General features: G+C 43.7%; 6 protein-coding genes across 12 annotated transcripts; 3 read left to right on the plus strand and 3 right to left on the minus strand.

Annotated features, from left to right (window-relative positions):
- Positions 1–12,257: 12,257 nt before the first annotated feature.
- Positions 12,258–30,351, plus strand: LOC110500049 (phenylalanine-4-hydroxylase). The gene is made up of 13 exons (XM_021577165.2): positions 12,258–12,475; positions 13,681–13,797; positions 19,108–19,291; positions 20,484–20,572; positions 21,158–21,225; positions 21,681–21,877; positions 21,976–22,111; positions 22,383–22,452; positions 24,184–24,240; positions 24,350–24,445; positions 28,648–28,781; positions 28,926–29,041; positions 29,476–30,351. Exons 1-13 carry the CDS (start codon positions 12,416–12,418, stop codon positions 29,517–29,519), a joined length of 1,368 nt encoding a protein of 455 aa, XP_021432840.2. The 5' UTR covers positions 12,258–12,415; the 3' UTR covers positions 29,520–30,351.
- Positions 30,352–30,809: 458 nt separating this feature from the next.
- th2 (tyrosine hydroxylase 2) lies at positions 30,810–43,489 on the plus strand. The gene is made up of 12 exons (XM_021577167.2): positions 30,810–31,140; positions 31,282–31,459; positions 31,587–31,675; positions 31,835–31,902; positions 32,057–32,107; positions 32,260–32,405; positions 32,747–32,882; positions 33,073–33,142; positions 33,265–33,321; positions 33,550–33,645; positions 33,803–33,936; positions 41,313–43,489. Exons 1-12 carry the CDS (start codon positions 30,913–30,915, stop codon positions 41,470–41,472), a joined length of 1,413 nt encoding a protein of 470 aa, XP_021432842.2. The 5' UTR covers positions 30,810–30,912; the 3' UTR covers positions 41,473–43,489.
- Positions 43,490–46,060: 2,571 nt separating this feature from the next.
- nup37 (nucleoporin 37) lies at positions 46,061–57,047 on the minus strand. 5 transcript variants are annotated; one of them, XM_021577169.2, is made up of 10 exons: positions 56,883–57,047; positions 54,479–54,691; positions 54,145–54,269; positions 51,604–51,676; positions 51,249–51,343; positions 47,300–47,390; positions 47,018–47,199; positions 46,832–46,882; positions 46,455–46,548; positions 46,061–46,296 (listed from the first exon to the last, which is right to left on the minus strand). In XM_021577169.2, exons 1-10 carry the CDS (start codon positions 56,883–56,885, stop codon positions 46,183–46,185), a joined length of 1,041 nt encoding a protein of 346 aa, XP_021432844.1. In that variant the 5' UTR covers positions 56,886–57,047; the 3' UTR covers positions 46,061–46,182. The 5 variants fall into 5 exon arrangements, with proteins under 5 accessions (XP_021432844.1, XP_021432845.1, XP_021432846.1 ...); XM_021577170.2 differs by having other exon boundaries at positions 56,794–57,046; XM_021577171.2 differs by lacking the exon at positions 56,883–57,047 and adding an exon at positions 56,064–56,214.
- Positions 57,048–57,662: 615 nt separating this feature from the next.
- Positions 57,663–70,244, plus strand: LOC110500052 (PCNA-interacting partner). The gene is given in 12 exon segments (XM_036958469.1): positions 57,663–57,752; positions 58,062–58,298; positions 58,410–58,513; positions 59,057–59,220; positions 59,223–59,239; positions 59,375–59,529; positions 60,790–60,943; positions 61,074–61,123; positions 61,125–61,253; positions 61,385–61,466; positions 68,325–68,470; positions 69,026–70,244. Coding segments are annotated over 12 exon segments (1,350 nt in total). The 3' UTR covers positions 69,048–70,244.
- On the minus strand, positions 69,070–71,576 carry LOC110500053 (pro-MCH 2-like). The gene is made up of 3 exons (XM_021577174.2): positions 71,250–71,576; positions 70,434–70,575; positions 69,070–70,077 (listed from the first exon to the last, which is right to left on the minus strand). The coding sequence occupies exons 1-3, from the start codon at positions 71,490–71,492 to the stop codon at positions 70,028–70,030; spliced, it is 435 nt and encodes a 144-aa protein (XP_021432849.2). The 5' UTR covers positions 71,493–71,576; the 3' UTR covers positions 69,070–70,027.
- Positions 71,577–82,573: 10,997 nt separating this feature from the next.
- igf1 (insulin-like growth factor 1) lies at positions 82,574–103,269 on the minus strand. Of its 3 annotated transcripts, XM_021577176.2 has the most exons (5): positions 102,867–103,269; positions 101,206–101,365; positions 89,987–90,249; positions 88,130–88,165; positions 82,574–85,974 (listed from the first exon to the last, which is right to left on the minus strand). In XM_021577176.2, the coding sequence occupies exons 1-5, from the start codon at positions 102,912–102,914 to the stop codon at positions 85,915–85,917; spliced, it is 567 nt and encodes a 188-aa protein (XP_021432851.1). In that variant the 5' UTR covers positions 102,915–103,269; the 3' UTR covers positions 82,574–85,914. The 3 variants fall into 3 exon arrangements, with proteins under 3 accessions (XP_021432851.1, XP_021432853.1, XP_021432852.1); XM_021577178.2 differs by lacking the exon at positions 88,130–88,165 and having other exon boundaries at positions 90,068–90,249; positions 102,867–103,261; XM_021577177.2 differs by lacking the exon at positions 88,130–88,165 and having other exon boundaries at positions 102,867–103,246.
- Between the last annotated feature and the right edge of the window lie 6,444 nt (positions 103,270–109,713).

Here is a 109,713-nt window from a genome sequence, read left to right on the forward strand (position 1 = left end):
GCAGCGTTGGGTCTGCCCATCAACAAGACTTGGAGTTACAGGGCAGCGTCGGGTTTGCCCATCAACAAGACTTGGAGTTACAGGGCAGCGTCGGGTCTGCCCATCAACAAGACCTGGAGTTACAGGGCAGCGTCGGGTCTGCCCATCAACAAGACCTGGAGTTACAGGGCAGCGTCGGGTCTGCCCATCAACAAGACCTGGAGTTACAGGGCAGCGTCGGGTCTGCCCATCAACAAGACCTGGAGTTACAGGGCAGCGTCGGGTCTGCCCATCAACAAGACCTGGAGTTACAGGGCAGCGTCGGGTTTGCCCATCAACAAGACCTGGAGTTACAGGGCAGCGTCGGGTCTGCCCATCAACAAGACCTGGAGTTACAGGGCAGCGTCGGGTCTGCCCATCAACAAGACCTGGAGTGACAAGTTACCTTTGTATATATGAGCCTCTCCTCTGTGCAACAATGAACATCACCTCTACAGATGATTACAGACATTATGTCGGACAATATTTTTTAAATAAGTCCACTTATTAGAAAAACACACCACAATATGCTCAGCCATTAATGGCGGACCATCTGAATAACTTGTCCAGGAGATGGACAAGGACCAATTTCCTCATAAATTGTGAGTGTCTTAGTTAGGACACAATGACCTTGTTGTCACTAATTACACATTGAATGTGGATGTTCAGTGTTTTACCCAGACTCCTTTTGCACAGCTACCAAATATGTCCTATTTCACCAAACTGCCAGACCAGTGCTGTGATGAATAAGGACCAGAACTCATTCCCAGTCATGAACGGTGCTGCTGGTAGAGGCCCTGAGCCCTGAGCCTGTTACTAAACATGAGAGTTGAGCCAGAGGGCAAGAGGGCACACAGACAGTAATTACATGTCATATTAATGGTGTAAAACTACACCCCAGTGAACATGGCAGGGAAGTGGGGTCATTCCAATCTGATCAATCTATCTTCTTCATAATTTACGTTTATATTATTATAATTTTTTAGTCCCAGCACTAACCAAGCATGTTCAGGGTAGCATGGCCACAAGCATATTTGTTTACCCTGTTTCCTCCCTGAATTAGGTCCATTGGCTCATCTCTGCAACTCCTCAATGGGCTCAGGAGAGGCGATTGCAAAGGTGGAGTCATGCGTCCTCTGAAACATGATCGCCTGGTTGACTACTTCTTATCACAATGCTCGCTTAACCCAGATGTCAGCCGCACCAATGTGTCGGAGGAAACACCGTTCAACTGACGACCGGAGTCAGCTTGCAGGCACCCGGCTCTGTCACAAGGAGTTGCCAGAGCACGATGAGCCAAGGAAAGCACCACCGAACAAACCCTCCCCTACCCTGGACAGCACTGGACCTATGGGACTCCCAGTCACGGCCGGTTGTGGCACAGCCTGGGATCAAACCCTAAGTTGTAGTGGCGCCTCCGCACTGCGGTGCAGTGCTTTTGACCGCTGCGTCACCCAGCACCCTCTCCTAATTTACTTGTTGATACCATTTCATCATAATTGACCCGTCATCACAAAACACATAATCCCGGTGAGGGTTGTCTAAAGTGATTGGCGTTCCATTTTCCTTGTCCAATTCAGATGATGAGATTAGGTAGATTACCGGCAGATGGAGTTTCCACAAGTTTGTGTCTCAAGGACGGCCCACCACCCCTCCTCTCCACCGACATCAGGCCCTTCCTGCCAGGGGGGCGCTGTTTACCGTTGCACGGCCGCAGCGTGGGCTGCCAGGCTCCTGGCCTCAGAGGGCAGGAAATGCAGACTTGCTGGTCCAGGGGCAGTGACAGGGGAAATATGTTGGGAGCTTATCAATAACGAGTAGGTGGAAAAGGGGAGATCAAATTACCAATTAAGGGCTAATCGCCAAAGTGGTGGCTGGTCTCGCTCCCTCTACCCTCTCTGTCTCCTCTCTACCCTCTTTCTCCCATCCCACTTTCCCTTGTCCTCTCATATTTTCGTGGCCATCTGCCTGTGTTTCTCAGGGGATCCCTTTCTCTCCTGAGTACTAGACGGGATGTTTTATTAATTCACTTTCACCTTCACCCTCTCTGTGAGCCAGCGTACATTAATAGGCATTTCATCAACGTTTAATCAAGGCTGCAGCACAGCGAACCGGGAACCAGGGATCAGAGCATCCTGGTCAGAGCATCCTGTTCAGGTCAGCAATAAAGGGCCAATACAGGGACATATGATTGCATTAGGGAACACGCACACACATAACAAGCCTCATGAGAACTGATACTACAGACAGAGACACAAAATAATATTGTAAATACACGCCACAGCAATTGAGCAAAGTCACCCACTCAATTCAGCAATGTCACACACTCCAACAAAGGACTACCATAGAAACACAGAGAACAAGAACAACACGCTAAGCGCACACCGGAGGAACCACAGGTGTCGGAATACAATGGGAGCATTATACGACGCAAGATGGAACCGCGGACGAGGAGATCAGGTTCAGAAGACAATCATGCACACGGCAAACCTATTACGGCCACACAAAAGAGCAGGGTTAGCTCCCCAGCACGGACCGGACCAGGTTCAAATTAGAGACAAAACCAGAGAGCAGCCGGATCCAAAAGAGAAAGCCCAGGGTCAGCTATAATGAGAGCTGAATGTGAGCATCCAACCGGTCCTGTTTAATGGGGTTCATCCCCGCAAGGTCTGTGTCCTGCCTCTGGTGTGTGTACACATTTGGTTGTGGGTCAGGGGGCTGCAAGGGATCCATGACCCCGAAATGACCTCTGGGAGTCAGAGGGGACCCCCACTGGCAGGACAGAGCTCTCTTTATACTTTAATCTGGTAGCACAGAGGATCAATATGGCTACCATCGGCGCTGGTGATTGTGTGAGCAGGAGTTAGCGTTCCAGCCATTTTCGGCTGCTCACCAGGTGGCTGGCGCACGGACACAAAGCCAGCATCCCTCTGCCACCCCGGTCACAATGACCTCTGGGATGGTGGCACACCACCGGCTAACCTACTTAACATTCATTAGTGTCAAAGAGGTGAACAGATGCTCAGGTCTTACAGCTCTTCTCTCTCATGTTCTCACCGTGGGACTCATTGAACAAAGTTCGATGTGTTTTTCATTTGGGATATGGGATAGGTCCGGCTTCAGTCCATTCTGCTGTTGATTAAGAGGAGGGCTGGGTGGCCAGACTCACCCTGTCCTGGTGGAGTGCTGAGCAGGAGCCATGATGCCAGGTGGTGATGTTGACTGGACGTCTGGGCCGGGCCAGGAGCCTGGTAGGATGGTTATTCTGGTGCTGCTGTTCTCTGTCCAGCCTGTTCCCCCAGTAAGGCTCTGGCCCTCGCCCATTCTCAATGACCCACATGTCCCCTGAACTAATCTCTCCGACCTCTCTATTACACTGTACATTACATTCCCTCTCTGTTGCCCCACTGAGTGAGAGGACAATGTGACATCTACAGGTCAATTCATATGTCTCATACTACAAAATATGCTCTTTCTCCATGATGTTGATATAGCTACCTCACTCTTGCAGTGACTGAATAGACATGGAGAGGAAGAGAATGAAATACCTTCCCGTGGGGGACTGAAGCTGTGTTTTCATACGTGGATTATTGCTGTTAATAATGACTACCTTGTTAAACCAGTCTAAGTCACTGGTGCATGCTATTCCCTAAGTAAAAAACAGATGAATGTAATACAATACTAACGAACGCAGAGTTCCTTTTCGTTATAACTTTGAGGCACATTTACACACAAAAACACCTTTCATGTTCTCTTATATGTCCTTCACATTTGGGTCAGGCGGGCCCCGTGATCCTCGAAAGCCATGAATGAAGATCGCCCCAAACCAAACCACACACACACACACAGAGGCCAGACCAGAAAATACAAACAGCTGGACAGAGGGTTTTCAGCCCAAATACAGAGAATAGACATGGATCACGTTCTGGGCTGCTATAACGCTAGAGCATAAGTCTCCTAGCCATAATTACATTACAGGGGATATATCAATTATATCCCCTGAATACATCAATTCCCCAAATCAGACCTCATTAGTGTGAATGTGTACATGTGTGTGTGCCTGTGTTCGTTCTAAACAGAGACCTATCAATCAAAGGTTATTCTCTAGAGTGTGTCCATCTTCAGTTGGATGTTTTTTAACTTAGAATTTGTTTTGAGGGGACATTTTGTAAAAAATTTAAAAAGACAGTAGTGACATATTAACAAACCCCAAACCAGAGAGTAACGGTAACCGTTGTCCCCAGTGACAAGAGGCAACACCGTAACACACACTGACACACACAAGCTTTCTTCAAGGTTGTTTGATATCTTTGACAGCCTGTCTGAATGTTATGTCTGGTAGAAGCTCTTTCCAAGCTGATGAAAAGCTGAAAAATGTAACAAGTTCTTGTAAAGCTGTTTTCCTTTACAGTCCATTAACTTTGTAAAAGTTTACATATTAGACAAAAGTCTTTTCCCATATGAACTCAATAAGGAAATGAGTTGTTTCGGACAGACTAAAGCTTCATGGGTGTATCTCAGCTCCTGACCCTGCCTATACAGGTCCCTTCCTAAAGCACACTCTCCCCTTGGCTCCCTCCGTTCTGCCCAACAGGGGTCTCTGCAATGCACCTTGGGTAATCCAGATGTCACAATGCCAGTTGCTAAGACACTGCTTGGAAATGCATTGTAAAGGGAAGCACAGCCTGGGTTAAGTCACTGGCAGTCTGTTTCGTGCTGTGATGTCTCAACACTTTTTTTACGATAATGGGTCATTTTCTTTGATATAGTTTATATCATTATTATAGTTATATCACCCTTATATTATGCTTGTCTGAATGCCCCAAATTGAACTGCAGTATTTTCTTCTAAATGACACACCACAACTGATCTGACGTCAGATCCATACCAAGATTGATACTCCATTGCAATCCACAGGTTAAGTGTTGAACTAATGGGGTAACACTTCATTTTGAGGGTCTGCCTGTATACTGGATGAACCATTACAACTCTATACCTGCTGTTACAGCATTATTACCACTTTGTCATGTACTGTTCTGTTCCTAAACCCCTTATTATAAGAACCTGAAAGCATATAGAAATGCTAAACAACACGCCTTATGAATTGACTTAATGCAATGGTTTAAAACAAATGAGGTAATTAAGCAATAAGGCCCGAGGGTTGTGGTATATGGTCAATATACCACGGCTAAGGATACAGACCTTAGCCGTGGTATATTGGCCATATATCACAAACCCAAGAGGTGCCTTATTGCTATTATAAACTGGTTACCAACGTAATAAGAGCAGCAGAAATAACTGTTTTGTCATAGCCGTGGTATACGGTCTGATATACCACGGCTGTCAGCCAATCAGCCTTCAGGGCTCGAACCACCCAGTTTATAATAATGTTTATAACCTGTTTAGAATCAGATGTCAAATAAAGAGTTGCTAAGGCAATAGCATCCCCAGCACATTCACTCACAAAACATTACACTCGCAAACACACAAAGCTGACAAAGCCCAATAAAAATACCAAATACTGTTCTAAGGGAGAGAGACCTGCCCACTCTGCGCTGCCCATTGTTGGCAGCAGGGCTGTGAATCAAAGGGGGGCTATGACCTGGGCTGGGTCTGCCCAGCAGGACTGAGGGGAACCCTGCTACCCGGGCTCACTCCAACCCCTGGTCCCCGCTCAGCCTGGGGCACCACACCGGGCCCCCCCTCCGGTACCAACCTTTTTTCCCTCATCTCATCAATCTGTCAGCTTAGCCCTGTGACGCACTGCACACTATGGTCCCCATATTCCTCCATTAGTGCCCTCTCTCTCAATATGGCCCCAGCATTTCTATATTAATGACCTCTCTCCCACTGGGCAAGGCCCCTGTTCTGCCTAGTAACAACCAACAATACGATCCACAGCCATGCACATCCTCCTCATAGACTGGGTCACTATTCACTAGAGTCTGTATTCATCAATACACAAAGCTGCATGCAATAACACCCATAATGTTCTGGGTCAAAATGACATCTTCAAAAACTATTCTGTGAGTGTCCCTATCAAGGAAACAGCTGGTGCATGCACGTGCAAAACTGGCACACTGGCACAAAGTAGGCCTATAAGAAAGAGTGGTATTCAAGAAACCCAAAATGCTGGTCAACAGGCCCTCACCTATTCAGTACAAGTTGGACACATGTGTATGGGGGTAACAATCAGGGAGAGAGGGAGATAAAAAGAGAGAAAAGAGAAGAGAGAGAGAGAGCGTGTCTCTCTTTGGAGAACCATGCCACTCGATTGGACTCACTTTAGAAACAGACTATTCAATTCATTTCCAAGTAAGAAAAGGAGACTCCAAATTATACATGGAATCTCTTCAATGGTGATTCTCTTAAATAGCTAAAAGGGGGTAGGCTGAGGACTGTATAAATTTGACATATACAAGGTAGCAGGGCATAGTGATTGTTGCTTCCCCCAAAAACTTTGTTTTCTTTCAGAAAACCCTTTCCTTGCTGAATAGGCACCTATTAGTGACTCCATTTTAGGCACAGGGCTCTTCAATGGCTCCTCACTGTGCGTCTTTATCATAGTCAGGCCCTGAATGCAGGCAGCCCCCCCCCCCCCCTCCTCCACCCCGAGCCCAGCTCCTCAGACTGTATAGATAGGTGCTGGAGGTGTGGTGGTGGCTGAGGTGGAGCGAGGTGGGGGTGAAGTGGGGTGTGCTGGGGTGGGATGAGGTGGAGAGGTGGGGGTGAAGTGGGGTGTGTTGGGGTACTCTCGCACCCTGAGTTCCAGGTGTGGTGGGTTAAGCACAGCGCTCTGAAGCCACTAAAGAGGACTCCATTGTACAGGCGCACACTTTCTTCGCCAGCGTTCTACATGCAGTAGCTGATCTCCATAATACCCCCCCCCCCCCCCCCCCCCCTCCGCCTCAAAACAAGTCAGGCCTCCGGCGAATCGCTGCACACCACCTTCAAGCCCCTGTATTGTTGCTGGATTATTCTGGAGTTGGAAAAAAGAAAGAGAGGAAGGGAGAGGGATGTCTGTACTTTATCTCCAGGGGAGACGGAGAGTAACGAATGAGCTTCGTTAGAGAAGTGAGTTACTGCGCCGAGGGCCCCACAAACACCTGCAAGGGGACAGGCACGCGCAGAGGCCAGGGCAAGGAGGTTCCATTGTTTATCTAACTGTGCTACCGGCCCTCTTCCAAAACTTCAGTATACCCCAACCTCATGTCAATCCCTCAATGTATTGTAGCCCCTACAACAATATTATACTGTCCATCACAATCCCTATCCACCCTTCAGTCCTCTAAAAATACTGTCCAGGACTAGTCCATCAGAATGTCCCCTGGGCCAAGATACCAACATTCTTTGAAAGGTTTAATAATTGTTACTGTTTGTGTATGTGTGTGTGCCTGTACATGCATCTGTGTAAAAATCAGATTTTCAAGAGGGGAGTTATGGAGTTTATGCTGATGTGTGTGTGTGTGTGTGTGTGTGTGGTTGAGAATACAGAGAGTGAAGTTGAGAGAGAGAGGCTGTATGATGAATATGGGGGCATTGTTCAGCCATGCTTACCTCCACGGGCAACCATCTGCTCCCTGTCAATGCGTCACCTGCTCGTCTGGGCCGTCTCCACGGAAACCGGGGGAGGGGGATTAGGAGAGGTTATGCCTTTGAAGGGAGGGGCCACAGCGACAGGCGAAGAGGAGGAGGTTGCCTGGGGAGACCAGAGGAAGGGTTACTCAGAGAATGGTGTCCTCTGGTGGAGGAAACTGTATGTCAGCACATCACAATGTTGAATACAGGTCGAAAAGTGTTCCTGGGCAGATCATGTGGTCAGGAAAAACTCTTGGCCCTATAAATAACCTCTGAGCTATTCTTGTGGAATGCTAATGCCAAAATGTAAACTCGCCGAGGTTTGTGTGGAGCTCATTTTAAGGCTTTCATTGACGTCATGCAACAGCCAGGAAAGCTGACCAATGTAGTGAACATGACTGTAGTGGCTGATTAGCTGCTGTGAAGTGATGTCCTGTCTGTGTGGGCAGCACAGTGAGACTGGTATATTGTGTGACAGAGAGCAGGAGGATGTCGGTCCATCACAGGGATCTAATTAAGGCACACAGGTACAAACGCTGTGCAGTCTGCCTATGATCACCACCATGTAAACACAGGCCTCAGCGTCGCTTGAAAGGCGTGTGTGGGAGTTCACAATGGACCTGATGAATGCATCAGCCAGCGGCTGGAGGCAGGAAGTATTGAAACCGTCAATGAACACAGGAGCAAACACCCCATCACCCCAACACCCCACCCCATCAGCTTCACTGGTAAGTTACCACGCATTATGTTACATTAATAGGTTCTCTCATTAACTTGGAATGAAATAACATGCTATTTAGCAGATGATGAACAATGAACGAACCAAAGAAACACAGTCTCCTGGCTGGGTCGTTCACCCACTCAGACAGACAAACTTTGAGACAAACAAACATGGGTGACCATTATACTTTCATGTCTCTGGTGATTTCATGGAGCTCAGATTGGAGGGATATTTCTGTAAATAATACTATGTACATAAAGGTAGAGATAGGATGGGTGGTGATACTGAGAGTTGTGTAGAACAAAGGGTCTGGGGGGAGTGAGAGAGGGGGGTCTGGCTTCACAGTGCACACACTCACTGCTGAGGAGGAGCAGCCTGCCACACATGGACGCTCACCTGGAGCCGTTCTCCTCAGACCCACAGAGAGAGAGAGGAACACAGCCCTGGGGGACAGGAGAAAGTCTGAGTGACAGGTGAAAGTGACCAAGTCATGGGGAGGAAACACTTATTGTGTTTGGTCAAGAGGGCAGAGAGCCGGAGCAGAGAGATAGGGCCTGCTCAGCCGCCCGCGTCCCTCCTAAAGACGAGATCGTCAGCCAGCCTCCACACCCAGGGGCCTTTAATGGACTGAGGGGTCGGTTTAACTCACTCTCTTTACCCCATCGTTTAACCCCCCCCCCCCACACACACACCCTTGGGTCACCAACTGCCAGGTTAGAGACATAACCAAACCCCTCTCCACCAGTACCCTTTTATGTTGTGGAAACAAACCCTAAGGCTAAAACGTATCTCATCAGTTAGGCCAGTTCTATTTGAGGTCAGTTCTACTTGGACTGGTGACAGACAGACTTCCTCTTTCAGTCTAAATAAAAATCTACACTTTTGAGATTATATCTGCCTCTCTTCCTGTGACTCCAACAACTTTCGATGGTATCATGGTAGTTTCCTAAATACAAACACTGCACTACTCCTAAAACTGACATTTCAGAATCAGATATTATATGAAGTCAGAGAGACAACTGAATGGTGTCCAGAAAACCCTGCACAAGTCCACCAGACACTTCAACCCAGATTCTACAGTAAAGTAGACCACGGTCTCCCATCACATGGAGTAGTTATTACTCTCTATCCACCGTTCTCCCAATGGGCCTACCGACATTGGGCCTGCGTCCTCTCTGTGCTGGCCTGGGTGAGATGTGCTGTGATCCTGGGAGAGTTGCTGTCAGGGCCACGTGTAGCAGGGAGGTGGCCGGGGGTGACTTTCCTGGGTGTAAAATTCAATTATGCAGCGGGTGAGCGTGTCTGAGCGTGTCTGTTGAGACGCGGTGGGCGCACGGCTGCCTGTTCCCAGCGTGCGGCGAGGGGGTTAAGTGCCACAGAAAGAGCTCCATTATCCGAGTGAGAACAGCCCATGTGGCTGGCCACACGGCCCCCATTCCCCTTTCACTCTCTTTACAACAGCCCTGCTGAAAGCCTCAAAGTTTAATTCTTTATCCCCCCCCTCCCCCCTTCAATCTCTCTCCCTCTCTCTCACTCAGTTCAAAAAGAGTTTTGCACAATGCCAGTGGAAACCCAGAGTAGATTCTTCAGCACCCCTGTGGACACTGGGCTGCGGCTGGGAGACAGTGCACATGTGGGCCCGATTCACAGGACTGCCGTCAATCAGGCCATAAATCAACGACATCTCTCGTGAAGACACAATTAAGCCTCACAACTCTATAATGCCCCCCCCTGTCATCTGTCTTGTCCCAACCCAGCTTCCTAGTCTAGTCTCTACAATCACACGGACTCTGCAGTTATTCAGACGGACACCACAACAACATAATTGAATCCGAGGTCTGTGTTGCATAATGATAGGGCAGATAATGCCTCACAAAAGGTCTAAGAAACTCACAACAGCTGGAATACATGTGGGAAACATTCAGGGAATGGGTCCTGAGACAGGCTAAATGTTCATTCCTCACTATTTTTCACATGAAGCACCCAAATGACAAAATGCCCCAGAACACATTTGGCCCAAGGAGTACTTAGTGAGAACAGATGCTCTGTGTGAGACAGAGAGAAGAGGACTGAGGCTCTTTGGAACAGGCCGTTGTCCGCACACACTCGGCCACTTCACATGAAGAACGAGCAATTGTCTCCATCACCGTTAATGACGCAGTGAGTCCCCGATCTGATGTACAGTGTGAAGAACACATTGAGGAAGCGGACAGGCACATTAATGAGGTTTAATGACACCGTTATTACAGCATTGACTATCTGTGCAGCTATGCAATGGAATCCAACAGCAGTCATTGGTATAGGAGACAAGTGTGTAGTCACTGATATACAGTGAGATGACATATGTGCAGTCTGAAGAAATGAATGCTCTTATACAGGAGGTCAAGTAGAGGTCAGACCCTCTCCTTGCATACATTTATCATCGTGTCACTATCCATAATGACCATGAGTGGGTTGGGTGTGTTCTCATTGTTAATACCACATTGTTGAATTGTGAGGAGTAGGCCTATTCTATCAAATGCTTGTTTGTGGTCTCTTTTAACAAGGAGAGGTAGATAGGCCTACCTTCTTTGTTGTAGAGGAGAATTCTGGGTATATTATTGATAGGCCTACCTTCATTGTTGTAGAGGAGAATTCTGGGTATATTATTGATAGGCCTACCTTCATTGTCGTAGAGGAGAATTCTGGGTATATTATTGATAGGCCTACCTTCATTGTCGTAGAGGCGAATTCTGGGTATATTATTGATAGGCCTACCTTCATTGTCGTAGAGGAGAATTCTGGGTATATTATTGATAGGCCTACCTTCATTGTTGTAGAGGAGAATTCTGGGTATATTATTGATAGGCCTATCTTCAATGTTGTAGAGGAGAATTCTGGGTATATTATTGATAGGCCTACCTTCATTGTTGTAGAGGAGAATTCTGGGTATATTATTGATAGGCCTATCTTCATTGTTGTAGAGGAGAATTATGGGTATATTATTGATAGGCCCACCTTCATTGTTGTAGAGGAGAATTCTGGGTATATTATTGATAGGCCCACCTTCATTGTTGTTGTAGAGGAGAATTCTGGGTACATTATTGATAGGCCTACATGTCTAGGCCTATTGCCTTACTGTGTTCGTTGAACACCAGCAGAAAGGATGGAGCTGTATGACAATTTATTTAAATAGCTGTTTTAACATTTTAAATTAGAGTCATGTGAAATGTAAAATACTTACGGCTTATTCACCAGTTGACAGGTATGTTGCCCTGGCACGTGACACAAAAAAATACAGTATTCCTATATGGCTTAGTCCTTCCTATAAGACACTCAGAATCAAACAGTTTTTATTTTGAAAAGTAATTTACAACTCTCCGTTTGTTTTTATAGAGGGACGTCATGTAGGCAGGCCGCTGAAGTGGCGCTGTATTGAACATCAGCTACAACCTGTTTTAACCGGTTGTTCGGCGCCACCTTGTGGCTTTTAGGAGCACCATCACACCACTGGATGCTGGTAAGAGGGGCCAAGCAAGCAAAACCGACCCCAAAACATTCATAACACAAAATACCTAAAAAAAAACTGCAACAAACTTTTGACCGATACAAGTTGCGTCGTTTACTGTCATAACGTAGCCTATATGAGTAGCAGCTACACAACTTTATTGATTTTAGGGTCATTATGGTGGTCTAATGTCCAATTATGAGCATGCGCCACAGTATAGGAATGCATTGACCATCCTCTTCATCAATATACCTAAGTCATATTCATCTGTTACATCGCAGGGAAGTCCTGTGGGTGGAGGCTTGGTTATGGTTACGAAACGTTGATTCTGAACATTTACTCAGCCACCTCTACCCCAGCGCTAGACAATAAGAACCAGGTGTGCCAATATAGCAAAGAACAAAATGTGCCAATATAGCAGTTTCATAACGTCATGGCTCCATAGGGCTATACTCATTCGCGTGACAGGGATACAAACCATAAGGGGGTGTGGTGTCAGGTGGGACAAGATGAATGGCTGAAGTTGAACTTGAGCTGCTCAAACAAATTCGACCAAAGCACACACATTCAGCATCGGTAGTTACATACCTGCGCAACGAGAAGACTGGAGGATGGACGCGGCATACAAAAATATTAACGGGGACTATCCCACACCGGACAATGGCAAAGAGGTAAGCAATATTAAACATAAAATATAGTGTAAACAATCATATTAAATGTTTAAGAACATACATTTATGAACTTGTTTTTCACTAATAATATAATGGTGATGACAATATGTTATAATGTTGAATGAGTAATATAAATTTATAAACGTATTGACTTATAATACTAGAATGATGATAACTGAGGGTTTTATGATTCTATTCATTTAATATAGCCATATCATTATTATTGTGCAGTAAATTCCATGTCACGAGATAGGGAAGGGAACAGGTATATTTGGCATTGGACAAACCCCCTTTAAAACGTGCTATTGTATAAAGTCACAGTGTCATTTGGTGAAACGGCTATTAGAATGGCAGCTATGTTGTTCATTGTCCAGCTACTGTATGTTGTTCACTGTGGATGGAATTTTCTAGTCGGCGGAATGGCAACACAGACTAGACTATTGTAAACATCTCATAGTCATTGTGAATCATGTTAAAAGGTCAGTGACTATGAATCCATGCAGGAATGTGTGTGATAAATATATGTATAGATGTTTTTAATCTGATCTCGAAAAGGGGTGCACAGTTTAACATCAGCTTTTGCTTGAGAGGTAATGATAAAATGTTTATTGTTTGTTAATTCATCACAATAATGGACTGTGGAGATTCTAAATGGATAGAATCCCAATAAACAGCGAAGTTCAAGGAATTGTGGACGTCGAGGTATTTGTGCTGAGTAGAGATAAATAGTCGATTTGGATGAGATGGTGTCAGGGGTCATTACTACAAAAGGTCAGAGGGGAAAGGTGTGAAAGCTTTGCGCTTTAAGAGGTAAGTCTTTTAGAATACGCAAAATAACCTGGGTTCTATAACCACAGCCCACACACAAACACCAAACATGATTTTTCATTGTGAGTGATACTTTCATTCATGGATTAAATTAACACAATCCTAATGATATAATGCATATTTGTTCAACTGTTTGATCTACCTGGATTCCAATCAGGTTTGTGGGTCAGATTGTGGAGGCTCAGTCATTAGGGAGTGGGCGACGTGTTTGCGGTTCGGCTAATCAGAGAGCGAAAGAGTGAGAGGGCATAAAGGAAGAGAAATAGCCGTGTAGTTGAGGTAATGCCAAGGGTCACCACGCCACGGAATGTGTGCAGTGGTAAGGTCCAGCCCCGGGGGTCATAAGTCAAATTGCTGTGAGTCTTGTCTGGTTGCAGAGGAAAGGCTCCATGTACCTGGAGGAAGAGACCAGTGCCAAGGCGGGGGTGCTGTCCTGCTTCTTCTCCCTGAAGGAGGAGGTTGGGGCGCTGGCCAAAGCCCTCAGGCTGTTTGAGGTAAATCACTCAACATAACCGTGAACATGAATGTACACAGTAAAAACAAACAATCTTACATGTGCAGTAATGTACTGTAGTCACACACATGCAAAGTAGTGTTCAATCTTTATTCTGAAATGCTCTGATGTGTTTGTCCAATGAGTCATGGGTCCAATGAGTCATGGGTCAAGGACAAATAAGAAGTAAAAAACCTGGAAAGCTAAAAAAAAAAGAAATTAAAAGCTGAAAGCAGTAATAGCTGAAAAAGCTGTGAAAGCAGTAATAGCTGTAAAAGCTGCAAAAGCTGTAAAAAGCTGAAATAGCTGAAATAGCTGTAAAAGCTGTAAAAAGCTGAAATAGCTGAAATAGCTGTAAAAGCTGTAAAAGCTGTAAAAAGCTGAAATAGCTGAAATAGCTGTAAAAGCTGTAAAAGCTGTAAAAGCTGAAAAAGCTGTAAAAGCTGAAAAAGCTGAAATAGCTGTAAAAGCTGTAAAAGCTGAAATAGCTGAAATAGCTGTAAAAGCTGGAATAGCTGTAAAAGCTGCAAAAGCTGTAAAAGCTGCAAAAGCTGTAAAAGCTTAAATAGCTGTAAAAGCTGAAATAGCTGTAAAAGCTGAAAAAGCTGAAATAGCTGTAAAAGCTGTAAAAGCTGAAATAGCTGAAATAGCTGTAAATGCTTAAATAGCTGTAAAAGCTGAAATAGCTGTAAAAGCTGTAAAAGCTGAAAAAGCTGTAAAAGCTGAAAAAGCTGTAAAAGCTAAAATAGCTGTAAAACCTGAAATAGCTTTATTATTATTGATTTAATCTGTATTTAACTTTAAAAGCTAGATGTTGAAATAGTTTCTGTAGGAGAGAAAGAGAGGTGAGTATGAGGCTGTTGTTCAGTACAAGCACAACAACAGGCTATAAGCAAACGATCAGGTGTTTTTATCCATGTCATACCATGCGTACCAAATATGAATAAAACAGATGGAAAAAGACTAATCCACAGTATCTTCAGAGAGTCAACTTCACAGCTGTGTCCTGGACCAGGAAAACGGCTTCGTCACTCCTTCAGGAGGACAGTTATTTTTTTACATTGGAGTCATTCAGCAGACACTCTAATCCAGAGCCTTTTACAGTAGCGAGGGAATAGATTTTCATACATGCTTTCATATTGGTTTCCTGTGGGAATCCAACCCACAACCCTGATGTTGCAAGCGCCATGCTCTACCAATGAGCTCCACGGGACCATTTATCACTAGCAACTTTAGGGAGGTAACGATCATGCCCATAAAAATCAGAGAGACTAAAAGATCAGACAGGTTTACTAGCTGCCATTTGTCAGTCCAGGGGACCAATTTAAAGAGACAGCCAGGGCTTCACACTGAGTTAGCCAGACCTTCCCTCGTTTCCCTTTTCTCCAGCCATGTAAGAATTTACAAGGTACGCAACCAAACACGCTTCATAAGACAGCATGTTTCCAGTTAGCTCCAGATGTTCGAGGTTACTGACCATCCTCCTGCATCCGGGTACCTGCCTCGGTAAAGAACCCGTGTCTGACTGAATACAGTACATAGCTCCCCCCAGTAGGAGTATATCCTACCCTAGAGCCTGCTGTATTTTAATGTGTACAGCTCTGTGTCCGATTGAAACAGGCTCTCTCATACATATAGACAAGTTGGTTAAATCTCTATGCAGGCTCCTGCAACAGAGGCCAAGGTCATGGAAAATAATGCTCCACCATTAGATGCTACCAGTAAATGCACTGTACGGTAACTACTGCACCCCTATGAAGTATGAATACTGGACATTTCCCTGGGGCAGAATTTACATGAACATTTAACTAGCCAAATGTTAGTGGAGAGTTTCCAGCAGGGTGTGAAGGAGTTGGAGGTACATAATGTATCATTCAAGTCCCAGGCTTTAGGTTGGTGCAGTAGGTTCCCTCTACCTCTGGGCAAAAAGTGTTTGTCAACATTGTTTCCTTGTTATTTCGGAATCAAAATGATACCATTGCACCATCATGGATGATGCTGTAGCTGTCTTAACACATACATATTGAACATTGCTGTGTCACTTTAACCCAAGACCTTTCAACCAGGGTTCAAGGTTTGGTCTATTTGAAATATTTTGAGTTTGTTGACTCAATCAAATATTAACCAAAATGTGGTTGTTGATCTGACGTCTTTGTCCAATGTGCTGGTTGCCCAATGTATTAGTAGCCAATGTTGTTAATGTAGGTTACTGAATTTAGAGTTGAGGGGATGTAAGCCTGACAGTGTAGATTTACGGCTCTATGGTAACTGTTAGTGTGATGACATATTTATCTTAGATATCAACGGGAGCAGCTGTGGACACAATCGTTCCAGGCCACTCTTTGATCCACAATGCAGGCTGAGGTTTCTGTTTTTGAAATAGTCAAACAGACTGGAAGACACCCATCCGACCCCAAAATGGTCACCAGTTATGGCTACTCCATTCATTTAACCATGTTGTGTTGTTGCCACCAGCAACAGTTGACCCTGTACCAAGGTGCATTGTTTTTTTTATTTTGTGTTGACTTAAACGACTGTGTACTTCGTAGCACCCAGTCAGGACTGTTCAGCAGCACATCCATTGTTTCACCTTCGACGATGAAGTGCTATCAAAGTTTAATGTCCTAGTGGTCAAAACAGAATTGGATTGTCTTGTGCCTCACTTGTAGGGGAGAGCGGGGTAAGTTGTGTCAAAGGGTTAGTTGAGCCACCCCTTGTTTCTAAGAAACCACACAATTAATCATCTGACCAAATATTTAGGAAGAGGTCATCATTTCATGGAGTCTTGTGAAGGAAGAAACCACATGGAAAAAGTGGCAAGTTAGGTCCAAAAAACTGAAAATAAATTAATTTAGTGTGCTATACGTTTCATGATGCTTGAATCGAAACCAAAGTAGATGGTTTTATACATCAGTTGGGGTCTCTATAAACTTCACACGAGGTTCTAAACCTAGCTTGAAAGTTCATCCTTGTAGCTATGTTGGCTAATTTAGACAAAATGTTTGCCTTGGAGTAAGTTGAGAAAATGGACATAGGATAAGTAGAGCCAATGGTTACCATTCTCCATACAAATGATTCAAGTTGGTCAGTTGTATGCATAATATGCCCGCAATAGGTCATGCATATGAACTCAAGATATTGCATTTGTATTGTTACAGAGCAGACATGCTCATGTCCCGTGTATACAAATGCAAAACAATCAGGGGTCTAGCTAGCCCCCTTGAGGTTCTTGAGAGAGCAGCCAACGGAGTGAGAGAGGGGAAGTCCATTCGATCAACAGCAATGGATGAAGAAAATAGACTGAATGACAATAGACTGAATGACAATAGACTGAATGACACTGAAGAGGTACATTGACAAGAAAAGAAAACTAACATGTTCCTTGTGAAAGAGAGGCTATGACAGAGTAGCAGAGGCACACGAGGTCTTATCTGATTGACATGGAGGCTGAGCTTGATAAACATATCAAGAATTTCGCAGAACAGTTTCATGGGCCTAATCGCCTCAAAAGAACTTGCCTACGAATTGGTACATGGAAACAACATCCCTGTCCCAGACAACTAGTCAAGAAATGGAAGGGTTAGTGATTTTGTACAGAGAGATCTATATCTGAAAGTAGGCATACATTTAAATATACAATATACCACATCCCCATTCCATGAATTAAACTTTGACCTTCCATTCCCATCACCCACTCACCCTGTCCCTATTTTCAACCTGCCCAGGGTAAGTTGTGCCAAGAGACCACTTTTTTTTTGTGTGGGGGGGGGGGGGGGGGGGGCAAGCCGTTTTCAGAACTGTTATGAATTCTGATTATTTCCAGGGACACACACCATCCTGAAATATATGTAGATATCTTTGTTAGAAAGAATACTATATTTCCCTTGATGTTGTGATGCTGAATGTAAATAACAGCTCAACTTACCCCACTCTCCCCTACAGATTAAAATAAAAATTCTTAATGCGTGTTTGTGGAGATGTGTGAGATCAATAAGTATCTTCCAATGTAAACATGAGAAGCTCCTCTGCACCTATGAGCTCTCATTCCCCAGATCCACCCCCTACTCCGCCCCCATCTCCCTGTAAAACCCAAAACCTATCCACCATCAGACCAAGTTTTAGTCCAATCACTTTCCAGCATCCACACCCTCCTTTTCTATAAAAACAGGTCACGTTACCCTGAAAACCATCAACATCAGTTGGCACCCCGCCCTGTAGAGCACCTCTCAGTCATCAGTGGGAAGACAGGATCATATGCATGGTTTAGGAATACAATGTTCCCATATGGCTTTATGTATGTGGAGTGAAACATCGAAGGCATCCAAGTAGAAACCATCATCATTTGAATGTGAGAAACTGAAAATGACAGCTCAAGTAGGAAGGACCGAATACAAAGGAATCTTTTACATTTGCTCCATATATCCATATTACCAGCTGCATAATCAGCATCATTCATACCCATGTACATTTACAGTATTCATTTGGAGTCAAGAAGTCCTCCTATGCAGTTCCAGTCCCCAGCTACATCTCACTAACTCCCTGTTTATCCCTCTGAAACACCAGCCCATGTGATGTGGGTTGGATGACATGTGAGGAGTTAATTCCTAGCATCAGTAAGCTTGTCATGACCGGACCAAGGCCTTAGCCCATACAGGGCACGGGAAGGATTAATGTCACTCACACGAGGCCTTGTGGTAGACATTCATTCCTCTTCAAAAGTCACCAGGAGCATAGCGACATCCCTAGGAAGTACACAAATCTACCCAAACGACCCATAGAGGCCCTGGGTCCACATTAACTGGGCGGGGGGCATATTTTGGAGCGTTGTTTTGTAACTAAATGCTGTTGGATGTTGAAACAACAGCAGATTCATATTGTTGTTGTGCAAGCCCTTTCAAATGCTACCACAGCTCACGTCCTGGCTCTAGTCGGTTCTATAACATCCAGCCCACAGTTAATTATCTGGGTGATTGTTTAGTGGTGTACTGTTCTGTCCTAAGGGCATGGTCGACTCCACAAAGCCTGTCAAATGACCACTGTTTGGATGTGCACTTGGCGCCCTCTAGTGGTATGCTAAGTCCACACACAGTATTTCCAGTGCTGGATCGTCATGAGTTGAATCACAGGTTTTTAAACTAGTTTTTCAAAGATGTAACCTAACTTTTAAATAATGCTTTTAAAGTAAATATACAAAACAAAATAACCAAAGAAATAAAGTGATTTACAAGATCTAATAGCAGGAATGAACCACCCAGCTATCACACAGAATTTACAGAGCTACATGGCTTCTCCTCTGTCTCTGACTCAACAGGAGAAGGGCATCAACCTGATGCACATCGAGTCTCGCCCGTCGCGACTGAACAACCAGGAGTTTGAGTTCTTCATCAGCGTGGACACCAGCTACTCCAAGTCCCTGGACGAGGTCATCGACGGCCTGCGCACCGAGATCAGTGGCCACGTGCACGAGCTCTCACGCAACAAACAGAAGGACACAGGTGTGTGTATCAGGATTGGGGTTAATTCCAACTCTCGGCAACGCTTTTTCATTAGGAATATTTGGAATACAGAATAACTTTTTGAATTGACTAGAGTTGAAATGGAATTCATCCTAATCCTGGTGTGAATGAGTGTATGTATATGGAAAGATATTATCAATCTAGATATGCATATAACATATTAGAAACCATGACTGAAAGTTTTAAAAACCATGACTGATTAAAATCATGACTATTAAATCATTATTTTAAGTGTACTTAACAATAATTATATGATGATATATTTGTGTCTAGGAGGGAGAAGGGGGAAGTAGATAAAGCCTGTGTGTGTGTGTCACATGATCTGAACTTTGGGTGGCGCTTTAGCAGGCCACCAGCCAGACTGTCTAATGAGGTGATGAGCGTCGCCGCGGAGACGGATGGCCTGTCCCTCACATCCAGCCTCCTTTATTAGTTGTTTCCACAATGACATTAGTTTAGTTACTGGGCACCAACTGGCCTGGCTGCAAACAGAGGAGCCCAGTGTCACCGACTGTCACAGAACAGACTGACTCTATCACAGACCCAGAGGAGGGAAACCCGAACAGGGTCATCGCTCATCCCGGACAGATAGACAGGGCCACCACCAAACCCCCTCTGCCTAGCCCTATCGTCTACTGGACAGGGCGACAGGTTAATGTGTGATTGGTGGATATTAGAGATATTTATGGTCTGAGATGGAGACAGGCGGTTTTGAGAGGAGTTTGGTGGAGTCCCATTGTTCTCCTAGCCTCAGGCTGGACCACACGGCCTCGATTTAGATTAATGGTCGACGTCCAGTACTTCTAACTGTCATAAATGAGCCAATGGGTGACCTCCTCTGGTGCTCTGTTCACTGTCAACATGGTTACTGGATAGTGTTCTATCCCAATACAAAGCACCCTGCAGGCAAATCCCCCACAAAGCCATCCACATCAATATTAATTTGGGCTTCACTTGTTTCAATCAATTTACATTTTGGAACTGGACATTGAACACAAGGCAGATATACTACAGACAATTGTAAATATGACTAAATTGTAGTTTTCTACATCTCAAGAAGTTATGAAACCACTGTTTCGACTGGTTTTACTCTGGTCTGTTTTGGCCATGTATATATCTATTTGTCACATTCACCTGAACTGGGTAATGAGGAGATTCCCCCGTCCCACAGTTCCATGGTTCCCCAATGACATCCAGGACTTGGATCGCTTTGCCAACCAGATTCTGAGCTACGGATCTGAGCTGGATTCTGATCACCCTGTAAGGATCAACCATTTATTACTGTCTGTTTACATCCTACACACTGTGTACTGGGTGTCTGCTTTGTATTGTATGTGTATCTGCATTGTTGGGAAGGGCCTGTAAGTTAACATTTCACTGTTAGGTCACACTTGTTATACGAAGCGTGTGACAATTACTATTTCATTTGATTTGTGTGTGTGTGCGTGTACATACGTAGGTACATGTGTGTGTGCATGTGCACCCACACGTGTGTTTTATGAAAGACTCAAATCGTGATGAGTCCCCACTCTGCTATCTATTCTAATGGAAACTCTCTAGGGCCCCAAATTGATGTCATTGCTTTAATTGAGCCCCTATAATTATAGATAATTGCTCCCTTTTGCCACCGCCTTTAAAGTGAAATGTATTCCTCATGAGCAGCATACATTCTACAAAGGCCTCATTTGAATATGTGTTTCCAGCCAGGGCTCTCAGCAGAGTGGGAGAGTATGATGCTGTCAAAGAGTCCAAGTAGTCCTAGCTGAGGATTTACACACTATATACAGGGCCAGGCAGTGATCATAAATGAGATCTAACATTGATTACTTCTGTCGTTCACTCCAGGGCTTCACAGACCCAGTGTACAGAACCAGGAGGAAGGAGTTTGCCGACATTGCCTACAGCTACAGACAGTAACTATCCATCCATCCAGACTAGAATACTTTTTCTCTTGGGCTCTAGAACTTTTTCTCTTGGGTTCTAGCTTCTAGAACCTACTAGAAGTGATCTATGTCCCTCTCCTCCAGCCTCATTTCAGTCCCCGCTTGGCCTTTTATTGAAAATGACCACAAACAAAAAGGGACAAATTACAGAGGGGGCAGTGGTGGATTTGAAGCCTCTAGCTTTGTTCGCATAATTGAGACTTCATTATTCCTAGGAACTACAAAGAGCGCCAGCCCCAATGAAAACGCCCTCACAGGAAGCTCACATTTACATAGCAGTGGGACCTTGGTAGAATAATGAAGTGAATCCACTCACTGATCCCCCCCATCCATCCTCCCTCACCAAATAGGGACTGTGTGTCTGTGTATAGAATAACATATTACACACAAGTGTGTTTTAACAACAGTGTGTCTCTCTGTTTCAGTGGCCAGGTCATTCCCAAGGTGGAGTACACAGCAGAGGAGAAGGCCACATGGAGCACAGTGTTCAATGAGCTGAAGACTCTGTACCCCACGCACGCCTGCCGCGAGCACAACCGTGTGTTCCCCCTGCTGGAGCAGTACTGCGGCTATAGGCAGGACAACATCCCCCAGCTGGAGGACATCTCACGCTACCTGCAGTGTAAAGACAACCGATCGTGCCCAAGTGCCCCACTTCCTCTGCTTCTATCAGCGTCCCACATACACTGACATGGTACCCTCCCCTCCTCTCTGTTTTAGCGTGCACAGGTTTTCGGCTGCGCCCAGTGGCTGGCCTGCTCTCCTCTCGGGATTTCCTGGCTGGTCTGGCCTTCCGAGTCTTCCACTCTACACAGTACATCCGGCACCAATCCAAGCCCATGTACACACCTGAGCCGTAAGTGTCACCCTCATCATTTTAAGGGGGAAAAACATCAAAAACATAACATTGCCATGGTATGTTTTATGGACCGTCTGATTTTCATAATTTTCGCCTGTTTCCACACATATAGAATCGGTTGGTACTCGGTTTGCAAATTACGGCACCCTGTTAAGTATTTTCGGCCGGCAAACGCCACTGTTGTGTCCGTGCCTTTATATAGGTATCACACCCCACCTTGGGACCAGTTGAATATGTTCTACAGTCATTGACTTACATCTCTCCACAGGGATATCTGCCATGAACTCCTGGGCCATGTTCCTCTGTTTGCTGACCCCACCTTTGCCCAATTCTCACAGGTAAAGAACACAAGAGGACATTAACTTTCTTTAACCCCTGCTGGTATCATAACTTCAGAGAACTTATCGTTGGCGTGAAAAAGGGCACCACTTTAAAGATCAGCTTCAAACACAGTCATGCTAGTCATAATGTTGAAGAGGATTGAGGAGAATGCCATGCAACTGTACTGCATGTGTCAGTTTTTCTCTAATATTGGTTTTACTCCTGTAGAACGCTTTCATCTGTGTTACAGCACAATATCCTGAAGCAGATACAGTTGAAGTCAGAAGTTTACATACACTTAGGTTGGAGTCATTAAAACTCGTTTTTCAACCACTCCACACATTTCTTGTAAACAAACTATAGTTTTTGCAAGTCTGTTAGGACATCTACTTTGTGCATGACACAAGTAGTTTTTCCAACAATTGTTTACAGACAGATTATTTCACTGTATCACAATTCCAGTGGGTCAGAAGTTTACATACACTCAAATGACTGTGCCTTTAAATAAATAGCTTGGAAAATTCCAGAAAATGATGTCATGGCTTTAGAAGCTTCTGGTAGGCTAATTGACATCATTTGAGTCAATTGGAGGTGTACCTGTGGATGTATTTCAAGGCCTACCTTCAAACTCAGTGCCTCTTTGCTTGACATCATAGGAAAATCAAAAGAAATCAGCCAAGACCTCAGAAAAGAAATGGTGGACCTCCACAATTCTGGTTCATCCTTGGGAGCAAAAGCATCTTTATCCACAGTAAAACGAGTCCTATATTGACATAACCTTAAAGGCCGCTCAGCAAGGAAGAAGTCACTGCTCCAAAACCGCCATAAAAAAAGCCAGACTATGGTTTGCAACTGCACATGAGAACAAAAATCGTACTTTTTGGAGAAATGTCATCTGGTCTGATGAAACAAAAATAGAACTGTTTGGCCATAATGACCATCGTTATGTTTGAAGGAAAAAGGGGGAGGCTTGCAAGTCGAAGAACACCATCCCAACCATGAAGCACGGGGGTGGCAGCATCATGTTGTGGGGGTGCTTTGCTGCAGGAGGGACTGGTGCACTTCACAAAATAGATGGCATCATGAGGAAGGATAATTATGTGGATATATTGAAGCAACATCTCAAGACATCAGTCAGGAAGTTAAAGCTTGGTCGCAAATGGGTCTTCCAAATGGACAATGACCCCAAGCATACTTCCAAAGTTGTGGCAAAATGGCTTAAGGGCAACAATGTCAAGGTATTGGAGTGGCCATAACAAAGCCCTGACCTCAATCCTATAGACAATTTGTGGGTAGAACTGAAAAAGCGTATGCAAGCAAGTAGGCCTGCAAATCTGACTCAGTTACACCAGCTCTGTCAGTAGAAATGGGCCAAAATTCACCCAACTTATTGTGGGAAGCGTATGGAAGGCTACCTGAAACATTTGACCCAAGTTAAACAATTTAAAGGCAATGGTACCAAATACTAATTGAGTGTATGTAAAGTTCTGACACACTGGGAATGTGATGAAAGAAATAAAAGCTGAAATAAATAACTATTGCTACTAATATACTACTATTATACTGACATTTCACATTCTTATAATAAGGTGGTGATTCTAACTGACCTAAGACAGGGAATTTTTACTAGGATTAAATGTCAGGAATTGTGTAACTGAGTTTAAAATGTATTTGGCTAAGGTGTATGTAAACTTCCGACTTCAACTGTATGGACAATAACATGATTTATTTGACGCCATTCTGAACAGGAAATCGGTCTGGCTTCCCTGGGTGCCCCCGACGAGTACATTGAGAGGCTTGCTACTGTAAGTATCTCGGACGGCTGTAGTTGATGTTGTGAGACGACTCCTGATACCAGAGGAAGGCAAAACAATATTGAATGTGTGATGAGCCCTTGTGTCTGCCTGTCCACAGGTCTATTGGTTCACAGTGGAGTTTGGCCTCTGCAAGCAGGGATCTGAGATCAAGGCCTATGGAGCTGGCCTTCTCTCATCATTTGGAGAGCTGCAGGTATTTACATTACATTTACACCTTCCAGAGCGACTTACAATGACAAATAGATGCTAGAAGCAGCCATAGTGGTCACATGTTGGGCATCTTCACAACAGAACAATTCTGGCGCCGACAGAGATGGCCGCCTCGCTTCGCGTTCCTAGGAAACTATCTAGTATTTTGTTTTTTTACGTGTTATTTCTTACCTTGGGACCCCAGGTAATCTTAGGTTTTATTACATACAGTCGGGAGGAACTATAGGATATAAGAGCAACGTCAACTCACCATCATTACGACCAGGAATACGACTTTCCCGAAGCAGATCCTCAGTTTTGCCCACCACCCAGGACAATGGATCGGATCCCAGCCGGCGAACCAAAGCAACGACGCCGTAAAAGGGGCAGACGAAGCAGTCTTCTGGTCAGGCTCCGGAGACCGGCACATCGCGCACTGCTCCCGAGCATACTACTCACCAATGTCCAGTCTCTTGACAACAAGGTAGATGAAATCCGAGCAAGGGTAGCATTCCAGAGAGACATAAGAGACTAACGTTCTTTGCTTCACGGAAACATGGATCACTCGAGACACGCTATCGGAGTCGGTACATCCAGCTGGTTTCTTCATGCATCGCGCTGACAGAAACAAGCATCTTTCTGGTAAGAAGAAGGGCGGGGGGTATGTCTTATGATTAACGAGACGTGGTGTGATCATAACAACATTCTGTTCACCTGACTTAGAATTCCTCACAATCAAATGTCGACCGCATTATCTACCAAGAGAATTCTCTTCGATTATAATCACAGCCGTATATATTCCCCCCCAAGCAGACACATCGATGGCCCTGAACAAACTTCATTTGACTCTATGTAAACTGGAAACCACATATCCTGAGGCTGCATTCATTGTAGCTGGGGATTAGAACAAGACTAATCTGAAAACAAGACTCCCTAAATTCTATCAGCATATCGATTGTGCAACCAGGGCTGGTAAAACCCTGGATCATTGTTATTCTAACTTCCGCAACGCATATAAGACCCTCCCCCGCCCTCCTTTCGGAAAAGCTGACCACGACTCCATTTTGTTGCTTCCAGCCTATAGACAGAAACTAAAATAGGAAGCTCCCGCACTGAGGTCTGTTCAACGCTGGTCCGGCCAATCTGATTCCATGCTTCAAGATTGCTTCGATCACGTGGACTGGGATATGTTCCGCATTGCGTCAAACAACAACATTGACGAATATGCTGATTCTGTGAGCAAGTTTATTAGCAAGTGCATCGGCGATGTCGTACCCACAGCAACTATTAAAATATTCCCAAACCAGAAACAGTAGATTGATGGCAGCATTTGCGCGAAACTGAAAGCGCAAACCACTGCTTTTAGTCAGGGCAAGGTGACCGGAAACATGACCGAATACAAACAGTGTAGCTATTCCCTCTGCAAGGCAATCAAACAAGCTAAGCGTCAGTAGAGACAAAGTAGAGTCGCAATTCAACGGCTCAGACACAAGAGATATGTGGCAGGGTCTACAGTCAATCACGGATTACAAAACGAAAACCAGCCCAGTCGCGGACCAGGATGTCTTGCTCCCAGACAGACTAAAAAACTTCTTTACTCGCTTTGAGGACAATACAGTGCCACTGACACGGCCCACTACCAAAACCTGCGGACTCTTCTTCACTTCAGACGACGTGAGTAAAATATTTAAACGTGTTAACCCTCGCAAGGCTGCAGGCCCAGACGACATCCCCAGCAGCATCCTCAGAGCATGCGCAGACCAGCTGGCTGGTGTGTGTACGGACATGTCCAATCAATCCTTATCCCAGTCTGCTGTTCCCACATGCTTCAAGAGGGACACCATTGTTCCTGTTCTCAAGAAAGCTAAGGTAACTGAGCTAAACGACTACCGCCCCGTAGCACTCACTTCCGTCATCATGAAGTGTTTTGAGAGACTAGTCAAGGACCATTTCACCTCCACCCTACCTGACACCCTAGACCCACTCCAATTTGCTTACCGCCCCAATAGGTCAACAGACGATGCAATCGCAACCACACTGCACACTGCCCTAACCCATCTGGACAAGAGGAATACCTTTGTGAGAATGCAGTTCATCGACTACAGCTCAGCATTTAACACCACAGTACCCTCCAAACTCGTCATCAAGCTCGAGATCCTGGGTCTCGACCCCGCCCTGTGCAACGGGGTACTGGACTTCCTGACGGGCCGCCCCCAGGTGGTGAAGGTAGGTAACAACATCTCCACCCCGCTGATCCTCAACACTGGGGCCCCACAAGGGTGCGTTCTGAGACCTCTCCTGTACTGCCTGTTCACCCACAACTGCGTGGCAATGCACGCCTCCAACTCAATCATCAAGTTAGCAGATGACACTACAGTGGTAGGCTTGATTACCAACAACGACGAGACGGCCTACAGGGAGGAGGTGAGGGCCCTCTGAATGTGGTGTCAGGAAAATAACCCCACACTCAACGTCAACAAAACAAAGGAGATGATTGTGGACTTCAGGAAACAGCAGAGGGTGCACCCCCCTATCCACATTGACGGGACAGTAGTGGAGAAGGTAGTAAGTTAAGTTCCTTGGCGTACACATCACGGACAAACTGAATTGATCCACCCACACAGACAGCGTGGTGAAGAAGGCGCAGAGGCGCCTCTTCAACCTCAGTAGGCTGAAGAAATTTGGCTTGTCACCAAAAGCACACAAACTTTACAGATGCACAATCGAGAGCATCCTGTCGGGCTATATTACCGCCTGGTACGGCAACTGCTCCACCCACAACTGTAAGGCTCTCCAAAGGGTAATGAGGTCTGCACAACACATCACCGAGGGCAAACTACCTGCCCTCCAGGACACCTACACCACCCGATGTCACAGGAAGGCCATAAGGATCAACAACCACCTGAGCCACTGCCTGTTCACCCCGCTATCATCCAGAAGGCGAGGTCAGTACAGGTGCATCAAAGCAGGGACCGAGAGACTGAAAAACAGCTTCAATCTCAAGGCCATCAGACTGTTAAACAGCCACCACTAACAGTGAGTGGCTACTGCCAACACACTGACTCAACTCCAGCCACTTTAATAATGTAAAAATTTATGAAAAATGTATCACTAGCCACTTTAAACATTGCCACTTCATATAATGTTTACATACCCTACATTACTCATCTCATATGTATATACTGTACCCGATACCACCATCTACTGCATCTTGCCTATGCCATTCTGTACCATCACTCATATTTTTATGTACATATTCTTCATTCCTTTACACTTGTGTGTGTATAAGGTAGTTGTTGTGAAATTGTGAGGTTAGATTACTCGTTGGTTATTACTGCATTGTTGGAACTAGAAGCACAAACATTTCGCTACACTCACATTAACATCTGCTAACCATGTGTATGTGACAAATAAAATTTGATTTGGTTGCCATTTAGCCATGTGGCTATTTTTGCGAGGGTGTCTTTCATGGCCTGTTTTTATGCCCACGTACGCAGGCCTCCTTTCTGCAGTTCTAATATAAACAAATCCCTATGAGGTAGCCCAGTGGGCTGTCAGTCAGCAGCATCGCATTAGTCAAATTGAAGACTGTTCTCAGGGCAGACCTGGTTGTAGCTAGATATGTCAGGGACAGTTCTAATCTTAACCTAATTCTCCAAACCTGCCAGGTAAGTTCTCCTAACCTGCTACGAAAAGTAACTTCCACTAGTCAAAACCGTCAGACCTGCCCTGATACCAATCTTGGTTTCCACTAATGCGATACAGCTGTCAATCAGTTTGTTAGTGGTCCACCCAGGGCTCAGGCTAAATGTGTCACTGGGGGAAACTGGTGAGGAGTGGGTTAGTGGTTCACTGGAGAAGTAGGGGGCAGAGACCGAATTCATATCTTAAGTCACCAGTTACATCAGATATTGTCATCAGAGGATGAGCAGTTAGCTGAGTCATATCACAGCAGGATGCCATTCACACTGCACTTCCTGTTTACTGCTACCTAGGCGCACAGAATGTCATTGAGGAATTGCACAATGCTAGTGGTCCGTGACCTCAAAACACCAAATGAGGACTTGTAACCTGGATTCTGCTCATTGTAGATTGATTCATGACAGTGGTGCATCTCCCATGACAGTGGTGCATCTCCCATAAGTGGGGATTAGAGTTGGAGTCAAACTCTGGAATAACATTTGACTGTTTTTAATTGTTTTACAGTACTCTTTGACAGACAAGCCCAAGATTCAACCATTTGACCCTGCAAAGACCAGCCTCCAGAAGTACCCAATCACTGAGTTCCAACCCGTTTACTTTGTTGCAGAGAGCTTTGATGACGCCAAAGAGAGAGTCAGGTAATATTTAACATCTGTACAATATTAAACGTTTATTATGTCACATTCATTCACTGTAATTGCTTCGGAACTCTGGATCTTTATATCGTAATATATACGTTTACATTTTCAATTGAAAGTCCTATGTTATGACTCTTTATACAGGAAATTTGCCGACACCATCCCCAGGCCTTTCTCAGTGCGCTACAACGCGTACACCCAAAGCATTGAAGTCTTGGATAACACCCAGCAGCTGAGAAACCTGGCTGACAACATCAGTGGTGTGTGACATTTCTATGGAGTCCTCATAAAACTAACTTCTCAATAACCCCTTATGCAAATACCAACATCAAGTACTATTGGAAATGGATTCAAATGAGATTTTCTACCAATTGTCATTTATATACACTGTGTGGAGTATATGCTATTTAGCGTACAATTTTATTCAAAGCGGCTTACAGTCATGCAGGCATACATTTTACATAAGGGTGGTCCTGGGAATCAAACCCAGTACTCTGGCATTGCAAGCACCATGATCTACCAACTGAGCTATAGAAGACCACACTAGGATTTATTTTTGTCTTGCCTTTTACAAATTGAAAACAGTTTAATGCAATACAATATCGGTATGAATGCCCAACTCCTACTGGAATTTAATGTTTCTTAATCTTCCACAGATTAACTACCTAATGTTATCATGTTGCTTTTATTTTAGGGGAAATTGGGATCTTGTGCAATGCCCTGCGGAAGATGGAGTAAGGAGACCACTTTGGAGACATCCTTCAATACTGACGTGCGCAATGATAGAATCTCAATGCATTTCATCAATCTTGTAGATTTCCATTATACTCTTTGTATTTATAATCTGTGTGCTTGTCCATTATAAAATCTAATGCATTCTGCTTCATCTTTATATAAATTATTCATAAATACCTACTGCATCCCAGACACTAGTCATTTTAAGTACATTTTCATTTTAGTCGTCAATATTAGAGGAGCACTCGCTCAATGAATCACACAGACATACTACTAGCCAATGAAAATGCACATCGAAATTAGTCACTCATTGTAAATATGAAGTTACATAAAACAAGTATTAACTTTAAATGAATTATTCGATAAGTGAGTGAGTTTTTCGTTAGATTTTTGTTAACACCAACAAGGAGAAGTATTATTTTATCATACCCTTTTCAGTATGTTCTAGAAATCCAACACCGCCACTACAGTATTGATAGGTTAACCGATGTCATTTTCTGTAACCAGCTGAGAGGGATAACATTGGAAGAGTGCTGTTCCAGAACTATTAGCTCAGGCTTTGAAGACGATCTAATTCGCACTTGAGTATTCTATCTATATTGGTTAAATCGCAAATAACAAAAATACATCCTTGCATTATGCTAGAAATAGCTAGGCCTATATAACACAATAAGGAAATGCAATGTGTATGTCCAGCATGTTAGAGAATGTGTTTGATTATATCCTGAATTCGGATTAATCCAAATGATCGACTGTTTTTCCATTCCTTACTATCACGTGTTTGTATAATATGCATGAAAATGTGTTATTAACTTGCCAAATAAATGTATGCTTATTTCAGATCAATTCTCAAAATAATTGTGTTTTATTATTATTATTAGGCTATAATTGATTGTGAGGACATATTTTGTATTAGTCTGTCAAAGTGCGTTTCAGCACCTTGGAGAGCATCCCAAGTCAGGGGGAAATAAATGTCCTGTTGCACCTGTTACAATTCAATGTAAAGAAAAATATATAGCCTAGAATAAATGTAAGTAAAACTCAATATTCATAATCTTATTTTGTAGGCTACAAAACGTTTTTCTCTCTCAATATATTAGGCCTATATGTGCTTTCATAAACTGTGTTTTATTCCATTAAAAGGTGATTGATTGGCTGTTATGACGCATAACACCTAAAAGTGAGACGTGTGCATTTGCGTAACTCATTTCCATAAAGAATTGTGTGGCACTGGGATATAAACCTGTCTCTCTGCTGATAGCACAGCTTCAGACACTGCCTCGGAGGGTCTCAGTATCCGGTAATAGGCCTATATAGACTATTCGATCAAACAAATCATAGATACTCTGCAATATTATTTTTAAGACAGTCTACGATAAAAATTGACATAAGTTCAATGAAGACAGAGAGTGTGGCGCAAAACATTCCGTTCGTCGGCAGAAAGCGAAGTCTGATCGAAGATGCCCGGAAAGAGCGCGCCAGCGGTTCATCTTCCCCTGGCCCATCGCGGGGCGGTGAAAACTTTGTGTTTGAGGAAAAGGAAGGAACAGTGACACTGAACATTCTTTTCGCACTCAGCCATGAGAAGAATGCAGGGTTCTTTAAAACTGGCAAAGTCTTTGAGGTAAGGAAAACATGTTCATCATTAGATATGAGTTGCAGATGGAGAGCTTCAATAAAATCAGGTCTACGGAATCGAATCAACGTGATAAAATATACATGTGTTTGCTTATATATGATATGTATGTCTTTACCATGGATTCAGACGTTTGAAGCTAAGCTTCTGCATATTGAGAGCCGACCAGGGAGGAAGTCTAAGAACAGTGGCTGTGATGATCTGGAGTTCTTTATGAGGTGTGAAGTGCACATCTCGGACACAGACATCTTCATCAACTCACTCAAGAGAGTCGCCGACGACGTACGCACCATCCCAGAGGAAAAAGGTTATAATACAATTTGAATGAAATAATAAATCACACTTTTCTAATAATAGTAACGTTTTTATTATCTAATCATTTAAATTGTGTGAACAATTATGCTCTGACATATTTTCCTGTTTCCTTGTTTTAGTTCCCTGGTTCCCCAGAAAGATCAGAGATCTGGATAAATGCAACCTGTTGATAACGAAATATGACCCAGATATGGACCAGGATCATCCAGTTAGTGTTTACCTTAGCAATATTGCTAGGCTTCCATTTATATGGCATTGATACAATACTTGTATAATTCATTGGATTGTTAGAAATAATACTCAACTATCAAAAAGGATAACAACTAAAAATGTCATGGTTAACTAATTGTTATGATTCCTTTTTCAGGGATTCAGTGATCCAGAATACAGAAAAAGAAGGTGCTTCATCGCTGAACTTGCAGCAAATTACAGACAGTAAATTGATCTCATCATTCTCACCTTTCAAAAAATATATTCCCATGTAGTCAGTCGATCTTAGGTGCCAGCACTGCATCATTGGACCAAAGGCATGCCATTGTAGAAATGCATTCGTAAAGGAATGATTGATCCATCCATCTCTGTTCCACAGGGGGGAACCATTACCCAGAGTGGAGTACACACCAGAGGAGGTGGCCACATGGTGAGAATAACAGCTGATGTATAGTATACTGGAGATGGACATCATACCATCCTAATAGACTTCTTTCCTAATGATAATAGTCTACAGTCAATATACCTGTGGAGTTGGAATGACAGTGTTCTAATGACTCTGCTGCTGCTGTCATTTAACAGGAAAGAGGTGTACCGGACCCTGAGGACCATCTACCCTGACCTGGCATGCAGACAGTTCCTGGGTGGGCTGCAGCAGCTGGAGCGGGAGTGTGGCTACGGAGAGGACAGTATCCCCCAGCTCCGGGAGGTCTCTGCCTTCCTCAGAGGTGAGGCCCAGCAGCCTATCTCTGCCTGAGGGACAGAGCAATAGCAGCACTATGCCCAGCTTCAAGGAATAGAATAAACATGGACAGAGGCAAATCCAGCATGCCCATGACTTTCCATTGAATGACTAATTCTGGTCGATGACTGTGCGCACCTTATTAGATTGATTATGCCTCGTTATTTTATTGTAGATTGCTTACAACAGTAATAACACCATTAGGGATTGTTCTCGTACTGCAGAAACACTACAGGCTGTCACTGTTCACCATGTATGAACATCAGCATCCATGCGGTGAATATGTCTCTGACAGTGGTACCTTGCGCTGTGTTCTTGTTTGTCCAGAGAAGACAGGCTTCCAGCTGCGTCCGGTGGCAGGGCTACTCTCCGCCAGAGACTTCCTAGCTAGCCTGGCCTTCAGAGTGTTCCAGTGTACCCAGTACATCCGCCACGCCTCCGCACCCATGCACTCCCCGGAGCCGTACGTCAAATGGTGTCATTGACATAGTAGAATCACTCGAAATAATCAGTGTGTGTCATAATATTCAGTTTACTAACTGATCATAAATAATAACATATGTATGATTCATGTGTATCATGATAATCAGTCTAATCAATGGACATATTCATGTGCGTCATGTAGTCACTGCTCTTTCGCTTCCTTCTCTCAGAGATTGCTGTCATGAGTTACTCGGCCATATTCCTATGCTTGCAGACAAAGAATTTGCCCAGTTTTCCCAGGTAAAAACATTTAGACTTGTAATATGGTTCATATGATGCTTCGGCGTAATAATACATCCATTATAATAATACATAAATTGTCTCATCAGTGCGCAACGATCACAAATGTTTGTCATTTGCAGGAAATTGGCCTAGCCTCACTGGGAGCATCAGACGAGGATATTGAGAGACTCTCAACTGTAAGAGCTGACCTTTGAGCTTTCATTTCAAAATAAGCAGTTACCAATCAGATGTAAAACATTAGATACTGCACTGAGGTTGGGTGTTGGACTGCAAATTACGGACCTTTGCTGCCATCTAGTGGAAAATATAAAATACTGACCAATCTGACCATTTGATGAATGTGTTGTCAGGGGTGAAACGGAGCCTTATCATTTCCTCATCCCTTGTTGCCGTCCCTCCGACAGTTGTACTGGTTCACGGTGGAGTTTGGACTGTGTAAGCAGAATGGAACTGTGAAGGCATATGGTGCCGGCCTCCTGTCCTCATATGGAGAACTCATTGTGAGTAGTATTTTACATTGGCACTCTGTAGAATTGTACTGATAGAGGGGACTAATTCCTAATTTATTATCTCTGTTTTCATATAACATGCCACTAATCATTTCTGAAGGAGTCTAAAACGATAACTAATCACTTATCTCTTACTTCCATCTTTCAGTATGCTCTCTCTAACGAACCTGAGTACAAGCCATTCAACCCAGAGGAGACAGCAATCCAGCCTTACCAGGACCAGACTTTCCAACCTGTCTACTTTGTCTCAGAAAGCTTTGAGGATGCCAAGATTAAGATGAGGTACATCAATGCATACAAGTGGTGAATGTCTATATGTGAGCACTTCAGTAAGTCACAGGAAATGTGTAACATGTGGCGTATACCTTGGATTTGAGTTGATCTTGTTGCTCCTGGACGCGGGCTGCAGGGGTTTTGGAGAGGAGCCAGTGGGAACCTCAGAGGATCTGAGGACACGGAAGCAAATCAGACTGAAGGCAGCTGTTTAGGAGTTACTCGTAATTAGCATATTACGTTTTGTAATATATTAATGTAATCTGAATGAGCAGAGTATGGATGGACATGGGCAACTCCAGTCCTTGGATGCCAGAGTGGTGTCACACTTTTACCCCATCCCTAGCACAAACAGCTGAGTAACCTAATTCCATTCTAAACTGAAGATCATGGTTAGTTGATTATTGGAGTCAGGTGTGTTAGTGAACACATTTATTTCACCTTTAGTTAACCAGGTAGGCTAGTTGAGAACAAGTTCTCATATACAACTGCGACCTGGCCAAGATAAAGCAAAGCAGTGCGACACAAACAACAGAGTTACACATGGAATAAACAAACATACAGTCAATAATACAATGGAGAAAGTCTATATACAGTGTGTGCAAATGAGGTAGGATAAGGGGGGTGAGGCAATAAATAGGCCATAGTGGCTAAATTATTACAGTATGGCAAATTAAACACTGGGGTGATAAATATGCAGAAGATGAGTGTGCAAGTAGCGGTACTTGGGTGCAAAGGAGCAAAATAAATAAAATAAATAACAATATGGTGATGAGGTAGTTGGATGGGCTATTTACAGATTGGCTATATACAGGTGCAGCGATCTGTGCGCTGCTCTGACAGTTGGTGCTTAAAGCTAGTGAGGGAGATATGAGTGTCCAGCTTCAGTGATTTTTTCAGTTCGTTCCAGTCATTGGCAGCAGTGAATTGGAAGGAAAGGCAGCTGAAGGAGGAATTGGCTTTGGGGGTGACCAGTGAAATATACCTGCGGGAACGCGTGCTGTGGGTGGGTGCTGCTATGGTGACCAGTGAGCTGAGATAAGGTGGGGCTTTACCTAGCAACGACTTATAGATGACCTGGAGCCAGTGGGTTTGGCGACGGATATGAAGCGAGGGCCAGCCAACGAGAGAGCATACAGGTCGCAGTGGTGGGTAGTATATGGGGCTTTGGTGACAAAACAGATGGCACTGTGATAGACTGCATCCAATTTGCTGAGTAGAGTGTTGGAGGCTATTTTGTAAATTACATCGCCAAAGTCAAGGATCGGTAGGATAGTCAGTTTTACTTGGCAGCATGAGTGAAGGATGATTTGTTACGAAATAGGAAGCCGATTCAAGATTACATTTTGGATTGGAGATGCTTAATGTGAGTCTGGAAGGAGAGTTTACAGTGTAACATGACACCTAGGTATTTGTAGTTGTCCACATATTCTAAGTCAGAACCATCCAGAGTAGTGATGCTGGACGGGGACCTCATGAGAGAGATGAGATGACCTGAGGAGACACTCGGAGTCCATACTTGCGAACATTTAAATTTAACCCATAATAGTTTTAAGCCCTGTCTAAGCCAGGGGAGGGGGTACTACTAAGCTATATGGAAATGTTTTAACGTCATACCAAGGATCATTTTGCTATTTGATTTTGAATCTGGAGACCCCTTGAAGTATCAAAAAACAACAACCCCTTAGAAGACGATTTTCAGAATGTCATCATCTCATCATATGCTATTGGACCAGGTCTCGCTAGGAAAAGAGATGTTAGAAAACAGTATAAATAAAGGTTAAATAAAATAAATGAATCTGACAAACACCACGCTGTCACATTTGACCGCAAATGCGGTGTTACATAGGCGGATGCAATGGATGCCTCATCTAATGCAAAAAACAGATTTCTCTTGTTTAAACTGACAGATTCGTATGATGATTTTTTTATTATGATAATTAGATTTCCGCGGGGGCACGGACATCGATTTTAGTTTTTTTTTAACAGGTTCTCTGGCACAAAATCCATATCAACCAATTAAACTTGTCGATTTACTTGCACGTGACAGAACACTAAATTGTAGCTGGTCCCATCCGATAACATGGCACACGTTAGCCCTATGCTAACCTCACCAGTTGGCACTGATTATATCCTGGCACAAATTATGCATCAGCCAATTACAATTGTCATCGTGATTGGACGTGTTCCAACTCTTGTTCATGGAAGCATCCTTAACACACCCTAGTCCAACAGGATGCTCCGATCATCAAAGCAACCGTCACATGTATTTGACTGACTGGTCAAAATGCTCTCTTTTGTTAAGTGCCAAGTCCACGAAATTGTCGTAGATTGCGGCAAGGGTTCGAATTTCACGAGTTTCCTCCCCTTTGAAATGTATATATACTGTTTTAGGGTGCTGAAAAGGGACGCCAACAGCTTGAAATGGAAGATGATTAAATAATTGAATAAGGAGATAACTCTTTCTTCAGCCTTGCAGACAAACGCACTGCTATGGCCTAATAATTATATGGCATAGGCTATATTACATGGACTATAGTACATGGACATGAACACAAATGTAGGCCTACAATTTGTTATATGCATATTTACAATCATCTACTTTGTCACATATGCGTTATTTGACTCGAGGAGGATGAACATTACAGTGTACAGTAGGATTGTAGTTAGTATCATTATCATCCTACAGATGGCAGTATTGCAGTTATTTTAAAATAAATTTATCACACTTGGCTGTCATGAGTATATTCTTATGTAGGTAGGCTACACTTACAACCAGGCCTACGTTTTGTAGGCTATGCATTATTAATCATCCACTTGGTCAAATGCGTTTTGAATTGAGCATCAAGGACCTGCAGTGAACAGTGTTTTCCTCAACAAAAAAGCTTGCCAGGAGGGTGACTCGAACCCACGGTGAGCTACTGATTTCAAGCCAACCGTTTTAGCAGTGTGCCACCTTGAGGCAATAATGATAGTGTGTGCCAATTTCAAGTGTGGCTGTTGAGCTCTAAGGATGGCACTTGAATATAAATAGATTACTCAAATTGTTTTATTGCTATTTTTTTTACATGCTATTTGACAAATCCATAAGACTCTCCGTTTTTTGGGTTTTACGATGTACGATAAACGTACACGTTGTAAGGACCTCATCATTCTTCCATAAAAGCACATGGATGTGTGTGAAACAGAAACGTGGGATTTTGTCATAAATGCAAAAACATTAACATGTCTATTGTTAGTACTAGCTAGTAGCGTAGTCGAGGATGCGTCAATGCAATATTGGCTCACAACTATACAGACCAACAGAACAGCAAAGATTGTGGATATAATGACAATATACATGGCCCTCTGCCCTAACAATGGTGGTAGTTGTCTAGAAAACTGCACGGCAGGCTGTCTTGCTCCCTCCTATCCTTTTTGTGTATACATCTCATAATTGTAATCTTTTTTGAATATTCGATGAGAGTTGTTGACGTCAACCGCCTGTATTCAATGGAGAGAGATGCTATGCTACCAAAAAAAAAATGCTACGCTACCAGCTTCATGCCATGAATATGTATAGCTATCTCGAGACAACTCCAACATGAAGTGTTTTTTCCTCAAAGTTATCGGGATGTCACGTGTCCTGCTTATATCAGTACACTCATAACAACTTAATTAAGCATTACGAAACTTCCATTCGATCAAATAAACCTCTTGTAGCAAATAAGCTGTTAATTGTTTTGTTGACCAAATTCGACGTTCATTGACTTCCATACAAAAACTCCTTGCCTGGGTGAATGAAACAACGTCACCCGCTGGAAGGACACAGATTTTCTGCGAGTTGGGCCTCTCTTCCTGTAGGTTTAAAATATCCCTCTAGTGGCCAGGATTGACCTATTTTATGCCATTGGTTGGTGGATATAAGTCTAAGATCTTTGATAGGCTGATGAAGAATAAATCTGATGGGACCAGCAACAATTGTGATGGTGCCGGAGGGGATGGCTGCTGTTTTATTGGCTCTGAACCAACTGTGCTATTTTGTAAAAAAAAAAATATTGCATTGTTTGTAACGTATTTTGTACATAATGTTGCTGCTACCGTCTCTTATGACCGAAAATAGCTTCTGGACATCAGAACAGCGATTACTCACCTCGAATTGGATGAATAATTTGTCTTTAATGAGTCGGACGGGAAGGATATACTCCAAACACCCAAACAGGCCCAGTTTCCCCGTCATTCGCTGGAGAAAGAAACTGAGATTTCACTTAAAGGGGTGCCTTGTGAGGATCAGGCGACGAGTGGCTAATCTGCCTTTGCCATCAGTACTGTTAGCTAACATTTAATCGCTGGAAAATAAAATGTGACGAACTGAAAGCACATATATCCTACCAACAGGACATTTAAAACTGCAATATCTTATGTTTCACCGAGTTGTGGCTGAACGACGACATTAATAACATAAAGCTGGCGGGTTATACACTCTATCGGCAACATAGAACAGCAGCCTCTGGTAAGACACAGGGCGGGGGCCTGTGCATATTTGTAAACAACAGCTAGTGCACGGTATCTAAGGAAGTCTCGAGGTTTTGCTCGCCTGAGGTAGAGTATCTCATCATAAGCTGTAGACCAAACTATCTACCTAGAGAGTTTCTGTATTTTTCGTAGCTGTCTAAATACCACCACAGACTGATGCTGGCACTAAAACCCCACTCAATGAGCTGTATACATGCAGGGAAACTTGAATCAGTTTTACCTCATGTCTATCAGCATGTTCAATGTGCAACCAGGGAGGGAAAAAAACTCTAGACCACCTTTACTCCTCATACAGAGACGCGTACAAAGCTCTCCCTCGCCCTCCATTTGGCAAATCTGACCATAATTTTATCCTCCTGATACCTGCTTACCAGCAAAAATTTAAGCAGGAAGCACCAGTGACTCGGTCTATAAAAAAGTGGTCAGATGAAGTAGATGCTAAACTACAGGACTGTTTTGCTAGCACAGACTGGAATATGTTCCGGAGTACACTACATCAGTCACTGGCTTCATCAATAATTGCATCGATGACGTCGTCCCCACAGTGACTGTACGTACATACCCCAACTAGAAACCACGGTTTACAGGCAACATTCGCACTGAGCTAAAGGATAGAACTGCCACTTTCAAGGAGCAGGACTCTAACCCGGAAGCTTAAAATAAATCCCACTATGCCTGCCGACGAACCATCAAACAGGTAAAGTGTAGTGCCGGTAAAGCATCAAAACGAAAAAGGGTTCTACATGGGATAAATCTACCCCAAGGTAAAGCATCAATACAGGACTAAGATCGAAATCGTACTACACCGGTTCCGACGCTCGTCGGATGTGGTAGGGCTTACAAACTATTACAGACTACAAAGGCAAGCACAGCCGAGAGCTGCCCAGTAACACGAGACTACCAGACGAGCTATATAACTTCTATGCTCGATTTGAGGCAAGAAACACTGAAACATGCATGAGATCATCAGCTTTTCCGGATGACAGTTGGATCAAGCACTCCGCAGCCGATGTGAGTAAGACCTTTAAACAGGTCAACATTCACAAGGCCAGACGGATTTCCAGGATGTGTACTCCGAGCATGCGCTGACTAACTGGCAAGTGTCTTCACTGACATTTTCGACCTCTCCCAGTCTGAGTCTGTAATACCCACATATTCAAGCAGACCACCATAGTCCCTGTGCCCAAGAACACTAAGGTAAGCTGCCTAAATGACCACCGACCCGTAGCACTAACGTCTGTAGCCATGAAATGCTTTGAAAGGCTGGTCATGGCTCACATCAACAACATTATCCCAGAAACCTTAGACCTACCCCAATTTGCATACCGCCCCAACAGATCCACAGATGATGCAATCTCTATTGCACTCCACACTACCCTTTCACACCTGGACAAAAGGAACACCTCTGTGAGAATGCTATTCATTGACTACAACTCAGCGTTCAACACCATAGTGCCCTAAAAGCTCATCCCTAAGCTAAGGATCCTGGGACTAAACACCTCCCTCTGCAACTGGATCCTGGACTTCCTGACGGCCGCCCCCAGGTCGTAAGGGTAGGTAACACCACATCCGCCACGCTGAACCTCAACACGGGGGCCCCTCAGGGGTGCGTGCTCAGTCCCCTCCTGTACTCCCTGTTCACTCATGGCTGCACGGCCAGGCACGACTCCCAACACCATCATTAAGTTTGCCGATGACACAATAGTGGTAGGCCTGATCATCGACAACGATGAGACAGCCTATAGGGAGGAGGTCAGAGACCTGACGTGTGGTGCAAGGACAACAACCTCTCCCTCAATGTGATCAAGACAAAGGAGATGATTGTGGACTACAGGAAAAGGAGGACTGAACACGCCCCCATTCTCATCAACGGGGCTGTAGTGGAGCAGGTTGAGAGGTTCAAGTTCCTTGGCGTCCACATCACCAACAAACTAACATGGTCCAAGCACACCAAGACAGTTGTGAAGAGAGCATGACAAAATATATTCCCCCTCAGGAGACTGAAAAGATTTGGCATGGGTCCTCAGATCATCAAAAGGTTCTACAGCTGCACCATCGAGAGCATGGTTGCATTACTGCCTGGTATGGTAATTGCTTGGCCTCCGACCGCAAGGCACTATAGAGGGTAGTGCGTACGGCCCAGTACATCACCGGGGCCAAGCTTCCTGCCATCCAGGACCTCTATACCAGGTGGTGTCAGAGGAAGGCCCTAAAAATTGCCAAAGACTGCAGCCACCCTAGTCATAGACTGTTCTCTCTGCTACCGCACGGCAAGCGGTACCGGAGCGCCAAGTCTAGGTCCAAGAGGCTTCTAAACAGCTTCCACCCCCCCAAGCCATAAGACTCCTAAACATCTAATGAAATGCTACCCAGCCTATTTGCAATGCCCCCCTTCTACACTGCTGCTACTCTGTTATTATCTATGCATAGTCACTTTAATAACTCTACCTACATGTACATATTACCTCAATATACATATTACCTGTTACCTTGACTAACCGGTGCCCCTACACATTGTGCCTGTACCGGTACCCTCTGTATATAGCCCCACTATTACTTATTTACTGCTGCTCTTAAATTATTTGTTATTCTTATCTATTACTTTTTGGGGGGTATTTTCTTAAAACCGCATTGTTGGTTAAGGGCTTGTAAGTAAGCATTGCAATGTAAGGTCTACAGAATACCTGTTGTATTTGGCGCATGTGACAAATAACATTTGATTTTGAATTTAGCTTTCTGTTACATGCAAATAAATCACGGATTTGAATTGGCTGATTTGCATTTGATGTCAGAGAACTGTTTAAAATTAAATGGTTGCTTATTCGCAAATATGGACCCAATGTTTTAAAACCATATTGTTTTACCTGCAGGCGGTACTCGTCGTCCATCCAACGGCCCTTCTCTGTCCGGTACGACCCATTCACTTGCAGCCTGGAGGTTCTGGACCAACCCAGTAAGATCCAGCATGCCCTAGGCCAGATGAGAGACGACCTGAAGATACTCCAAAGTGCCCTGGAGAAACTGGGCTGAGGGCCTCAACACTGAGCCAGAGACTCAGGGAGTGAAACTGATACATACCTCTGGAGGGGTGGAAAGGGGAAGCCATTTTGGGTCTTTAAAAGTGCAATCTGTCATTTCTCTGTGTGGCCATGGGGCCAAATGCACAAACAATCAATGCTCAAATTGCACAAAATACAGTAGTTCCATTTAAGGCAATCAGTTGAATATCCACCTCTTCAATCCTGCTGGGCTAATACTTGCATTATTATTATTGTATTTTTTAGAGACTAAACTAGATTTAGCATTTAAAAATGGATGTGAAATACTGTGTATATATTTAGTTAACTGAAAAACATAATTTATATTTACATGCAAGATTCATTAATATTTCCTGGTTGAGTGCATGTATTGATATGTACAGTGACGTTATACATGTATTGTGAGGAGAATGTACAAAGTAATACATTTTATTTTTTTCAGTCCAATCACAAAGGGCATGAAAGAGAGAGACACACACATGGGGGTAGGAAATGTACAGGCTGAATATGTCCGAGAATGTTTATCTTAGTAGAGAGATTACAGAGAAAAACTTTAGAATGCATGTGTAAAATAGTGATCAGAAAGAGAGCATGGAGGGAGATCAAGGAAAGAGACAAAAAAGTATACAAAGTCTGTGCATTTGCGTTTGAGAGAGCAAGCGAGCAAGAGACAGAGCGAGAGGGAACATGAACATCAAAGAGGGTGGGAGTACTACAATATAAGCCCATGTGCCACTGCCTCCCATTCCAAACCAACTGTTTCCATTTAGAAAATTCTTGGAACCCATTTGTCTTCACGTGTTATTAAGTAAAGGGAAGGAGCTAATTATGAATGATTTAAATATCATGTTTCCTCAGCTGGCTACTGTCAGAGCCAGTACTGAGGCCCAGTGGATCTAAAGCTGGACTTGGTCACACAGACCTCACAGTATAACACTACACAGTCAGTAGGGTTTCACAACTGGCATGATAAACTCTCTCCATCGCCTCTCTCTTCCTCTCTCTACCTGTGGGTTCAAGGGGTAATAGATGCCTTGTTTCTGTATCAGTGACAATGTGTCTGCACTAGAGTTCACCCGTATTCATTTTAAAGCCAGAACGCAAATTGGTTCATAGATCTACTCCGACTGTAAAACATCATGATGTACACAGTGGCTGTGAAAGCCTCCGACCACCTAGAGTGGGAGGCCTTCCTGTTCAATTATTCCAGTGTAAATCAAACATGGTTCACTTTACTCACAGAGAAACACAACCTCTCCAGTGGAGAGAAAATGGTGCACAGAGCCGAAGATTGATCTACAATACCGCTCGACTTGAGTGCAGCAGTGCACACATATCCACTTGCTTAACCCAAATTCAAACACTTAATAATTTTGCATCTCTCAGCTTACATCCAGCACAGCTCGAATCCAAAAATCCCCCCCCCCCCCCCCAGAAAATCACAGACCACTGGGATCCAAATCTGCTGAGGCCCCTAAACACAAAAGGGGTTGCCATGACGATACGATAACCACTACTGGTTCCAAGCAAAATTATCCTGCCTCACATACTAACCACAAATCCCCCAATGATGTACAGTATCATCCTGCCTTCAGAATTTAAGTGTTTCCTAATGTCATGGACCATCGTTACCTTGGCACGCTAGCCTCCCCAGACTCAAAAGGATGGGTCATTGGGGTTCACAGAGTCCTCGCTGAAGACATAGATGAAGCACAGATCATGGACTGTTTTTTGCCGCATTCATAAACAAAAAAATGCTGCTAAACACAATGATTACTGCACAGAGACACTTGAAATTAAACAATGACCAAAATGATCCAATTTACATTTTGTGTAACCCACTGTACCGAGTGCTCTAATGATTTATCGTAGTCACATTTAGTCTGTATTGTAATGCTTTGCAGCCTTTTCTCTCAACTGCCCTCATCCAGATCAACACATTTCCACTTCAGGCTGATTTTACATCGTGTAGGCCTAAGAAAATCCCCAGGAGATTAAAAGAAAGTATTTTTTTTTACCTCAAAAGAAAACCTCTAATCTCTTCCTTTGTTTTCTCTCCTCTAATACTGCTCATTATAAGCATTTGTTCTCTTTTTCTTGAGCCCCTGGCTTCGCATATGTGGGTTGGGGCGGAATTAGCTGAAGGTCTCATCTTGTCTGAAGTGGTGGAGGGGATTACAGAGAGAGAGGTGGAGAGTTCACACCTGTCTGATCTCTCTTTGATTCCTCTCTGCGTTCGTTATTACATTACAACTGGAGATTAAGCTGGAAGCCAAATTGGCCTACTAACCAGGATAGCATTTTCTGGCCTATGAGAAATAGCTCTATCCTGGTTATCCTACTGTTCAACTTCAAACCAAGGATCTCCTTGTTCAAACAAAAAAAATAAAGAGGTTAAGGGTCATGAGAATGACCTAATATGGATATTTTAATACGGCAAGCTTCAAACTCAGTTTACACTTGGTTTAACTTGCCAAAAATTACATGGTATGTCAAAGAAGGTAACAAAGCAGTCTCTGAAATTCAAGACCTAGGGCAGCAACAGTACCAGGTCTGGGATTAATGACAGATTCTCTTGGTTGTTCCGGGAGGGTCCTCTTCAGACAGACAACTCTCCCCAAAAAATCACGAGACACACACATCGAAACCAACGGTTGCTGTAGTTTTAGCGAAGGTAGTTGATACAAACTAGCCACTAGCAAAAATGCCCTCATTAAAAAGAACCCCTGTGATCTCCGTCTTACCAGCTACTATGTGTCCAGTGGATGTTTACGATAGGGCAAGAAGTCTATAATGCAGTGACTTAAAAAAGCTGGATGTACCAACGCCACCCTTTCCTCTATGCCAAACTTACGTTGTATACATACCGTACCTCTCTGAATCAGAGGGGTTGGGTTAAATGCGGAAGACACATTTCAGTTGAATGCATTCAGTCGTACAACTGACTAGGTATCCCAATTTTCCTTTCCAGACGTGTTAAGATGGACAATTTGTACATTGTGGGACGCAAGCCATCTGTCCAGAACAGGGATGGGTAACTCCAGTCATCGGGGACCTGATTGGTGTCACCTCTCCAGCACCATAGTACTGGAGTTGCCCATCCCTGATCTAGAGAGACTAGAAACAGGGGTGGGAGACCACCAGGTGGTGATCTTGGGTCACTTTGATTCTGGGAGACGCAATTGATTGAGAGATTCATGACTCACATTTCTCACAAAAACCTTGCACTTTGCAATTCTAATTCACCCTAAGAGGATATTATAGTCTTTGGAAAATGTTCAGTGGTGTGTGCAAAGAGAGGTTGCGGCGTCTTGATCTCCAACATTGATTTCTCTGTGTTTCACATAGCCATTCGAGCACCACTTGTGTCCAACACTGCAAACGTACGGCACCGACCACATTGGACTTGTTCAAACAAAGAGTCGACCAGGAGAGCGGTAGCATGTTATGATTGTGGATGGTGGTTAGTGCGTACGCTCCAAGAAACATACAGGCCTGTCTAGCGGGATTGAAAGAGTAGAGGTCTCACCTCCCCTATACCTGCCTCACGCTGTCGTGCAGCAACACCGGTGCACAATAAAACCTACTGTTTCACACCTTAAACATACATTAATGGAGTAAAATAAACTGTTCTGTGTTAATCCTTGTAGACACACAACTCCATCCAAAGGACTGTGCCCTCGGACTAAAAAAGATCCATCCGTGGAAACAAGTGATTAGCTGTCACTAAATATGATTCATGATCAAATGTAATGCTTGCCCTCTTGTAGTTCTAATGCAGTTAGTAAGTGGTATTCTCGCACATGGGCCGTCCAATAGGATACAATGAGCCCTTGTTTCTAATGGAGTACTCTGCGTCTGTTGGCTTATGGTCCAATGTCTCCCATGCTCCATCTCAGCATCACTGATCGTCCCCACCCACTAGAACGATGAGATGTGTGTGGCTCTTGTGTTTTCTCTTCATCTCCCTCTTCTCTGGAGAGACAAATCACTCATCCCCTCTGCCAGCCAGTAGTATCTGACCTGAAAAGACCTCAACTCCCAGTTCCCTGAGCTTCTCTTCCAAAACCGTATTTCTCTCTTTTTAGTTTCCTGCCCATGTCATAATCTCAAGGATAACCCAATAGCAGGAGCAGGCTGCATGCATTAGTCTTTCGCCTTCCCAGGCCTCACTCTACAGGTTTTATAGGACCCACATGGGTGGTGACAGCTGTGTGTGTGCGTGAGACAGATTGTGTATGGGTGAGTGTGTGTCTGTTTTACAGAGAGTGAGCACCTGTAGAGGGATTGTGATGTTGACCGGTAGAGTAGAGTGCTGGCAGCATTGAGCGCACACATTCCTGTGACCTGCAGCTCACCCTGAGGCGCTTGGCAGAACATCATAACAAACGAGCACTGATACAAAACTTCTGAGAAAGACAGAACCAGCCCCGCTTTTCACAGAAGCCAAGTTCCACCCTTCTGTTTGTCTGGGTATGACAGTTTGTCTGTTTGTCTGGGCGGTCAGTTGTCGGACTCTAAAATAAACATCAAAAGTCCAGGATGTGTAAACTAAGTTCAGAAGTCAAAACAAACAAAAATATGGAAAATGAAATACTTTATTGAAAAATTATGAAAATAGAAATATCCAACCACACCTCATGTCAAACAGTTTCAATGTACATTTGCATTGCCTCCCGTATGTCAATAGGGAGTGACTGCATTACATTTCTGTCATCCAAAAAGAGAGCTTTCGGTCACCGCCAATGACACAGAGTGGGAGGGACCTGTGCCAGCTTAGACCCGCCCCCACCGTGGCTGATCCAATCATCACGGGCTGCAACCCCGCCATATAAACGTAAGAAACCAAGTTCAATACGCATGTTACGTTATCCTCATTTCCAACACTCTTACTGAACATTATTCCCACACTTTTATTACTCAGAAACTGACACACTGTATCTATGCAAACAGCCAAACACACAGCTCACTGACCTGCGGGTGACCAAGGTGATGCACTAGTAACTGACTGCTGATCTTGCCTGGACATCCTGTTGTGGAGAAGAGATTCTCATTGACCCGAGACCACCTGGAAGACATGACACCCGTGGTTACAGTATGTGCCATCACCATTATCATCATCACCACAGCCATTATCATGGACGTCGTCGGCAGCAGCGGTATCAGCCGGACTACCACAACATGCAACACAACTCTGAAGGTCAGAGGAATTGGAAGCATTAAGGATCCTTGGGACATCCCTACCCTAACCATAACCCTTACCTTAACCATTTAACATAATTTCAATGGGGGAGGGACATCCCAAGGATACCAGATAGCAAGGACTTTGGAAGCATGGACAAAGCAGTTACCTGAAGTTTCCTGCTCGTTCTACATGGGCAGGTCTCTTCTCTTGTGGGTAACTATGAACAGACAAATAACCATTAACAAATCCCATGTCTTCATACAGTAGTGTTACACAGCATGTAACGGAGGTGATGGGTAACCTTGTCTGGGTTCAAACCCAGTCGGTCACAAGCATCTGTCCAGACACTCACCTGGAGCGGGTAATATCCCAGATGACCCAGTCGCTGCCCGTCACCGCGCCCACCTTGATGGTGTTGGTGAGGCACCAGTCAGCCGACATGAGCGGCGACTGGCCGCAATCCAGAGAAAGAATGGCCTGCTGGGTAACCAGGTCATAGAACCGTATCGTCCCTTTTTTCTCGGCCACCATCAGCTGTATAGAGGACAAAGTTTTAGTATCACAAGCTCTTTTCACTCGCACTAAGTATTTAAACTCTCATTATGAAACTGGAGAGCACTGTTACTGTACGTACCTTGAAGGCATCTTCGGGATGCCAGCACACACTGACACCAGGAGAGCGTAGTCTAAATGTAGTGGTTTCATTCCCCTCCAGGTCCCACACCCTGTGGGGACAAGAGGCCATCTAGCATGAAAGGGCACTAGCTGGACACTACAGGATGGTCAGAGAGGGGTTGTGCTCAGGGGAAATGAACCGTTTAAGGACCGTAAGAAAATGATTCTCCAGTCCTCAACTACCCGTTTAGAAAACAACCTGAGACAGGAAGTCTGCGATTCAAAAACAACAGGGGCTGAAAACAGGTCCTGTCAAAAATGACAAATTATCAAATCCAAAAAACAAGATTAATAGGCACTCAATTAGCTGTACTGGAGTTGGATGCGCTGCAGTGTTAAAAAATAGCTTCCGGAGTCCAGCCACCCCGTGTGGGGAGGGGAGAGGCGATGACGCGCAGCACAGCGCAGGCAGATGCCTTGGTGCTGACAGCACACAAAACAAAGGATTACACACGCTAAATGGCAGCTAAAAATATCAAAAATAACAAAGACATCATGGCTGGCTGGCTGTTTTTGTCTCACAGGATCCATGTCAAAAAAGCGAAGTTACAAGCCTCCATCCAAACCCACCTTTCCCCAGGCGCCTGAGACGCTCTTCGGAATGTACTCTAATGACTGAGTAGCACACACCAGGCCTGTAGTGATGCCAGTGTTTTTCTGAAAGCACGTAATGCCTGTGTGTAATTTATCTAACTTCTGTCAGTTGTCCAAGAGATGCGGACACAGAGCCTCAATAGTACCACCCTTCTTTCAGGGAAAAAGGGATCTTGGTCGTAATCTCCCCCTTGAGCTGTGAAGACAGGAGGGCGGGGCCATGTGCTGACGAGCGAGAAGGCCGAGGACACAAGGCAAACGTGCGCACGGATGTAATAAATCACTTGGAGAGGACAGGTTGCTCCCAAGACCAGGATCTACTCTTCAACCACATCGGAGAGCCCTCCTCAGCGAACACAAGGCCTCGAATCTCACAAAACATTCCCCTGAACCAGGGAGGAATAAACATGCAAGCGATTTATTTATTTTTTACAAGGACTATGGTTGGGAGCGATGTGAATGCGCTGACTGATGAGGTCATGCAGAAGACATCTAATAAAGGCCCAATGCCCATCTAAATGTCAAACATGTTGGAGAGATGTCTGCAGTGGCGCGGAGGAGAGGATATGATTATGCCCCATCCCAGATGATAACCTCATTAAACAAACTTTTCCTGTGTCTTCCCTGCAGAGGATAAAACACCCTCACGTTTCTCCATGAGAGCTTTTGCATCATGACTCGACAAGTAATGTCAGAATGGCCCTGTGTAGAGTGAGGTGCAGATCCTCCTCCATAGAGCATGAGCAGGGTTGGAAACCTCAGACCACCGCAGGCAAACAAGCATAAACCCTCTCTTCTCAGACCACTCGCCAAGCAGAGTTCAATCGCACGCTACGCCGCATCCGGCCAAGTTGTGGTCCACCACTTTGCCCTTCAAATGGGGAAAGATTATGATTTAAAAATTATATATATTTTTAAAAATGTAATCCTTGCTGAACAAGGTGAAAGGGGGCAAGAAACAAGACTGAAACCAACACTGACAAAGAGATGTGTAATTGCATAACACTACAGCTGACGTGACATCAAGCAATAACACTGGGCTTCATGTACAATAGAGTTGAAAGGCGAGACTGCATTTGAAGTCTGTGTAGATGTGAGTGAGAAACAGCAGCCACACTTTTTCATTTCGGTCAACGTTTTCCAAATGAGCGGAGGAAATGGGAAACGTAGTGTGCACCGTGTGAACTAAATTATGAGAGTGTGCAGGGTAAATAACTTTGGCGACACTCGGCTAGAACGAGGGTTGAGAAAGACAAACAGTAATCCCGCCTCAGAGCCTCACAGGGGAGTCCAGGCAGAGGTGCACAGCACGCCGTCCTCCCCTCCCCGAAACCACACCAACATCCATCTTGATCAGACCTGCTCAAGTGTCTTGAACAATAACACGTTCTTTAGCAGACATTTGGACTGTTGAAATAATTATCTCGGCCATTTGTCATTTTTATTGGATCAGTTTGCTCCTCTCGCTAGAGTTGATGATGGGATCCCCTAGAACAGAGCAAAAAGAAAGTGTGAGAACATGAGAAGAAAAGGAGAAAAGAGGAGATGAAAGACCGGAATGTTGTAGAGTGGACATGGACATACTGACTGACAGATAACTTGACTGACGGGCTACAGTGGGGAGAAAGGCTCAAACTGTTGTGATAACGCCTCAGAAATACTTCCCAAAAGGATGACACAGAGTAGATCATACACAAAACAAATAGTTGAGATCCCGCACAAATAGTTGCAGCAGGTGTCTCTGTTCAAGCCCCTTGAGTAAGCTGTATTCTGCTGATCCATGTCAACACGAAACCAGAGCTGGCTGAACTGAGGAATCCATCTCACTCAACAGAAACATACCTACTGCAAATCCAACTGGAAGCTAACAGACAATGGGAGCCAAGCCCAGAGAGGTTAGGACCTCTAGCAGACACGCTGACCTCCGTGGGAGGCTGCGACCTTCTAGCTGCTACAGGTGGCTACTCCGGCTGGAGTAAAGTTCCCACGACGGAAAGGACAGTGCTGACAAAGAGTACAGCAGAGTTATGGTAGTGCAACCTGCCAAGTAGAGAAGACGGTCCACTGTTCTTTTCTCTCACCCTATCAGGGGTCTCGGTTTCAGTGGGCTGCCTGGAAGGCCCCTCTCCTGTTAACTTGATCTTTCCCTAGTTCCACCTTACTCTTCCTCCTGCGTCCTATATTTTTTCAACGTGACAGAATTTAAATCTTTCTGCAGATGGAGCCGAGCAAGCGTACCCGTTTTCTCTGGCCAGACCATTATAGAGGGAGGCTGAGGGAGAACTGTTCGCTGATGTTTCTCGCAGTAGCAGAGCTTCATCACCAGCCCGAGCTGAGGCCGCTCTCTCCCCACAGCCCTCATCCTAACCAACACTTTAGAGCATTTAAGCAGGGCGGAAGGAGATTGAGGAGATAATTCAACCATGGCCTGTATTTGATGACTGGAAGTGTAACCGCGAGCTCCAGGCTCCTGAAATTATGAGTTTATGAATAGAAAGCAGGTGTGTTTCTCATCCAGGGAGCTTTGGGTTTAAAGATGGATATGAGAGACGTGCTCTTTCAGGCTCTAGCGGAGAGAAAAGTAGGGGCCAGTCATTCATTTCTAAGCTGCTAACTTGATTAAACGTTCTCCCCCTTCAATCACAGGTCAAACAATAAGAGCTCGCATTGTGTGGGAAGGGGCAAAGAGGAAGTAGGATTTGGGCCAGGCTTTCGCCCTGTCTGGACCCTAGCTACAACCCTAGTTACTAAGGTAACAGGAGGACCCTCAGGTTCAGTGGAGGCTGCTGAGGGGAGAACGGCTCATAATAATGGCCGGAACAAAGCTAATGGAATAGCAAACACCGGGTAACCATGTATTTGATACCATTCCACTGATTCCGCTCCAGTCATTACCACAAGCTCGTTCTCCCCAATTAAGGTACCACCAACCTCCTGTGCCAGGATACCCCATGGTTACACCTTTGGCTAACAACACACTCTTTCCTTCCTTGCTCCACTACCTAGCTACTGATTGATAGGCCACATTGGGGGACCTTGTTAAGAGTCAACCCTAAGGAGGGGAACAACCTCCACCAGTACTGCAGCTAATTGGATTTACATATTTAACCAATTACTTTGAAAAGCTGGAGAAGCAGCGGTGTGATTCCGCACGGCAACACCGGTGTGTGTTGTGATAAGCATTGGGTTTCATTTTGGAAACAGTCAGGACTTTCTGCACCATTAACAGAGAACAGAACGCAGATCCAAGAGCTGGGGGAAGACACACTCATATTATTCTTGCTGAATGAGACCGGGAGGAGGTTCGGACTGACCTGCATGTATGGTCATCACTGACCGAAGCGATTTGTTTCCCCTCCGTGGGTTCAAACACTAAGTGGTTGATGTAGCTGGTGTGACCCTCCATCACCTAGACAACCACACAGACATCACCACATAAGATACAATTAACAAAACACTGCATTTGGTGCGAGCCTGTAAGACAGTTCCCTGGCTCCTTATGTGCTGGGTTCTTGATTAGACTAAAATAAAAAGCCATTCACTAAGTGCCTACTGTCAGTGTGCTATATACAAACTGCTTGATTTAAAGAAACCAGAAGCCAACTGAACTGACAGGTGCAGTAGTTCCAGTGGGATCTAGTCGTGAGGGCAGGGGCTCCAGTACTCTACCTTGACTTCATGTTGATTCTGAAGATCAGAAGTCAACAGCCTCACTTTTCTGTCTGCTGCAGCAGTGCAAAATCTGGAGGGAAAGACGGAGAGAAAAACAAACAAAGAAAGAGAACATCAAAACAGAGCCCATCCTACTATAAGACACGCGAACGCACACGCAACCAGGCACACGTCCATGTCTATGCTTGTGTCTGACTGCACTGCAGCGTGGGCTGACACCTTTGGATGTGTGTGTGTGGTAAAGACTTGGACATGGATCAATGGAAACACTGCCAGGGAGATTCTAAGTGCGAAGATAAACATGGAGAAAAACAAAGATTCCTCATGCCATTTGAGCATTGCTAACGCCTGGGAGACGACTTTGCCTCTAATCAGTTGTAGTATATACCAGCGCCTGCAATTACTTACAATTACACTCTCTCACTTACAAGAAAAACACATCACACACATTTGCAGTCACAGGAACAGACGGATTTGGCATGATGTCACGATACACAGCCAGAATATTCCCCCAAGCAACTGGTACAGGTGAGTATACCAACAACTGATACATAGCCTTGTAGTTAGCGAATTGTGGAGGGCATTTCACCCTTCTTTCAACTCAAACCTCTAATTCAATACATACTTCAGTCTTGCAATATGAACTAGGCTATCAAGATTTAGCCTACGCTGCAGGAATATTGTCAATGAAAGAACAAGTGCCAAGTGGGAGAACATTTCTTCATGAGACAATCTTCAAAGAGTTGTCAATGTCACAGGGTTGACTAATGACTGGGTCTGTTTTGGCCCTGAGCTGATTGATGCTGGGGAAGTGTTCCTGACAGTTCCCCAGAATCTACCAGGAGGTTGCTGACTGGACCTCACATGGATGGCCTGGTAGAATCTGGGATCCTCCCAGCGTAAGCCCCCTACCCCCTCCTCCTCCTAGCACCCTCGCCGGCCCCTGTCTCAGGCACGCCAGTGAGAACACTGTGCTTTTCCTGGAAGGCATAACTACGTGCAAAACTAGGGGAGGGGCGGAACTTGAGCGGGGGAGCCATCAGTGTAATAACACGTGCGCACGTCACACGCCGGCCCCAGGGCCCTGCAGACTTAACCACGGAAGGCCAGGAAGTATCGCTATCTTTCCCTTTCAATTAAAGAAACTTGGAAACATCTCCCGCGGGATTACAGCATTCCCATCCACCATTCCAATTAAGAGGAAAACTTTGCTTTCTATGTAATAACGTTCAACTTCCTTTTTTTAATCAAACCACACCTGAAATAACTGGATTGGTATTCCACCGCTACAATGGGCCACAGACTAGAATGATGACTGAGCTTCATACGGTAGGTGAATTAGGAATACAGCTGGGCCAAGACTACTGAGGGTTTCATACCACTGACTGACACAGAGGTGGTATAGATGGATGACCCAGAGACATAGTTAGATAAATCTATGGCTCTGGGATAAGCAGGTGGTCAAGCCGTACATACCTACACGTACCCAACGTTCACAAGAGGCAGGCCCCATTGTTCCTAGAATTTCTAAGCAAACGGCTGGAGGCAGGGCAGAGCTCCCTTTTTATGGAATAATCAGCCAATCCATATGAGAGATGCAGAAACGGTCTCAACATTTAATTATTTACTGAATTCCCATCTCTTCAGTAGGTACTATGATTGAGTGTAGTCTGGAACCAGGGGTGCAAAGGTGAATAGCAACGCATTGGAGTGATGAACCACCCTTGCTGTCTCTGCCTGGCCGGCTCCCCTCTCTCCACTGGGATTCTCTCCACTGACCCTATTACGGGGGCTGAGTAAGTGGCTTGCTTGTGCTCTCTGATGCCGTCAGTAGGACGGGTGCATCACGTCTTGCCAGGCTCTTTTCGCTGTACTCAACTTGAGTGGGTTGAGTCACTGATGTTATCTTCCTGTCTGGTCTTGCGCCCCCTCGGGCTCATGTGATGGGGGAGATCTCCACGGGCTATACTCGTGGTCTGTTGATATCCCTCTGGGTGGTGTGGAGGCTGTGCTTTTGTAAAGTGTGTGGCCCTGTCCAGGGGTATCATGGGAGAGGGACACAGTGTCCCCCGACCCCTCCGTCTCAGTCCCTAATATATATGCTGCAATAGTCTACCTACCGGGGGGCAAGGGTGGGTCGGTCCTATCTGACGTTTTTCTCCTGTCTGATTGGAGTCCTGTGTGATCTTAAGTATCCCTCTCGCCCTCTCCTGCTTGCTTGCTCGCTCTTTGGGCTTTTAGGCTGGGTTTGTGTATAAGAACTATGTGACATCTGCTGATATAAAAATAGGCTTTATAAATTCATTTTACATAGCAAAGATGAAAAAAAAAAACAGTAGTGCAGCTTCAACCCACAGCGGTGGCTGGTCCAAATAACCAACTAACCAAGTCTTCAGTCTGCAACATGAGCTGAATCAGCTGTTACTTACTGCAGGGCTGGAAAGAAAGCCTGAAACAACCAGCAGCACTCCGGGACCAGACACCCTGATGTAAAGACAGAAGACAGCTGTAAGAACTAAAAGGTTTAAGGTAAGCTACCTGATGAGTTGGGGCAGCTTGTCCAGCCGAGACTCAGGGCTCCATGCGAGGCAATCCACACGTAACGCATGATGGAAAACACGCAGTGTGGTGAATTCAACCCCCTCTACCTCCATGTCCTCCTCCTGCACAAACAGTGGTTAACGTCACACATACAGCAGTGGTTTACATCACACATGGCACCAAAACACAGACGGTTTCTAATTTCCTTGTGTCCCCTATCCATGCCTCCTCAGAGAAGAACCTTGGGAGGATCTTCTCTTCAGATTCATTTTGAGAAGGGAGGCTAGAAGAGAGGACATGAGGAAGAGGAATCTGGCATGATACCACTCACCTGGAAGCGGCAGGTGCCAACCACCACATACTGGTTTCCTCCATAGGCCAGGAGGGCAGCTGAGCCACTGTCAAAGGGGCTGAACTCCACCACATGGACGTAGTCGTCACAGGGCACTGTGTAGCTGGCTCCTCGACCAGAGTCCTCCATGCTAAATGTATTTTTGGTGATGTTTATGTCCGGTGTATTTACTCTTTGGTTTGACTTTACCACCTGCATCAGGATTGAAGAGGGGTTAATATTAACTTCCTGATACAGAAACAGCACATCTGTATTGAAAGCCAAAAATAATACTTCCGTATGCATACTCAAGCGAGCCAAAGCTTAGATTCTCCAGTATTGGGCTAACTCGTTGAGGGGGATTCATATAGCCTAAACCTTAATGTGCCTGTTTAATTTCTGTGGTAGTCACTGAGGAAATCACTTTAGGGAGTGACAATAAGATAACCATGAGATCAGAACTTCCCTAAATGCAAAACCAGTCATATAGATCCCTTGCTACAATTTGACTAGGAGAGATATACCAGAAACACAGACTTGCCCGGCTTTTCTAGGAAGGGTGCGGTGAAACACCCTTCTTCCGGCACATGTGGGTCGGGGAGGTTGTTTAGATGGAAGTTTTTTAATTGTGTGAAAGGTCATAGGTGACAGCTGTCAGTGATCACATAATGGGACATCATTCTTGCTGTTGTACTGACATCATGTAGGCTGTAGGTTCCCAAACTGTACGTTCCCAAAACTTTTCACTCAGACCCCACTTCCAGCATTGGGGAACATCCCCCTGCGGGTGCCACGTCCATTTCTATGGGCATAAGCACTGTTCGTGACACAAACTGTTCACCCCTCTTGTTGGCAGAGAGAAAATGTTGCTGTTTTAAAGCACTAATGTGCATTCATGTGAATTGAGTGACTCAAACATTACAAAATATATGGGCAAAAAAACATTAGCTGACATGGGCTAGTTGATCTGGACATTTCTGATAAGTTATAAATAGGTATGCAATGATTGACATGACAAGAAGAAAACTGACAATGCACTACCCCCCAGTTTGAAAACCACTGGGCTATTGGACTCAAGGTTAACAGCTAGGGGGATCCACCAAGTGAAGGCAACAGAACACCATTTCACTACACTGGATCATTCAGTCTCAAGTGTCATTGATTGCAGTCTTAAAGGGGCAATGTGCAGTTTGAACAATTACAGAGCGGACCACACTGCCACTGATTTGGTAAACAGCTGCGGGATGGGGCTTGAGAAATGCAACCACTCAAATTCATGGACAGAGCTATGGATGGAAGTACTGACCATCTATGACAGGGGTAGGCAACCTTGGTCCTAGAATGCCACAGGCACTTCATGTTTTTGATTTAACTGACCTGGAAGACCAGGTGTGGTGAATTTAGGCAATCAGGGAACTGATCAATTAACTAAGTAACTAACTCAGTGTGGTGCCTAGTTGGGACAAAATCCTGTAGTATCTGTGGCACTCCATCCAGTAACAGGGTTACCTACCCCTGATCTATATCAAAAGTATAGGATTAATCAGATTTTGAAGCTATACAGTAATAAAAAAAACAAGCTTACATTGTGGGTTCTGATTGGGGTGTGACAGTTGAACTAAACTCACGAGGCATCTACGAGTTATATTATTCAATAATCAATGGGTATGCAACAAACAAAATATTTAAAAGGTCTAAAAATTATTGTAACTTCAAATTGCCCTTTTAAGCAGGCCAGCTAATTACTTTAGTTAACGTACTGGACTTAGTTCGTTCTAAAATGTTTTAGATAACCCCGTATCCCAGGAGTTAAAATATGTCTGGATAGGCATGAACAATCCAAATATATATGTTACACATAGAAGACAGGCATATAGTTAGTAGGTTAGGGTCAATGAGGCATGCCCTGGCTATTGCTAGCTCAACAGTGCACAAACGGTCAGTACTGTAGCTAGCTAGAATACTTAGTCTACCTAGCTATCGGCCGCGAACTATCTTCCTTGTAACCACCAGAAAGGTGGTAGCCTTGGCTTCAGGACATGCTCTGATAATGTAACATTGTAAAATGCTATGTAACTAGCAGCCCCACTGTTGTAAAAGCTAGCTTGCAATATAGCAGCGCTTGCTAACTAGCTATTAACGTCTAAACACGACGCTAGTTAGCTGAAAGACAGCTAATGTCAGTCAGGGAAACTACTCAAACGCTAGCAGCCTACAACACACTAAAGCGATTAAAAGTGATGACAATATAATACAAAATATTTAAACTAATAACGCGGCATTTTAACTAGCATATAGCTCATCCATAACCATACCTACGCGCGCCTTTCAGCATGTTAGCTACAACTTCTGCCCCCCCAAAAAATGCATTCGTTCCCCAGTTGATGTCCGTGTTGGAACGTACCATGCCATTTTATTCTTCAATTCTAGGGGGACCACACTGAGATTAAAAACGCAATGGTTCAGCGCTTTGACACGTTACACACTATTGATATATTAAAAACACGTTATAAAATAATAATTAATAAACGTTCTCACACGAAACATAGTCAGACATGCTAAAAACAATATTGGGTTCTGTGATAATGATCCACAGATAGCGATTGAAACAACATGGGCGTGGTTAAATGATGACACAGAATCTGATTGGTCAGAGTGGTTATTTCGCAGAATTTAAAAAATGTCAACGCATCAGCTGCCTGGAATTCTACACTTTATGCCATGGGGCAAAGGAAAATGGTGGTTTTTATAGCTACTCATACCATTCTGCAATGAGGCTGAGAATTTGTCATTTTTTTAAGATAATTTCCTGCTATTCTACACATTTTGCCATGAGGCTGAGATTTTTTTTTTGTTGCAGTTTTACAGCTAATTTCCTGTTATTCTTAGCATATTTGATATGGCTTATAATGTGTTCATATTCTATTGGGGACCATGTATATGCTACAATATCAGTACTTGTTGCATTTACAACCTAGCATCTACTGATTTCAACTAGTTTATAGCTGTGGATTGACTGCATTGTTTGACTGTAATAGTGGCAGTTAATTTTTTAAATATTATTTTTATGGAATCATTCATCTAAAGCTGGCTATCTAACAAACAACATACAGTGCAGACATTTTTCCCATTCATTATTTCACACCATCTTTATCACAGCACTGGTAAACCATGGTTGACCCAAATGGCTGGTCTTTATCCCATCAGAAGAAGCTTCATGTCCATTCTGGTGTACCATTCTTGCGTACCACGTAGGCCCCCCAAGCCTGCTGTGGTACGCCAGTGACTGTGGTCCTAACAGACACGGGGATCAAAGTCATAACATTTAGTGACAACACGTTTTGGAGGTACGCCATTATGGCAATGAGTTTATCTGCACCCCTATTATAGCCATTTGGGCCTGGTTTCCCCTGATCACATGGTCAGGAAAGACTCCTGACCCTATAATAATAACATAATTTGTCCCACCCTTGGTCCCACCAGACTGTATGGGAGGATAATTCACCATGAACTATGCATTCTGATTCCCTTCACAGGCAGCAGTCATGGCTTTAAGCCATCTGCTTTTGCTCTCTTCTGACAGGACAGTGGAGAGTTCACTGTTGCCCTGAGCGACGTCCTGATGGCCTGGAAACACTTACTATTAGACAACCTTCACCTGCCCCTTTACAATGACTCTTCCTGACCAGAAAACTATGACATCATCAGGAAAGAATACGACTCCTTTCTGAAGCGCACCAACACTATGGACTTGATTGATATCCGCTCTATGTACAAACAGCTGAGGGTTGATCCGGACCCTGAGGAGCCTCTGAGCTCAGTGAGTATTAGGCCTGATTGAAACTAGGATGAATGACCTAGTCAGCTGTTTGATATAGTCTCGAAGGCCAGTTTCGCTAACTGCCAAATCTGTGTTCATGTTGTTGCCAAGGTCCAGCTGTTTCAGTCCAGTAACATGGAGACCTATGAGGTGAGGGATTCCCTGTCCCAGGTCCCCTCGACTCATCAAGCAAGTCAAAGCCATACAGCACACAGGTAAGCAGATATGTCATAAGCATGTATGAACATGTCAGCATAGTGTAAGCAAACTGACTCTCCATTCTCTCCTCACATAAGAGAAGGTGGTTTGGCCAGAATTTTAAATGTTACATTGGCTCATATCGTTGTGCAACCAAGGTACTTTCTTTCACTCTTCCCTCTCCTTTTCCCAGTCAGCCTGGCAAGCCTTTCATTCTCTCTTAGCTTTTCCAGTCTTTCTCAGGCACTGGAATCTGTCTCGCTCTTATTAACAGGAACTTTAAATCATATCACTCAGATTTAAGAGCGAAATGTGAATTAAATTACCAGGCAGATGTTTTAAAACGCAACAGACATTGTGGGCTAGGACATGCGCTGCTCTCTCCAGGCTGCTGCCCTGTCAACTGTCTGATTTATGAGTGGGTAGAATACGGGTTGCTACTGTAATACTGCCTGGGGATGATGAGGTTTTTGAAATGTTGGTTTGGGTTGAAGATGGTGTTCTGACTTTAAATGGGGCCGTGTGTGTGTAGTTTGTGGCATCGGCTGTTGTTTTTAAAGGCTGCTAAATCCCCAATGGGTAGGAAAGGTGGCGAGGAGGGTCTTCTGCTCCTATCTGGATCAGCTGGTCAACTCCAAGAACGACATGGCCCTAGCGCACACCCTTGACACCCCTGGCAGATCGCTCGGACGTGTAGCTTTTACTGACCTGAAGCACGGAGCAAGAACATGTCACTCTTCTTGGTAAGAATGACAAAATGGCCTCTACACTTTCCGTGTCTGTTTCCTATCATTACAGTGACGTATGGGTTTAGCCAATGAATGTTGACAACATGACAATCCTATGATCGCGTAATGTTAATCATCTATATATTGCAGGCTGCGACATCATTTGCCAGAGCAGTCCAGCTGGGAGGAAAGGGCTATGCCCCCGCTGAGTCTGACCCCCTGAGGAAACATGTTAAAGGCCTGTCAGACTTTGTCCATTTCACAGACAATCTGGAGGAGATATTGGGAGACAACCCTAACCCAAGGTACTCAACCAGCTTGGTTGTATTCATTAGTGCACATTGTAGCAAAATGTTTTGGAATGGAAGGTAAAACCCAACCTTTATTAATGGATATGTTTTTGTACTGTAGTCCCTCCTGTTTTGTCTGTTTTTCTTCTGTTTGGTGCCTAATGAATACCACCCTGGCCTGGCAGACTCCATCTCTGCTTACCCTTGTCATCAAATCCCACCTGCCTATTGCTGTGTACAGATCTGATTTTCCCCTAATGACTTCTGCCCCAGGTTCTCATGATAACATGTGAATTACTAAAACATGTTTATCTCGGCGACATCAAAGTAAAATTGACTAAAAGTAAAAAGATAATATGTTCCTTCCTTGGTTTGATTACTTAGTTAAATTATCATCAAACTTTAAGATTTCATTGATCACTTTCATGGCCTGTGTATAATTACAGATTGATTCAGGTTTTCTCCATCAAGCGTTTGGCAGTGCCACAAATGTGGTTAAGAGATTGTTTGGTCATTCGATGAAAACGTGTGGACTGAACTTTGATCTAATGCAATGGGAGAAGCCATGCTGTGTCACAACAAGGCCTCATTTCCCCTGAATTGCAGTAGCAACTACAGCGCTAGATGATTGACACCTTGGCACTCAGATATATAGCTGTAGAGTCCATGATATTGGATGTATTGTCCCAGTTCCCTCATAGCAGGGGCCTTCTGGGTGTTTATGACTGAGGATTTTCTCCCTGCTCTGCTGTGGTGCCTCTCTGATGGGACACTGGACTGATCTGATGCCAGAATGGCTCTTTCAACAGCCTGCACCCCTACCTCCCCCTTCACACCCTCAGTGGAGTACTGTATTTCCACACACAAACACCTTCTCTGAAGGGTTCAGGGCCTCTTGTTCAGCTAACATCTGGTATCCCAGATGATTCTCTTCCAGAGACTCACTCCCCTCATCATAACTGGGTCAGGGAATCTAGCCTGCTCCTTCTCCACCCCACCTTGCTACAGTGTTGACACTTGCTGCTCTTTTCACACACCCCAATAATGTTGCAGTCACTTCATGGTCAGTGGTGAATGAATAAATAAAGGTGAAATAAAAAAGTGATGAGTGAACCCTTAGAAAAAGGGAGCGTCTTTATCATCTTTCTACCCGAGGCCTATAAGTAGAAGGCTGCTTGACTTGTCTTCATAATGGATTAGATAATTACACATGTTTTATTATATTTTATGTACACATGTTTTTCTCTATATTGCTGGCGTTCGTCTGGTGACCAGTATCAGGGCAGCTCTGTTGGAGGGGTGGGCCAGTGGAGATGTCAGCTGCAGCATACACAATGAGACCGCCAAGGACCTCAAAGAGCAGATCGCTCAGATCCACCTGTCCCACAGACTGCAGTCGGCTAGTGGGACAGGGATCAGCCCAGCCAGGGTATGACACCTTTCTGGGCCAACGGATCCAACCTCTCTCAGCCTACATGTGGATCAAACAAAAAGGGCCTTGACATATACATGAACGCCATCATCTTAACACTATATGGTTTTGTGTATATCCTTTTCAGCCTAGATACCATGCTATTAACCACACCACTGCTTATGGAGGTCGGGAGACTGAAGGTCCTGATAGCATTGCTGGATGAAGATGCTTTGGCACCGCCATTCAGGAACAAGGCAGTCTTACTCTCTGCGGATCAGGCTGTCCTCAGTGTGGAGGAGGGGACCTGCATGCTGTTACTGTTCCGGTAAGCCTCATCTCGCACGCACACACACTAATCAATGCTTAATATGCTAATAATTCATAGGTTTTCACAGCCTCTCTAACTCCTAACTCATAAACAGCTGCTTTCAGTCTGATTTGCTTCTGTGTCCTCAGATCCCCTGAGGTTCCCACGGGCTCCTCTCCAAAACCCCTGCAGCCCCACGTCCAGGAGCGACAAGATCAACTCAAACCCAAGGTACACACAGCCCGCCCACCCTCCAAGTAGGACCAGGAGACCGAATACGAAACATCGAATCAGATGTCCAAACATTGAAAAATAATGTCTTTGCGTTCTGTAATTTCTCCCCGGTATTGTATTATTTATTTGCTCAGTTGACGCCCCTCATCTTATAACTGGCTTCTACACGTTCACATTTGTACAGCTGTGTTTTTGCTCCCGTTAATCCAGTGTGTTGCTCTGAGTTGAGTCTGGGGTATAGAACTACTCCTCTACAATCGGGGATTCAAACCGGCAACCTCCCAGTGACACGTTTTGTTATGCTTCTCAACAGGGCTCCACCCTCTTGGTTTGATAAGTAGCTGGTCAGAAGATGCTCTACTCTTCTGTTTTTGTCTATCCCTCTGAGGTTTTGCCTGTTTACTGTGGTCATTGTATAGCATCCCTAGATGTGTTCTCTTTTCAGTCATTATCAGTAGGCCTGGGACAATACCAGTATCGTAATATTTTTCCATAGCAAAAATGAAAACACAAAGCAGAATTCTTTGGTCCTTTTAAAAATATATATTTTTTAAAGGATACAGGTTGTCTGCTGTAGCTTGGAGAAAGAAAATAAATGTGACAAACAACATGTTTGTTTCCAACATTTGGGTTCTTTTCCTAAAGTGGAACCCGCTTCATGTTTTTTGTTTTTTTCCTTGCCACGATACTATACTGGTATCGGCCCAAATTATCTGGATATAAACGGATTGATATAACCAACGGATGTGGAGAGATTCTCAGTTAGCAGTGTGGTGTTTGCAGCCTGGAAGGCTGTGGGCTTATCGACTTGCCTCCGTGTACATGTTTGCTGTTTCCACGATGCGCTAGTAGAATTGGGACCTGGTGCTAACATGCTGTGCTCGTCAGTAACAAGTATACCGTTCCACAAATGCAACCTGGATGTAGAAACTGCTTACTCCTCTAAAAACAATGACAGTTTGAGATTTAAAGGGGCTGGGTTGTTCTGTCTCTACATGAAAGACTGCTTGAACCCCTTTCAAACATGTGTGCTAAACACATTTTGTGGAAATGGGCTCCTTTATTTGATTGCGCTAGCAGATGTCACTTTAGCTCCCCACATTCTGGCCGTCTTCCTGTGAGTGCGCTGTAATGGTCCCTGGGCGGCTCACCGCTTCCTGAACTCGGCGGGCGGAAGCTTTCTGCATCCACTTCACTTTAAAGATGCCATATCAGTCACTTAACTCGACTAGTAAGGGAAACTTGAATGGTTGTTGTCTGCTGAATGTCTTTATCAACCCGGGCCCCTGTCCAATAGTTTCATCATACGCTGACGGCAGTCACCTGGCACGCGTGCAGATGGTCACATTTGAGTTTTTGCATTGTGGTTCTTTTTTCTCCATGCTTTTGTGTCTGTTTCAGACCGATTAAACACAGCAAGTTAAGTGAGCTTAATGATGTATTGAATTGCATAATTTGGATGAATAGTATGATACATTATTGATTGGCGTCTCTGTGATAATTTGATCTCTGTAACAAGATGCCTTTCAATGCTTTGACGTATTCCTCTTCCCCATGAAATGAAAGCTGGCTCATCATAAGAGGAGCTGCCATAAGAACACAATGTGTCTGCCAACTCCTCACCTAATATCCTGATCTTGCAGGTGGGCTATTGGGCTTGTGTGCGTGCATTCAAAAACAAACACCAGACCCGAGAACAGAGCAATTGCTTGCACCTGCTGTTCCTGGAGGATGGGCTTACCTTAGCCTGGCCAGGCCAACCAGTCTATAGAGGTTGTTTTAGGACAGCCTCAGAAGCGGTGCCCCCCCCCCCCCCCTTGTCATCCTCTCCCTGTAATAGAACTAGATGCTGCTCTTTCCAGCTGCTGTAATTGGATTAAGTGTGAGCTGTATGTCAGGAGGACGTCATGTCAGTCTTTTACCTCTTTGCCTGCGTTATGTTCTCCCCTGTCCGTCATTATTTCTGGCTTTAGCGAGGCGTTTTTATCAGCATGTAACGAGGGTACGTGTACATTTCATGCTTGGTGATCCGAGGGTTAAATGTTGTTTTAGGTGCTCGTTTGAGAAGTTATTTTGAGTTCTTTGAATAGCCTTCTCTCTGGACTTTAATTTCCCCCCTTTGCTTTACAGTCCCACCCAGTTTTGCACACCGTTCTTTTTTCTCCACTGGATTCCTCCTTCCCTACTGCGGTTCTGCTGCTGGCCTGGAGGGAGAAATCTTTGAGTTGTGATAATCCCCAGCAGGCCAAGATCAAACAGGGGATAAAGGAGTGGATCAGCCAGGGCCCGGTTTCCCGATAGTGATGGAATTTAGGCTTACGGGTGTTTTTAACGATGACTCTTGCATGTTACATATTTAGCCGTTTTAGGCGTCTCCCAAAACACAACGCAGAGAGAAGGGTCGTGAAGTGCATCTTGGAGCATGTGTCGAGGATGATGGGAGCGCTGCTCTCGGATCCGCTTTCTCCATTCAAATATTTCCTTAATTATAAAAAGTTATTTCAAAATACTGACAACAGATCAGCTCCGAGAGATATTACCACCCATTGCCCCAAATTTTGACACGGTTTATTGTAATGCCTACCCAATAAAAATTCATTTAAATCGCAGATTTGGCACATGATACAGTAGGCTACACACCATGCAATGTATTGAAATTATACAGAGTAGCCTACAAGTAGAAACATGTATAACTCAATTGATTGAACATAACATGTATATTTCAATGTTATCTCGATTTTCATTTGTAGCATATTTTTATACGTCGCTTGTTTGTCAATTGCAAAGACAACTTGGTAATTATGTTATCCGTGGTCAGACGGATAAACCATGTGATTTGCGGGGATCTGTCTATAAAGTGATGCGGGAGGGCAAAAAAGCACCTGACGCATTTCGCTGTTCTACGAGTGTGAGGCAGGCGTTAGATTACGAGCGTTTTCAAGTGCAACGTTAACGAGACAGATTTAACGCTACTCCTACGAAGGTTCTAACAATGAATGTAGCTTTAAGATGCTTTTGAGAAACCGGTCCATGAGCCCTATCTACGTATGTGGTTTGAGACGTTAACGGGGTCACTTTGTTCAACTCGAGAGAGCCAGTTCCATTGGCAATTTTAGCATGTAAGTATTGGTGGGGCTAACTACCCCAATCGTTTTTTTGTTTTTTTTTAAGTGCATGCCAGCAAAGCCACTCACTACACAACACTAAACAATACATGAATTGCACTATAACTATAACAAACGGTGCCCACAAGCTGTTAGGGCCCACATAAAGCTTTCCCAACAGCAGAGTTTTCTTTTAGCACCATGGAGTTAACCTTTACCACCACTTCACCTGGATATCAGTGGAGCCTTGTCTGGCTGCGAAACAGTTAATTCAGCCTCATTTACTGCCTTTAAAAAAAAAACATATCTGATATGGCTGACTTGCTTAAACAAATGTGGTTTCTACTGACAATTGAGATGTTCAAACTATGGCATAAGGGAATGATGAGCGGATGAGGCAATCTTCAATTTTGAGTAAGACTTTTAATGAGCGAGTTAAGACTAGTCTATTTCAGCACTTTTCAAATGTACCGCGGCAGAATTCAGAACATGGGCAATTCTTACAGTATTCGCACTGTACACCATGACCTTTCCAAATATATTTTCCAAGTCAGAGCTTGTCTTCAGACCCCTTGGCTTTTTCCTTATTTTGTTATGTTACAGCCTTATTCTAAATTGGATTATATTGTTTCCCCCATCATCAATCTGAACACAATATTCCATAATGTCAAAGCAAAAACTGTTTTGTTTTTTTCTCAAGTTTTGGCAAATTGAAGAAATTAAACAACTGAAATATTACATTTCCATAAGTATTCAGACACTTTAATCAGTACTTTGTTTAAGCACCTTTGGCAGTGATTACAGCCTCGAGTCTTCTTGGGTATGATGCTACAAGCTTGGCACATCTGTATTTGGGGAGTTCCTCCCATTCTTCTTTGCAGATCCTCTCAAGCTCTGTCAGGTTGGATGGTGAGCGTGTCTGCACAGCTAGTTTCAGGTCTCTCCAGAGATGTTTGATCGGGTTCAAGTCCAGGCTCTGGCTGAGCCACTCAAGGACATTTAGAGACTTGTCACGAAGCCACTTCTGTGCTTTGCTCCATTCATCTTTCCCTCAATCCTGACTAGTCTATCAGTCCCTGCTGCTGAAAAACATCCCCACGGCATGATGCTGCCACCACCATGCTTCACCGTGCGGATTGTGCCAGGTTTCCTCCAGACTTGACGCTTGGCATTCAGGCCATAGAGTTCAATCTTGGTTTCATCAGGCCAGAGAATCTTGTTTTTTTGTGGTCTGAGAGTCTTTAGGTGCCTTTTGGCAAACTCAAAGTGGGCTGTCCTGTGGCTTTTCCTGAGTGGCTTCCGTCTGGTCCCCCACCATAAAGGCCTGATTGGTGGAATGCTGCAGAGATGGTTGTACTTCTGAACAACTTCTCCCATCTGCACAGAGGAACTCTGGAGCTCTGTCAGAGTGACCATCAGGTTCTTGGTCACCTCCCAGACCAAGGCCTTTCTCCCCTGATTGCTCAGTTTGGTGGTTCCAAACTTCTTACATTTAAAAATGATGGAGGCCACTGTGTTCTTGGGGACCTTCAATGCTTCAGAAATGTTTTGATACCCTTCCCCACATCTGTGCCTTGACGCAATCTTGTCTCTGAGCTCTATGGACAATTCCTTCAACCTCAGGGCTTGGTTTTTGCTCTGACGTGTGTGTATTTCCAAATCATGTCCACAATCAAATTTACCACAGGTGATGATCAATGGAAACAGGGTGCACCTGAGTTCAATGTCGAGTCTCATAGCAAAGGGTCTGAATACTTATGTAAACAAGGTATTTGTTTTATTTTTGATAAATTTGCAAACATTTCTAAACCTGTTTTCGCTTTGTCATTATGGGGTATTGTGTGTAGATTGGTTAAAACATTTTATTTATTAACTCTTAGAATAAGGCTGTAACAAAATGTGGGGAAAGTCAAGTAGTCATAATACTTTCCAAATGCACTGTATGGCTGATGAGTACCGATACATTTTATCTTCATATGACAAGGATTTACCAGTAGAGTGTCAACTTGATTCACAATTACTGCTTGCTAGCTAAGATTTTGAAAGTATGATTTTGACATGATCAGTCCAATCAAAGCTACTGTTGTTGTAATGTCATTTTATCTGTGGCCAATGAACTTGAGCCTTCTTGGATGGGCACTTCTAATGTAAATCTATGGCAGCCCCCAAGGTGCTTGAATTTTCGAGCTCTCCTCGTATACTTTGCGGTGGCATAGTGTCCCCATGAGTGACAACACTGAGCCTATCACGGCACAACTAGAGAAAATTACCAACACCTACGCTCCATATTTTCCGCTGGCCCAGCACCACAGAAAGCACTAGGCTGAAACGCCTGCATTTTGGAGCTGCCTTAAGAAAGCAAAAAAGAGACCACGTTTGTATGCGGCTTTAACTCCATGATACTTTTTTTTAAAATTATGTTTACATTGTCTGCAAACTGTTGTGACACTTATTGCCAAAATGACATGCAAAAACTAAAAATATTGTATTTTAGCTAATCCGGTGCAGCTCTGCCCCACCTGCCCTGAATGACAGGTCGCCACTGGCCAGTTCCACAACAGTGCTCGCTCACCTTTAAGCCAGATACATTTCTACAGCAACGAATACTTCAGAACTAACCTGATCCAGGCTGGCAAACTCCATTTATCCTGAATGAAGCCATAGTTGAGGACCAATTAAATCAGATCCCTCCCTCTCACAAATATTGAGTCAACCCCTTAATTTGAGGAAGACTACTGATTTAAAAATATTTGATAAAAATAAAATGCCTCAAATTACAGGCGTTGGGCCAATACCCGAAAGGTCGCTGGTTCGACTCCCCGAGCCAACTTGGTGAAAAAGCTGTCGAGCCTTCGAGCAAGGCACCCTAATTGGTCTGGATAAGAGCATCTGCTAAATGACATGTTAAATTACACATTAGTATTGACAATGCATTTGAAACTTCACGCAGAGTAAAACTTGTATATGACGTAATGCTATTTTATCAATAGGAGTGTTGGGGGGGGGCTTGTGCATTGATAAGCACAGCAAAACTATATTTCAAATAAACACTGCACTTCAAGCCTATTTCACACCGTCGCCTGCGGAATTTGCAATGACTTTTCATTCATTTTGATTTCGGCAGAAATTAAAGTGTGGCACTGACTCGCCCATGGATTAAGGTTTCGGCATTGTCTCGATGAAGAGTTTGGCGTTTGACTAGCCATGTGCGACATGCATGTGCAGTTACGGCGGACAATCAATATACACTTTTGTGGTATGGAGGAAGCCTGAGAAGGAGAAGTTAACTGAAGCTGGCTAGATTTAGAAAAACCTGAGTAGCTCTAGCTTCAATCATAGTACACTCCTGGGGCTGCTGCGATCATGGGCTCTGGAGATCAGACTCACTACTTTTTTTTTGAATGATTTAAAAAAAAAATTAAAAAAAATTATGGGCTTCTAGGTTCATTGTCTAATGGCGGCTTGGCTGAGAAATTGTGACGTAATGAAGTTTTTCCTCCAGAACTTGCAACAAAATAGTTTAGATTAACAAGCCTGTTCCTGGAGATCTACCATCTTGTATATTCACTCCAACCCTAATCTAGTGCACCTGACCCTAATAATTAGCTGGTTGATAAGCTGAATCGGGATGGTTACAACTGGGGTTGGATTGAAAACCTACAGGAGGGTACCTCTCCAGGAACAGGGTTGAAGAGCCATGATAGTTTCTCTTTGATTTTTTATTTTTTATTTTTTTTTCATCCGATCTCAGTTTGCCTCCACGTACCAGGACGACTCGAAGCCACCGCGTGCTGGACTTCCGCAGCATCATCCAGGGCCCCACCTGTGTGCAACAGGCTCCCAAGTGGACCCTCACTACTGTGGACTCCACCTCTGCCCAGCTCCTCGACAGCAGAGGTAAAAATGTTTAGTTGTGGCATCATTCTCCCTTTCTCAGAGACCTGTAACTGCATGTACTAATCTGCATGCATGCTGGTGAACTGCTCCAGATTTCCTCACATATAGTGCAGCGCAGTTACATACACCCCCCCCTTCAGGGATTGGCTTCTATTCCCTCTGACGCCACAGATTCGGATCGATGCCCAGACCCACCTTCCCAGCCCTGGCCTCGAACCCTGCCCAGTCCCAGCCCTGGGACTGGTACTTACGATCAACCTTTAAATGATTCCCCATTTTATAAAACCTGGCCGCCCCCACATCTGTAGTAAAAACCTAACACCCCCCCCCCCCTCCCCCGCCTTCTTTCTGTGGGAATCCAGGCTCTGCGCCATCGGTTTACATGACAAATGTTCACTTTCAGCCCGCTAGAATAAACACTCTGGCTGTTAAACTGCAGGCTAACGTCAGCAATTTTATCCGTTTTTTTTTTTTCTTTCCCCTTTTTCCTTCCTCTCTTATGTCAATTTTTTTCGACCCCAATTGTTAAGCTCTATTACTGTTTCCTCTCTCCAGTGGAGGTTTACCCAGAGGCTGAGAGGAAAGAGGCCCAGCGAGGAGGCACGACCCGGGGGGTTGCCACAGCGCTGGGGCCCAGGAGTGGAGCAGGCGGGGGCGGTCTGAAGACCAACATCCAGACAGAAGGAAGCAGCAAGGCCTGTAAACGGAAGCTGGTGGATTGTAGCGAACATTGTGGGTCAGAGAACCAGCTCCCTCTGAAGAAACCCCTCCACCACTGTAACATCAACCAAATTGTCAGGGAAGAAAGCCCCAAGTAAGAAGAAACTGATTGCCGGACAGGGCAAGCTCACCAGCTTCTTCAGATTGTGTAAACTATTCATTGTCGTGTTGAAGGAGAATGCAGTACTAGAAATGTTGTTTTATTTAATCAATGGTCTGTCTTCTTTGAAGCTGAATGTTCCTGTAATCAATTGCACTTGTTTTTCCCCCAGTGGAGTTTGGCCTGATTTCAGAGGCTTTATTGTACTTTCTATTTATTTTTTGCCTCTGTTGTGCTTTCCAACAATTGACAGACATCATCATTTTGAAAGAAAGATCGCCAGCTGTCGTGCGTCTGTGGGAGAGTGTAATGCAATGATGCAGAAGAGCTGTTGAGGCAATGTGGAAAGTCTGAGAGTGGTTAAAACCCAAGCAGATCTGTTTGGGTTTTAAGCGGAGGTTTGGCCTGCAGTTTATCTCCCTCTAAGACAAAAGGCCCACCGCTAGACACTTCTCCTCTCTCACATGCATCTTCCCTACTACTATCATAAACGGTATAGAATTTCCTATTTTCTTCACCTGAACAATGGTGACTTTCCAAATGTAGCTATATTATGTGACCCAGAATTGACATGTACAAATGTTTTCAGGTTTCTCAAAACATTTTTAATAGTTGTTTTATACATGATTTGTGTTTTAGAACCATGCCACAGGTGTAAGGAACACATAAGGAAAGTGTGTCATGTTTTGCAGGAGATTGACAGGCGGCAGGGCAGCAGTGTAGGATCCACCACACTCTTATGCTTGCGAACAGGGTCGGTACACTCGTCCGATCATGCATCGCAGCACTGGAGGGAATAAAATTGGTAGAATTGCAGTGATTAAAAAATAATAATAATTTAAGCATTAAACTGTTTTTAATAGTGATGTCATAACCTTCAACAGTCTTCAGTTTGTTTCTTTTATATGTCTGAAATGTCAGAAGTCCAGCTGATAAAACTCTTGTTCCAAGTAATGAATGGAATATCATGGTGAAAAGTGTCAACACCCTCATTGATGGTTTTAATGCCGGTATCGTGTCATCGAGTCACCCATTTGACATGCTGAATGACGGTGACCTGGATCTTTCTAATGCCCACGATTGAAAGGATACAGGAACCGTAGAAGAAGAAATAACAAAGGGAAGTCGCTGGTCGATACTTACTCTCAAGGTCGGCCTCCCTGCGCTCTACTTTCAGGCTATATTCAGCAGGAGAGTGATCTGTGGCTCGGTCGGGGAGGACAGGAAGGGCTCGGGAGAAAGCTGTGTTCATGCCACGTCTGGTGTGCCCTTTCAGTCCAATGTCCTGTGGGACAGAAGACTAGGTCACTGTCTGGCAGGCTTCCTTTAGTGGATCAGCCAGCCTCTACATTAGTATTCTCTATACACTGATGATTCTATTGCAAAATCAGATTTGGTGAGCCAAACCCGAAGGTTATCTAGCTTGCATGATACAACAAACATATAACAATACACATGAAAGGGCTATAGAATCCCATGTCAAAATTAATTGGACTTTGGGATGGTGTTTTTCCTTTCCATTCATTTGGGATTGATGCATGCCATTTGCCAGATGGACATTTAAGAAGCGGCACAGATCTTCTGGGTCTCAAACCCCGGCCTTCTGGAGTCTGGTCCTGAGCCAGGCCATATGAAACCTGTACGAGAGGGGCCCCAGTTATCCAGACATCTAATCTGCCCAAGTGGCTTTATAACCTCTCATCACTCCTGTTCCAGTACAGCAGAGATAACCATGTCCATGACTTGCATGACATACAGATGCCAGAAACTGAATCACTCCACATGCCTGCCAAACCTTTGATGGAACGGAGACATTATCGTAGATTTTGCCACTGTGGGAATCTAATCAAGATAAACACCTATCCTTTTCATCTATGTTTGATGATGGCTCAAGTTTTAGCAAATGTAAAATGAGGAAGGTTAGTGTGATGATGGACATGGATGACGGAGGATACTTACTGAAAGAATGATGATCTTTGTGTTGCTGTCGTCCAGTCCGTTGTCCAGGATGAGGTCCCGTCTGAACCTCGGGGCAGCCAGAGCGTTGTCGCTCATCATGTCTTCGCCTAGTATCGATCGCAGGCTCTCCTGCTCTGTCCTACCCTCGTCCAGCTTGCCTGTCTGTACAGCAAAGACGACTGAGCGGGTGTTAAACTCAGAGAACAGCACCAGTGTGAATATAACAGAGTATAGGGAGATCATGATTCCTACTATATTATCTTGGTCCTAACGGCCTTGCGAGGGTAATTGAGAGTGGACTTTAGTTGCGCTCACCCTGTGATGACTGTTGATCAGTGGCCCATCAGCTCTTTTTATATCACGAAAAGCCAAAACAGTGGGGGGGTTTTTTAACCATTGTAACAAAGCCGTCAAATATGTGCGTAGAGGAGATTTGAAGTCTCCTGCTTAGCTTGGCCCATATCATCATAGAAAAGGGTGACATGTCAAAGGTCATAGCCAATTTGTATAGCTCCTTTATGTAGTCTAATCAGAAGGCAGGGTAGGTGAATAATAGCTGGATTAGTGTCAGATGTAAGGACATGCTGGATTTGGAAGAGGGGGGCAACATCTTTTCCACAGTCATCTTTTCCCTCCTGTAGAAGGGGTCTCCTCGGGCCCCTCAAAGATCATAGGTCTCAAATTGGTCTCACTTCTCAATGCTGTCCACTTTCAAAGGTGGAAAGTAAACGGTGGAACATATGCCTACTGTGCAATCTGAAAGAAACCAACAGATTGCCTACAATGAGTTATCGTCACCGAACTACATCAATGGCTACAGTTATCAATGCTCTGTGGGGAGAGAATATCATCCAGGGTGAACAGTCCTGGTATGAATAGAGGCTGGGTCACTAAGGTCATGTCATCAGACTTCAACAAGACCCATAGAGAATGAAAACAGACCCAGGTAGCATCAACCGAACTGACCTATTGGTGATTGGGTATACACCCTTACCGGTTGGGTATTACAGTAGGTGGGAGGAAATCCCTGACTTTCCTGACATAACCTAAAGGATACTCCAGGTGCTAGTTATAGACTATGTAACAATAGTTTATTCTGTTCTGATCCCATGGTCACAGGTCAGGAAAAACTCTGGGTTCTAGTCATTAGAACCTTGGGTGTTAGCTTCATTGCCCCCAGGACCAGGCCCTGCCCATAATGAGAAGCCCATTGACCGCCATCTGTGGCTTACATGGCTGATCACATCATGTTCACAAGGGTAATGGCTATGAGTTTAGGGAAATGAGCGTGGAATAGTTTTACAAACCAAAACTAAAGGCCTTGTTGACATAGCTCTCCCAAGCTCCTCTTCAGTTCAGTTAGGAAAACAGACAAGGGCTTACCTTATTAACATCACAGTAGCTACAGCAGAGGGATGGAGAAATGGGACATGAATAATAGTTATTGAACTCAGCTGAAGTGATTGTTCTTGGAGTTCACAGCCTTTATTTTGTGAGTATTTTTGTTGGAGGCTGACGGACTCTAGTGAAGGACTGAACTGGTCCACAGGGGCCCAACTGTTCCAGGAGCAGCACAACTCAACCTGGGAGCTTCAAGATCTATTGTTTTAACCTATTCTCTCTATCTCTCTATCCCACTCTCGCTCTCAATCTATCTCGCTCTCTCTATCTCTATCCCACTCTCGCTCTCAATCTATCTCGCTCTCTCTATCTCTCCATCTCTATTCCACTCTCGCTCTCAATCTATCTATCTCGCTCTCTCTATCTCTATCCCACTCTCGCTCTCAATCTATCTATCTCGCTCACTCTATCTCCCCCTCTCAATTCAATTTCCAATTGAAGGGGTTTTTTACATTGCCATATCAAGTAAAATAAACCAAAGTGAAATAAACAACACAAAATAAACAGTAAACATTACACTCACAAAAGTTACAAAATAATAAAGACATTTCAGATGTCATATTATGTCTATTTACAGTGTTGTAATAATGTGCAAATAGTGAAAGTACAAAATTGAAAATAAACAGGTTGTATTTACAATGGTGTTCTTCACTGGTTTCCCTTTTCTTGTGGCAACAGGTCACAAACCTTGCTGCTGCGATTGCTCACTGTGGTATTTCACACAATAGATATGGAAGATTACCAAAATTTGATTTGATTTTTAATTCTTTGTGGGCCTGTGTAATCTAAGGAAAATATGTGTCTCTTATACAGTATAGTCATACATTTGGTAGGAGGTGCAGCTCAGTTTCCACCTAATTTTGTGGCCAGGTTCATTTCTCTGTAGGTGATGGCTTTGTTATGGAAGGTTTGAGAATACTTTCCTTTTAGGTGGTTGTAGAATTTAACTGCTTTTTTCTGGATTTCGATAATTAGCGGGTATCGGCCTAATTCTGCTCTTCATGCATTATTTGGTGTTTTACATTGTAGAAGGAGCATATATATATATTTATATATATATATACAGTGCCTTGCGAAAGTATTCGGCCCCCTTGAACTTTGCGACCTTTTGCCACATTTCAGGCTTCAAACATAAAGATATAAAACTGTATTTTTTTGTGAAGAATCAACAACAAGTGGGACACAATCATGAAGTGGAACGACATTTATTGGATATTTCAAACTTTTTTAACAAATCCAAAACTGAAAAATTGGGCGTGCAAAATTATTCAGCCCCCTTAAGTTAATACTTTGTAGCGCCATCTTTTGCTGCGATTACAGCTGTAAGTCGCCTGGGGTATGTCTCTATCAGTTTTGCACATCGAGAGACTGAAATTTTTTCCCATTCCTCCTTGCAAAACAGCTCGAGCTCAGTGAGGTTGGATGGAGAGCATTTGTGAACAGCAGTTTTCAGTTCTTTCCACAGATTCTCGATTGGATTCAGGTCTGGACTTTGACTTGGCCATTCTAACACCTGGATATGTTTATTTTTGAACCATTCCATTGTAGATTTTGCTTTATGTTTTGGATCATTGTCTTGTTGGAAGACAAATCTCCGTCCCAGTCTCAGGTCTTTTGCAGACTCCATCAGGTTTTCTTCCAGAATGGTCCTGTATTTGGCTCCATCCATCTTCCCATCAATTTTAACCGTCTTCCCTGTCCCTGCTGAAGAAAAGCAGGCCCAAACCATGATGCTGCCACCACCATGTTTGACAGTGGGGATGGTGTGTTCAGCTGTGTTGCTTTTACGCCAAACATAACGTTTTGCATTGTTGCCAAAAAGTTCAATTTTGGTTTCATCTGACCAGAGCACCTTCTTCCACATGTTTGGTGTGTCTCCCAGGTGGCTTGTGGCAAACTTTAAACAACATTTTTTTATGGATATCTTTAAGAAATGGCTTTCTTCTTGCCACTCTTCCATAAAGGCCAGATTTGTGCAATATACGACTGATTGTTGTCCTATGGACAGAGTCTCCCACCTCAGCTGTAGATCTCTGCAGTTCATCCAGAGTGATCATGGGCCTCTTGGCTGCATCTCTGATCAGTCTTCTCCTTGTATGAGCTGAAAGTTTAGAGGGACGGCCAGGTCTTGGTAGATTTGCAGTGGTCTGATACTCCTTCCATTTCAATATTATCGCTTGCACAGTGCTCCTTGGGATGTTTAAAGCTTGGGAAATCTTTTTGCATCCATATCCGGCTTTAAACTTCTTCACAACAGTATCTCGCACCTGCCTGGTTTGTTCCTTGTTCTTCATGATGCTCTCTGCGCTTTTAACGGACCTCTGAGACTATCACAGTGCAGTTGCATTTATACGGAGACTTGATTACACACAGGTGGATTGTATTTATCACCATTAGTCATTTAGGCCAACATTGGATCATTCAGAGATCCTCACTGAACTTCTGGAGAGAGTTTGCTGCACTGAAAGTAAAGGGGCTGAATAATTTTGCACGCCCAATTTTTCAGTTTTTGATTTGTTAAAAAAGTTTGAAATATCCAATAAATGTTGTTCCACTTCATGATTGTGTCCCACTTGTTGTTGATTCTTCACAATAAAATACAGTTTTATATCTTTATGTTTGAAGCCTAAAATGTGGCAAAAGGTCGCAAAGTTCAAGGGGGCTGAATACTTTCGCAAGGCACTGTATATATATATTTTTTTTTTACCCCCTTTTCTCCCCAATTTCATGGTTTCCAATTGTTAGTAGTTACTATCTTGTCTCATCGCTACAACTCCCGTACAGGCTTGGGAAAGACGAAGGTCGAATGCCATGCGTCCTCCGAAACACAACCCAACCAAGCCGCACTGCTTCTTAACACAGCGCGCAGCCGCACCAATGTGTCGGAGGAAACACCGTGCGCCCGGCCCGCCACAGGAGTCGCTAGTGCGCGATGAGACAAGGATATCCCTACCGGCCAAAACCTCCCTAACCCGGACGACGCTAGGCGAATTGTGCATTGCCCCATGGACCTCCCGGTCGCGGCCGGCTGCGACAGAGCCTGGGCGCGAAGCCAGAGTCTCTGGGCTCTGCGATGCAGTGCCCTAGACCACTGCGCCACCTGGGAGGCCCCAAGGAGGATATTTTTATCAGAATTCTGCATGCAGTGTCTCAATTTGTTTTTTGTCCCATTTTGTGGATTCTTGGTTGGTGAGCGGACCCCAGACTTCACAACCATAAAGGGCAATGGGTTCTATAACTGATTCAAGTATTTTTAGCCAGATCCTAATTGGTATGTTGAATTTTATGTTGCTTTTAATGGCATAGAAGGGCCTTCTTGCCTTGTCTCTCAGATCTTTCACATCTTTGTGGAAGTTACCTGTGGCGCTGATGTTTAGACCGAGGTATGTGTAGTTTTGTGTGTGCTCTAGGGCAACAGTGTCTAGATGGAATTTTTGTTTAGGGTCCTGGAAACTGGATATTTTTTGGAATACCATTATTTTTGTCTTACTGAGATTACTGTCAGGGCCCAGGTCTGGCAGAATCTGTACAGAAGACATAGGTGCTGCTGTAGGCCCTCCTTGGTTGGTGACAGAAGCACCAGATCATCAGCAAAAAGTAGACATTTGACTTCAGATTCTAGTCGGTTGAGGCCGTGTGCTGCAGACTGTTCTACTGTCCTCACCAATTCGTTGATATATATGTTGAAGAGGGTGGGGCTTAAGCTGTATCCCTGTCTCACTCCACGGCCATGTGGGAAGAAATGTGTGTATTTTTTTTTTACAATTTTAACCATTCACTTGTTGTTTGTGTGCATGGGTTTTATAATATTGTATGTTTTTCCCCCCCAACACCACTTTCCATCAATGTGTATAGCAGACCCTCATGCCAAATTGAGTCAAAAGCTTTTTTGAAATCAACAAAGCATGAGCAGACTTTACTTTTTTTTCTTTTTTATTATGGTGTGCAGGGTGAACTTGTGGTCTGTCGTACTGTAATTTGGTAAAAAGCCAATTTGACATTTGCTCAGTACATTGTTTTCACTGAGGAAATGTACGGTAATGCAGAGGATTTTCCCAAGGTTGCACTTGATGCATATCCCACGGTAGTTATTGGGGTCAAATTTGTCTCCACTTTTGTGGATTGGGGTGATCAGTCCTTGTTACCAAATATTGGGGAAGATGCCAGAGCTAATGATGATGTTAAAGAGTTTAAAATGGGAATTTGTGGTCTGTATATTTGATAACTTCATTGAGGTTACCATCAACACCACAGGCCCTTTTGGGTTGGAGGGTTTGTATTTTGTCCTGTAGTTCATTCAATGTAATTGGAGAATCCAGTGGGTTCTGGTAGTCTTTAATCATTAATTCTAAGATTTGTATTTGATCATGTATTATTTTTTGCTGTTTGTTCTTTGTTCTAGGGTCAAAAAGATTGGAGAAGTGGTTTACACAAACATCTCCATTTTGGATAGATAGCTCTTCATGTTGTTGTTTGTTTTCCAAATTTCCAAAAACTGGTTAGAGTCTATCGATTCTTCAATTACATTGATCTGATTTCTGACTTGCTGTTCCTTCTTTTTCCGCAGTGTATTTCTGTATTGTTTTAGTGATTCACCATAGTGAAGGTGTAGGCTCAGGTTTTCTGGGTCTCTGTTTTTGGATGGATAGGTTTCTCAATTTCTTTCTTAGGGTTTTGCATTCTTCATCAAACCATTTTTCATTGTTGTTATTGTTCTTCGGTTTTCTGTTTGACATTTTTTTATTTGATAGGGAAGCTTGTAGGTCAAATATACTGTTTAGTAGGTTTCCACAGTACTTTCCTTCCATCTATAGCATTTCTTAATTTTATTCAGTTCCTTTGGCTTTGATGCCTCATTATTGAGTATTGCTCTGTTCAAGAAGACTGATTTTGCTGTGATCTGATACGGGTGTCAGTGGGCTGACGGTGAACGCTCTGAAAGACTCTGGGTCTCTTTCTCAAGAGAGAGCTTATCCTGCTGAGCTATCTCTTTGATTATGTGAAAGTCCAGCTGAAACTGTTTGGGGTTGCCGCCTACCATTACTGTTCCAGACTTGTACAGGTTAACATTGGCTGACTCAGAGTCCTCTTTGTCTAATAACCAGAGTTTCTACCCATCGCTAACACCCCCCCTTAACAGAGGGGTAGTGTGTTAATATAGCACTGCGCAATGCCAGGGGATGGTCTATGTGGAAGATTAATTTGCTTAGGTTCCCATTTTTATAGTAGTCAGCAGAAAGAGTATTTTGATTTTCCAGAAGGAGCTTCTTTTTGTACTCTTTTCGTGCCTTTCATTGTTTTACATCCAGAGAGTACTGTATTGTAATGACCTCTGAACAGCAGGAGGGGACTTTAAAGGGCTCTGCATTTGGGTGGGGTAGAGGTAATTGAGGTAATATGTACATGTAGGTAGAGGTAACGTGACTATGCATGGGTAATAAACAGAGTAGCAGCAGCGTAAACATGGGAGTGGGGACAATGCAAATAGTCCGGGTAGCCATTTGATTAGCTGTTCAGGAGTCTTATGGCTTGGGGTAGAAGTTGTTATTAAGAAGCCTTTTGGACCTAAACTTGGCGCTCCGGTACCGCTTGCCATGCGGTAGCAAAGAGAACAGTAAATGACTAGGGTGGCTGGAGTCTTTGGCAATTTGTTGGGCCTTCCGCTGACATCGCCTGGTATAGAGGTCCTGGATGGCAGGAAGCTTGGCCCCAGTGATGTACTGGGCCGTACGCAGTTGCCATACCAGGAGGTGATGCAACCAGTCAGTCAGCATGCGCTCGATGGTGCAGCTGTAGAACTCTTTGAGGATCTGAGGACCCATTCCAAATCTTTTCAGTCTCCTGAGGAGGAAAAGGCATTGTCGTGTCCTCTACACGACTGTCTTGATGTGTTTGGACCATGATAGGAACTTGAAGCTCTCAACCTGCTCCACTACAGCCCCGTCAATGAGAATGGGGTGCGTGCTCGGTCCTCCTTTTCCTGTTGTCGACAATCATCTCCTTTGTCTTGATCACGTTGAGGGAAAGGTTGTTGTTGGTGATCACTGCTGTGTTGTCGGCAAACTTAATGATGGTGTTGGTCATGCAGTCATGGGTGAACAGGGAGTACAGGAGGGGACTGAGCACGCACCCCTGAGGGGCCTCCGTGTTGAGGATCAGCGTGGCAGATGTATTGTTACCTACCCTTTCCACCTGGGGGCGGCCCGTCAGGAAGTCTAGGATCCAGATGCAGAGGGAGGAATTTAGTCCTAGGGTCCTTAGCTTAGTGATGAGCTTTGAGGGCACTATGGTGTTGAACGTTGAGCTGTAATCAATGAATAGAATTCTCATATAGGTGTTCCTTTTGTCCAGGTGTGAAAGGGCAGTGTGGAGTGCAATAGAGATTTCATCATCTGTGGATCTGTTGGGGCGGTATGCAAATTGGAGTGGGTCTAATGTTTCTGGAATAATGTTGTTGATGTGAGCCATGACCAGCCTTTCAAAGAACTTTGTGGCTATCGACGTGAGTGCTACGGGTTGGTAGCCATTTAGGCAGGTTACCTTGGTGTTCTTGGGCACAGGGACTATGGTGGTCTGCTTAAAACATGTTGGTATTACAGACTCGGTCAGGGACAGGTCGAGGATGTCAGTGAAGACATTTGCCAGCATGCTCAGACTACACGTAATGGTAATCCGTCTGGCCCTGTGGCCTTGTGAATGTCGACCTGTTTAAAGATTTTACCGAATGTACTGTATCTAACTCTAAATCTATCTTTTTGTAAAAGCATGCTGAAAAATGCAGGAGCTCATCTGCTCTCATCTGCTCTGTCTCTCTCTCTCTCTCCAAATGTGAACAGTCCTGTGGTATTTTTTGTATTTTAGCACGCAAAAACACAATTGATATCAATTTGTCTTATATCAGCCCTGCTTGTTAATCTTGGAAGACCCTGTAGTTAAAGCATATGTGGATGAACCCCCTCCTTTCTTCAATGACCTTTGAGATGGTGAGGCTCAGGCTCTTTATCTGGGGGTTTTGCTGTTTTCCCCTGTGTTACATTTCTAGGAAAACATTATCATAATTCTACAACTAAAGCACATTAACATAAAAGGGAATAGCTAAATAATCTTAAAGGAGCAAGATGTCCTTTGTGTTCTCCGGTCATATTTGTTTGATCTCCTTTGAAGTCAGAGGGAGAGTTGAACATGAGTGTTTCCAATCTTCAGTTGTTGGATCAGAGAATCTGTGCACCTTGTTCTGATGATTTTTATTGGCTCAGCCAATACATCATGAAACATTTCAATTGGGTAGTAAACAACTCAAACACAGGGATCAGGAGAGGTAAATAAGTGTGTATGTTATGTGGATCAAAAACAGGGCACTGGTGATATCTTTATTTTCGGGAATAATGACTTCTAATAATGACATGTTTGCCAAAATATATCAGATATATGAAACTGTTGATTGACTTGTCACAGTATGCCGCTACTGCCTTAATGTTTGCTATCTTGGTTAAAAGTTTCCCTCTGGGTTTGACAGCTTAATTGCCCATCAAAACTTAGAGAGATGGCTGGCTGTGGGGACAGTTTTCCCATCATCTCTCGCTGCTGCTTGCGTCACCTGTCAGGGGGCGGTGTTGTAATCCGGTCAAATACATCTTTCAGTCAGAACCGAAACCCTCTGAAGACCTCGCCAGATGACACCATCAGCAGCATCATGTTATGGTTCTCTGTGGAGCAACATATTATTTCCTTGTCCTGTTCTAACACGCTGCTTTTCATCGCCGACTCTCAACTCCTATAGCAAAAACAGTACAGAGCTGGGAGAGGAGTACGTAATGCTGGGAGCTCCAGGATGCTCACTGTGTACAGATTTCTGTTGTTGTGAAGATGAAGGTGGGGGCCTTGAAGTCTGTCTGGTGTGGGGGTGGATGCTTGGAAGTGGGGGCCTTTAGGACTGTCTTGCAGCAGGCAGAGTTGTGGGTGTAAGGGGCTACGATTGGGCAGGCCTCTTTGTTGCCCAGAGAACAAACCATGGTTTCCTGGAACAATGCAGCTGATGAGAGGCTCTCCAAGGAAAATATGGGTCTGACATCATGGGTTCTTAAAGCACACAGCTGAGCCAACACTCTCCTGCCATAATCAGTACTCAGTGAATTTCCACTGCTGAGGGAAATGGAGGAAAAATAAGACAGAGAAGCCCCTATGGGCATGGGTCCCTTCCCCTTCTACACCCAGGTATGGCTAGAAGTTCAAATTGAGAGTTTCAGTTTGAAATGGAAATGCATAATCCAATGATATACAAAGTTACTGTCACATTGGCTGGTGTCCTAAGGAGAGAAGAAAGACAGGAAACAGTAGTGATGGGGAAAGATGCTGAGTTGAAGGACTAATATACAGTGAGAACAATAATTGCAATTGCCAGTCCTTCGTACTACTGTAAAAGTAATTGATACCCAGTTTATTATTAAATGAAAACTTCGTAGAATTTTGCCAGACTAACACAAATCATCCCTCCCCCTAAAACAACCAAGAGGAAAAATAGTGAAATTGGAGTGTTTTAAACTAAACCACAAGGTCATTTAAAAGACAATAGCGTATGTAGTTGTAGTAGGGTTTTGGAGCTTCCACTTCAGGGCTGATCCAAAATCGGTGTCCTTAGGTGCACTAAGCCCAGAGCACATAGAGTCCATCTGATAAATATGGGAAATAGATACTTGAGCCTGCTCCTTCCAGAATCTTTCTGCTGGTGTTGCAGAGGTGCAATGGAGAAATTCACGATTAGTTATGATATTACAGAATTGCAAATCAGGAATTAGACCGCAGATGTTAAATATTTTTTAAAACATAATACAGCATTGAGGAACATTTAATTTTGTAAGGAAGCAGTAGTTTACTATGAAGTACAAAAGTTAATTATGATGATAAACTGATTTGTTATGGTGTGGTCATTGTGGTCCAAACCACTCCATGCAGTTACCCCAATACCCAGCCTCTTGTATCCGTCAGAGGTTTATTGGAGATTTATTTAAACTCTAAATCATGCAAGCTTGCAAACTGCAATTTGTCTATCCGGGCCTAATAATTGATCTTGTATTAGTCATTGAGAGGCTTGGATGAAATACCATCCAGGATTGCCGGGCCAGACACTTGCCAAGTCCCTGCTCCACACTTTAAACTGTTATGTCTGCTGAATGGAAGCCAGAAGGCCAATTTATCTGTGAAAATGACTTAAATGTTTGGTTATATATTCATAAAAAAAGTGCTGACAGCGAGTGAAAGCTTTGTCCTGTCACTGCAGAGCCGTCCGTCCTCTAAAAAGCTGAACACGCAGGCGCAGCTCTCCCCTCAGTGAACCCACACCGACCCTGTTTGCCTTGGCGGAACATGCCATCTTTTAGGAAGTATCACTTTGTCATCCAGAGTGTATTCAGTTTCAGACTGATGGGGAAATGATCTCCAATCTGAATCGTGTGTTGACATACAGCCGACAGACATAATTGATTTGTATAGTTTTTGCACATGCTCAGAGAGACAAAAGTGAGCTTTGTTAAAATGCAACACTAACGTCTATGTCAGTGGCACCAAGGTTTATTTTGCAGGTCTGACCTTGCTGTGGATAGCTTACTGTGCTATAATTACAAAGTAGGGAGAATTGTGTGTTAATAAGATGCATTGCTGTAGAATGTCTCCTGGACCTCTCTGTTTCATTACATCCGTTGGATATTCATACTTGACGTTCATTGGTTGGTTTTCCCTTGCATCAAGCGAGAGGGACATGGTGATCAATTACACTCCAAATACTGATACAAGAAAGAAAACTGTTCACCTGGCTGTTTATGTTTTTCTTCTTATGTTTGGGTATTCAAAGGTTTCTCAAACGTGCCTGCAGAACATTCTGACATGAGCATGACAAATGGTATGAAATAAGTGCCCAGACGTTGTCGTAATGTTGACAAGTGGTTTATTCAGCAGGAATGGTGAACAATCTGTCAGTATTTAAACATTTTCTACAGAAGGCAATCGAGCACCAGAAATAACAGCGCTGTAATTAAACAGTTTCTTAGATGATGGTGAGCTTTGGAATCCCATGGCAATCAATTAAAATGTTTTCCTATTCCAGAGCGCTTGATAGAGTCAAGTTCCTATATGTAATTCAAAAAACAGTTTTCATTCCTGTTTGTGACATTGTATCTGCTAATTGTGAGATAAATGGTGACAAAGAATCAGTCAAAATAGTGTTTTGGGAGTCAGATAACTGGATTAAAAATCTAGATTCTATCATGCTCATAGCTTTCCTCTGTTGCTGCCCCTCAAGAGGCCACCATTATTATCCTTTATGCCTGCATATTGACAGTCCCACAAAGTCCCACATGGTAAACTTCCATCTTCAGCTTTGTTCCAGGGAGAACTACACTCTTAGAAAAAAAGGTGCTATCTAGAACCTAAAAGAGTTCTCCAGCTGTCTCCACAGGTTAACCCAATGAAGAACCCTTTTTGGTTCCACAAAAAAAACTTTTCACAGAGGGTTCTACCTGGAACCAAAAGGGTTCTCCTGTGGGGACAGCCGAAGCCTAAGAGTGTAGAACTGAACTGGGGTCAGTCTGACCAGCGTATGCTTCAGGGGATGAATGAAACCTACACTTGTATTACTCAAGCAGCATTAGCATAGCTGATCAGATGGATGGAGACATCGATCAAATGTGATAGCTTATGATTGACAGTTGTCAGTTTACCTAAACTGTCTTTCATTAAATACAAAGCTGACAATGCAAGTTGAATTAGATTGTGTCTTAATTTAGCTGAGATCTTTGGTATCAGTCTGGTGATATGGCACTGAAGGACAATCGTGCTGATAATAGGTTTTAAAACCACATACATGCATCTCACGGAGGGTCAAATGGGATGTGGCCATAGAGGTCATCCTGGCTTTCAATTCACCTGGCAATATCATCCGTAGCTATATGTGAATGGACAAGATGGAGGCCTAATCTTAACAACTACACAACAACTACATTGTATTGTATGTGTTGATGATTACAGCTGTGGGTTGCTGATAGATGTAAGGATATAAGTACCACATTAATACTTTAGGTCAGACCGTCATTTTAATACTTTTTTTGGATCATTTCTATCCCATTTTTATTGATGTCCGAATGCATCAACAGCCCAAAATTGTAAAAGGTTGTAATACATTAAACATGTCTTACTTTGTGGGGAGCTGAGAACCAGATCTGATTCGCTGTGTCACTTAAGCTCTTTAACACATGGGCATGGTTTTACAAAACAAATCGTTCAACCTCAATCATACATATCCGTAAGCGTCAATGCCTTGGCTTTCTGATCATCAATGTGGTGCGTTTACATACATTTAGTTCAGGACAAACAAAAGTGCACTATGACTTTTAACACCTTAATATTATTGAAGGATCACAGTTCACAGTGCTTTTTGTCAAGTTATTTGGCATAGGGATCTATATTGAGTAACAATAATTTAAAAACAGTAGAAAAAATAGCGTTTTGCCTTCTTGGGACCACAATATGATACTTTTTTTTTCATGCATTCACAGATTTCACACAAAGACATTTGCTCGCTTATACTACTACCTTATTGAAATCGCATACAAATAAAAACACTATTAATAAAATGGTGGCCACAAGGCTGTGCAAAAGGGACGACCTCCAACGATAAGCTTTGCCATCTCTCTTTCTCTTCCTGTTTTAGCCCACCGCTGCAAGTAACAAACTACAAAATAGCACCATTATACAGTGGATAGGATTTTCTTAATACGGTTTTGCTATATGATACCATCATGTACAATAATAGTAGAAGAATGCATAGGATAACATAAATGGGAGTATTGGTTGATTATACACTCACAGAGGAGGAAGAGATGTGATGGGTTGTCAGGTTGCTGAAATGGTACAGTAAGACTGTCAGGCATCCAGATTGTGCAAACAGCCATTACTCTCTGTAATCCTGACGCAAACACAGGAATTCTCAGAACGTGGTCTGATGGAACCAGTGTGTGAACCTTGCTCACAGTAGCAGAGTGGCTTAGCCACAAAACGGACTGTGTGTGTGTGTGTGTGTGTGTGCACAGCATTTTTCAACTGCAGTCCTGTTTATTTGCAGGTGTGTGTTGCTGTGTTTCTAACAGTATTTGAGTTGCATATCATTCACTTGAGTGAACTGTATGTGTTGCTGTTCATTTTATCGCTTTTTTATGAAAAATCCATGCAGTCCATGTTCATACAGAAGAAGCAAAGGTCCCTCCCTAAGCTGACAAAATAAAAGAATGCAGACCAAGTGAAATCAATCATTAATCGTCTTCCTGTAGCTGGCTATTTTTAGCGCCCCTCTGTCCTGTCCTCTGCATTAGAATCCATTTTTAATCAGACCAGATATTAGACCCAGAGAATCTACAGTGAGTCTTTACAAATTAAATATACATTGAATCTCCTCAAAACTTTCTGTTTACAGTACAGAATATAATATTACTGTCAGTTTCACTAGAATGGCTTAGCAGTACAAGATGATTGTGTCATCAGAATAGGTCTCTGGTCATGTCGTTGCCTCAAAGCCAGGTTCTTATGGTATGGTTGCATGTAATACGCTTACTGTCTGTTGAAGTAGACAATAGTAAATAAATAGCCTTGAATGAAACACGTGACAACTGTGACATCATCTTTTGGCCAGAACTGACTGACGCTGAAATAACATTCTTATTGAGGTTCTAATATATTATCAAAGCAGTGGTTGTTAGATGAGAATGGGGGGGATTACTTATCCAATAGCCCGACTACTTTGCATGGCCCAACCTCTCAGTGTAAAGCTTGAACTCTTTCAGAGTTCAGGTAAAGAGGATGGACCATTGGCTCCCATAGACAGACAGATAAAACTGCTGGCTGCCCTCCTATTGGCTGTATGTAGCACAGAGCCTATCAGAGGCCACCAGGGACACTATAGCTCAGCTCACACATGGAGGTATAAGAAGAAGAAGCTCTTTGATGTGTAAGCAGCTAAACTAGTCTGTTACATTGGTTTGACATGGAATATAATTCCTTCCAATATGAAATGGTGCAGTGTATAAAATAATAAAAATACCTCTCATTTAACCCCAGCACTTCAACTCTCAGCTAGAGACATTACACACAAAGCTTATTACCATTAGCATTGTACCATTATCCACCTTTTGTTGTTTTACAGTGGACCATTCCACAGGGGCACCAGGTATGGGCCCACCCTTCTCTCATCCGTGTCCGCCTGTCCGTTAGCTTCTGTCTTCTACATTCGGTAGTTTCTTCCCCCTGTGTTTCCTCGACTTGAGTTCTTCTGATGTACCTCCTGAAAAGGGCGGAGGGGGAACAGATTTTTAGGAGGAGAAACATTAGATAAGTGGATTAGGAGAGTGGGAGAAAAACAGCTTTGGGTCAAAACCCAGTGCCTGTGCCTAGAACAACACAGCTGTACAATTAATGGGTGATGATTTCATAACCTTTTGCTATAGTGAAAGAGCCACAAACAGTACAGTATCGAGTATCCTCCCTACCAGAGCTGATAGGTCATATTCAAACCACAAGCCACCAGAGCGGCACTGACATTCAACACACTGTCCCTCTGCACATGAATAAATCAATGTGATTATATGCATGCCGTTACCCTCTGTAACTAGCATGCCACAAATCTGTTGCAATCTGAGGACCAGGGTTTCAGCACAAAATGTACAGTATGAAAGTAGAATCTGTCTGGGGGAGAGAGTGCCCATGGGTCTACCACAAAAACCACTTAGTCCTCCGCTTCTTCGCTAATGGCTTTCTTTTTTTGAGGAGAGTTGTAAAATGCACCAAGTCCAAGCTTAAAAGGACAACATGGACACACAGGTGGAATTGGGAAACTAAGGGAGAGGAAAGAAAAGTTTATTCTGGTTGGGTTGACTACTTCGTTTGGACTGGGATTGATTACTAATTAAATTCTGTGCTTGTATTTCCTTCCCTCTCACAAAGAAGTCAATATATGCTGACTGTATTCTGTTGTAACCTGGCCAAGGAGTCATTGACTGTGTATCTACTAAACAAAGGTATAAACAGCTACTTATAACAAAGACAAGTATGCATCGCATATGATGGTAGTCATGGTACCAATCATAGCATGCTATATTCTACACTGAACAAAAATATAAACACAACATGTATGTGTTGGTCATGAGCTGAAATAAAAGATCCCAGACATTTTCCATATGCACAAAAAAGCTTATTTCTCTCAAATTTGGTCCACAAATTTGTTTACACCCATGTCAGTGATCATTTCTACTTTGCCAAGATAATCCATCCAACTGACAGGTGTGGCATATCAATAAGCTGATTAAACAGCATGATCATTACACAGGTACACCTGATGCTGGGGGCAATAAAAGGCAACTCTAAAATGTGCAGTTTTGTCACACAACACAATGCTACAAATGTTGCAAGTTTTGAGGGAGCATGCAATTGGCATGCTGACTGCAGGAATGTTCACCATAGCTGTTGACAGAGAGTTGAATGTTAATTTCTCAAATGATTCCTCTTTAGAAAATTTGGCAGTATGTCCAACCGGCCTCACAACCGCAGACCACGTGTAACCATGCCAGCCCAGGACATCCATATCTGGCTTCTTCACCTGCGGCCACCCGGACAGCTGATGAAACTGTGGGTTTGCACAACCGAAGAATTTCTGCACAACTATCAGAAACCGTTTCAGGGAAGCTCATCTGCTTGCTCTTCGTCCTCACCAGGGTCTTGACCTGACTGCAGTTTGGCATCGTAACCGACCTCAGTGGTAAAACTGTCACCAATGATGGCCATTGGCTGGAAAAGTGTGCTCTTCACGGATTAATCCCGGTTTCAACTGTACTGGGCAGAAGTGTGGGTGAGCTGTTTGCGCTGATGTCAACGTTGTTATGTGCCATTCATCTACCGCCATGACCTCATGTTTCAGCATGATAATCTATGGCCCCATGATGCAAGGATCTGTACACAATTCCTGGAAGCTGAAATGTCCCAGTTTTTCCATGGCCTGCATATACTCATAAGACATGTCACCCATTGAGCAGTTTGGGATGCTCTGGATTTACGTGTACCACAGCATGTTCCAGTTCCCGACAATATTCAGCAACTTCGCACAGCCATTGAAGAGGAGTGGGACAACATTCCACAGGCCACAATCACAAGCATGAACAACTCTATGCGAAGGAGATGTTGCATGAGGCAAATCTTGGTCACACCAGATACTGACTGGTTTTCTGATCCACACCCCTACCTTTTCTTTAGGATATCTGTATTCCCAGTCATATGATATCCATAGATTAGGGCCTAATTTATTTATTTCAATTGACTTATTTCCTTATATGAATTGTAACTCTTGAGTTAAGTCTTAGAAATTGTTGCATGTTGGGTTTATATTTTTGTTCTGTGTAGTTATAGTAGGAAAGTACCACTGCAGTAGTGAAGGACAAACAGCCTACCTTGCAAGATGGGTGACTATGCCCAGATAAAGGTTTCTGTCAGGAAAAATAATAAAACCGTTGAGATATGAGACATGTGCTTTCCACTGTGGTAATTTATTGTCCACAATGGAATAGTTAGCCACTCTCTAAGGGGTAAAAGTCAGTTACTGGTGTTTTCTGTCCTCATCAGCAAGCCATAGCCTTAACATCTTAACTTGGAGTGCATGCTCTGGAAAAAGCCTGACACATAGTGTCTTCGAAAAGCATTCAAACCCCTTCCACATTTTGTTACGTTACAATCTTATTCTAAAATGGATTAAATAAAAAAATGTTCTCCACAATCTACACACAATACCCCATAATGCCAAAGCAAAAACAGGCTTTTAGAAATGTTTACAAATGTATCCAAAATTAAAAACAGAAGTACGTTATTTACATAAATATTCAGACCCTTTGCTATGAGACTCAAAATTGAGCTCAGGTGCATTCTCTTTCCATTGATCATCCTTGAGATGTTTCTATAACTAGATTGGAGTCCACCTGTGGTAAATTCAATTGATTGGACATGATTTGGAAAGGCACACGTATGTCTATATAAGGTCACACAGTTGACAGTGCATGTCAGAACAAAAACCAAGCCATGAGGTCAAAGGAATTGTCCGTAGAGATCCGAGACAGGGTTGTGTTGAGGCACAGATCTGGGGAAGGGTACCAAACAATGTAGCATTGAAGGTCCCCAAGAACCTTCAATACTCCCGAGTGGCACAGCGGTCTAAGGCACTGCATCTCAGTGCTAGAGGCGTCACTACAGACCCTGGTTTGGTCCCGGGCTGTATCACAACCGACCGTGATCAAGAGTCCCATAGGGCGGCGCACAATTGGCCCAGCATCGTCCGGGTTAGGGGAGGGTTTGGCTAGGGTAGGCCATCATTGTAAAATAAGTATTTGTTTTTAACTGACTTGCCTAGTTAAACAAAGGTTAAATAAGATCATTTAAAAATAACACAGTGGCCTCCATCATTCTTAAATGGAAGAAGTTTGGAACCAGGAAGACTCTTATTAGAGCTGGTTGCCCGGCCAAATAGTAATAGGGGAGAAGGGCCGTACGGTGAAGTATCATACTTCATACGGTGAAGTATGGTGGTGGCAGCATCATGCTGTGGGGATGTTTTTCAGCGACATGGACTGGGAGACTAGTCAGGATCGAGGCAAAGATGAACGGAACAAAGTTCAGAGAGATCCTTGATGAAAACCTGCTCCAGAGAGCTCAGGACTTCAGACTGGGGCGAAGGTTCATCTTCCAACAGGACAACGACCTTAAGCACACAGCCAATAGAAAGCAGGAGTGGCTTTGGGACAAGTCTCTGAATGTCATTGAGTGGCACAGCCAGAGCCCAGACTTGAACCCGATCAAAAATCTCTGAAGAGACCTGAAAATAACTGTGCAGCAATGCTCCCCATCCAACCAGAGCTTGAGAGGACCTGCTGAGAGGAATGGGAGAAACAAATACAGGTGTGCCAAGCTTGTAGCATCATACCCAAGAAGACACAAGCCTGTAATCGCTGCCAAATGTGCTTCAACAAAGTACTGAGTAAATGGTCTGAATACTTATGTAAATTGATTATTTTAGTTTTATATTTCATTATAGGGTATTGTGTGTAGATTAATGAGAGAAAACAATTGAATTAATTTTATAATAAGTCTGTAACATAACAAAATGTAGAAAAAGTAAAGTGGTCTGAATGCACTGTATGATCTAAAAATCAAACATACTGAAAGACCCACTACAATGTTCTATATCTATGTCCATTCTGTTTCGATGATGTCAACTGTGCATCCTCTTACAATGTATATCTGTTTGGTGCTGTGCTCACCTTCTTGGTTTTTGTCTTGTCTGGGTGCTGTGCTGTCCTACGCTCTGTGCCTCTGTCCACGTTTTGCACTGCAGTACTAACCTTAGGTGTTCTTGGCATGTCTGTGTGGCGCTGTGCGCGCACTGAGCGAGCTGCCTTGCCAGACTTGACAGGGGCACAGTACATTTCGAGCCGCCTCAGCTCGCAACTCTGGAAGCAGCACTCGTCCACAATACCACGGTTATGTGACCGCCGTGAACTGGGGCCATAGCCCGTTGGTTTACCTGAGGGACGGAAAGGAAGAAGATTTTGTGTTACTACATGTGAAGACGTAAATAGCATGTAAAGAGCATGTAGAGAGCATGTAGAGAGCATGTACAGATCATGTAGAGAGCATGCAGAGAGCATGTAAAGAGCATGTAGAGAGCATGTAGAGAGCATGTAAAGAGCATGTAGAGAGCATGTAAAGAGCATGTAGAGAGCATGCAGAGAGCATGTAGAGAGCATGCAGAGAGCATGTAAAGAGCATGTAGAGAGCATGTAGAGAGCATGTAAAGAGCATGTAGAGAGCATGTAGAGAGCATGTACAGATCATGTAGAGAGCATGCAGAGAGCATGTAAAGAGCATGTAGAGAGCATGCAGAGAGCATGTAGAGAGCATGCAGAGAGCATGTAAAGAGCATGTAGAGAGCATGCAGAGAGCATGCAGAGAGCATGTAAAGAGCATGTAGAGAGCATGCAGAGAGCATGCAGAGAGCATGTAGAGAGCATGCAGAGAGCATGTAAAGAGCATGCAGAGAGCATGCAGAGAGCATGCAGAGAGCATGCAGAGAGCATGTAAAGAGCATGTAGAGAGCATGCAGAGAGCATGCAGAGAGCATGCAGAGAGCATGTAAAGAGCATGTAGAGAGCATGCAGAGAGCATGCAGAGAGCATGTAAAGAGCATGTATAGAGCATGTAGAGAGCATGCAGAGAGCATGCAGAGAGCATGTAAAGAGCAAGGATAGCTGTCGTTCCAGTTTGTTCTGTAAGTAAATAAAAAAGAGAACTGAAGACAGCTTGTTGCTTAGGATTATAATTTTTGGACCTCCGTGTATGTTTGTCTTCATGTTATAGGTCAAAGTTAAACGTTGAGGTAAAAGTAGAGGTCATAGGCATGTTAAGTGTTGTGTCACGGGTATGTTAAGTCAACCACAGGTGCTTTAAAAGAGCCAATGGAATCATATACAACATAACCCATTACAGTCTTGGATATGGACCAACTTCTTTAGTGCAGATGTCCTGGAAGGTCTTATATCTGTGAGCTGAATTAATCCAAAAAGCTGTAATCATTTGTGGCTGTGCGCCAGGACCTGGGCCCTGTAATAGCTGAGTGCTAACGGCATGGTTGTGGACTTGATTATTCGGATATATGGACAGTGTTAATGACATTGATTTCTTCACTGCAAAATTTACAGGGTATCCCATTGCACTGTGCGGACCCTTTTTGGCAGCCGTGAGGCAGTAAAAAAAAGGTCACGGTCACCGTAACATTGAGAATATCACGTTCGGACATTTTAGACCCATTAGGCCAAACCTCAACCCCTCGGGGCCCAATCAGCCTGTAGAGAAAGTAGGCCCAGGCCTAAGTCACACCCTCTGGCGTACGGGTAGGTCGTTTCATTCACATTTTCACCTGGCAACCCAGCAGCCCTTTATTGCTGACAATCTCAGAGCCAGTTGGACTCTGGATACTGCGGATGCTGTTACAATGCAGCCATGCTGTTGTTTACTAACAATATATATGGCTTTCCTGAACCATGACTAGACCCATAGTTCCCATACATGCAAAAGACAGACAGTTGTTGACACCTAAATTGTGTGGGGGGGTCATAGTAATGGCAGGAAGAGAATAAAGGAAATGCTATCAAACACATCACACACATGGTTTCCATGTGTTCGATATCAGTCCATTCACTCCATTCTAGCCATTATTATGAGTCGTCCTCCCCTCACCAGCCTCCAGTGGGGAAAAGCCAGAGAGGCTCACTTGGAGGTCTGGTGCTCTTCAGTATGAATCGGAATCTGAGCACTTCTCTGAGAACCCAAGTCACCTTGTACAGTGATGTGAGTGGAAGGGAGGAGGAAGTTGTTTTGACACCTGAATTCCAACATCTTTCGACTCCCTCTCTCCAAACCCACTTTCTTTCAGTGGCCGTTAAAAAAATATCCCACTCTCCATTTACAATTCCCTGCTCACCTCGGGCAATATAGCCTTGATAGGCTTTTCCCTGTTACCAAATGAAATAATAATAATGTAATATGGCATTTACAAGGAGGAAATGCCTTTCCCTTTCAGAGTTAATAGCTCTTGGCCTGGGAGCCTGCCAGTGCTGACAAAGTGCATTAACTTCTGCTCTATGCCTTCCTTATCTTGACAATGTTGTTTTGGACAGAGATGAGCTCCAATTCAGAAACAGATGCATCTCTCCACAGTTCTCAGTCAGGACCCTGGGTACAGTGTGAAGAAAGATTATGGAGGGAGTTGTACTGTGTGAGAGAAAACACTGATCTCAAGTCAGATGATGAGATACAGTGTGTGTTCGTGGATAGTTGAAGGTGAGAGGGTTCTATACTGGCTCAAAGGTTGAAGGTGTGAGGGTTCTATACTGGCTTAAAGGTTGAAGGTGTGAGGGTTCTATACTTGCTTAAAGGTTGAAGGTGTGAGGGTTCTATACTGACTAAAATGTTAAAAATGAGAGGGTTCTATACTGGCTAAAATGTTGAAGGTGAGAGCGTTTTATACTGGCTAAAAGGTTGAATGTGAGATGGTTCTATACTGGCTAAAAGGTTGAAGGTGTGAGGGTTCTATACTGGCTAAAAGGTTGAAGGTGAGATGGTTCTATACTGGCTAAAAGGTTGAAGTTGCTGCACTGGACAGCAAGAATAGTTGATTCAGCAGGCAAGGTGCTCTGAGTCTTAGAGTACAAAGAGCTAGTTCTCACCCAAGGTCTATAGTTATAGACCCCAGACATCCCCTGTATGATGAGCTTGAAATATGTCCAGGTCAACAAGGTCAATAATTTTTTTGAGGATTTGACCACCAAAATGTAGGCTATAAGGAATCAGGCCATGTTATAGCCTCTTTACAATGAGAACTGCATGTGGAATACACCAGTTTTCACCTTGAGAATGAAAGGTAGCAGGTCTTATTGTTTGAAGACTATTTTAGGACTTTCATAACTTCATCTTTCTTTGTGTCCTCAGCTGGGCCCAGTTAAAGATGCACTCTCTAACTTTCGTATAATTTCAGCCAGTAGTATTGATAGTGGCGCTCACGAGCCAAAACGGGTCCCTGTTTTTTGTGTACCACGTCATTCCATTGTGTAGGGCAGCAGGTAGCCTAGCGGTTAGAGTATTTTTATCAGTAACCGAAAGGTCGCTGGTTTGAATACCTGAGCCGACAATGTAAAAAATCTGTTGATGTGCCCTTGAGCAGGACACTTAACCCTAATTTGCTCCAGGGGCGCCATGCTACTATGGCTGACCCTCTAAAACAACACATTTCACTGAACCTATCCAGTGTATGTGACAATACATTTTTTTTTTTATATATACTATGTCATCCATTTAGTTTGATATGTTACAAATCCAATTCATGCAATCTTTTGTGCTAAAGATCACGGAGTGCATCTTTAACCCCCGTTTACTGAATGGTATGTTGTAATTAAGCCAGAATAAACCATGATAAATTGTCACTTAACCATTGTTGCTGACGTATAACAAGGAATTTTCATGACGAGGGAAACCTTCTTGCGAGGCCAAGCTTCTGATTATTCAATCAGACAGGTTGTATTGTGAGCCAGGAGTCGACTGTGCTGGCCCTGTTTTCCAATCCCTCCCAATAAGGCCCTCCAAATGAACATCCGCTATTATTCTCAATATAACCTGTAACCTTCTGAACAAACAGCTGGAGAGGAGAGAAAAATCATCTGGATGCAGATTTTAACATGTAGAAGAATCAGCTGTAGCTGGTTGTAAAACGCAGAAAGCATCAGTAATCAGGTGGAATAGGTCTTGGAAGGTTTTAAGTGCCACGTTTCAAGGGATAACTGACTGTAATCCCCCGTGAACAAAGAATTGGCGTCCTGTGTGCTGTTGTTGTAAACAAACTCAGACAAACCACCTTCTCCTGCCTGCCGTGTGGTGTGGACATCCAGCCCGGTCAGTGGACAGTGTGAGAAACAGAGGCTGTTTGAGAAGGGGGATCCGTGGTGATTGGTAAAGGCTATTGTTTTGGAGTTTGGTCACAGACATTCAGGGCACGGCAGATTAGTGGTAGGCTACACGTCTTTTGTTTGTGTCACTGTGTCGTAGACAGACACCCACTACTACAGATTAGGGTGCAGTTTTGTTTTGGTGTTGTGTGTTGTTGCATGCATCTATTGGATGGAAGGGGGCCCATGTGCCCCCTTTTGGTAGGGTGAATGAGTTTGAATAGATTAGATTGAGACTAAGTGCTGCATAACAACTGTTTGGCTGCGTAGAGAGAGGCTCCATCATGACTTGAAAGAAGGAATGTCTGCAACTCTGTAATGCTCCCCAGTGGTTTATTAAGATGCAAACAAGACTAGGTTTTGATCCCACTGGGATCTTTGTCAGGTCAGTCAACAATGTCTTAGCTGAAGAGCAAGGCAGCCTGTTAAGATAAACCTGTCTGAGATGCACACAAGCTAGAGGGATCTTTTCATCAAGCAGCATTGACCTTTGGGCAGTCTATTTTTTTTTTTAAACTTTATTTAACTAGGCAAGTCAGTTAAAAACACGTTTTTATTTACAATGACAGCCTAGGAACAGTGGGTTAACTGCCTTGTTCAGGGGCAGAACGACAGATTCTTGTCAGCTTGGGGATTCGGTCTAGCAACCTTTCGGTTACTGGCCCAACGCCCTAACCACTAGGCTACCTACCGCCCACAGCATGATGGTAGTGCCACAACAGCAGAGAGGCATGGGTTGGAATATAAACCGTACCTTTAACTACCATTATTGTGCTCATGATCATGCTGAAGTTGCTATGAGATTTTATTTGTTATGTTCAGTGCATTCGTGAAGTATTCAGACCCCTTCCCTTTTTCCAAATTTTGTTACGTTACAGCCTTATTCTAAAATGGATACAAATCCTCATCAATTTACACACAATACCCCATAATGACAAAGCGAAAATAATTTTTTAGAACATTTTGGAAATGTACAATTTTTTTTAAACATAAATACCTTATTTACATAAGTATTCAGACTCAAAATGAAGCTCAGGTACATCCTGTTTCCATTGATCATCCTTGAGATGTTTCTACAACTTGATTGGAGTCCACCTGTGGTAAATTCAATTGATTGGACATGATTTGGAAACGCACACACCTGTCTATATAAGGTCTCACAGTTGACAGTGCATGTCAGAGCAAAAACCAAGCCATGAGGTCGAAGGTATTGTTCGTAGAGTACTGAGACTGGATTGTGTCGAGGCACAGATCTGGGGAAGGGCACCAAAACATTTCTGCAGCATTGAAGGTCCCTAAGAACACAGTGGCCACCATCATTCTTAAATGGAAGAAGTTTGTAGCCACCTCAAGAGTTTCGCTGTGGAGATGGGAGAACCTTCCAGAAGGTCAACCATCTCTGCAGCACTCCACCAATCAGGCCTTTATGGTAGAGTGGCCAGACACAAGCCACTCCTCAGTAAAAGGCACATAACAGCCCGCTTGGAGTTGGAGGCACCTAAAGGACTCTCAGACGATAAAAAATAAGATTCTCTGGTCTGATGAAACCAATATTAAACTCTTTGTCCTGAATACCAAGCGTCACATCTGGAAGAAACCTGGCACCATGCCTACTGCGAAGCATGGTGGTGGCAGCATCATTATGTGGGGATGTTTTTCAGCAGCAGGGACTGGGAGACTAGTCAGGATCGAGGCAAAGATAAACAGTGCATAGTACATAATGAAAACCTGCTCCAGAGCGCTCAGAACCTCAGACTGGGGCGAAGGTTCACCTTCCAACAGGACAACGACCCTAAGCACACAGCCAAGACAACGTAGGAATGGCTTCTGAACAAGTCTCTGAAGTCCTTGAGTGGCCCAGCCAGAGCCCGGACTTGAACCCAATCTGACATCTCTGGAGACCTGAAAATAACTGTGCAGCAACGCTCCCCATCCAAACTGACAGAGCTTGAGAGGATCTGCGGAGAAGAATGGGAGAAACTCCCCAAATACAGATGTACCAAGCTTGTAGCGTCATACCCAAGAAGACTCAAGACTGTAATCGCTGCCAAAGGTGCTTCACCAAAGCACTAAGTAAAGGGTCTGAATACTTATGTAAATGGCATATTTCAGTAAATGTTTTGCTTTGTCATTATGGGGTATTGTGTGTAGATTGATGAGGGAAAAAAACGATTTAATCAATTTTATAATAAGGCTGTAATGTAACAAAATGTAGAAAAAGTCAAGGGGTCTGAATACTTTCCAAAGTAAAGAATATAAACGTAACATGCAACAATTTCAGTGATTTTACTGAATTACAGTTCATATAAGGAAATCAGTCAATTGAAGTAAATTCATTAGGATCTAATCTATGGATTTCATGACTGGGCAGGTGGCGCAGCCATGGGTGGGCCTGGGAGGGGATAAGCCGGCCAATAAGAATGAGTTTTTCCCCAAAAATTGGCTATATTACAGACAGAAATACTCCTCAGTTTCATCAGCCATCATGGGTGGCTGGCATCAGACGATCCCGCAGGTGATCCTGGCGTTGTTAGGCGGCTTATGGTAGAGAAATTAACATTAAATGATCTGGCAACAGCTCTGATGGACATTCCTACAGTCAGCATGCCAATTGCACGCTCCCTCAAAACTGAGGGACAACAAATCTCTGGCATTGTCTTGTGTGACAAAACTGCACATTTCAGTGTGGCCTTTTATTGTCCCCAGCACAAGGTGCGCCTTTGTAATGAACATGCTGTTTAATAAGCTTCTTGATATGCCACACCTGTCAGGTGGATGGATTATCTTGGCAAAGAGTGATGCTCTCTAACAAGGATGTAAACAAATGTGTGCACAAAATTGGAGAGAAATAAGGTGTTTGTGCTTATGGAAAATGTCTGTGATCTTTTATTACAGTTCATGAAACATGGGACCAAAACGTTACATGTTGCGTTTATATTTTTGTTCAGTATATTTGAATGACCTCTGAGACAAAAGTCAAAGAGGCAGGACTCTCACTGCTCCATCCTGCTACTTGGATAAAGCTATGCTGGAGACACTGCAGCACATAGCTCACATTCCTCAAACGGGTAAGGCTGAAAAGACAAGGCTCTCCTCCAGAGTGGGCGCAGAAAGGATCTGAGTTTTACAGCCTCGCTGTGGATAGTAAGGAACAGTGAATTCTTGGAACTGGTGCAGCGCACTGCCTGTGGAGTGTCAGGGAGTTTATGGTTTGTCGGGGTCTACGAAAGCTGCTATAGACCTGGAAACTGCCTCTTTATCACTGGTACCACAAAGAGTTTATAGCCTAGCTAAATTTCCCTCACATTTTCAACTGAGGTTTTATCTGCTTTTGTTAGGCAATTAAAAGCCAGTATGTAAGAGCATTTAGGATCCTAACTCAGTGAGTTAGGGTCTCATGGGATGGGATAAACTGGATGGGCCAGGCAGTTCAAAATGATGTGACATAGCAAGCTTGGCTAGCTCTGGCTAGTTACAGTCTAGGAAAAATTTACCAGGGTTTAAGTTTCGGTTTTAGACCTAAGTAGAGGCCTCAGATGAAACTGTAGGCTATAATAATGTGGGCACAATATCTGTACGAGTTCTTTATGGTCAAGCCTGGCCAACATCTCCAATAGAACAGGTTTATTTCAACTCAAACCTTGGTGTCTTGACTCCAAACTGACAGAACTCAAATCTAACATCCCCATCCTGTCCTTTTCCTGAGATGTCTCTTTGTTCTGCAGAGTAGTTCTTTAGTGAGGAGGGTCAACATTCTCATTTCAGCACTCCATGGAAAAACAACACCTTTTCACAGTGACAAAGTGCACACAAAGTGCCAGCAGGAGGCCTTACTTTCTTTAGTGCTGAGTGCCTTCTGCTGAGTGTGTGTGTGTTCAGGTCCAGTGTGTAAAACTAGAGAGGTGGGGAGGTGGAGGGGAGGGGGGCATCCTGATCATCCTGTAATCCCCCATAATCCCCTGCTGCTCCGGGACAAGGCCTAGCTGTGTGTGTAGTGAGGCTGATGTGCTGTTTACACGTTCTCCACTCTCCTACTCCAGCTGCTTCAAATAGAATAGACACAGAGAGACAAACAAGGCTGAGAAAGGATAGGATGGCTCATCAATGGCTGCTTAAAAGCAATTTACTCCCCTCTGTTGCTCATTCTGTTTAAACTACATGCTTTTGGGAGGGCGATGGCACAGTGCCAATCTGAATTCGTTTTCATCTCAACTATAAATGTATCTCATGTACAACTCTCTCTGAGCTAGTGGCTTATGACATGATGGCATTATGAGACAAAAAGGACAAGACTGGTTTGTCTATTGCCCTGTGTCGCTGAATCTCTGTGCCTTTTTCTGAATAGGTTTATCTCTGACCTTGACATGGTTCCTTCTGATTAAAATGTATATCACTAATACATTTACGAATACTCCCAGCATCATCCACATTAGAGATTTGGTATATGCCATGACATTGTATTTATGGAGTTACTAAGAGAAAAGTGGTGTGGTGTGCCATATAAGTCCTTTTTCATTTTAGTCAGTTGTAATTTTCCACATCCTAGTGCTCTGGAGTGTAGGTGCTTCATAGGGGTTCACTTTTAGACTGTGAGAGGAAATTCTTCAGAATAGAATAACCAGCTCCATCCAGAGTACATTACAGGAAGTGGGTGTGATCTAGAATAAAAGCTCAGGAAGAGTTGATTCATGTCTTCCAGAGAATCTACAGTACCCCACTGATCAGAGAATGTTCCTACCGATATTCTTCCCAATTTCCCTGTCGTCCAGTGTTCCTATTTGCAAGCTGGGGTTACCCAGATTCTGTCCAAAAGACCCCCACGAAGACCAGATTCATGGTATGTCTGTATATCCACTCTACTCCACTCAACCTGGGAGGAGTTTGCCTGCTAAAGCATTACTAAGACAACTGAGGATTTCTAGGTCAGGCTAATAATTGGAAAAACTGACTACGGTTGTGGATTTAGTTTTTCTTCTTTAGACCACATTTTGTTTCAATAAAATATTTTTCCACCGAGTAGTATTTCACATTTCTGTCAAGGTAATGAAATCTGAAGTCTTGAAATGCAAGTGAGGCTACTTTAGCAGTGACATGGTGGGTAAGGTGGATTGGCCCTGCTTCTCAGCCTGCAGAAAACCCAGTGTTTCTGCAACACTCTGGGGACACATCATCACTATGGTGGCTACCAAGTTCAACATGGTGCAGCAGACAGGAGGAGAAGAGTTCAGGTCGGGAGCAGACCAGACATGACGACCGCACAGAGTTGTCACACTTCCCAGTGCAAGAGACGACAGAGACGAAAATGGATAACCCAGACATCTCACTTAAAGACTCATTGTTATACATGTGGTTCCATCTGACAGCAGGAGAGAGAGACATACTGTCCACACAGCGAGCCACCTGCTGTACATACCTCAATGTTCCTTTCCAGAAAGGATGGAGTGTGCCTGAAATGTCCTCGACTCAATGTACCTTTTTTAACACGAGAACAAGGCATTGATGGATGGGCACTTTGCAGCTTAATGATCGCACAGCACAGTATATAGTCACATGGAGGTATGCAGTCTAGTTCCAAACCTTGACAGATTGAATTCCCAGAGCCAGATAAGGTCTATCTGAGGTCTGTGAGTTCATGATAGGAATGATTTGCTATTTATGTCCATTGTTCAGTTCATCAATTAATCATCACAGAATAATCTTGTTGAAGATACAGTTCTATTCCAAATACAAGGCAATGCAGCACGGTCGGGCAATTCAAGATTATATTCCATAGGCCATGTGAAGTAGCCTGATTGATAAAATGGTTCAGAAATCCCTTAAACACTCAGAGAACACATAAACCCCTTTCACAGTCTCACATCATCAAATCTCCCAGATCGTCTCCCACCTCATCAAAAGTATTTACACATATTCAATATTTCATCAAGTTCCCAGAAGAATTGTAATCACTCAAATATTCTCAACTCTGTCACAACTAGTCCAAAAAAAAAAAACACCCCTCAGGAGAACTTTCAATTAAGTCTGATTAAGTTGGAGCATAGAGCCTCTTTCAAGATGATTGACATCTCTGAGCTGTATTGATATGTCAATGTCAGAGATACAAAAAGATGGTGCACAATAATTGTTTAGCCTTGGAGAGGTGGTAAAGAGAGACTTGACACTTGAATGTGCAGTGATTTCATTCAATGCCAGCTAGGGAGCCTCAAGGCACCACATTCAGTATATGGCATTAATGAGCCAAACCACAACCTTTCTGAGAACCTTTCCATGGTTCTAATGGGAAGAAGTAGTCCCCTGAGGGAAGGATCAGGGTCCATGTCATAGGAACACTGGCTACTGCTGAGTGGGAGAACGCAACACCTTGACACAGCTCAGCACTGCCATATATTGCATCTTGTTCTGGCCTTTGTGCCTCCAATGGAAAATAGGAGATTTAAGTCCTGGATTCTTAGCGGATGGTTTTCTTTGGGTAGCTTTCCCCATTTCTGGTGGAAAAAAAAGTTCACTGCAACATTTATGTCTTTCCCTCCTCCTTCTTACAGATAGTCAGCCTCAATTCCACTTAAAACCCCATCCCCATAGACCCAGCAGCCGTTTCAATGAGCAGAATATACATATAGCTGTTTAACATCATTCTACACTTCATTTACCTCTCAGCAACCCCCAGAACCTCACTCCTGCTTCAAGGGCATTGCATCATGTGATTCTATATATTCCATTCCTCTAAGTCAGTAGTCCATCACAATCATGGATAGAGACTAAATATACATAGGCTTCTATACTCATCAACTCTTTCAAATCTGATAAGTCTACAGCTGAAATGTTTAATAGGAGTGAGGAAAAAAACAGAGGGAATGGTTATTAGAAAGTGAAGGCCAGATGAGAGAGATCTGATACTGTTTAATTTATGAGGTTGCGGCATTAGCGCTTTGGGAGAATGGAGCAGCAGCAATTCTTTATGAATAAATAAAAGGTGCACTTACTGAAATAAAATCCTCTCTCTCCACACACAAACTGCAGCGTGTCCACCAGCTCCGCCCCACACAGGGTCTCGGGCCCCGCCCCTGTTGCCGCCGAAGTCAGGGTTAGGACGCACAGCAGCAGTGAGAGGGTGTGGGTACAGGAGACACAGCACATCGCACTCTGCGTTCAATGGGGAGAAAGAAGGGCACAGTTAGTAGGGCATGGCAGGCAGAGAATGTCGTCAATCTCACCTTCCATATCCTATTTCACCAGTGTCAGTAGAACTTGATGACAGTGATTTCATATGCCTTCACCAGCCTATTTCAACATCCTCGTCATTTTGATTACTATACATTTGCGAAATATATAGCTAGGTTTTCTAATAGGTTCACAATAAGTGAAGGAACAGGTGTCTATGGAACCGCGACGTCCAAAACAATCACACAATCATAATACAAAGAGCCTACAATAATACCAGTCTATGAGTTTTGGTCACGATTTACGCACGACTTACGTACGTTTGGCCCTTGAAGTGTATTAACCCTTACAAGCATGTTAGGATGTATGGAGCGGTGACTGCACGAGCCGCTTCCTGAGGAGAGAGTGCTTTCCCGGTTCGAAGCTCATATACGTTATTATCTTGTCTGTAGTCTATTTCACTGATAATATTCCCGCAGCCATCAGACAGTTATGTTTCACAACCCGATAATCAAACTTTTGGGGTGTTATAATAAATAACAATTGCATAGGAATTAGTCACAGATAGAGAAAGGTATGCATAAAACTAATGCAGAAATAAATCAATGCGATAAGATATCTTTAAAGTCGTTTGTTCACAAACAGTGGTTTATCTTCTTAAGTAGGCTTAGTTTTAAGATAATGCAATGATGCCCTTGGTTTCTCTCATTCTCAGCTCCAAAAACGATCGTTCAGGACAGGAGCCACAGAGCCAAGGATCTTGCCTATCCAAACATAAGATGGAAAACGGTTCACGCGCCAAACCCAGCAGATGAAGCATAACGGGACAAATTTACATAATAAAGATAATTTACACAGGATTCATATACATCACAACCGCTGCCCAAAGGGTGCCTTCTTAGACGCCTTAAACCCTTCCTTATTGTTTGTTTTCCTACAATCCAATGTGGTATCCAAATGCGTAGTCAGCAGAAATTACTTTGAAAGTTCAGTAACGTATGCAGCAACATTAGTGGTTTATATTCATGGAAACGGCACCGGTCAGCGCGCACTGCGCAAACGTGTCGAACTCATGCTGGAAACGCATTGAAACATCCACACGAGTGTGTTAACTCATGCACGCAGACATGCCAACATAACCTTATTTTCGTAAAGTCAATTAAAGGAAATGTTATAGCTAGGCTACAAAGAATGTTTATGTGAAAACAGTCAAACGTGCACTCACAGAAAATGCATGCACATCTACCTGCTGACATGTTCTGATAGTCATTTTGAAATAGTCTATAATAAAACCGACTTGTACCTTAATTAATTAATTAAATCCCTGAACTAAAATCATATGCTATAATCAAACATGTATCTTTATTAATTTGTGTTTTGATACTGCAAATAAATCAGTTTGGTTCTTGCAACAAAAAAAACAAAACAAAAAAAGAGTAAGTAAGGTGACCATCTGGTGTCAAAGGAAATTATTTAAAGTTACCTTGAAGACATCACATAAATGCCACTGGAAGAAATGACCGCTAGACATCCCCACGGGTCTCCGCACGACAAAGCCCAGCAAAAATGAACTTGTTTGAAGTCATTAAAAACAGTGAGAAAGTGGATAAGATGCAGGCAATGTCACATCTCAATATTCCGACTTTGTTCCATTGCGCAGGCTCGTTTTGGAGAAGTGAGATTTAGCGAACAGGAGACGGATTTAGAGAGAAAATCCCTCACATGTATCTACATTACACAGACATTTTCAACAGGAAACAGCTGGGGCAGCATTTGCCTTCTCCTCATCCTAAGTTATTCATTGAGGATTTTGGGCACATATTCAAATAACGTCATCGTTTATACTTTTCTTAGAATGGGATTGAATTTGGATCTCTTTAAGGCTTGGTTAGTAGTTCAAGATAGAACAAGACTCATACCACCCGCTCTTCTCAAATCTTGTTATGTGTAGAAATCTCATGGATGAGTTGTTATAGGCGTTGGAAAATATAATTATTGTCCACGAAGCGCTCGTGCATAATTTATGTGGCACATGTAGGCTATGTGTCTTCATATTCATCATCTATTACATACATATCTATCTCCAACTTTTGATTTAGTGGGCTGATTCATCATCATGATTTAAACATGTTCATAAACTAGAATATTTGAGTGTTTATGTACAGTGCACACACAGTCAACAGTTTTAATGGATAGCTTGCCACAAATGTAGTGTGTTCACTGAACAATGTATTGCCACTTGACATCCCAGGTGTGGGCTTTTTCCCAATCTGGGAATCTGCACCTTGCTCTCCCCTTGAATTGACATGTGTCCCAGTATCTGTTGACAACAGCACCCTTTCCATGGAAAATATGTATGCCCTTGAATAGGACAATCCTCTTTTTTCCAATAAAGGGCAGTGTTTTGAAAGACCACTGCCTAATTGTCCCAGGGCTTAAAGAGGGTTGATTTCGCCAGCACTGATCCAATCACTAAACAGGAGATCAGTGCTGACCCAATCATAAAGCAGGACATCAGCAGCACAGCTCCAGTTAGCTCAGACAGTGTCAGCGCATCACATAAACAAGGACGTATCCAGAGAAGGCAGTGAGTGGACACAAACAGGCAAAGATGACACCTTATAATGCCACCAAAGTGGGTCATAACATGCAAGCACATTCAAAGACGCCACAGGGTGTATAAGGACATTCAATTCACCTATTTAAACCTAACATGGGCAGATAGTGACTACATTCATAGACAGTTTTCACTCATTGCAATATGTTATGCATAACACTATTACCAGTGTTCAGTGGATGAGCACAGCAGGGAATATAAAAGGTTTCAAGATAACTATGATCAAGCCCAACATCCTATCCACCCCAAAGCCTACTGCCTCCAAAGGTCCTCCCTGCCCCTGGCTTAGCTACAGCTCCAGCAGATTGGGTGCATTGTCATAACCATTAAGTCATTGTCTCTCTCTTCAGTTCATAACATTGGGGCATTATCATCCAATATGCTGAATGGCACAAAACAGGAGCACAATGCACCATACACATTTTCACTCCCTGCTGTGTATTGTGTCGTGGTAACGAGTAACCATATAATAGTAAACAATGATGCACCCCTGATTAAAGACAAAGCTGCTTGAGCTGACCATGTCAAATCAGGGAAATCAAAATAAAACTCCTCTGGTTCTAAGAAACGTACAGAAACCTCGCTATAAATCTGTGTTTTCTGATGAAAAGCTCATCTAATTTGGCAACCATCTACTCAGGTGATTGATTATAAGTCCCACTTCCATGAATTATGACAAATATTACTGTTATCATTACTACTGGGGTATGGCTATAATGATGGCCTGTTCTTGTCTGATTATCCCCCAATGCAGTAGTAGACTGACCTTCTCCTGCCCACTCCAATATGCAGCATTCAGGGTTGTACCTCTGCCAGCTCTCTCTCTCTCTCTCTATCTCTCTCTCTCTCTCTCTCTCTCTCTCTCTCTCTCTCTCTCTCACTCTCTGTCTCTTATTCTCTACCTCTCTTATTCTCCCTTTCTTTCTGTCTGTCTGTCTGCCCTTCTCTCTCTCTCTCTCTCTCTCTCTCTCTCTCTCTCTCCCATGCTCTCCTCTCTCTCTCTCTTTCTCTGTCTCTCTCCCTCTGTCTCTTCCGCCCCCTTGAACTCATTGACCAGGAAAAGGCTTGTTTTCACTCACAAGGATTCTGGACAGGGAAGAGGTGCTGACAGCGTCCTCTGTCTGGACTGACCTGCCAAACAGCCAGGCCAGAGGTAAATACAATGGTCCAGCATACAGATGAGTATATGAGAAAGATAAGCATTTTAAGTTCACATGAGGACACACAGGGGGCTGAGAGAGCAGTTAGACTCTGTGCTCTCAACCCTGTTTCATTCTACTCCTTCATAGCATTGATCTTAATTGGGGTGAACTATTCCCTCTTGATTAGTTTGAGATGGCTCTTGTGAGTTAGGCTGTTCTTTTCTGATCAGTGATTTCAACCCAAAAATATTCATATGAACTAGGCAAACTAAGCTATTCATTGTGTGAGAGAGGGGGTAAGTTCGTTTTTTTTATCCCAGTATTTAATCTACTCAGTGATGTGGAGTGGGTTTCATTGAAAAAGAGGGGTGTGGTGCTGATGTGTGTGCATGTGTTATCAAAAACATATTTCGGTGCCATACCATGTCTGTTCATATGGAAGAAATAAAGGTGCGTCATGGAGCAGCAGAGCGAGAGGGGTGCTTGTTTTGATACTTGCCGTTGCCGCAGCAACATGTAGGGGTCACAAATGTTTCGGTGAAGTGGGCAGGAAATTCCATGGCGCCTGTTGATGATCAAATCCCAATTTAAATACTGTTCTATGATAGTTTAACTATCCGTGTCAGATTGATGAACATGCTGGATTCCAGTAAGAGAACGTTTGCAGAAATAGCCTTGTGTGCTCAGAAGTAGGGTTGCCAAATTCCACGAACTTTCAATAAATTCCCTGGTTTTCTGAAAATTCTGGTCAGAGGATTCCTGGAGTCAGGAGGGAATAAGCAGGAAGTCCGTAATCCTCCAACCAGGATTTCTGAAGAACCAAGGAATTTATTGAAAGTTCCTGGAATTATAAAACCCTACTCAGAAGACATTCAGAAATCTTGTTATCAAAGCAAATATTACCCAGCTACCAGGGTATCAGGTCAAGTAGTGACTACAATCATCTATGGGAATTGTGATACAGGAGAAAGCTATTCCTCAACTTGCAGGATTGCAGTTCTATTATTAAGAGCCATGTATTTATTATCAATGTTTAATAATGCTGTCATTATTTAATCATTGTCAAAATTCCCAAACTCTGTTTTTTACGGCACATAGGAAAGTTCCACAGTGCCAACGTGCTTACAGACACAGGATTCTGTCAAAACAGTGAACACTATGCAAATCCTGGGTGATGCAATCATACCAATACAATTCAAGTATGCACAAGTTGCCAGTAGTTCAGCGAGTGCTCTTGATGTAGGAAAAACCCTGAGAAACATAGCTTTTTAATTACCGTAAGCTGTCTATGCCCCATCACACTACACTCTCAGAGGACCCCCTTTAAGTAAGAAACCTGTTAATTCTGTCAGTATCCCTATAGAGAAGTACTCCCGCCTGCAGATATCCCTGTCAGCAACATGTTGAACGTGTTTGTGTGAAACATGTATGGGAAGCTCTCAATCAAATATGTTTATAAAGCCCTTTTTACATCAGCCGATGTCACAAAGTGCTATACAGAAACCCAGCCTAAAAACCCAAACAGCAAGCAATGCAGATGTAGAAGCACGGTGGCTAGGAAAAACTCCCTAGAAAGGCAGAAACCTAGAGAGGAACCAGGCTCTGAGGGGTGGCCTGGTTGAGAATATAACAGTACATGGCCAAGATGTTCAAACGTTAATAGATGACCAGCAAGGTCAAATAATAATCACAGTGGTTGTAGAGGATGCAACAGGTCAGTAACTCAGGAGTAAATGTCTGTTGGCTTTTCATAGCCGAGCATTCAGAGTTAGAGACAGCAGGTGCGGTAGAGAGAGAGAGTCGAAAACAGCAGGCCCTGGACAAGGTAGCAGGTCCGGTGAACAGGTCAGGGTTCCATAGCCACAGGCTATGGAATATGATATAACCCTACCCACTTTGTCAAAGTACAGCTCCCACACCACAAGAGGGATATCTTCAAACCACCAACTTACTACCCTGAGACAAGGCTGAGTATAGCCCACGAAGATCTCCCCCACGGCACGAACCCGAGGGGGGCGCCAAACCCGGACAGGAAGATCACGTCAGTGACTCAACCCACTCAAGTGACGCACCCTTCCTAGGGACGGGATGGAACAGCACCCGTAAGCCAGTGACTCAGTCCCCATAATAGGGTTAGAGGCAGAGAATCCTGGTGGAGAGAGGGGAACCGGCCAGGCAGAGACAGCAAGGGCGGTTCGTTGCTCCAAGGTCTTTCCGTTCACCTTCACACCCCTGGGCCAGACGACACTCAGTCATAGGACCTACTGAAGAGATGAGTCATCAATAAAGACTTAAAGGTTGAGACCGAGTCTGCGTCTCTCACATGGATAGGCAGACCATTCCATAAAAATTGAGCTCTATAGGAGAAAGCCCTGCCTCTAGCTATATGCTTAGAAATTCTAGGGACAATAAGGAGGCCTGCGTCTTGTGACCATAGTGCACGTGTAGGTATGTACGGCAGGACCAAATCTGAGAGATAGGTAGGAGCAAGCCCACGTAATGCTTTGTAGATTAGCAGTAAAACCTTGAAATCAGCCCTAGCCTATACAGGAAGCCAGTGTAAAGACACTAGTATTGGAGTAATATCAATTTTTGTTGGTTCTAGTCAAGATTCTAGCAGCCATGTTTAGCACTAACTGAAGTTTATTTTGTGCTTTATCTGGGTAGCCGGAAAGTTGAGCACTGCAGAAGTTTAATCTAGAAGTGACAAAAGCATGGATTAACATTTCTGCATAATTTTTGGACAGAACATTTCTGATTTTTGTAATGTTACGAAGATGGAATAAAGCTGTCCTTGAAATAGTATTGATATGTTCATCAAAAGAAAGATCAGGGTCCAGAGTAACACCGAGGTCCTTCACAGTTTTATTTGAGACGACTGTACAACCATCAAGATTAATTGTCAGATCCAACAGAATATCTCTTTGTTTCTTGGGACCTAGAACTAGCATCTCGGTTTTGTCCATGTTTAAAAGTAAAACATTTGCCGCCATCCACTTCCTTTTATGTCTGAAACACAGGCTTCCAGGGAGGGCAATTTTGGGGTTTCATCGAAATGTACAGCTGTGTATTGTCCACATAGCAGTGAAGGTTAACATTATGTTTCCGAATTACATCACCAAGAGTTAAAATAAATAGTGGAAACTACAGTAGTCCTAAAACGGAACCTTGAGGAACACCGAAACATACAGTTGATGTGTCAGAGGACAAACCATCCACAGAGACAAATTTATGTCTTTCCAACGGATAAGATCTAAACCAGGCCAGAACTTGTCCGTGTAGACCAATTTGGGTTTCCAATCTCTCCAAAAGACTGTAATGATCAATGGTGTCAAAAACAGCACTAAGGTCTAGGAGCATGAGGACAGATGCAGAGCCTTGGTCTAACGCCATTAAAAGGTAATTTACCCTCTTCATGAGTGCAGTCTCAGTGCTATGATGGGGTCTAAAACCAGACTGAAGCGTTTTGTATACATTGTTTGTCTTCAGGAAGGCAGTGAGTTGCTGTTCAACAGTTTTTTCTAACATTTTTGAGAGGAATGGGAGATTCGATATAGGCAGATAGTTTTTATATTTTCTGGGTCAAGGATTGGCTTTTTCAAGAGAGGCTTTATTACTGACACTTTTAGTAAGTTTGGTACACATCCGGTGGATAGGGAGCCGTTTATTATGTTCAATATAGGAGGGCCAAGCACAGGAAGCTCTGACAGAGCAGTTCACTCCTCACGATATGATAGAGTGGCTTGGGGGTAAGGGGGTAACCATCCACTGCTCACTCCCTGGCGGAGGGTAGGGGAGGGGAGGGGAGGGGAGTGGGTGCGGTACTCCTCTGCCCGCTGCCTGGCTCAGAGTATGTCCAGGGAAGAGGCTCTGCCAGGCCTCAATTATGGGGGAGTCATCCAGGACACACTGAAGCAATTACAGTCCCATATAAATCAATATGCTGCTGGTTTAAAAAGTGATCTGCTCCCAACACTCTCTGGATAGGGTCTGACTCAGGAGGTCAGCTTAATTTTTTTGTTGAGTTCTTCATAAATCAAATCAAATCAAATGTATTTATAAAGCCCTTCTTACATCAGCTGATATCTCATAGTGCTGTACAGAAACTCAGCCTAAAACCACAAACAGCAAGCAATGCAGGTGTAGAAGCATCATAACAATTTTGTTTGATACTGGGCAGAGACTCTTCCTGCCTGTTGAACTAGGTTGAATTGGCATGGACTGGGCTTTCAGACTTGTTTACGATCAGGTGGGCAGTACTAGGCATGGGCTATGACTTCAGTTTGCTCTTAGGTCAGGTTAGAGGGTTTCATTTCTGGCTGACATCAAGTTTAAGGGGCTCTTATTTCAGACAAGTCCATTCAAATCAAACGGTTGGAATCGAGTTCAGATTGAGGTCAAGTTGGAAAGCATTTTTGGTTTCCTGTGTTTTGTTTTTCATTGGTTCTGCTGCTCTCCTATGTAGTAATAGTTCACAACTAATCAGGCATGATCCAAAGCAACTCACATTGTGGGTTGTCTCCAAAAGACTATAGCATCTGAATCATCATCAAAATGAAGTTGTCAAATAA

Source organism: Oncorhynchus mykiss, chromosome 21 (assembly GCF_013265735.2).
Source record: "Oncorhynchus mykiss isolate Arlee chromosome 21, USDA_OmykA_1.1, whole genome shotgun sequence".
NCBI classification, from domain to species: domain Eukaryota; kingdom Metazoa; phylum Chordata; class Actinopteri; order Salmoniformes; family Salmonidae; genus Oncorhynchus; species Oncorhynchus mykiss.

Coding starts and splice junctions, on each gene's coding strand:
- LOC110500053 (XM_021577174.2), bottom strand. CDS start 71,492: ATGATCTCCCTATACTCTGTTATATTCACACTGGTGCTGTTCTCTGAG. Junction 70,576..71,249: donor CAAAGATCATCATTCTTTCA/GTAAGTATCCTC, acceptor TCTGTCCCACAG/GACATTGGACTGAAAGGGCA. Junction 70,078..70,433: donor CAGGGAGGCCGACCTTGAGA/GTAAGTATCGAC, acceptor TATTCCCTCCAG/TGCTGCGATGCATGATCGGA.
- LOC110500049 (XM_021577165.2), top strand. CDS start 12,416: ATGGACGCGGCATACAAAAATATTAACGGGGACTATCCCACACCGGAC. Junction 21,226..21,680: donor ATTGCCTACAGCTACAGACA/GTAACTATCCAT, acceptor TCTCTGTTTCAG/TGGCCAGGTCATTCCCAAGG. Junction 24,241..24,349: donor ACATTGAGAGGCTTGCTACT/GTAAGTATCTCG, acceptor GCCTGTCCACAG/GTCTATTGGTTCACAGTGGA.
- nup37 (XM_021577169.2), bottom strand. Junction 46,883..47,017: donor TGGGATATTACCCGCTCCAG/GTGAGTGTCTGG, acceptor GTCTGTTCATAG/TTACCCACAAGAGAAGAGAC. Junction 46,297..46,454: donor ATCACCTTGGTCACCCGCAG/GTCAGTGAGCTG, acceptor GCGGGGTTGCAG/CCCGTGATGATTGGATCAGC.
- th2 (XM_021577167.2), top strand. CDS start 30,913: ATGAAGACAGAGAGTGTGGCGCAAAACATTCCGTTCGTCGGCAGAAAG. Junction 31,460..31,586: donor CACCATCCCAGAGGAAAAAG/GTTATAATACAA, acceptor TCCTTGTTTTAG/TTCCCTGGTTCCCCAGAAAG. Junction 33,322..33,549: donor ATATTGAGAGACTCTCAACT/GTAAGAGCTGAC, acceptor TCCCTCCGACAG/TTGTACTGGTTCACGGTGGA.
- igf1 (XM_021577176.2), bottom strand. CDS start 102,914: ATGTCTAGCGGTCATTTCTTCCAGTGGCATTTATGTGATGTCTTCAAG. Junction 101,366..102,866: donor ATTTATGTGATGTCTTCAAG/GTAACTTTAAAT, acceptor CATTGAACGCAG/AGTGCGATGTGCTGTGTCTC. Junction 90,250..101,205: donor AGAGAGAGGATTTTATTTCA/GTAAGTGCACCT, acceptor TCCGTCCCTCAG/GTAAACCAACGGGCTATGGC.